The following is a 144,179-nucleotide window of genomic DNA, read 5'->3' on the forward strand; positions in this document are numbered from 1 at the left end:
AAAAGTACACATAAGTTCTGTGCACACAGTTTAAGCTAAAAAAAAAAAAAAAAAAAAAAAAAATATGAACAAAATTATGAACAGGAATATAAACAGGAATACAGACAAAACTATGGACAAAAATATGAACAAAAATAAGAAAAAACATACGAACAAAATTATGAACGAAAAATAAAATCGTGAGAATCATTTTTTTTTTCTTGTCTTGTTAAGGAAAATCTTGGATATATAAAATTTCATTCTACCGAGCATCAAACATATTGGGAACATTTTGTATGTCAATGATTTGCATATATTTTAGTTTTTTATTTAACTCTTTAACATAAATTTTTTGAATATCTAATAAAGACATATTTGGATGTCTTATTTTTAATCTTATGGTTAGTGCGTTTATGCGAGCAGAAACTCCTTTGTCTGTTCTTGAAACTCTTGAAAAAGAGCTAAAGGTAAATGAGAAATAAATGCAACAGGCATAAAATAATTAAGGGAAAAATTAAGGTAAAAATAAAATTAATGAGGAATGTTCGTCAGTGTTTACAACTATGAAGAATAAAATGTAAAATAAATGAATAACAAATGAATAATAAACGAATGGTAATCGAATAACAATTGAATAATAAACGAATGACAAGCGAATAAACAAAAACGTGCACGTCTCTAAATTACTCGTTATCATCAGAAATTAAATTTAAGTTATGTAAACGCTCCATTAGTTTATTTTCCACCGTGTCTGTATTATCTTTTTGATAAGCAGACCCCTATATATTTTTTTTTTTTTTAATAGAAAAAAGAAATATATTTATGAATACAAATAGCACTGCATACAACCATTTGATCTTTGTGTTATAACACAGAAATGCATTAACAGTATGTTGTCAAGGAAATATGAAAAAGTCAGAAAATAAATTTTAAAAAAATAGTCATCAAAGTATGTTTACGTTTTATAAATACATGTATTCGTAAGCTTATGTACGGTTGTACAAATAGTATAAAACAAACATGAAATCACCAAAGGACGTTAAAATAAATAGAAAAGGTGTAAAACAATACTTATACTTTTTTTAGTTTAAATTAAATATACATAGGCATTTATATATGTATGTACACACTCAATTTCGTACGTTAAATTCCGTTCCTATATAAGAGAAAAAAATTATAAATTTGTGCGTTTCTTCCATCGTTTTTGCTATTCTCATTACTCGTTCCTTCCTTAGCCTATTTTGTATTCCTCTAATAATAAATATTCTAATAGCTACCTGAAATAACAATATTATTTTACCCTACGCGTTTGAAAATGAAGAATAAACATGTAGGTAACGCGTAGCTAGTAGCGGGTGTATATAAGCAGTTAGATATGTAAATAAACATACATGAGTGCACATAAGTAACAGCGTTACGCGCACAGCTAATGCCATGAAACCCACATTCAAATTTATCTATGTTAAAAAAAAAAAAAAATAATACAGAAAAATATAGTATAGCTTTAAAAATGCAAAAAAAAAAAAAAAAAAAAAAAAAAAAAAAAAAATTATATGATGTTCAATGATAAGAAATAACTGCGGAATACCTTAACAAAAGAGCAAGATTTAACATCCCTAAAATTGAGTTTAACACATGGCTAAAATATAAAATTAAACCTGGAAAAAATTAATAGGCAATAAAACTCAAAGAGCAGCCATTACATACGTATGTATGTATGCATGTAAGCTTGTATGTATGGGCCTGCTCATGGACGTATTATTTGAGTCATAAAATTTTTGCAAATTATGTGCGCTAATGTACTATCCACAATTTTGACAGATTTGATAAGTTAATTCAAAAAAAAAAAAAAAAAAAGAAATGATCGGGGGAAGAGTATTAAAATATGAAGTATTCTTTAAAGGAAAACTTAAGTGAATATACAAGCGAAATTGATCATGGTATTAGGAAAACTATAAATGATGGAAAAGTAGATACGAACAAATTTAAAAAAAAAGAAATGAATAAAGAGAAAAAGGGCTACTTATATAATTATAAGTACCTACCCCATAATGATATAATAAAAGAGAATGAAGAGGACGCCGTTAGTAACCCTTTTTTTTTTGATGAAAAAAATAAAATAAGTAAAACAAATGTAATTAATAATATTACGGGGAACCATATAACTAGAAAAAATGATCATAAATGCAATGAAGAAATGAATCAAGGAATAGGAGACAACATTTATAAGGAGGAGGACAACAGCTATCGCTGTAGCAATGGCGATAGCTATGAAAGTAGCAATGACAACGACCATAACAGTGGCAATGGCTATGGAGATCGAGACGACCTCGGTGATAAGGAAAAAAAGCCTCTAAAAGAATTCAACATTTTTATAGATAAGAAAAATGCTGTAAATAGTATTATAAGCTCCACCTTTGCTGGTATCATGTCAAGAACTATAACCGCTCCATTAGATAGAGTAAAATATATTATGCAAGTAACAAACAATTTGCCAATAGCTGAAATATTTGAAATTATTAAAAAAGATGGAGTAGTATGTGGATTCTTTCGAGGAAATTGTGTTAACATTGTTAAGATAATTCCAGAGTTATCTATCAAAATGTATTCATATGAGTTTATGAAGATGAATGTTTATAATTATTACAATAAAAATAATAATTGTATGACTGATGATCAAAATATGAATATACCTTTTTTTATTCGTTTCTTAATAGGGAGTTCAAGTGGTGTTATAGCTGCTTTATTTATTTACCCACTTGAAATTGTGAAGACAAGATTAATTGTATCAAATAAAAATAATAAGGATAACGGAATTATTAAATGCTTTTATAATATTTATAAAAATGAAAAATGGAGAAATTTTTACAATGGTTTGTCTATGCATATATATGGTGTTATATTCTTCTCAGGATGTAATATGAGTATATATGATTATTTAAAGTATCTTTTTTTCTCTTTGTACAGAGATTATATTCATTCTAATTATTGCGTCAACTGTGGTCATGCAGAAAATAAGAACATCCCTGCTTGTACGAATATAGCAGATGATGGTGTTCCACAAAGGAGAAACGCAAATGATAGTATTGCACACCCGTATAATTCAAAGGATGGCAATTCCCAATCCTCATATGACACCAGAAAAGACGGTCGTCTCATATATGATCCACTAAAAAGTGTAAAACGTTTTATAAATTTTAAAAAAAATTACACAAATACAAATAATTTGGGACAAAGTTCTAATGAACAAAATGAAAATAAAAATAATATGAATATGTCATCATGTTCTTATTGTAATTATCGTATAAAGAATGTTAACTGTTTATCCTTTTTATTTTTTGGAATAACAAGTTCTTTCATAGCTCAAATTGTTAGTTACCCGTTTCTTGTTTTAAGGACTCGAATGCAAACTCTCAATAATGAAATTGCTACTAATTACCTGAACAGTGAGGGGACCCGTATTAAATCCTGTAGTTTTATTATGTACAACATTAAGGTTTATGGCTTTAAATCGCTCTATAGAGGTAATACTATTTCCACACATATATATATATATGTAGCACCAGTTAATGCATTTTTTTTTCTCTATATTTTTTACCCTCTTGATACCTTCACTATTGCCATTTTTCCATGACAACATCCTAACAAGCTGTGTATTTCTTCCCTTCCTTTTTCTTCCGCCCCCCCCCCTTTCACTTAGGTATTTACGTAAACTTACTAAAGACTATACCTGCCACGTCCATTACATGGTTCGCGTACGAATATTCGATGAGGAAATTACAATCGTGAGGGTGGTACTTAATGAAAGTCCCCTCCGTAGGGACAGAAAAAGAGCTTTATTTTTAAGTGTGCATTATTACGGATGGGGCGATAGATGGAATATAATAATAGTTATCATAGTCTATATACACATAGGAATAATTTGTGTGTATTTTAAAAAAATTAAGAAAATTTATGTACATATTCTCTTTTTGGACTAAGGCTATTTCAATATATTTTTCCAATTTCTTAATATTATTCTTTTGAAGAAAAAAAAAAAAATAACAAACATTTAACTTTTTTGTTTTTGTGTTATTTAAATCTAATGAATTTTTTTTTGTTATTTTTTCAAATTTGTGAAAAAGTTCATAAATTATTCTTAAATCTTTTAATTTAAAATATTTTAAAAATACCTTTTTATTCTCCTTATACAGTAAAATGTTATAACATAAACTAAAAAATAATAGCTCTTCATTTAATTTGTATGTTTGTATATTTACACTTTTTTTGCAATAACATTTGACACATTTTAAAAATGTTTTTATATATATTTTATGTATTCCCTCATTCAGAAGAAAAGGAGGAAAAAATAGTATTCCATAATTATTCGGTAAAGTAGTGTTCGTATAAAATGTCTGTTCGTTTATTATTTCGTTTATGTGTTTGTAAAGTCGAAGATAAAATGTATCATTGCATTTGTAGCAAAAGGAGTACTGTAACAACAGTATAGTTGTCTTCAAAGAATAATTTTTTTTGTTTCTTTTAAAATTATCATTAATTAAGTTAAAAATTGTTTTATTTCTTACGTTCATTTGGTTTAAAACGTTCAGCATGATGTACACATGTTCGTTATTTATTAGTTCCGTTTGTTGCTGCTGTTGTTGTTGCTGTTGTTGCTGCTGTTGTTGCTGCTGTTGTTGTTGCTGTTGTTGTTGTTGCTGCTGTTGTTGTTGTTGCTGCTGCTGTTGTTGTTGTTGTTGTTGTTGCTGCTGCTGTTGTTGCTTCTGCTGTTGTTGTTGTTGCTGCTGCTGCTGTTGTTCTTGCTGTTGTTCTTCTTGTTCTTCTTTTTCTTTTTCTTCTTGTTCTTCTTCTTCTTTTACTTTTTCTCTTTTTACCGCCGTTTTTCCCCCCCCCTTTTTGCCATCTTCTTGTAGCATGTAGACTATGTAATTATTCAAAAATTCTCTGCACTGATTAAAATAGTGTCTGTAATAATTTATGCCATTCGCGTATATATATATGAGCACTTTTATATTATCAGAGCAAAAAAAATTACAGTTATATAACTTCATCTTATTTATGTTAATAGAATCCTTATTTTTTATGATGCTTTCAATACTGTCTACACGTATGTTACAATCTACTTCTCTACTCATATGGAGTTGAAAATTGGAGTAAAATGTATACACGAGTCTGCAATTTTTCCAAATATTATCAATGAAATTACATCGATCTCTTAATTTAGCTATTTTTCTATTTAAAAAAATTGAATTATAATTGTTAATAAAGCTGTACACGTACACGTTACAGTTGTAAATGTTAAATAAATTACCATAGCTTATGCTCCTGAAACATTTATTGTTCTCCTCCAAATTAGAGCTATTTTTATTATGCAAAAAATAAGAGCTACAATTAAGAAAGGAATTCAAACAAGTATCACTGTTATTGTTATATTCCTCTTTCTCACTGTAGCAAACTACTGTATTCCCATATTTTTCGCTTTTCTGTTCATACCCCAGTTTGTCTTCTTTATATGCTTTATCCGTAGTTACATGACCAGCATTTTTCCCTTTTAATTTACAACATAATAATATTTTTTTTTTGGAGTTTTCAATTCTTATTTCTCGTTTTTTCTCTTTATTTGCAAAAAATTCACATATTTTATTTAAAAAATTCTTAAAAAAAAAACTATTTATGTAATAGAAATTAAAAATAATATTTGTTACGTCCGTATCTTCGCATTTGTCCAAATCGTTAAAAATTCGTTTAAGAAATTTATTATGTAATTTAACACTTATATTCTCTCTACATAAATAGCTATACAGGATGCATAGATTTTTGGTTTGTTTAAAATTGTCCAAATAATTTGTACTTCGCTCAATTATCTGTCTTAATATTTTTTCATTTACATTATTTTTTTCTAAACTTTTTCCTCCTGAGTATAATTTACAATTAACTGTGCATTTTAAAAAACTCAAAACGGTAGAAAGGTCGTCTTCATCAAAATTGTCTATGTTTTCTTCAACAATACAACTTATGTATTTAATTGTGCTTTGTTCAAGAACAAATGTTTTACATCCTTTTTTGCACTTTATGTACAACAGCATTAAAAGACATAGATCTCTTTTGTTCGTTTCAACGAATCTTATCTCGGAAATGTCTCTGAATATTTTTTTTGCAAAAGTTATTAACAAGTCATCTATAAAACAGCCAACATGATTTTACATAAGAAAAAAAAAAAAAAAATTACGTATGGTACAGCCATGCATGTACATATTTATATATATGTATATATTTATATATATGTATATATTTATATATATGTATGTATTTATATATGTGTGTGTGTGTGTTTGCACCCATGTTTAGCTAGCTAATGTGTGTGCGAAAGATATGTTCCCTCTTAATAAGTGGAAGAACACAAACAGGAAAAGGAAACGAATGCGTATGTATTCTTTTTGTCCTTTTTCCGAACTTTACCATTTTTAATGAAATTATTACACAAGAGAAGATACAGTCCTTTGGAAAAATTAATTAAATCAATATAATCTTTTTTCTTTATATGGTAATAGAAGTTATTCAAACTTTTTACTTTTGTACATTTATATATGTATGGAACATACGGAGAAATTTTAATCATGTTACTTCTGCGGTGAAAGCACTGCTCATAGGAAGCAAACAGGGGAAAAAAAAAATTAAAATTAACAGATTATCATATTAACAAGTTAACAAATTAGCGAGTTAACAAATTAGCGAGTTAACAAATTAGCGAGCTAACAAATTAGCAAGTTAACAAATTAGCGAGTTAACAAATTAGCGAGTTAACAAATTAGCGAGTTAACAAATTAGCAAGTTAACAAATTAGCAAGTTAACAAATTAGCGAGTTAACAAATTAGCGAGTTAACAAATTAATGAGTAAACAAATTAACGAGTAAACAACATCAAACACGTTCAAAATGGCTTATGCTTCTTCTCCATTTCATAAAATATAACAGATATCATGCTTTCTTCTTTTACGCGACATGTGCTGTAAAATTTTATCATCACATTGGGCCGTTTAAATAAAAGCAATAAGAGATGCACACATATAAATACTTGTATATATCTCTTGAATAATAATAAAAAAAAAAATTAAAACAAATAGATCTAATTTTTAACTGTAGCTTTTTCTTCATTCACAACAAAAAAATACGTGCACTTCGTTCTATAACTTCTGTCACATGACCGAAAAAAAAAAAATATATATATATATATATATATATATATATGCATATACATATGTATGTGTGAAATACGAAATTGCATTATTTTTCCCAAACGAGAGCACAAATTCAAGTTGCTCATATAACTGTTAATAGTATGTAGCATTTATTTTTTTCACAAATAACAGAACTCCCATATATCCACTTTTTATTTATTCATCGTGCTTTAAAATTGTGTTCCAGTTTTAAGCAAACGTATATACATGCGCATGTGTATAAATTTGCAATATATAAACCTTTTTGAGAGTAATAATGTTTTTATTTTTTCGACATACATTTTTTTACAACTTCTCAAATTTTCAAAGCAAAAATTATTCTTAACAAAAAATTAGTAAGTTTATAATGAAATACAATAAATTGCAAACTATAAATAAATGGAGAGAGAATCATGTAGCTTTTTTATGGCTTAATATTTTTTTTAGAAGCATTTTAAAATTTTTGCGCACGCAAAAAATAAATTGCCCGCATAATAGTATACTCGTATATATATATATATATATATATATATGTAGCAAATGTCAAGATAATGTAGACCTATTGAAATGTTTCCTTTCTTTTCTTTAATTTTGTTTCTCTTGTAGCAGTGCACACTCTTGCTGAAAAAAACTGTAGAAGAGAAAAAAAAAAGAAAAAAAGATTTTATTTTAAATGTAATAACGAGGTCCTATTTTTATCCGCACATATGTATGAATGCATTTATATATATATTATAATCCTGAAACTTTAACAATGCTCCATATGCTTTAGGACTTACCGTTTTTGAAAAATATTTAAACATGTTTATTTTTTATTGACGATACATTTTACATTCCTTCGCGGCTTTTCTTAGTTGATCATAAAACAAATGGTTTTTGCGAAGCTCATTATTAAATTCTTCGTTAAACTCAAAATTTTTGCATGCCTTAGCAAAGTGGGATATACAGCTTTTTATAAAAACTCTGCAAATATATGAAAAAGGTGTTAAGCAATAGTGTATGTGTATATGTATATGCATATTTTTACATATCTATGTGAGCACATTTTGAGTTGATTAAATGCAGATACTTTTGATGTTTTAAAAAGCTGCATGAACGTGTTCATTACTTTGTTAAAAAGGAAATAAAAATTTCATTCAGGTTTGTGTTTGGAGATATTTCCACGTAACACTTCACAAAAGTTTCTTCAAAATTTTTTGGAGAAATAAATGCATGAACAGTCATATCAATTTCCATACAACTGTCCGTCTCAAAAATGAAATTCTTCTAAAGCAAAAAAAAAAAAAAAATAAATAAAATAAATGAGAACAAAACAGAACGAATTAAATAAAATTAATGCCATATAGTGTAAAGCAATACGACATAAAGCAATATACGAGATACCATAATTCGTTTATTATGTAGATGTGATATACATATGTGCACACGCGATGAAAAAGGCGAAATAAACTCAATGGACAAATATTTCCATTAAGACTTATGCTTTAAGTATACAGTATTTTCCGAGCTTTTAGGAAAGTTGGAGGCATATAAAAATATTCCTTTTGAAAATTGAAAATCTTCGCATATCCATACATCCATTAGTAAATACCTGCACGGGCAAGAACAACGACCAGAAGGTACAAAAAAAGTAATAAAGCAATAAAAAGGGAAATAAATAAATAAATAAATACAGAAAGAAATAAAAAAATAAAATAAATTAAAAATGAGAAAAATAAATAAATAAGAAATAAAATAAATTAATAATGAAAAAAATAAATTAAACTAAAAATGAAAAAAATGAGTTTAAAATGAAAAAATAACAAATTTTTAATTTACAGTTCAACACTTGCAATTTGCAAAAAATATGAACAAGCAAGGAAGAAAGACTAGTTTATATTAACAGCATTTGGGATTATAATAACCTGTCTCTGACAATCCAGGGCATGGCTATTTTAGTAAACACTATTTTATCAACGATACCTCTTTCCTTTAAAGTTTTACACTCGCTAATTCCGAATCTGCATTTTGTAAAAATGGTAATATTAAATGTGCATGGGGTAAAATAAATAGTTGCACACATGTGTCAATATATTCGTACATGCAGGAGCATGTATATATGTACGTGTAGCTAACATTGTGTATATATACATGTGTGCTGCATTTGTATTTGTGTGCTCGTTACTACATAATATAAATTAAGGGACGCACTTAAAGGGGAACGAATAAAAGGGGATCCAAGATTTAAAGAATTCACTCTCAATCAGAGTAGCAATAACGTATATGAAATTTGAAGGGATCAATAAATTTATATAAAAATAGATAACTGTATTTATATCACTTTTTTCCTCATTTCCGCCTATTACGTCATTATTTTCTGGGATTGCAACTTTGGGACTTGCTTTCGTGTCGTAATGTACAAATGTATTTTTATCATCGTTTTGACCGCCATCTCGACTGCCATCTTGATTGCCATCTTTACTGTTATCTGGATCTCTATTCTGATTGCCATTTTTATTCATCTTATTGCTATAATCCCCCTGATCTTTTTTCTCTTCATCGAACTCCTGTTCCCTCGCAGCACGTTTCCCACCCTTTTGAGGGTTCTCTTTATCATTTCTTATTTTTTTCTCAACGGCATTTTTGGAAATAATTTTTTTGAATACATTAAATTCTTTTTTTGTTACGAAATAAAAAACCTCATTATCTTCATCTTCATAAGCTAAATGAAAATGACCAAAGTCGATATACTTATTTGCAATACATTTTTCAGACGTATTTTTTTTTTTACTTTCCTTTTTTAATATGTGATTGTTTTTCTTTTTTTTTTTTTCTTTTCTTTTTTTCTTCTTTTTCTGATTTAATATCTTCTTATTTTCACTTTCATTTAATGCTTCTCTATTACTGTCACTGTTATTGTCATTCCCATTATCACTTCCATTTGCATTCCCATTGTCACAACTACTACAGTTGCTCTTCCTCCTGCTACTGCTGCTACTCATTGACATGTACCTTTCAGAATTTTTTTCGTCGGATAATGTATCAACGAAAAACGAGTTATTACTTTTAAACTCTATGGAATATCTCTTAGAATTACACTCTAAGCTATTCCTTTTATTCTGTTCACTCAACCAATATAAGTATTTCATAAAGCACAACTTGCCATTTACATCTACTAAATCAATTACATAATCGAAAACGAAATTTTTGTATACCCTTTTAGAAATAATAGAATAGTTCACAAAGTCATTACTCGTTTCATTTATCTCTAAATTAAATATGATTTCTACTTTTTTTATAATTTTATATCTATACAATATTTCACTCACAAATACATTTTCTATAAATTTCTTTACATTATTCTCTTTGCAATATTTTTTCATAAACACGTCTCTTATACTATGATAAGCCTGTCTAACTTTTAACTTATTGAAATAATTTATACCTTCTAATATATCATTATATAACTGGGAAATGTATTCATGTTTTTCTATTGTACTAATTTCTTTTTGTAATATACTCTTAGCAAATAGTATGTCATACTTCGCCTTTACCAATTTTTCTTTTTTATTATTATAATTATTATTATTATAATTATTATTATTATTATTATTATTATTATTATTTTTTATTTTTTTTTTTTTTTTCTATTATTATTAGTTTTCTTTTTTTTCTTTTTTTCCTTTTCTCAATCTTTTTTATTTTATTTTCATATATTATAAAATTTACGTAAGTATTATGTAAAGGGTTGTCTTTTTTATTTTGATCTCTCAAATTTTCTTCTTCCAACATGGTAAACTCATTCAAATAATTCGATTGTTCATTGATGTTATCTTGCATCTTATTGCTTCTTAATGTGCAATGTGCACTTCTTTTCTGATTTCCTTTTTCATTATCCCCAGATATTTCTTCTCCCTTCTCTTCTAATATAATATTATCAGAAGGTGAAAAATCATCGTTTTTATTTAAATTATAACTTTTATTACCTAACCTGTTCAGCCCATTTTGTTCTACATATTTGGGAAATAATATTTTAATACTGTGAAATATGTGTGATTTTTTCGACAGCAAAATGTTTCTCATATTCCTCTTCCCCCAATAAGGAGAATTTTGTTTATTTGTTACATCTGCTAAATAGTCCTTGCTTATACATGCATTGTTATGCATCGAATCGTCGTACGGTGTATTGGCATTGATCAGATCATCATTCGACCAATTCCTCCTTGACATATGGGCACTTGACAAACTATCACTAGAGAAATTACCACTTGAGAAATTGCCCCTTGAGAAATCGTCGTTCGATAAGTTGTTCTTTTTTTCTCCTTCCATCCTCTTCGAATTATGACCGCAGTCATATTCAATCATATCATGCGTCGTATCATCCCATCTTTTCCTACCACTGCTGAAATTATTATTATTGTAATTATTGTCATTATAATTATTGATATGTTTATATTCTTCCTTTAAGTTGTCATTTAATATATTCAAATAGCTTTTCGCGCTAGTATTAGTACAATTAAAATTTCCCTCCCATTTTGTATCCTCTTCTTCATTTATTTTAATAATGTTATTCCTTTTGATTTTTTCGACATGACTGTCTAAATCAGTGCTATCAGAGGAATAGCACGAGTTATCATTAAGTATACTGAAAACTTCTATTTCTACATTGTCATTTATTTTGCATTCTTCTTTTATTTTTTCGTTCTCTTTTCCCTTATATTTTTTTATTAAATATGATAGTTTTGGCATGATTTTTTTTTTTTTTTTTTTTTTTTTTTTAAATAGAAATGTTAATCTTATTAAAGATGTTGTTTATGCAAAAGGGGGAAAGGATAAGATGAATGGCTTACGATCAATACGTATGATAGGTGTACACATGGGCTCACATAAGCACACAGACAAGAACATGAAAATATATACACATTAATACACGAATAAATGTACACGTGCAAACATACACGCGCATACGTGCACCTATTCCTATATGTTTACACGCGTTAGCGTGATAAGTACCCCAGAAGAGAGAAAATAAATTTGTATATTATATAAATGGCACTTACTTTTTTTTTTTTTTGCAGTCTATCTTAACCCCCCTTGTTTATTTTTTCATGTGTACATTAAGTTTTTATATTTTTGAAAAAGAGTTGGTTGGATGTGGAAAAAAAAAAATATTCTTTTTTCTTTTTTCTTTTTTCTTTTTTCTTTTTTCTTTTTTTTTTTTTTTCTTCTTTTCTTCTTTTGATAATGCAGAAAGGGTTAAAAAAAAAAGATTAACTAATCTGCCGTTGTTATTTTTTGCGTAAAAATTGGGAAGAACATTTGACTTTTATTTAAAGACTAGCACGTGGTGTGTGTCCATGACAGTACTGGGAAAAACCGAAAAAAAAGAAACATACATATATATGTGTATACGCATACATATATATGTGTATACGCATACATATATATGTGTGTACGCATACATATACATGTGTATATGCATACATATACATGTGTATAAGCATACATATATATGTGCATAAGCATACATGCATATGTGTATAAACATACACATATATGTTTATGTATGTATATAAATAATCATGTACATTATGTACGTACATGAGATGAACTCATTTTGCACTTAAGGATTTGGGAAAATTACAACTTCATATATCAGCTCAATTCATCAATGGTTTAAGTTTACTGTGCATTTTATCATCATGCCACTTGAACAGCGTTTTGTATGAAAATGCTTTATTTAAAATTATAGTACGCTACAATTATGTGTAACACAAATTTTTGTTTTAATATATATTTTTTTTGTTTATTTTATCTCACTATATTGTACTACATTATACTATGCAGTACAGTACAGTATTTTTTTTTTTTTTTTTTTTTTTTTCCGTCCCTCCACTACTCTAATTTGTAATCTACTTTGTTTGCATACGTATACAAAAATTAGAACGTAGTTAAGTGTTAATTGTTAAGTGTTAAGTGTTAAGAGTTAAGAGTTAAGAAATAACATGTACTTAAAATTCTCAATAATAGCGCATATTCATTTGCTGAATAGACTTACGCTTGCGTATATTTCCTTTTTTGACTAGGGCTTTTATATAAGTTGAAGACTTAAATTGCGGAAAAAAAAAAGGAAAAAACGAAAAAAGCCTCATTTGATTATTTCCGTACTTACAGTTACACACATAAATATATGTTTGTACATATGTATGTGTGAGTGTATTTATTTTTTTTTTTTTTTTTTTTGTTCCTATCTGTGCTCTTGCGCATCACTGCATTTTTCCCAACTTCCATTTCATAAAGCCGCATTACGAATAAAACGTATACAACTTTTTTATCGTGGGGAATAGAAAAAAAAGAAATAATTTTATGTCTTTTTGTAATTTCTATTGATGAGAAAAAAATTAACAGCAGTCATCGACAAAAAAGTTAGCCTAGGGGAGAATTAAAAATAAAAAGGTCTACAGGGGTATAACGTACTGACCGGGAGCGGGGGGAAGCAAAAATAAAACAAAAGAGAGTAAAATAAAAGAAAGATAAAATATAGGAGGATTTTATGTATGCTGATTATATATATTCGGATTTAATGTTTGCAGATTTTATATATACCGATTATATATATTCGGATTTAATGTTTGCAGATTTTATGTATGCTGATTATATATATTCGGATTTAATGTTTGCAGATTTTATATATTTATATATTCGGATTTAATGTTTGCAGATTTTATATATATTCGGATTTAATGTTTGCAGATTTATATATAGTTATCGGATTTAATGTTTGCAGATTTTATGTATGCTGATTATATATATTCGGATTTAATGTTTGCAGATTTTATATATACCGATTATATATATTCGGATTTAATGTTTGCAGATTTTATATATACGAATTTTATATATGCGGTTATAATATAGGAAGATAAAAAAGAAAACACAGCGTTAGCGTTACAGTTGAGCCAAAGGAAAAAGACATCCTGAAAAGTATCTCCTGTAAGGGGAAATTACTCGTCGGTTTTAAGATGAATAAGCTTATGAACAACGAATATAAGTGCACCAGCAAGGGGAACAAAGAGAGCGTAGAAATAATATACACAGATAATAAGAACAAAGTGCTAAGGAACGATGGTGTAAGGAAAGGGGAAATATTATATGAGGAAACGAGCAGGAAAGAAGTGTATCTTATGAATGAGCTTCATAATATGAAAAATAATTTGTTTGATAATACTCCTTTTTCTAACTATATACATTTTTATGAAATATATAATAATCTAAAATATATAGTAAAATATGAAAAAAAGAAAAAAAAAGGACAGTTATTTTTCATTTATACAACTAGTAAAAGATATTGTTTTTATTTTTTATATATATTTTTTTTAATATTTAATATATGTTTATTATTTCGACTACAAACTTTAGTTAAATTTCCTTTTTTTGGATATAATTATTATTACATGTACGAAATACATTTTCATGTATTTTTTACTTTTTTTGTTCTCACGTACTCTGCTCTTAATATTTATCTCTTTTTTTTTACATACAAAAATTTAATATATCATACCAATGTTTTGTGCTTAATTATAGTACAGACACTATACAATACTTATATTAAAGAGAAAAACAAAGAGATTTATAGGAATACGGAAATACTCATTGAGGGATGTAAAAGAGTGCTGCATGCCATGGGGGATGGCTCGGATCAACTCTTCGACAACAAGCGTAATGACAGTCTTGGCAGTTCTTCCAATATTGAAAGTATTGGCGGTACTCACAATTTTGCCAATAATGGCGGTACTCACAATTTTGCCAATAATGGCGGTACTCACAATTTTGCCAATAATGGCGATACTCACAATTATGCCAATACTTCCAATTCGTACAATTTTGACCATTCCACCAATCCTTACAATTTTCCCAGTGCCGCCAATTTTGATAACATCGTCCTTCTGTATGCGGATAGCATCTTCAATAAATTCACTAATATATTTATGTACATAAATAAGGAATGTTATAAACGCGGAAATGTATCCAGAAACAGTATTCGTTATGAGGATGATTTTATAGAGGTTGAAGTTGCCCGACAAGCCGAACGAGCACCTTCGGACCTAGGGGATGACTTAATGTCCAGCAACACAGATAGAAGTAGTAATGCATATATTCAGGGCAACAACAAAAAAGCATCCTTTCTCTGTAGACAAAAGTACACCGACGGGATGCATGCAATAAATAAGGACTTAGTGAAAAAATTAAATTATGCACAAGGTAGAGAAAATGAAAAATGTTCTTATAACAATGGTAGTAGAAGAAGTATATATAACATTTTTGGTAATTCTATTTACTCAGATATTGATGATATAAATATATATATGAAATATAAAGAGAATTATATTCACTCATTAATGATGGATAAATGTAAAGAAAAATTGAATTATATAAAATTTATTTTTTATTTTATTCCATATGTAATAAATTTATTTATTAACATGTTAATAAATTTTTATGTCTTATTTTCAGTTTATTATTATAATAATAGGATACCTTTAGCTCCATCTTATGAGTTATCTAAATTACATATTCTAAATATATTAAATTATAAAGGCATATACTACATTCTATTCATATTTTTTCATAACTTCTTTTTCTTTTTGTATTTATTATTCCTCTATAAATTAAATACTATTTACTTTTTCCTTCGACAAATATATAAACAATGCAAATACGAGTCCATATATTATTGCGAACATGTTATGAATGCCATATACGAAAATTTTATTTTCCCCCATACTGTACAAGTGCTACTCAAAAAAAAAAGGCCTCAAAATAGCAGAAACAAATTAAAAGACAACCAAGAAGAAGCATACACACATGAAAATAATTTGCAGAAAAGAATGACGCACACACAAGGCCTGAAGGACCAATCATGGTTCGAACAAAGGGATAACAAGATGAATCAGACAGATCAAGCAGCGCAAACAAATCAAGCAGTAAATTTGGCTGATAGTAATCCCTTTACTACGAATACATCAACGCATTGTCAAAGGTCAACTCGTGATATGCATTCACAAAAGGGACACACGAAGTGATTACATCCTTCATTAGAAAAACTATAAATTTAAAAAGGAAAAAAATTATATGACTTCTTGAAGTGCTTCTTAACGGATTAATCCATCCAAACGGGAAGTAAATAGTGTAAAAAGTATTTGTGTCTAGGTGTTAGCGCCTCTGTAACATATCTTCCATATACGTACATAAACAATTATAAACGAAGATGAACACACGTACGTACATACATACATACATACATACATACATACATACATACATACATACATACATACATACATACATACATACATACATACATACAAACACATACGTTCGAATACCCCATCTCAGCTGCGGAAAACTGAGAGTCGTCTAATCGGGCAAAACTACTCCCCGAATAATCAGAAACTTCTCTTATAAAAAAACAAATACATCAAGAATTTTATTTTATGTTAATTTTACGAAAAAGAAAAAATAATAAAATATAGCAAAATATAACAAAGAATAGAAAAATGACACACAAAAAAAAAAAAAAAAAAAAAAAAAAGAAGAAACTTTATGCACTTATTACCGTCAAGTATCATGTGCTTAATCATTTGTTTATTCTTTTTTCTGTTTTAATTATATCAAATATATGCAGCAAAGGCAAACAAGTGACAGATGCTTACACATATACATGCATACTTACGTGTGTATATTATAAGGTGAAAGCATGCTCATGGAGCTAAGCTTTATTTTTTTTTATTTTTTTTTAATTAACCGAGAAAATTAGTAAATACGCGAAGGTATCAATAGTGTCCCCTTCACCTTCCATGAGGGGTAATACCATAGATACTGACTGTTGTTGCTGTTGTTGCCACAGCTATTGTTGTTACCACATCTGTTGTTGTTGTTGTTGTTACCACATTGTTGTTGTTGTTGTTGTTGTTGTTGTTGTTGTTAGCACAGTTGTTGTTGTTGTTGTTAGCACAGTTGTTGTTGTTGTTGTTGTTGCCACAGCTGCTGTTGTTGCTGCCACAGCCGTTGTTGCTGTTGCTGTTGCTGTGACTATTAATTCCCCTTCTTTGCCGCTAGCTCCGCGCGTGCAATATGGGTATAAAGGTACCAAAGTGAATCTGCTCAAACTAGGTCATAAGGACTTATATGGGATATATTTCATCCTGTAAATGCTTCCGTTGCTCGGAAAATGAGAGGGATAATCGTAACAAACGGTGTTAAGGTATTTTTTGTCTTTTTCTGAATAGTTCATAAATATATGGTTCAATTTATGTAAGGCTTCCTGGTCATATAAATTTTCAACTTGTTTATAGTTTTTTCTTAGTTGCTCGTCATTATTAATATTATAACCACATAAGTCTATGTTGAGCCCTTTTTCACGCTTGTTCATCAGATGTCTTTCCCATTTAATGTGCATACTGAATCTTGAAAAAATATTACCGACAAAAATTTTTGCATTAATACAAATCCATTGATCTATTATTGCTACATGTCCATCATGCAAATATGTATTATCATAGAAATAAAAAAAATCTTTATATTGATTAAACTGTTTATTAAGTACTTTCTCAATTTGCTTTTTTTCATCTGAGGAAATGAAAATTTTGTTAATATTATTTATGAACATAATATATAACAATTTACCAACTGCTACATGAATAGGTGGTAAGTCATATCTAACTATTTTTCTAAAATCATTATATCTTAAATGTGCACTTATATAATTATTTGTGCCTAATATATCTCTAATGTAATAATTCCCCTCATTTATTAAATCTTCATTAAATAGTAAAATATCTTCCATATTTTTTTCAAACAATTCGTTTACAAAAGGAACAAGTAAGCTATTCCCTTGTTTAATCAAAATAGAGTCATTGTAAGAAGAGAATAAATTATCAACAATACTGCTAGCGAAATAGCTAGTTATAAAAGGAAATCCATAACACTCTGTGTTTTTTCCCTTCATCGTTGTACATTTACCTGAGTATATTACAGAATAGTTATACTCACAGTTGTTGCAAATCTGTTTATATTTGTACCCCCCCGATGAACATTTCTCAAAGCTTAAAATGTTAAAAGTTGGATCAGAGGAACTTGACACAGCAGTATTTCCTTCTTCACTTGACACAAAATCACCTACAAAGTACTTGAAACAAATAATATAATCAACATGATTACCATATAATACTTCATAATCTGAAAATTCTATCACAGGTATCACATTTTTAATAATTGTAATATTAAAAAAGGAGCTCCATTTTATTTGGTCAGAAGTTTTTCTTTTCCAGTGAGTTAAATAACACCAGGGGGGCAGAACAAGATAGTACAAATTTTTCCTATCTCCTTGATTTAAGTAGTAAACTATTAAGGCCATCCTATATAGTATTTCCTTCTGCAACTGAAGTGAAAAACGAAAATTTGCATATGTTAAGCGGTAAAATGGTGCTATTATGAAAAGAGTTTAGGAGCCGGAGGAGGCGCAAACGAAAGCAGAAATGCATTGGTTACTCAAAAAATGAAGAAAAAATGGAGAAAAAATGGAGAAAAAATGAAGAAAAAATGGAGAAAAAATGAAGAAAAAATGAAGAAAAAATGAAGAAAAAAAGGAGAAAAAATGAAGAAAAAAAGGAAATATTTTCCTTTTCTCTCTACAACAAGCAAACAACAAGAAGACGTATTTTCCAAATGCATTGTCCTGTTTTTCTGCATACATTAAAACCCTCTCCAATATTTACATCATACAGAAGATATTTCTTTTTCTTAAGGAAGTAAAATGGATAGCCTGAATATACATCATCCTTTTTGCAAATATGTGAATATAAATTTGTGTGCAAATACTTAGCTACTATTTCTAAGAATGATAATAGGAATATAACTAAATTTAATATTACAATGTTCATGATGCATACTGTATTGTGTGCAAATATGGTGGAAGAAAAATGAACAGACTTGGCAATGTAGCTTCTCAGTGTGTATGTGAATGGGATTGTATGATGTTGTTTGAGTTCGCGATATCCAGAGTTCTCTTACGTTTTAATCAGAACTTAGTGTTATTTGTTCGTTCATTTCTTTGTATGCTAATTAGTTTATTTGCTCCTTACTTTTTTTTTTTTTTTTATTTTGTTAACATTAAATGCTGCTTCAAAACTGTCAACTTGTCAAGGGAAATTTTACAAAATTAATTGGCACAAGCATATTTCACAGCTCTTTCAAAATATTTGCTATATAACGTAGAATAAAATTAAAAAAAAAAAAATATATATATATATATATATATGTATAGTGCGTAAGCAATTTTCAGACAAGCTTGTGTAAGCTTTAACTTCTTTATGACAACTTTAAATTCTGCTGTGCAAAAAAAAAGCGGTTTATTAATTGATCGTTTAAAATATCGAGTAGAGTAAAAAGAAAACGAAAAAGAAAAAAAAAAATTATTGCTCGAACAATGATTGAACGATTATACAGTGAATTAAGAACGATTGGACATCGAATTAACAATGCTTAATCATTGCTGATTTTTTAAAATGTAATTAAAAAGGAACATATAAATAGATATTAATTAAAGTTTAACCTTGTAAAAAAAAAAAAAAAATAATTAAAATAATAAAACAAAGGTAATACTAAATCAAGGATTTTTTTTTTTTTTTTTTTTTTTTATTTTTAAAATTAATTATTTTACTATATTAACAAAAATTAACAAAAAAAAGGAATAAAGAAAAAATGGAATAAAGAAAAAATAGAATAACGAAAAAATGAAAGAAGGGAAGAAAGAAACATTCACACTTCGCCCTTATATTGCACTTTAATTTTTCAAATCCTACAATTAAACAAGTGCCTACATTTAACTTGTTTCTCCTTTTTTCCTTCTTTTTACTTGTAGCACTGCTTCACAATATGACTATATCACTGTATCACTTTTCATTAACTATTATCTACATATAATCCTCCTCGTTGAAATCGTCGTCATCATCAAACTGTTTTCTTCTCCTGATCTGTAAAAAAAAATAAATAAAAATATGCTATATATTTTAGAGTAAATACTATTTACAATGTGAAAAAAGGTAGATCTAAAGGTATAGGGGCATTTTTAAAATCAAATTCCTTCCAATTATCCTAATACATATGCATACACATATTTGCTCAATTTTTAGTTGTTTTCAGGGGAATACTTCGATTACAGGTTCCTTTTTGCAAATCCTTTCGCTGATTTGCTGTCATATGAGAATGAAAAAAAAAAAAATATATAATATGATAAAAAACGATAAAATGCGATAAAATGTGATAAAATGTGATAAAAAACGATAAAATGCGATAAAATGTGATAAAATACGATAAAATGCAATAAAATACAATAAAATACGATAAAACAATAAAATATAACAAAATAAAATGGAACGAAACGTGGAGTGGTAAAATAAATATTTAAGTCGTATCTTTTTTCCCCCTCTTTTCCTTCCTCACACGTTTACACACACATACATATAAATATATACATATCATATGTATATATAAACAAACCTCTATAATTTTAATCAGTTGGTCCTCATCAATTTTTTTATGTAATAAGCCCATCTGGCTATTCTAAAAAAAGAAAAAAAAAAAAAAAAAAAAGCACAAGCAAGTTAATTTATTGTATTACAATATCTCTTATCTTATCTTATCTTATGTTCTCTCTCTCTCTTTTTTTTTTTTTTTTTTTATGTATGTATTTCATCACATGTGTGTGCTTTAAATCTGGTGTTAAAAATATATGATTGAAACGGAACACAACACAAGGCTGTGGAAAAATACTTTTGCAACGATAAAAAAAAAAAAGAAAAAAAGGAAATGAAAAGAAAAGAAAAAAGGTAAAGAAATGAAGGAAAGATGAGATAAAAGGAGGGGGTATTTTTCAAATTTTCTCCATATTTTGTTTTTACTCTTATTATTATATCCTCTATTTTCCTAGCCTTCTCTTCTTTAACAATGGCTATCCTTGACACTTGAAAGAAGAAAAAAACAAAAAATTCTTGTTAGTATTATTATGGTGTAATAAAGTAGTTTATTTTATTACTAACTATACAATATTTCTCATTTTTATTTTATCATTTCTTTGTATTTTTTTTTTAACATTTATATTTTATTATTTCATTATTTATTTTTTTATTTTTTTTTTTCTTCCGTACATCGTGCATGAGCATCTGGAGTTAATAGAGATTTTAAAATGATTCTTCTTTGCTCCAGTAATTCCCTATATTTAGAATATGCAATGAGAATAATGTACAACATATATGTAGTTGTTCCTGTAGGTTTGCAAACGCATATGTATATATGTATACGCGGTGTAATATAATAAAAAACATTTTACGTAGCTGTCTTTTCAATCTTTTTTTTATTTTCAAATATATATGTTGTTAAAGTACTCTTGCTTCTGTTTGATCTCCAATTCCTTCTTCGTTTTCTACAATAACGATGTGAAAAAAAAAAAAAAAGAAAAATGATGTACATGTACATACATACTTATATAAATACACATTTGTACGTGTACGTATGTATATGCACATATATATATACATGTTAAAATATTTTTCAAAGGAAACTAAAAGATTACATTTTCCAAATTCTGCCTAGAGAACTCTAATAATTTGGAGTTGGACTCAGCTTTTTCAATATTCATTTTTTTGCTTCCTTCAGAAATGTGATATTTATTTAATATAATTTGCAGACGATTGGTTTATATTATTTTATATATATTGATAATGGGGGGAAAGTGGTGAAAGCAATAAAAGCAGTAAAAACAGTAAAAACAGTAAAATCTGTTAACCTACGAATATGTTAAAATGACAAGCTGTAACTTTTTCGCTTATAATATTAAGAAAACGAAGAAATACAAGACCCATTATTTTTTGCTAGGTAAACATACTAACACATTTACATAAATATGTGCATAAAAATGAATACATAAATATACGCATAAAAATGAATACGTAAATATACGCATAAAAATAAATACGTAAATATATATTTCATAAAAATATACATATATATACGCATAATAAATATATATACATAAATATATACTTACATATAACATGTATATTCAGTATATAATCCATAACACGACATTCACACGAAAGCTACCAATTTTGCCCTAATTATTATTACTGTTACTACTTTTACTTTATTATTATTTTTACTATGTTTTTCGTTATTTTATTATTATTATTTATTATTTTATTAGCGCTGAATTATATTTTAATTTTTCTCCTTTTCATTTCTTTTTGGAAATAATTAAAACACCTCAAAATTTATCAACATGAAGGGCAAAAGTTTTTAACAAACACTAAACTGTTTATAAATTTGTTTATCAGGCTGTTAAAATTGTTCGTTCGTTCATTCGTTCATTCGTTCATTCGTTCATTCGTTCATTCGTTCATTCGTTCATTCGTTCATTCGTTCATTCGTTTTAATTTTTTTTTTTTTTCCCCAATTATTTGACATATATTTCTTTTCTTTTTATTTTGATATATGCGCTAGCTCCAGTTACTGTGCATATTTGCTTAAACAAATATATTTTTAAGTGTTTCTAAAAAATAAAAATAATGGCATTTATTAAAAGGGGGGATTTACCATTATATATATATATATTACATTTTTTTTATTTTTCATATACCAAAAAAATATGAAGTTAACATGTACATATATGTATATGTATATATATATGTATACAATATTTGAAATCCTTTTAAAATGATACTTAAATGAGATAAAAATGCAATTTTTGTAAAGCTCATAAAGACATTAAATAAAACATGTTAAAAGAAGGTAGTTTAAATTATTTTTCATTTGATTTATTTGACAAGTGTACCTAATGTAACATTTAAAAGAGGGAATACGCATACAAAAGATAAAAACATCAAAATTAAAAAGAAGGTTAAGCTACATACATAAAAATTTTTTTTTAGGATATAAACACAAGCTATATGTAGGTATGTAAATATGAGGATATAAGTAATATATACATATATATACATATATATATATGTATAATATTATTTTGAAACTTTATGAAATTTTTAATATTTTTAAAATTTTTTAAATATTGAAATTTTTGAATTTTATGAAATCTTTGAAATATTTGAAATTTTTAAAATATTTGAAATATATGAAATTTACGAGAATTTTAATATGCTTAAGTTTTATTGTATCATATTTTGTTTTTATTACGTTAATATATTTGACTGACCTCATATTGCAGCTTAGTTTTTTGGTTTATTTTTATGCCAATACTTTATGACAGTATATACGTATTTTATTTTGCTTTTTTCGAAAAACTCAAGAGGACATATTAAAGAAGAGAAAAGCTCATTGAAGCGAACATATCTAAGTCAAAGTATTTAGCAACATCAAATGAACAAAAAATAAAACAAAAAATGAAATATAACAAAATAGCAATATAGCAATATAGCAAAATAGCAATATAGCAATATAGCAATATAGCAAAATAACAATATAGCAAAATAGCAAAATAACAATATAGCAAAATAGCAAAATAACAATATAGCAAAATAGCAAAATAACAATATAGCAAAATAGCAAAATAGCAAAATAACATATTGAAGATTATATATATATATATTTTTTTTTTTTTTTTTTAAAGCTATTTTTAATAAGATTTTTCTTACGACAACTAGCAGACAAATTTTATACGTAGCAAATGTATAAGAAGCTACAAAATAAGAATTATTATTGTAATTGTTTGAAGCAGTGAAATTTTGTTTTCTCGATGTAGGTGTGCCATATTTTTACAGTTTTTTTTTTAAATAATCCTTATGTGTTTATTAAGTAAATATATGCGATCGATTGTTACATGTAAATGCGCCTATAAACGGACACACAAATGCACATATATATATATATATATATTAATCATATTTGTAAACGTTATATATTTACACTACGGGCTACAATTGTCTTCACCAAAATTACAATTTATTTTACAGTGCTCACTATTTTTATAAAAGTACATCCTAGCTAACTGATTTTGTATCATGGTCATTCTGCTTAATTGGCGGTATAAAGCTAAGTAGATTATTTATTACACATCTTGAGAGAGAATACAGTATACACATGTACACACGCATATAACATGTATACAAATCAATATAATACATATTTGTAACAAATGAATAATATCTGAATATCTCATATTACAAGCGTTACAAAATTATTGAAGAAGAAAATGGGACCATACGAAAAAGGCATACATAATAATGCGAACATTTTCAGACGTACACATCTTTTTTGAAGAGATCGAATGAATATATTCGTACAGGTTTAAACAAGTGAACATATATATATAAATAAATATAAAAATTACATATGCACCTATATATGTATGTATAAATAAATATACGTATGTGTATATTTTGATCAATTTGCGTACAAATCCTAAACAAAACCGCTTGAGTGCATTTTTAGCGTCTCTGAATGGTAGAAGGAAAAAAAAAAAAAAAAAAAAAAAAGAAAGAAGGAAGGAAAGAAGGAAAGAAAGAAAAATAAAAGACCTATTCAAACATATTTGCTATTACAACACTTTAGAAAAGAAGCTTCTTATATTTTTTTTTTGGATCAAAATAGTTAGACAACATAATTTAAATAGTTGCTTCCAAACATAGTCGAAATAAGGAAGAGCTTTTCAGGGGACATCTATTACTGAGGATATAATTTAAAAAAAAAAAATTGAGAAAAAGGTGTGAATAGTTTTAACCTTATTAAAACATTGTAGAAGGTTCTATGTGTCAAATTGTACAAAAAAGTGTAGACAAAACTGTATAGATATCGTTTACAAAAGTACAGAAAATTTTTTGTACAAAATTGTGTACCGCCTTAAAGAACAGTTCTTTCCGAGGAGCGCAAATCTTTGTGGGGGAAAAGCATGGGAGTTCCGACCTTCTACAGATGGCTGGTAACCAGGTATCCAAAAGTAGCGAAATCGATTTATGAAGTTAGAGACAGTGATGTATATTCAAGAAGAACAAGGGTAGAAGAAAATGGGGAATTTTTTAAGGTCCACGATTTGAGTGATTATGTAAATAACACAGATGACATGCACAGTTCAGATAATATCAATGGATATTTTGACAATTTATATTTAGATATGAATGGTATAATTCACTTATGTTCCCATAGTGATAATTGTAAAAGAGCAAAAAGTAATGAAGAAATATTTCTTAACATATTTCTTTATATAGAAAGATTGTTTGATATTATTGAACCAAAGAAACTTCTATACATGGCTATTGATGGAGTTGCCCCTAAAGCTAAAATGAATCAACAAAGAAGTAGAAGATTTAAATCCATTTTATGTTCGGATATAGAAAGAAGAGCATATATGCAATTAAGAGAAAAATTTTTAGCAGAAAATCGAGTAGTCCCTGAAGAATCGAGCTACTGGGACAGTAATATAATAACACCTGGTACTCAGTTTATGCATGAATTATCTGTTGCTTTAAAATATTTTATTGAACATAAAATTACAAATGATGTAAAATGGAAAAAAGTTGTTGTCATATTTTCAGATGCTAATGTATGTGGAGAAGGAGAACATAAAATTTTTAATTTTATAAAATCACAAAGAGCACAAAAAGGATTTGATCCTAATACTAGACATGTTATTCATGGAATGGATGCAGATTTAATTATGCTTTCTTTAGCTAGTCATGAACCTTACTTTTATATACTAAGAGAAGTAATTGAATTAGATTCAAAAGGAGAAGAAAAGCCCCCAAAAAAAGACTATGTAGGTATGTTGAAAAGTAAAGAAGATTTACATTTCTGTAGTACTTATGTTAAACCTAACGACACAAGAGTAGCACGGAATAAATATAATGATCCTAATTACGCAAATGTTCATATGAGTAAGAATTGTACACTTAATTATGAAAATTGGAATGAATTACAAATTTTAGACTTAACTATTTTAAGAGAATATTTAGCAAAAGATTTTTTTTTTGATTCAAATTATAATATAGAAAGATGTATTGATGATTTTATTTTTATCTGTTTTTTATGTGGAAATGATTTCCTTCCTCACTTACCATCAATATCTATAGCAGGTGGTAGTATTGATCAACTAATTTTATTATACCAGAAGGTTTTGCCACATTTAGGTAATTACTTAATTAATGAAGGAGTTATAAATTTAAAATCATTTACTAAATATGTTTCATTCATTGCAGAAGTCGAAAGGGAAACATTCATTTCTCAGTACGATTTTAAAAAAAAAAGAGAAAAAAGGGACCTACAAAAAGATACCTTAAAAAGGGTAAAGTGCTCCGACCCGCAGAGCACCAATTTACCCGAACTAGATGACTTAGTCGCTTCAGATGTTTTGCCAGAAACAAATGGGAATATTTCAAACAGTAGAGAGAAAAAGCAGTTGGACAAGCCAGACATTGCAATGGGGGATGCTTCAACGACAGGGGCAACATCAACAACCAATACTGTTTCGAAGAAAGTACTATACGAGTCAAAAATTCTGAGCATGCAGCCGATAAGAAATTTCAAGTACAAAGAAAAAAAAGGCGAAAAGAGCATCAACTTTCTTATCCGTCCCATCTCCAACTCGTCCGAGCATCTTTATGATGAGCATTATAGCGAACACCACCTGAGCGAGCAGCAACTGAACGAACACCGTAGCTCCATTCGAAGCAATAACGACGAGGAATCCAGAAGTAGTAGTATAATTAAAAATAAGAAATGCACGGATAATAGTCCGTATAGTAGTAATACTCCAAATGAGGACAGAGTTGAAAATAATGCTATTACAAATGAAGGGAAATTAGTACCAGCAGAGGAACAAGATAAAACGAAAGATATGAGAGATATTAATGAATTTAATCAATTACTAAAAGAGGCTATTAAAAAAGCAAATGAGTGTGAGAATCCTAAGGAAGATGTTGAATTAGGTAGTGATGAAAACCCCGAAGTTATAAGAATAAAATATTATAAATCTAAATTTCATTTAGATGATACAGATTATATAGATGAATTTGTTAAAGAAGTTGTTTATAAATATATTGAAGGTTTAGCATGGGTCCTTGCTTATTATTTCCAAGCATGTCCAATGTGGAATTGGTTTTATCCTTACTATTATGCACCTTTATCATCGGATTTAATTATTGACAATATAAATATACATTTTGAAAAAGATGAACCATTATTACCTTTGGAACAACTTCTATGTGTGCTGCCATCAAATTCTAGTCACTGTTTACCTAAAATGTACAGAGATCTCATGGTTCGACATGATTCTCCTATCATTGATTTTTATCCTAAAACTTTTAAAGAAGAAGAAAATGGAAAAAAATATAAATATCAGTGGGTTATTTTACTCCCATTTGTTGATAAGGATAGAATAATTAAACATGCTAGACCACTGCATGACACATTAACTGATGAAGAAAAAAAAAGAAATCGAAGGGGCTTAAACAAAATTTACATGAATTCCACACATGAACTTTCAAGACAAATTACGAAATCAATAAAAAAGTACGTAAAAGAATTTAAGGAAAAAGAAAATGAACAACAGACGCAAGATGATACCGAAAAGGAGACAATTAATCATCAGTCGGATGATAGTCTTAACAAACAAGAGGAGAAAAATACAACCCATGTAGAGCAAGATATTAATGGAGAGATTAAAACAAAAAAAAATAATAATAGTACATATGAACATTTTTTCAAAAATATGAACATAACAATTCCAATAAATAATAGTAATAATATGAATCTATTCGGGTACCTAAACTGTAAACATGAAGAAAGTGATGTACATATTCTTAAAAAAATTTTCAAATTCTCTTCCAATTTTTCCACTTCTTGCAATAGTGCTTTTTTCATCCAACCAGAATTTAAAAAACATGTTTCTTCACTTTTGCCAAATCATATTAATCCAAAAAAGGTTCTGACCATACTTGACATAAACAATGAAGAGAGGAAACTTAGGTTCAATGCCCCTGCTGCGAAGCGAATGATTCTAAATAGTTTAAGTAACAACCATCCGCAAATATATTCCTATTCCAAATTTAACCATTTCAAGAACTTGGATGTAAACCATGTCCATTATAATAATGCTGCCAATCACGCCAATCACGCCAATCACGCCAATCGGTCGAATTATGCAAACGACCACAGGACAAATGGAAGTCAGAATTACAACAGGTATAGTAATAGTAACAATAACGGCAATTACAATAGCAGCAATTATAATAACAGTAGTTACAATAATGGTAGTAGTAAGGGCAACATGAATCACGACCCTTATACGAATTCACAGAAAAATTACTGGCACCACCACAACCAAAATTACCAAAATGGTCAAAATTACCTAAATGATAAAAATTATCAGAATAGTCAAAATTATCAGAATAGCCAAAATTACCAAAATTATCAAAACTCGAATTATAGTAATAATTACCCTTCATTACCTTATAAAAATTCTAGTATGTACAAAATGCCGAATAATAATTCTGCTCCCCATACCCGTGATAATAAGAGAGATAATAACTATAGTACCTACAATAACAGTAGTAATTATAACAACTACAATAACCATAATAACAGTAGTAATTATAACAGTAGTACTTATAAGGGTGGTAATTATAACAGTGGTAATTATAACAATGGAAATTATAACAATGGAAATTATAACAATGGAAATTATAACAGTTATACTAATCAAAGAAATTCATACAGCAAAGACGGCGCAAAGTATGAATCACCCTACAAGGTTTCATACAATACGAATTATAATAATAATCATGGAAAGTATAAAAATGATAGATCCACGTCACAACATGTTCATAATACTAGCGGTAATTATCTTAATGACTATAGAAGTTACAATAATAGTGGCAGCGGTAATCATAACAATAATAATAATAATAATAGCAATAGTAATATGCACAGTAACAGTCACAATAACAGTAATAGAAATTATAACGAGGGAAACTATTACGAAAGGAACTCTTTTAAAAATAACGTGAACAGTACATCGGGGGTCAATAAAAAGACAAACCATTATAACAGATCTATGCCCTATAAAGACAAAGAATACTAATTGAACTGTTTTAAAATTGCACACATTGTACCTGCAGTTAACCCGTTAAATTGCTAATAATGAGCGAGGGAGAAAGAGTAAGGGAATTTTATTTTTCTTTGCCTTTCGATTAAAACGAAATTATATATATATATATATATATAAATATTTATTAATTTCTGTTAATTATTTTAGTTTGCTCTGTTTTACTTTACTCCATTTTATTATGGATTTTACATTTGGGTTTAATACAATAAAATGTATTCATGAGTTACACACTTCATTTCTTTTATGCAGAATTATGTACTGATAATAAAAGTTATTTGTATAAATGATACTAAATTTTAGTTGTTTTTTTCAAATATTTTTATGTAATGCGAAATTGTTTTCTACTCCCCTTATCTTTTTTTTTTTTTTTTTTTTTTTGGTGTTATATTTTTGTTGCGAATGTATATATATTATATGTACACGTATGTGTGTATGTTCGCAAAAAAAAAAAAAAAAAAAAAAAACTCCATTATGACAAAAACTTTCATTATTTTTAAATAGTTATAAAGTTTTTATTTTATATATCTAACTTTTAGGATATATATTTTAATATGTACTTAAAGAAAAATATTCTATAATGTATGGGCATTATTTTATAATGAATTTTTAAAAAAGACGGCAACTAATACAAGCTTCAAATTTTTTATGAGTTAAAAAAAAAAAAGTAACATATACTTATTCAAATGTGACGAAATTTCATGCATAGTAACCCAAACCTCTGATTTTAAGTGTGCATATAGTTAAATCCAGGAAATAAAATATAAAAAGAAAGACGTCATTAATTGTTGAAAATGTATAAGTAAAATATATAACTTAATAGTTGCACATCCTAATGTTGAGAATTCTAACTTGCGCGTTAAACAAGATGATCGATATATAAGAAGTACTAAACAAAAAAAAAATTACCTTGCGTGTGCATATGTATTATATGTACATATATATATATATATATATATATATGTTTACATGTTTATTTGGCTAAAATGTGGTATGATCTTTTATTGTCTTTTTAAAGGGGGAAGAATGATATCATTAAAGTAACCTATTCATTCAATGTGTTACAATTATCGAAAAAACAAAACATCCTGTTCTATGCAAAAATGTTTCCCGGATTTTAAATTTGATGTTTTAAAAATGATATATTAACCTAGATCTTTTATTTAAAATACGGCTAAATTAAAAGTGTGCAAATGATTTTAATAGAATAGGAAAAAAAAAAAAAAAAAAAAAAAACACTGAATAGTTCATAATGCATGTTCCTTCTATGATGCAGTTTTTATGAAAATAAAAAAAAAAAATTGCGCTAATTAGATATTTAACCTGATTAGGCAAGGAAAAAAAAGAACAAAAATGAAAAAATGTGTAAAAATAGGGAAAAGAAGGTAAATATGGGTAAAAAAATTCTGATTTTGCTATACAACTGCACTAAACAATTGTAAAAATGACAATATTTCTATTATTTTGCATGAATATTTCAAGTGTCCTAACGAAAAAAAAAAAGGAAAAAAAAATGTATAATATTTGTTATATCTATAGTATTATATATATATGTGTGTATTAAAAAGGAATATATTAGCAAGTTTCTGTATCTACACAATTTATTTAAATTCCCCGAAACATAACATTGGAAATATGACATTTTCCGTATAGCCAAAAAAAAAAAAAAAAAAAAAAGAAAGAAAATTGCTTTTACTTGATTTTTTTTTCTGTTTTATTAACAAGCAATATTTTATAAGAAAAATATTTTATTTTTACGGCTTTCCATAATTTTTATATTTTATATTTTATTTTTTCTTTCTTTCTTTATTTAATTATTTTTATTTTTATTTTTTTGTCAAAATAACACGTATGCACACAACACAATAGAATAGTGCTAACAAGTATTCTTTGAGGAAATTACAGCATAAATATATATACATATATATAACGCGACGTATGCTGATAATTTTTAAGCGTGATGTTTGTTTAAGTTTAATACACAATGATCTATTGTTCATATACATATGTGCATATATATATATATATATATATATACACATGTCTATATTTATTTGTATACTTTTATATCTGTTTTAACGAAAGCATTAAATCATTTAGTAACAGCGTCGTATAAAAACATCAGTAATATTGCGTGCTGATGATTTATAAATACTCCATTGTTTTTTTGTTTCAATTTCGTAATAAATATTAATATTAATCTTTCTTTCTTTTTTTTTTTTCTTTACCTTTCTACTTCATTTTTTTACTTCTTCCTGTTTTCACTTCTTCCTGTTTTCACTTCTTCCTGTTTTTACTTCTTCCTGTTTTTACTTCTTCCTGTTTTCACTTTTTCCTGTTTTCACTTCTTCCTGTTTTTACTTCTTCCTGTTTTTACTTCTTCCTGTTTTCACTTCTTCCTGTTTTTACATCTTCAATTTTATATCTTTTCATTTTTTAGTTTTAAAGAATACTAAAATAAGGAAATTGTTTTCCCTTTTTTTTGTTGTCAGTTAAATGTTATTCAAACATCGAACAGCTTTTTGTGAAAGCTTACATGCTAAATTTATATTCTCTATTATTTTAAATATTTTTTTTGTGAACCTTCATTTTAATTAAATATTCTAATACTCATAAGTATTAATTTCTTTGCACAGAGCTTAACATTCTGTCAACTATTTTTTAATAAAAAAAAAAGAAAAAAAAAGAAGATACATAATAGAAATGCAAATAATTACAGAGAAACCAAAAATAACATTTAGCACCTTTGAGGAGGACTTTAAAAATAATGATCATTCTGATTATTCAAAATATATAAAAGGGCATGATAAAAACAGAGATCAAGAATATTTATATGCAAACAGACTAATATCTTTGGATAGAAACAGTGAACAAAGAAGAAAAGAATCTCCTAGTAAAAAACCAGGTTTATGTGTAGATGAGTTATGTACATGTGGTTTTCATAAATGTCCTAAAATAATAAGACCATTACCATTTGAAGGTGAAAGTAATTACAGAAGTGAGTTTGGACCAAAACCACTACCTGCTTTGCCTCCCAGGGCAGAAACAAAATTAGTTAAATCATTACCATTTGAAGGTGAGAGTAATTACAGAAGTGAGTTTGGACCAAAACCACTACCTGCTTTGCCTCCCAGGGCAGAAACAAAATTAGTTAAATCATTACCATTTGAAGGGGAAAGCAATTATAGAAGCGAGTTTGGACCTAAACCTTTACCTGCTTTGCCACCAAAAGTTGAACAAAAACAGCCAAAATCATTACCATTTGAAGGTGAAAGCAATTATAGAAGCGAATTTGGTCCAAAACCTTTACCTGCTTTGCCTCCCAGGGCAGAAACGAAATTAGTAAAATCATTACCATTTGAGGGAGAGAGTAATTATAGAAGCGAATTTGGTCCAAAACCTCTACCTGCTTTGCCACCAAAAGTTGAACAAAAACAGCCAAAATCATTACCATTTGAAGGTGAAAGCAATTATAGAAGCGAATTTGGTCCAAAACCTCTACCTGCTTTGCCACCAAAAGTTGAACAAAAACAGCCAAAATCATTACCATTTGAAGGTGAAAGCAATTATAGAAGTGAGTTTGGACCTAAACCTCTGCCAGTTTTACCACCAAAAATTGAACAAAAACTTCCAAAATCGTTGCCATTTGTAGGTGAGAGTAATTATAGAAGCGAGTTTGGTCCAAAACCGCTACCTGCTTTACCTGCGAAGGTAGAAACAAAATTAGTAAAATCATTACCATTTGAAGGGGAAAGCAATTATAGAAGCGAGTTTGGACCTAAACCTTTACCTGCTTTGCCACCAAAAGTTGAACACAGACCACCAAAGTCTCTACCATTTGAGGGAGAGAGTAATTATAGAAGTGAGTTTGGCCCAAAACCGCTCCCCGAATTACCTCCAAGGAGTGAAGCTAAATTAATGAAACCATTGCCATTTGAAGGACAAAGTAGCTATAGAAATGAGTATGTACGTAAAGTGCTTCCCCTCTGCCCAGTTGATTTATTACCTAAATATCCTGCACCTACATACCCATCTCAACACATATTTTGGGATGCCGCATCTAGGACTTGGTACTAAGCGTTAACCAGAAAAACGATGTTTCCTTTACGTGCAAAAAGGAACAGATGGGAATCATATGAGCAGCAGATGGACAACAAATAAGAAACGATTTAACAATGAATGAATTAATTATTTATTTGTATATACATATATGTTATTATTAAAACAAAATAAAAAAAAAATTAATAATATAAATTGAGATGTACTAGTCGAACTAAGTTAAATTATTTCTCTTTAAATAGTAAATTACATTTTCTTCATAATTATTGTGAACTTAATTTTTGCATTTCCGTTAACAACTGTGTGTATGAATATATAGTACATTTATTTATGTGTTTTTGATAAATTTGATAGAAACCCCATACCCCAACCTCTAGCTTATTAGTATATTGTTTACCACGTTACCTTTGTATTCCAACAAAAAAAATATATATAAAAAATATAAAAAAGAATAAAATGCAAAGAAACGAAACTAAACGAAACGATATAAATTATAATAATATAAAACGAAACAAAACAAAGCATTGGTGTTGTATCCAGCTATGCTACATAGGCACATAAATTATTTAACTCAGTTATTCGTAGTTTGAAAAAAAAATGGCATACTAGTATAAGCACATATATGGCAGTATTCTTCATTTTATGAATTCTGTTTATTTCGCACATTTTGTGGGTTCATTTTTTTTTTTTTTTTTCATCTGTTTACTTGCTTTTTACTTAACATGATATTTTGCTACATTTGTCTCATTTTGCTACATTTGTCTCATTTTGCTACATTTGTCTCATTTTGCTACATTTATCTCATTTTGCTACATTTATCTCATTTTGCTACATTTATCTCATTTTGCTACATTTGTCTTATTTTGCTACATTTGTCTCATTTTGCTACATTTATCTCATTTTGCTACATTTATCTCATTTTGCTACATTTATCTCATTTTGCTACATATGTCTTCTTGTGCTGTATTTTGTATTAATTGGACATTAGTTAAATAAAATACATATTGTGTCTCTTCCTTATATTTCACATTAACAAGCCCCATAAGTAATATGCACATTTTCCATTTTTTCGCATGTGTGCAATTTTTTAATATATAATTTTTGGAGGGGAGGGGTCATTTTTAATATGCATATTTATATAGATTTACTTTTTTTTTTTTTTTTTTTTTTTTTTTATTTCTACATTTATAAAGCTACGCATTTATTAAAATTAAATTTACAAAAATTTGTTTTTTGCTAGAAATATTGGCGCAAATAATAAAATAATGAAAAAGGTATGTATCACTTTTTGCATATCCGAGTTTCCAAATTGCTTGATGACATTTTTTTGAAAGCTAACTTTGTTAAAGTAAAGGTTATGTGCGAATTATGTATGTAAGCGTGAGCTATTAATTACCCATATGCTGATATCACAATTTGTATGCCAATATTTATTAAATATAATATTAACAACTAGTGCATGATGGAAGTGGGGGGACAGGTATAATATGAATACGTTTTATAAGATAATAAAAAAAAAAAAAAAAAAAAAAGGTATACTGACATAAAAGTTTTTGATATATTTTTGCTGAGACACAAACATTTGGAAAAAGCATTTATAATTTGCAGGGTTCATTATAAAGGCGCGTACACTAAAAACTAAGTAAATCAAGTATGTATAAATATATATATATATATATATATAATACACGCATACTTAACAAAAAAAAAATTGAATATGCTTAAAAATAAAGAAATGTATTTGTCAAGGTGCTTTCAGCACAATTATTTTATATAAGCAGGAATGCACAGCGGAATGATAAGTATTGCAATTTTAGCCAAAAAAAAGATGAACAAATATGAGCGTAATTTGCTATTTTTTAATTAACAACGTGTTCACATGCTATACAAATTTAATTAAAATACTGGAATGCATACCCACGTACACCCGTCAATGTGTTCACCACTGATTAGAGCTCGTAGTTAATATAATCGAGACTAAACTGCCTTTTGGCATACTCCTTTACATGCATAATGTCTTCTCTTGATCTGAGTTTTTTAAGTAGAATATTTAATTTTGTAACTACTTCAATGACTTGACTGATTGAATATTTATTAACTTTTTTCGAAACATCCCGCAAAACATCTAGGAATAATAATTCTTTTAATTCGTAGGAACTAACGTCACGTGAGTTTCTAATTAAACCATAGAGAAGGAATTCATATAGGATATAATTCGAATCGTCTTTATTTAAATACAATTTATAAAAATCCATAAGGGGAGTAAATAAAGCTTTAAATTTGGACTGTTCATATATATTAAATAACATAGTTTCAAATATATTCTTTAAACTGATTATAGCATACTCATAATTATTTTTATTTATATCACCTGAACTTGCAAATGCTTTAAGTATTAATGCTAATGCATCAGTTACATTTTTCTTTCCTTCTTCATTATTATCAAATTCGAAATCATTAATAATAGAAAAATAATTGTTAACAAGGATTTTATGTTTTTCATAAAAATTTTTATTAAATGTTAATATTTTTTCAATGTCTTTTATCATACGACTAATTTCTGTTTCATAAGATGAAGTATACTCTTTGGAAATAAAAGTTTTGTACAGGTTTTCCGTTGGGTTCATCATGATTTTAGGGTTTAACGTGATAACGTAGAAAGGTGACTGCTTCATTTTGCTGTAAATGAAAATGTTCTCGTCCTGCTCATACCTCTTCGTCTTATTGTTGTCAACTTCATCACTACTGTTGCTATTTCCGGTATTATCGCTATTGTTACTAGTGCCATTATTGCCACTACTTCCATCCTCCTGGTAATTCGCGCTGTATGAGTTAAATAACTTCCTTTCGAAACTCCTAGAAAAGTCTGCTTCACCCACAAAATTGTAGTACTCAAAAATAGCTGCTTTCATTTGATGATTTAAATTATCCATTAAAATTACAAGTGTAGAAGAATCTAAGTACGGGTATATGTAATATAACAAGGAAACGGGATATTTATGATTGACAATAAGTATATCTATTACTTGATTATTTTTGTTTTGATATATTTTAGTAATTAAGTCTAAGGTTCCATATATATCTTCTTTACTATTTTGTGTATTTTTTTCACTTCTTTTACAATAAAATTCTACCCCTTTTAAAAGTAACAAACATCTATTATTTTTATAAAGAAAATAATTCTTACATATTCCCATATTTTCTTCTATAAATATTGCATTATCAGGTTTATCAAGTATTGCTGATGCAATACTATTTAAACCAATTTGTAATATAAATAAATCGTTATCTGTATACTGCTCTATTAACTTTTTAGTTGTCAACAGAAATTCCTTGTTTTCTCGATCCCACGTTTTTTCAATTATATTTTCAATCGTCTGTGCGTTATCGGAGATTGGGTTTTCGTACTGAAGCCTTTCTAGAAAATCTGCGTGCAGGGGATGGGGGGAAATACGCATAAATGGGTACGAATACATCAGGTGCGCATACATGTATATATACATATGTATATGCGTGTATGCATACAGGTGTGTGCGTGTAATGCTGCATATTTGTACTGCTTAGCCAGGGGGATGCGTTGCACACATTTTAGAAGACAAGCTCATCAGCTTCTACAAAACACATACTCACGAATAAACACATGAATGAACACACAAACGTACTCATAAACTAGCGCTCAGACGAACACAAAAACATGCAGGCTTAGAGACATACCCATGGAGGAGTGAAACATGCTCAAGATGTAACCCTTCATGCTGCTTAGCATTTTTGATGTCCTACATGTAACGTTAAATAAAAATTTGTTTTCCTTAACTCCAATAAAATCATTTATGTTATTTTTATCCAAGGAAATGTATCTATTTCCTTAAAGGGGGAAAAGAAAAAAAAAAAAAAAAAAAAAAAATATATGTATATATATATATATATATATACATACATATACAGCTAAATAAATAATGAAGTAACAGCTAACATGGTTTACATAGGCATATAGGAACACCACTTTATTGTAGTTTTAAAGTAGCTGTTAAGAAACAGGTTAACATTCCTTAGCTTTTCATGGCATTTTTTTTTATCTTTTCTTAGTCTTTTTTGGCCTTTCTTAGCCTATTTTTATCTGTTCATGTCCTTTCTTTTCTCCCAAATCTTACCATCTTTTTCATTCGAATTGTTTAAGTCCCCTTCAATAATTTTTGCTTCATTAAAAAAGAAGAAAAATATTGTTAAAACAAAAAAGGTCAAATCTTTATACATCTTTCCGATTTATGTAATATATTTTCCAAATGTTCTCACATATTTTTTAATTACTCGCGGAAAAAAAAAAAAAAAAGTAAATATACAAAAATAAAGAAATAAATGAAGAATGCGAACTGCTATTACTTACAATGCCATTCTTTTTTCATTTTTTATTTATTGGTAAAACCTGTGGAACATTTTTCTTCACGTGTATTCATAGTTTTGTGATACACACAAAAAATGTGCAAAATGTTTAAACTGTGTATACGTAAGCGTTTGTGAGTGTGTGTATGTACGTAACCATGTAAGTACGTATGTAAGCATATATGTTTGTACGTAAGCATTTATATATGTACGTATGTAAGCATTTATGTATGTATGTATGTATGTATGTAAGCATATATGTACGTATGCATATATATTTACGTATATTTATATGTACGTGTATGGTTTTAATTGCCATACATTCGCCACGTTTGTTATATTTTAATCATCATTTAAATTGAAAAAGAAGCTAAAAAAAAAAAAACTTTTGAAATTTTTCGAATTGTAAACGGGAAAATAAAATTGTGCTAATTTCGTCAATTATCATACAAGATTTTTTTTTTTTTTTTTTTCCTTTGTTTTTTGAGAACTAACCATTAATTTAATAACAATATTTTATACGCATACGTAGCGTTTAAGTATTTATGTGAATACATACACATATATATATATACGTACCATTCAAATCTAAGTATGTAAATTTTCCTTAAAACCAATTATCCTTAAAAATAAAAAAAAATATTTAAAAAAAAAATGAACTCGTGTTAAATAGTAAGAAGAAATTTAGCTTTGTTTTAAATGTAAGACAAAAATGTTTTACTCTAGTAGTTTCTCTTTTTTTTTTTATTATTATAAATAAAATTAGTCGTAAAAATAAAAAAAATGAAGCCTATAAAATCGGACATCTTCATGTGCTAAGGTAATAATAATCTTATATATTCAGGTATTAAATCTTTTAAAACTCTTTTTTTCCCCTTCGCTTGCATGAAGAGGGGTTTATTTATTTACATTATTTTATTTTATTTATGTATTTACTTATTTTTTTTTTTTTTTGTAACTTTAATTAATCATTTTTCTTTTTTCGAATAAATCAAAATATGTCTGTGGACGATATTGATATTATATGCCTATTTATGGAAGTACCAACAAAAATTAGGTTACAACGTAAGGGAATGTCTCTTGGGGAGGGTATTGCTAATAAATGTGGCATTTTCCGAATATGGTGATATTGTATATGCATATATATACATTTATATATGCATATATACATATACAATACATATATGTATGCATGTATTTATATACATATAACCATACGTATATATGCACATATACATATCCGTATACATATGTATGTTCGTACACGTATATAACCGCTGTGACCATTTGAAAACGCCTTAACAAAAACAAATAAATAAACAAAAATAAAGGAACAAATTAGGATTCAGCTAGCTATATATATAATACTATTATTACCAAAAAAAAAATATATACATATTTTCAGTGTCACTAATTATTTAATATTACATTTCTCACAAATTACACTTATACTATAATGTTGCTGTATATATACAAATAATGACACAACTAATTTATTTTTATATTTTTTATGGCTTATTTTTTTAATTATCGTATACCCACGATGCAGAATAATTATATATTTCTCATCATGTATCAATTTATGTATTATTATTTTTTCTTTTTTTGTAGCAATAATGTGCGTTTTAAAAACTGTTGAAAAAAAAAAAAAAAAAGGAAAAAAAAAAAAAGCATTTTGTAAGATTCATGTATTATTATATTATATACAAGTTCTTTCATATATTTTACTTTAAATAATAATTAAATTGTTAATATTATTATACGTATAAAAAGAATTTTATTTAAATATTTAAGTAACTTTATTTCTTGTAAATGGTCACTTTATAATAAAGCATTTTTTTCTTTTTTTTTCTTAAAAACTATATATGAAAAAAAGAGCATCGCACAAGAAAAAAAAAGAAAAAAAAGAAAAAATATAACCATAAGCATATTTATCCTTTTCTATTTATTAAATAAAGTAAAAATTAATCAATCCACATCATCAATCACGCTATCTCTACATATATATTTTATTTTTTATTTTAATGGCGTGCACTGTTCGTAATTTTTTTTTTTTTTTTTTTCTTTTGAGTAATGATGTTATTACATTATTCTATTTTTTTTAAAAAAAAAAAAAAAGAAAGCTATAAAACAAAACCAAACATTGAATATTATATAATTTTTTTTTAAAAATCCACTACTGTATTCTTTATGCCATTTTTTAAATTCTCTAGTACAAAAAAAAGTAAACAAAAAAATACTCTAATTTTTTTTTTACCTTTTACCATCTTTTAACATGAGGACATTATTGCCATTATTTATCATGTATATAATATATATTTATATTATATATAATGAATTAAAAAAATATACGAAAATTATTTTCTGTTTTATGTAGTTAAACTGTTTGAGCGAAGTACATATATATATGTATTTATATATATATATATATAGATAGATAGATAGATATAGATATAGATATATTTCATATATGTACATTATTGAAGGATCCTGTAGAGAAGAAATTAAGCTGTTCTCTACCTTCTTTTTTTTTTTTTTTTTTGTTTATATACATATTTTTAATGTACGTGTTTTTCTGATTAAAAAAATTTATTATTGAAACATCGTTATTTTTAATTATAGATTAGCATACCGAATATGGAAAAAATTTTACATAAGCACATATAAATATATTATATATATAATATATATTTTTGTACATGTATATATATGTATATATATATATATATGTGTGCATATTATTTTCACCGTTCTGCTAAATTGCTACCGAATCGATTTAAACCACCAGTTCGCTGTACATATAGATAATTGAAATTAAGGTAGTAATTCTTTTTATGTTGTTTATTGTACACATTATTATATATTATATACATATACACACACGCATATGTAAATATATCTACAAATATGTATGTATAACATTTAATATGATTCTTTTTATTTAGGTATAATAATATATATATATATATATATAATATGTATAAATATATATTTATATGCCACTAATTGGAAAAGAAATTTTGCTCATAATAGCATGAAAAGTAAAAAAATAAAATATATTAATAATTTTTTAACAACATTATTTCAAGTTGAACTAACGTACTGTATATTCACGAGTATATATATTTATATATATGTGGTGGTATGTGAAATTACCCTTTTCTGCATAAAATATTAAATCTTTTCTCATTTTTATAAAACCTTACAACGTAATATCGGTTGTACATACGTATCATGCACATATATGCGTGTAATGTACAATTTTTCATTTGTGCTTCCATTTTTTTTTTTTTTTATTCCAAAGTTTACTTTCGAATCATGATTTAGTTTTTTTTATTATAAGATTAAAGAGAAAAAAAAAAAAGAACTATGTTTATTGAAACCTTTGCAAGTATTTAATTCTTTTGCTATTCATGTTTTTATATAAAATATCCTTTATCTTTTAATTTATGTACAACAATCTTTTTACATTTATTCCTATTTACATATAAACGTATTTCTATTATTGGATAAATATAATATATAAAGGCAACATAATTTTATATTGTAAATTATATGAACGAGTCATGTTCCATTTTTCGTCTTTTTTCAGTTTTTAATAGTGAACATATATATAACTCGTTTACCTTATATATTATATACTATGTACATATTGTATATATTATAATATTGCATAATTATATATATATAGTACATTTACATATATTGCACATTACATACATTTCACATTACATAGATTGCATATTATAGATACCTGTCATATTACACATTACATATTTTACCATACTTAATTAGATCCTGCGTATATATTATCTTAAATTACATTTAGCTATTTACAGGTATATATACATTTTTTTTTTCTTTTTCCGCAATATATAATATTACATGGTTTAATATATTCGGCATTTCTTTGCAATTTATTTTATCTTGCTCTGTTATAACATATATATGTACATAGCTCATATACCATATTGATATTATAATATGGTTTACTGTACTTATATTGCAACTTAGTTTTCCAATTTTTTTTTTATTTATTTATTTGTATATTTGTATATTTGTATACTTATAAATATATTTATATATTCCATTCTGTTCCATTTTATTTTATTATATTATATTCTTTTTTTTTTTTTTTTTTGTTCTTTTTTATAAAGAAGACATTTTTGCTGCACATGTTTCTACATAAAAATAAATGTTTAAATGTGGTATATTGTGAATTAAAAAAAATAAAATATCATAAAATAAGTACATGTGTATATAATATATTGTGTATATTTATTTATACATGCATTAAACCATGCACACATGTTTTTGACATTATACATTTCATGAAAGTGAATAATTAATTAAATAATTAAATAGGAAATTTCATAAATAATTAAATTTAGAAATAAAAAGAATTGGGAACTTACATAAATTTATATAATACATACAAATATTCAGACATGTGTAAAAATACGTTTAAATATGTACATACTTAAACATATATATATACGTAAGTACATATTTAAACAATTATATATATATATATATATATATATATATATATATATATATTTAAGTACACGTAAGAATTAAAAAACGAATTAACATAATAAAAATTTAATTTATGACAAGTAAGCGGAAACACAAGACTAGACAGACAACTAGTGTTTCCTTAATATGTTGTTCCCTGTATATTTGTGTAAATATATGTAAATATATTATGTAAGTTTGTAGATTTATTGATGCTACACATCGATTGTTATTATATTTGACGTTCAACTGATTCTGTAAAGGGAGTGATGACGTGTAATTTACATAAAAAGTATCTTCTTCGTCGTCATCATATATTGCAACTTCTTCATCTTCTACCTTTTTTATTTTTTTTTTCCCTTTTTTTTTTTTGTCCATTTTTGTTTATTGCACACATAATACGAACATATTTACGAGTATATATATTTATATATATATTCTGTGCATATATATATATGTACTTTTTTTGATATGCCAAATTAGCATTAAACTTTTTTTTAAATAAATTTTTGTTTTTACCCACCATTTTTTTAATTTAAAGTTTTTTAATCCTATCCTGCTGCATACATGTACTAAGCATATGTTTATGAAAAGTATGCGAAAGTGTACAAGTGTAAACGAAGGTGTATGAGTGTGTACGGATATGAATAAATGTGATCGAATGTGATCATATATTGTCGATTATGATCGTATATTGTCGATTATGATCGAATATGACTGATTATGATCTAATTGGATAGAATGTGATCGAATGTAAAGAAGTGTATATAAATGTGAACAAATGTATACGCTTGCATTTACATGGAGTAACACACACATACATGTACATAAAGCCATCTTAACTTTTTGGTTTAATTTTTATTAATAATTCTTATTTTGCATATATATACATACACATACATATATATGTACATACATATATATATATATATATATATATATATATATATATATATATAGTGAGTATTATTTTTGAATTATAATAAGAATGATAAATGGTAGAAAAAATAGAAGTGCGAAAACGAAAAATTACATAATTAATGTTAACTGTTATACATGGATAAACAACAGTCATGGATTATTTGATTATGAGAGCGAAAATTTTTATAAAAAATGCTTTAAGATAAAATGTTTATATAATTATTACTATATTTTAAAAGATGACATAAATGTGGAAATTAAAAATGAAGAAGAAATTAACAAACTATTACTTAATAATAATAAAAATAGTAATCTAAAAATAATATGTAAAATAAAATATATAAACAACAACTATCAGCTTATTCCATGTATTGAAAATGAGTTCGAAGATAATACAAACAACAGTGACATAAGAGTAAATGAAGTGAATGAAAATAATGCAAATGGAAATAATGTAAATGATAATGTAAATGATAATGCAAATGGAAATAATGTAAAAGATAATGTATTTAATAATGTAAATGATAATATAATTAATAATGTAAATGAAAATAATGCCAGTAATAATAATATAAATGATAATGTAAATGAAAATAATGCCAGTAATAATAATATAAATGTTAATATCGTAAATGATAGTATAAATCATGATAATGTGAATGAAAATAATGTTAGTGATAATAATATAAATGATAATGATAATAACAACAACAGTAGCAGTAATAACGACATGGGTAATTTTTGGGTAATTGTTAAATACTTAAAAAATAAAAGTTCAATATTACATGAAGACGACGTAATTAAATTAGGAAGAGTAAAATTAAAAATTAAAAAAATTATTACTAATCTACAACAAGAAAGGGAATACAATAAGTCGTTATCCCCATTTGATGATGATGAATGTGAAACTATAGCTCCTGATGCTGAACAGTATTCAGCAAATAACATAATGAAGAAAAATAGTATTTCAAACAAATACATTAGTGGAAATATTAACCCAAATATTCGATTTAGAACTAATCCGATAGGAGATGATGATGATGATATTGTTGATGAATATGATGATCATAATATATGTATTAAATGCGGTGCAGAATGTAATAATTCTGATAATAATTATAATATTCAAGGCGATGACGATCATTATGTAGCTAGTGAAGACGATTTAGTTCAAGATGACGAAGAGGAGGAAGAAGTCCTGCATAGTCATACTATGGCAAGCAACCCATATCGTAGCGCTAATCCATACTACGAAAGTGATAACGATAAAGCCGTTAGCATCAAAGCAGTTAGAAACGAAGTGGTCAGAAACAAAGCGACTAGAAACAAAAAACTCAATGACAAAACAGTCAACTCATATGTAGACGACTTTTACTCTTTTAAAAATAACACATCGAATGATGATGTATACTGTGATAAATACTTATATGCAGAAGAAAATGCAAATGATATTATAACAAATAGTTGTGGTGAAATAAATCAGCGTAGAATTGACGACTGTGTAAACTCTACAAGTGTCAACCTTGTTAAAAATGCTGATATTAGAATTAGTATGAATAAAGATCAGAATGTAATAATACTTCAAAAAAACAATGCAACAAGCAGTAGTATATATGGGAAAGTAATAAACTCGGATGGCTGCAAAAATTACGATTTAAATAACTCACAGGAAATTGTAAAAGTAAAGGGGGAATGTGCAATTAGCAATAGCAAGGATAACGGTCATAGCACCCAGGTGGCACTTGACCGATCAGGACAAACTCATGTAAATTTAAGTAGCACTAAAGGGGTAGTGGTACACCTGCGAAGTAGCAACTGTATTAGTGGTAGTGGTAACATCAGAAGTAGTAGTAGTAGTAGTAGTAATAGAAGGAACAAAGGAGGAAATAACTACTCCCCCTATGGATATAAGAATAATGCACTGATAAATGTGAAAAGCGGTTATGCAGACATGAAGGGAATGATCGTGTGCTCCAATATTGGAAATAATGAAGTGCATGAGGATAATTACTTTGGAAGGAATAAAAATAAAAACGTATCAAATGTTAAGGATGGAGGTAAAAATTGTATGGATTATTTAAAAGGATCATCATCTATTCGGATTAATTGCTCGAATGAAGCAGGGGAAAATGAGGACGTGTCAAAAAATAGTAATAACAGTAAGGGTATCGGGATGAGTAGCAATAATAGTAGCAGTAATAGTAACATGCATGATGAATGCTATGATGTTAAAAATGCACGAAGGGATGCCCCCGTTAGAAGTGGCGTAGATTCACCAAGAGGGAAGGGCCTCATGCACACGAATAACAGAGGTAATAGCGATGGAGGTGATAGTAGTAGTAGTTGCTCCCATAGATGCTATAATCCATCCAATAACAACAACAATGGTAAGAATGATAATCAGAAAAATGTAAAAATTTTAAAAAAAACAGCTAACTATGAAAATGCAGCATGTACGAGCAGATGTAGGGGAAAAGGTGCAACAGATGCAGAAGCCAGTAGAGAGGTAGAAGTAGGAGAAGCTGGAGTATTAGATAAAGAAGTGGGAATCGGAATGTTGAACGTCTCTACAGGTTTGTTTATTCACAACAAAAAAGAGCTATCTATGCCAAGTTTGTATAACTGCAGGATATGTTTATGTGAATATGAAAACGAAAATAACCCGTTAATATCACCATGTAAATGCAAAGGATCAATGAAATATGTTCATCTAAATTGTTTAAGGACATGGATGAGGGGCAGATTAAATGTAAGAAATGATTGTTCTTCGTATTCCTTTTTTTGGAAACAATTAAATTGTGAATTATGTAAATTTCCTTATCCAACTTATATATGTGTGCAAAATAAATATTTAGAATTATACGAAATACCAAAGCCAGAATTACCATATATAATAATTGAACTGATAAATGATAGAAATAAAGGTTTTTACATAGTTAGTTTAGCGAATACAAAATGTGTTCGTATGGGTAGAGGGCATGATAGTGATGTGCGTGTTAATGATATATCTGTTTCAAGATTTCATGCGATGATTAAATTTCATAATGGCAATTTTTACATTGAAGATTGTAAAAGTAAATTTGGTACGTTAATTCAAATTAGAAAACCAATCTTTTTTAATATTAGAAGGAATAAATTCATAGCGTTACAAATAGGTCGAACAGTAATGTATGTATATATGAAAAGAAAAAATTGGATATTTTTACCTATTTGTTTAAAATTGTCAAAAACCAAAGATGAGGATGTTAGCACACTAGATAATTTTTCGTCCAAACTTTTGATGGATAGCAATATGCACCTGTCAGGAAGAAATTTCGATTACAACAGGGATAGCGCTGTTGGTAATGCAAGAAGTAACGAAATTGTTGGAAATGGTAGAATTGATGTAAATGGTAGAACTGATGTTAATGATAGAACTGATGTAAATGGTAGAATTGATGTAAATGGTAGAACTGATGTTAATGATAGAACTGATGTAAATGGTAGAATTGATGTAAATGGTAGAACTGATGTTAATGATAGAACTGATGTAAATGGTAGAATTGATGTAAATGGTAGAACTGATGTTAATGATAGAACTGATGTAAATGGTAGAACTAATGTAAATGGTAGAACTGATGTAAATGGTAGAACTGATGTAAATGGTAGAACTGATGTTAATGGTAGAACTGATTGGAATAATGACAATAGTAGTAATGTTGTGTCAAATTGCGAAAATGGGAATGTAACTGTTTACGAAAGCGCAAACAGTATCGTATTATCCAATAACCGAGTGGCTAATAATATTCAGTCCGAGCAAAATTTACCTGATCAAAACGAAAATAAGCAAGAAAATTCCAACCCAGGTAATGTGACAACAACTGCTCCTAATAACAACAGTGCATGCAATAACGACGCACAAGAAAGTGGTGTAAATAATGATGTAAATGATAACTATTATGTTGTTAATAATATGCACAGTAGTAGTGGCAATTGCGCAAATGAAATGAATGAGGTCAATACACACAACTCACTTAACAACAGTAGTAGTTCTATTGAAATAAATCTGAACAGTACAGGTAGTTCTAAAAATGATACGCCCAATAATATTGTGATATACGCGAATGGTAATAATAATAATGTAAAGGACTCCGATAATTATGAAAGCAATGACACAAACAACATAACAGGAAATGTCATCAACATCATGAAGGAGGAAAATTATTTTTAAGTGGATATCCATTATTTTGTCATATTTGCCATGTGTTACCACATTTTGCCTTATTCTGCGGTACATTACTATACCATTCCATATTTTCCTTATTTATGTATATATTTTTATCCATTTATTTATTTATTTATTTATATATATGCTTGCGTTTATGTTTGCGTTTATGTTTATGTTTGTGCTTATGTTTATGTTTGTGCTTATGTTTATGTTTGTGCTTATGTTTATGTTTGTGCTTATGTTTATGTTTGTGCTTATGTTTATGTTTGTGCTTATGTTTATGTTTGTGCTTATGTTTATGTTTGTGCTTATGTTTATGTTTGTGCTTATGTTTGCGTTTATTTTATTTCATTTATTTTTATTTTTATTTTTTTTGTATCTTTTTGTTTCAACAACGTAAATTGCGCCATGAATGTTATTTCACGTGTATATGTATATATGCATGTACGAATCAACGTGCATATGTTTGTATATATGACTGTATATATGTATGCATAAACTTAAGTATATACACATACTGCGTATACATGTGATTATACGTATGCACGAAAAGGGGAACCAAATGATAATTCCACATTTACAAAGTACTATCCAATACCTATTCTCATAAGAACCAATTGACCAAAAGCGATGTAGCATTATAAATAACATTATGTAATTATACAAATAATATAGTGTAAAAGGTTAAGTAATTTTTATTAAAAAACTACGACCACACACACATACACACGCACGCATGCACATTCACACAAACGAATACATCCTATAGGTGTCACAAGTTAAAAAAAAGAAACACATTTGTAGAAAAATAAACATATAATACTAGTATATATATCGTAGCAACTAACAAATATGTAAGCATCTTTTCATATAATTTTTGCCTTTTTTTTTTTTTTTTTTTTTTGCAATCATAAGTTCGTTTTAATATAAAATATTACAACATATATAGTTTGTAAATTCATATACATAAATGGAAAAAAGACTTCCCTTAAAACATGTTCCCTAGGCATTTGAGCATGACTAATAAAAATATGAAGTAAGATATTACATACTCATTTGCAACTACGTCCATGGCGGTATATTACGAATACCAATGATGATGATAACTATGAAGAGATATAGCAAATAAAAATATGGAAGCAAAAATTAGAAATGTGCATAAAAAAAAAGGCCATTATATTATTGAGTTCATTATACATTTTAATTTTTCAAGCACATAATATCAGACTGATCTTTAAACAATAATTATATAAATATCGAGCAAACACATAATAAGCAGATATGATGAATGCCTTTTGATTCTGTTATTATATTGTGTAGTAGTGATAATATGCATATTATTTTACACAAATACACGTAAAACGCACATATATACATATATAGGTGAGTTTTTTTTTTTTTTTTTTTTTTTATAGTCGTATATTTTGAACTTTACAGCTTGGTCCTTCATTTACAAACTGAAACATGTACGAATATACGTATATATACATATATACATATTCGTACATACATACATATACACTCGATCAGACGAACTTTTAATGTATGAAACATCCTTGTTCTTTATTTTATTACAACCTGCACAGTATGTTTTATTTACAAGCATGCTTACATAAATATGCTGCAGAAAATGAAAGAATAATGATGTGGAAAAAGAGCACCCACAATTAGGTCCTTTCATTAATAAAACTTACATAACAAAATAAAAATACATATACATGTATGTACACATATATACTTTATATATTTATTGATAATTAGCTAGCTCGTGAATAATATATGATTACCGCTAATTATACACAGCATTATATTCGTACCTACCCCGTTGTAAAAAAGAAACAGCATTTTTCATTTTTATAAAAGATCGTTTTCTCTTCTTTTGTTTTGGATGCTCTTCTTCTTTACCATGATACCACCACTGCTCCACATAATTATGCTGATTGAAAGGAAAAATATAAATTAGAATAAAATAGAATAAAATAGAATAAAACAGAATAAAACAGAATAAAATAGAATAAAATTTTATATTACAAAATAAAATAATAAATATTTGTTTTGAATTCTGCACAAATATATATGTATACATAACTGTATAAATTTGTGTATATTTTTTATTTTTTTTTTATATAATGTTTTAAAAATAAATTAAATACAACGTTATAATTTAGTAACTGCAAGCACGCATGAATGGATTTATGTACATACATATATATATATATATATATATATATATATATTTATTTATTTATTTATTTATTTATTTGCAGGATCAACAATTTTGAAGAACTCAATATAGCACATAAAATAAAGCTTTTTAAAAGTAGATTTTTTTTTTTTTTTTTTTAATTTCTTTTAAATAATGGGCCTTATTTGAATAACGAGCATATTTATTTTTCTTTTGCAAACTTGTTAGCAGTTATTTCGTAAATGAATTAATATAATAATAAAAATAACACAAATTAATTTAATTTTTTTTTTTTTTTCCTTTTTTTAAAATTTGTTAATTATATCGCAGTACTAACCAAATATGAGAGCAGCTAAATAGATTCATATAAATACATAGATAAGAGATACTTGTACACCATATATATATATATGTATTTATGTATGTATGTATGTATGTATTTATGTATGTATTTATGTATGTATGTATGTATGTATGTATGTATTTATGTATGTATGTATATATGTATGTATGTATGCATGATTTTATGTATGTACATTAAAGAAAATGTCAGTTGGAATACCAATAAAGCTGCTACATGAAGGAATAGGTCATACCGTTTCTGTTGAAACGAAATCAGGAATCCTATACAGAGGAACATTAGTACGTATATTACCAAAAAATTATAGTAGTGCGTGTATACATATGCATATACATACATACAAGCACAGTCAATATTATTAATGTACATGACACGTTTTTTACCAATCCCTTTTTAACCTTTACTTTTATTAGCTATTTGCTGAAGATAATATGAACTGCTTGCTCGAGAATGTATCAGTAGTTAAAAAGGACGGAAAGCAAATCTTGTTAGAGGTATATGAACGAGAGCTTAATTAAATGGAATACTTGAAACTGTGCCTTTATTTAAACTAGCAAAAGGAAGTGTTATTTTATTTTATTTTTTTTTAGTCACACACACACAATTATATGCATTCATTTGTGTATGTTGTTCATATATACGCATGTACATATAATAAATAAAAAAATATATAAATATATCTATACATATATATACATATATATACATATATGTACACATATATGTACAAATCATTCTGCAGAAATGTTGTTACATGTCCTTTTTTGCAGCAAGTGTACATACGAGGTGGCAGTGTATCGTTTATGATTTTTCCTGATATGCTTAGATATGCCCCCATATTTAAAATAAATAAATCTAAAACCAAAACAAACTTTGCAACTATTAGAAGGGCAATGGAAGTTCACGCAAGAATATCTTCAAAAAATAAAGATGTAAAAGCATAAGTGATACACGAATAAATTACACTTTTTTTTTTAACCTTATTTTTACTTTATTTTTAATAAATAATTAAGTTTTTCCTTCTATTTTTAACTTATCGTTACGCTTTTTCCTATATTTTATTTTTATTGTACCCCCCCCAAAAAAAAAAAAAAAAAAAATACTACAAACTATTTGTACTTTCAAAAATTAAAGATTCTTGTTTTTAACAAAATAAATAGTAGCAACAGGAACAGTTGTAATGTAATGAAAAAAAAAAAGATTAACATGTAGAGATTAAAAATTTCCTACGGTGGAGCTCTTCACCTTTGTCTTTTATCTTAACCACATATATGTACTTACGTATGCATGTATATATGTATTTATGCATGTACGTATGTGTATATACATATATATATATATATATATAAGGGCATCCCCCCAATTCGCCCTTGTATCATTTGTTTGCCTTCTTTTTTAATAAAAATTATTTATACCTAAATATTCATGTTCTGCAAAACCACATTATATCATGATATTACTCATGTAGTTACATTAAAAAATGGTATTAAGTAAAAATACTTGTAACTTTATCAATGTAGATGTTAATCTATTGTAGATAACTTTTAAAAAAAAAAAAAAAAAAAAGTCACTAGTATACTTTATAGCTCTGCGCTTCAACCATTAGTACGATTCCACTACTATAATTTATTAATATGCTGGTAGTTATCACACATAACTAACATTTTCTTTTTTCACTTTTATATTTTTTTTTTTTTTTTTCCCACAAGATATTTTTACATGAACCATTTTTATTATGAAATTTAACAAAAATAGGATTTAAATAAATAATATGTAATAAGAATGTGTTTTTTTTTTTTTTTTTTTTTTTTTTTCTTTTAGTCAAGGATAAATTCGCCAAAGCACAATTTTTGTAGTGAAATTTTATTCCTTCATTTGCGTTCGTTTTTCTCTTTTTTTTTTTTTTTTTTTTAAATCTTCTTTTAGTTTAATGTGCAGATGTTTAAATGTACTTTAGTTCGTATGTATATATTAAGAAATTTTTTTTGCCTTTTCTATAATAACAGGAGTACGTGTAAACATATATATATATATATAAATATATATATATATATATACATATATGCATGTATGTAACAGTATACCCACAGCTTAATAACTGTGCCAATATAAAAATAAAATAAAATTTGATGCAATTTTATTTTTTTTGGTGACGTGTTAAGAATAAACTTTTGTAAACAAGTCCAACTGAAAGAGGAAGAAGGAAATGAAATAGAAGATAGTTAAATCTTTTTTTTTTTTTTTTTTTTTTTTTTCTTTTTTTTTTATTTATTTTTTTATCTCCATGGCTTACATATACTCTAACTTATCAGATTTCTGGACGAGCGATGAAGAAGTAAATGACGAGGAGGAAGAGGAAGAGGAAAATGAGGATGTAGCAGACGTTGAGGGAGAAGAATATAATTATTATAATATTGAAAAAGAAAAAAGGGCGAATGACAAACAAAATAATGAACAGGATGAATTATATAACCATAGTTTTGAACAAAATTTTGATAATATTTTCGAAAAACGAGAAGATGCTAAAGAAACGGATGCATATTACATGGGAAGCTCATTTAATAATTTTTTAGATAAAGGGCTGAATATTAATATACAAGATGTAATGAATGATTGTAGAAATGCTTTAACTGATAACTTTACTATTAGCAGCATTATACAGAATTATGATATCAACAATTTCATGTATAATGATACATTATTAAAATATTGTGAGACAGGTGTAGCTATTAATGATGAATCCCGAAGTAATGAGAAACCAACTTTAAATGAAGATTTTCATTTTAACTGTTATAGCTCTTTTAATTATGTAAACCCTCCAAATAGTAACTCAAACAAAAGTAATAAAATTAAAAAATTGGACAAATATGACCCAAAAAATGATGTACAACTTATGGAAGATTCTTTTAGTAAAGCGAATTTATGTAATGAAAATGAGAAAATATTGGATGATAAAACGAATATACGAGTATTTGATCGCGAAAATACGAACGATTTGGAGAGGATGAACGATTTGGAGAGGATGAACGATTTGGAGAGGATGAACGATTTGGAGAGGATGAACGATTTGGAGAGGATGAACGATTTGGAGAGGATGAACGATTTGGAGAGGATGAACGATTTGGAGAGGATGAACGATTTGGAGAGGATGAACGATTTGGAGAGGACGAACGAATCGGAGAGGACGAACCAGTTGGAGAAAACGAACGAACCAAACAAACTAACCTGCGAAACAGAGCAAAAATCCAATGAAGAAAAGGCAAATATAAAATACATAAGAAAAAAATGGGTAATAGATGACAACCAATCGGATGTTTCTAATTTTAGCAAAAATGATATGTTACTGAGTTACGATTTTGAGTTAGATGACTTTCAAAAGAGGTCAATAAAACACTTAAATAATTTTAAACACGTATTTGTTGCTGCACATACATCAGCAGGAAAAACACTGATAGCTGAGCATGCAATAGCTTTATCTATAAAACTACAAAAAAAAGCTATATATACAAGTCCGATAAAAGCATTAAGTAATCAAAAATATCATGAATTTAAAAATATTTTTAAAAATGTAGGAATAATAACAGGAGATGTAAAGATGAATGTAAATGCTAACTGTATAATTATGACAACAGAAATCTTAAGAAATCTATTATATTTAAATGATAATATTATTAACAATATACATTGTGTTATATTTGATGAAGTCCATTACATCAATGATGAATATAGAGGTGTCATATGGGAAGAGGCCATTATTATGCTTCCATCACATGCCCAAATTCTATTACTAAGTGCAACTGTTCCTAATTATTTAGAATTTGCTGATTGGGTTGGATTTACAAAAAAAAAAGAAGTTATTTCTATATCTACCAAGAAAAGACCAGTACCATTACTGCACTATTTATATGCACATGATTCAATCTTTTTAATTATGGATGAAAAAAATAAATTCCACTCATCTGCTTTTAAAGAAATATACATTAAAATAAGAGAAAAAGAAGAGGCAAATAAGAATCAAAAGCAGCTTCCACATATTAAAAAAATGAACAACAATTATGAAGCTAAGAATAAGCAGCCAGCAGTTCAGAATAACAACAAAAGCGGCACTGGTAGTAACAAAATTAGCGATTGTGGAAACAAAAACGGAGGAGGTAGTAATTGCAATGCGAAGGGGTATTATCAGTACTGCAAGGAAAAACGAAAGCAAAAAACGTTTACAAATGAAGCTAACATGAAGACTGAAATACAAAAGTTACAAGCACTTATTAAAAAACTAGAAGAAGATAATAAACTCCCAGTAGTTCTATTTTGTTTTTCAAGAGTCAAATGTGAAACATACGCAAAATGTATGCCTCATTTAAATTTTTTAGATAGCAAGAAAAAGTCAAAAGTACATTTATTCATTAAAGAATCTATATCTAAATTAAGTACTCAAGATAGAGAGTTAAATCAAATAAAAATTTTAAGCAAATTATTAGATAGAGGAATAGGAATCCATCATAGCGGATTGTTACCAATTCTTAAAGAAATAGTAGAAATACTTTTTTCAAAAGGATTAATAAAAATATTATTTGCAACTGAAACATTTGCTATGGGTATAAATATGCCAACAAAATCAGTTGTTTTTACATCTATATATAAACATGATCATTTAAAAAAAAGAATCTTAACATCGTCTGAATATACACAAATGTCGGGCAGAGCTGGAAGAAGGTCTTCTGATAAGTACGGCTATGTGTACATCTACTGTTCTGATAATATACCTGACCAAGTACAACTAACAGAGATGATGATGCAAAAAGCAGTTAGTTTGAAGAGCAAATTTAAGATTACGTATAACATGATTTTAAAGTTATTAATAAATAAACAAATAAATATAGAAAAAATGTTATTTAGCTCTTTTTTAGAAAGTTGTAGAGCATTACAAATACCATTATTTAAGAAATACCTAAAAAGAAAAAGAAGATTATTACAAAGTATAAAAGAAGTTGAATGTATATATGCAAATGAGATGAATGAAATATCCCCTATAGAAAATTATATACAAATTGATTATAAATTAAAATATATTGGTTTAAGTTTACATAAAAAATTATTTACTACGAAAAATAGTAATTGTTTTATTATTGGTAGAGTGATGCTACTAAATAATATTAATATCATTCGTAGTTCAGTTTATGGTATATATTTAGGATGTGATAAAAATAGTACGAAAAAAAATGAAAAGGTAGATTTTGCTCAAAATAGTATATTTTTTCAAAATAATTATGAACAAAATGAGTCAATTGAAAGATTTTTTTTTTTGTTTATCTTACCTGACTTTATGACTTATGAAGATTTACTAACTCAGATGAATGACAATCCCCATTGTGTAGAAAAAACAGTGAATGAAAAAAACTGCAATGTGGTTCGAAGTGGTGGTACGAGCAACAATGGAATTAACAAAACAGATTCAACTTTTAGTGAGAATGCGTCAGTAGTAGTACCAGAGAATGTTATTATGTATGATAATTATAAAAATTATAAAAACGTCTTTTCAGAAAGAAGAAACAAAAATAATATAAAAATTATTCATCATGCATCATTTGATACCAATATGAATAAAAAATACTTTGTTGTTTGTTCAAATGTATGTATTGAAAATATTTCTCTCATTACAAATACTGTTATAAAGTTATCAAATGTAAAAACAACAGCTATTTTGAATAACCCCAAGAACTTATTGTTATATACTCTTGAGCTAGATAGATTAATAGAAAAGCAAAACTTCGAACCTTTTGTTTTAACGAAAATGTTGAAGACACTTAAATGTGAATTTTACTCTGTACTAGTTAAACAGTCAGATTATTTAGAAAGCCTAAAGAAATCAAAGTGCTATAACTGTAATTTAAAAGAAAAACATTATGAACTTGTGTGTAAAAGAAATGATTGCATAAATGATATTGAGAATATAGAAAGAAATATAAATGTTAAATCATTAAGTCTGTATGAAGATTTAGAAGGAAAACTAAATGTTTTGAGACATTTTTCTTTTATTGATGATGATCACAATTTAACTGTAAAAGGAAAAATAGCTAGCTATATCACACTAACAGATGAAATTACCTTAACACAAGTTATATTTGAAAATGTTTTGAATAATTTAAATCCTCCTGAAATTGCTGCTGTTCTATCTTGTTTCGTTGCACCTGAAAAAAAAGTAGAAGAATCTCCTGACTTAACTGTAAATTTACAAGATGTCAAAATGGTCTTAACAAATATTCATAGCAAATTTGAAGAGTTTTATAAAATTATTCGTTTAAAAATAAGTTCAGAAGAACACTGGAAATTATGTAATTTTAAAATTATGTTTATTGCTTATAAATGGTCCCTTGGTGCATCTTTTGCTGAATTGTTAGAACAGTCTGAGCTTGAGGAAGGTCTAATTGTCAGATCAATTTTAAGATTAGATGACTTGTGCAGGAAAGTTAAAATTGCTTTTTTATATCTCGGAAATATTGAATTAGCCGAAAAGGTTGAGAAGACTTCTAACCTGTTGAGGAGGGACATAATTTTCACAACGTCCTTGTATTTACAGTGACACCATTTGGGTGAAACATATATTATGTGTTACCGTCTTAAACCATTTTGTTCTTTTCTATTCATAAATTTCGCTGTTTATGTGATATGCATATATATATGTGTGTGTATAAATATGTATAAATATATGTGTATATATATATATATATTTTTTTTTTTTTTTATAGCCATTTTGGCGGAGTTAAGAAGGCTGTGTACGCGTGTATATGCATATATACAGACATTTGTATGTGTGTGTGTGTGCAGGAGTATGTCTGTATGCGTATGGGCGTATACTTTTCAATCTTTTTGACGTTTCCTGAATTTATAAAACATTAGTGTCACCTTGCAGCTTACGCTGTTTTTTTTAATTTCTTATTCGTTTTATTTCATTTCATTTTGTTACCAGTCATATGGAATACTCACGTTTTCCATTTGAAAAAAGCGCGTATTAGCAGCATTTGTTGTAAACAAATACACTAATAGCAAAATGTGCACCACAAATAATCAAAAAGTAATATTTATAAAAAGTTCAGTTTTTCAAAAAATGAGCAAGAACACTGGTTTTTTAAACGATAGAGGCCTATGTAAAACGCTCACGTAATCAGGTATGTATGTGTGTATTAATGTATCCCGTATCATTTATCAATCTACCTTGTATTGGTACGGGCTTACGAGTGAGCATATACCCTACACCACATGACCTTGCCACATTTTGTAGCACATCTTTGAGGATAATAGTGAAGGGAGCGTATTACTAAACATGGCATTGTAGCATATTGGTCTTGGCCATTCCAGCTAGCATTAAAAGGATATCCCTTCTTGCGGATATGGTATTGTTAATTTCTTGATAGCATATTTTAAATGAGTATAGCAGAGACAGGTAAGTTATATCCCATGAACCGTATTTTTGTTTAATTAGTTCCAGAAAACCAGATCTAGTGAAATTATAGTAAGTTTTATAATTACATGTATATATACATATTATTAGAAATTTTAAAACTAGCGGTACCAAGTCAGTGTGAATTGAGTGTGGACATTTGATTTGAATAAAATACAAAAAGATGTTAAACGAGTTGAAACTTTTTAATAGATATTCCTTTTTTAACGAATTAATCTTATTCCTATTGTTGGAATTATTACTAATACTATTATAGTAGTAAGAAAAGCATAAGTCTGCTACTAAGTAATTAAATGCTGCATATAACCAGTGCTTTTCCCCCAAAATGGCTACAATATAAAGCAACGTTTTTTCAATTTTATTTATAATAGATTCAAAATAAAATTTATTACTGCTTATTTTCTCTTTTACTATTTTATATTCCATTATGAAATAATTTTCACTGTCTAATGGTATGGCGCATTCAGGAATTGCGTCATTGCATGTATCACATATCCATTCCCCACTGTTATGAAATTTACAGTATCCCACTTTTTTTTCTCCTTCCTTTTTTATACTTAATAAATGAACTAAATTATTATCTAAATTAATACTTTTTTCAAAATTTAAAATTTTTAATAGTTCTTTATCCATTCCATTATTTTCTAAACACACATCAGTTTTTATCATATCATTCGACCTTTTACTTTTAGTAGGCATGCTTACCTTCCTTTCAAAATTGGTATCACCTATTGGCAGTTGCATATGTAAGCAGTTGCATAATATATTGCTATATACAATATCTTTTGGTTGAGTTTTTTCATTATTCATTTCATAGCTTGGTAAAAGTGATGTAAGGTATGTTTTCTTTTTTTTATTATGGTTCACATAACATTCCCTACCTTGTTTACATTTTAAGTTATGTACTTTTTGCGCTTTATGTATGTCTTTAAACATAAATTTTTGAAGATGATCAATTTGCTGATTTCTTAAGAATGCAGAATATTCTGCAGGAGGCATACCTGGCACCCATTTTAACTCCCTCTTATAACTATTACTATGACTATTATTACTATTACTATGACTATTATTACTATTACTATGACTATTATTACTATTACTATGACTATTGTTACTATTACTATGACTATTATTATTAATACTATAACTTTTATTACCATTATTATTATTATTATTATTATAACTATTATTACTATTACTCACTAATTTGTTTTCATTTTCACTCTGATAAGGCTCACTAGGCCTTATGAAGTCCTCACTAATTTCCCCATTATAATTTTCATTTTGACTCACTGCGCAACTACGAATTTTGTCTTTGCACTTGTTGCAGCATGCCGCACGAGTAGCAGTGCCTCTACCTACAGATGAACATACATGTCCGCGGTCCTCTGAGTGGACCCATACACCATTCGCATTACAGCGCACCTGCGTATTTTTATTCCTTCTATCTGCTAAGTAATCACTTGAATGTTCTGCTTTTTGGGGACAATCTAATATGCACAGAAAAGATGAATCATTTGAATGGTCATTTGAATCGCACAAATTGGTAATTACATCATTTAAGTTAACATGTCCACTGTTTGTTTCATGTTTCAGCTGTCCACATTCATATAAAGTGTCTTCTACCCCTTTTTCATTAATTTTTTTCATTGATGCTACATACTTTTGATTAATTTTTCGACTAACATAAGAATATTTGCACACAGAACATAAAATATTACTTTCTTCGTCTATTATTTGCAAACACCGATTGCATGTGCAAAAAAAGTTTTTAACTTCATTTAATTTCCTTTTCCTGTATTCAATTGAAGCATAGAGCTCGTTCGTTATTGATATAGTAATCTCATCATACATATTTATTGTTCTCATTGCTAAAAAACATATTTTATTTTTTTCTATAAAACTGTAACATGCATTTGGGAAACAACTGTGATTTAAGAAGGAGCCATTTTTAAAAAGCATTATTTTGCTTTTATCGCTAGGAGAAATAAAAGAATTCTTAAGTATATCAGTGAATGCTTCGAATTTCATTAGGTTATTAATAAATATATTATTTTTTAAATCTATAGTATTTTTCCTTTCCTCATATTGATACCCATCCCATTTGAATGACCTATTTTGTGAAATTTCTTCTTCAAATATTTTATGTGTTGAACTATTTTTTCTACCATGATCATTTTGTATGTTGCTATAGAGGCTATCATCATTCATACTGTGATAAGTATTGTTGATTTTTTCGCTATTTCCTCTTAAAATATATTTGTTATCTTTTCTTTTCCCACTGTTTTTTCCCATATTCATAAGTTGGCTGATGTGATCTAAATTTTTCTTCTGATCATCATTTAAAATGTTGTATGTATCCCATAAATCATTTATCAAAATTGACGTTTCCAGTAAGCATTCTTCAATGAAAATTACTTGTCCTATTTCAATTTTTTTATTAGCAACTATTTTAACTCTACAACTTTTTTCATCTTGTATCATTAAAATGTTATCATGCTTTTGTTCCATTATTTCATTTTTGAGTTTAGCAGATTCAGATAAAATTGCTTTTTTTATATTTTCTGCTGTCTCGTCTATATTATTGCAGAAAACCTTTGAAGTGACATCCATACTACCTCTATTAAATTCTTTTCCATAGTTTTTATTCTCTTTTTTAAACTTGCTATTTTCTTTTATTTTGCTATCTTGTAAGCCCATTATGTAGGAGGAAGGTGCGCTTGAGCATTTGATTTCGTGGGCTTCTGTTTGTGTTTGTGCTTGCGTCCCTACGTATTTGCTTAAACCCCCCTTATGATATTCCCCTACACTCAGTTTTAGGCCCAAACCCCCGCGTTTATAACCACCCTTCAAATAAATCTGTTTTGATTGCAATAACTGCATATTCCCTTGGGTACTTACTGCTTCTTTGCTATTATAAAATCCTGTACAGGATTTATTTCTCTTTTCAAACAACCCGCAGTTGTCTATATGCATATCCTTCATATTTTTACCATTTTTGTCATATTTTGACTCTTGTGAAAAAACATATTTTTTTAATTTACTATTCCATACCAAATCGTCGAAAGTTAACTTTTTTTTTTTTTCCTTACAGAGAAATGAAACATTTGGTTTATTTTTCAAAGAAATATATTTTTTTTTTTCCTTAATATTTCCAAAATCAAAATCAAAAGGATTATATAGAAGGACATCAGAATGCTTGTTCTTTAACACAGTCCTGGGTAACTCTATGTTATTTTTTAAATCTAAAAGCTTAGGAGTATTCAGTCCTTTCAAATCATCTTTTACTATATCTTTAAAGTAATCTACCCATATTCTAAACTTTTTTTTCTTTTTTTTTTTGTCATTACACTTATTTTCTTCAACAGCTTTTTCTTGCAGTTTTATCACACAAGAACAAAAGCCTATTTCATTCTTATTTTCAAATATTTTACTTAATTTAGACATTTTTTTTAAGGTTTTTCTTTTTCTATTTTTACTCTATATTTTTATTTAGCTTCAAAATTGCGTTTATGCGTAAGGAAGGAAAGGGGAAATTAAGCAAAAATGTGAACAAACGGTAGAAGGAAAACAAGAATATGATAAGGAGGAAGAATATGATATGAAAGAAAATAATTATAATGAAATAGAAAAAAAAAAAAAAAATAATAATACACAACCCAGAGAACAATGTGAACATTGAATTTTCTGCGCTATCAGTTACTTTTTACTTGCTGTGTTCTTTACTTCGGTATATTAATATATATGCATGCAAAGTGCTCAGTTATTGTACATCTATATTTTTGTAAAAAAAATAAAAAAAAATAATAATATTTATGAAAATATTCTTAAGCATTGCTTATATTATCGCTTTTATTTCATTTTCAATTTAGAAAAAAAGGTCCCAATAAATAATCGCAAGAATGGTAAGGTGCTGAGAAATTCTTTTTTCCCTGTTCTTAATTCTTGTGCGGAAACAGTGGCACTTCAGAAATAACGCTATGTTTATACGTATATAACATACATATATACATATATATATATATATATATATATATATATATTTATTTATATTTTTTTATCTATCGTGAAATTAGCTCTTATTTTGGCATTTCTTCGACTGAAGAAACGCAGCCTTTGTTTTTCTTAATTTAGAATTTTTCTACAGATTGAGGAGTGTAACCTTATCTTAGATTAAAAAAAAAATAAAATGGTTGTAGCAAATTATCAACTTTGTAAACAATGTTATTATATCAAAACATATAACACCATATGTATTGTTCAACGATGAAAGTGCAATATAAAAAAAAATAAATATGAAATATAAAAAGCGTAGAATTTACAACTGGTGTTATTTATTTATGTTCCTTATTTTAAAAGGAAAAAAAAAAAAAATAAAATAAAAATAAAAATAAAAATAAAAGAAAGATAAATATTATATTAAAAATTGTTAATTCATTTTCAACCAACTTTTCATTTCCACTTTCTTAAATTAAAATGTTTCTTATTTCTTGAGCAAATGTGTACAAATTTCTCGTGAAATTTTCCTGCACAACAAAAAAAATATTCAAAAAATTTATAAAAATAAAATAAGGATATTAAGATAACACGTTAAAATTTTTGGATAGGGAAAAAGAAAAAAAAAACTACAAGTAATGTTTTATATATATGTATTATATGCACATATACATATGAACTATTTTTTACTCTGTTATTAGGGGACAGATTTGATTCAATATGATCCATTAATTTGCAAAAGCTATGCCTTAATCTAAAACAATAATAAAAAAGAAAAAAAATAAGAATGGATGGGACGTAAAAAATATTATACAAACTGAAGTTGGACTTATTTTATTCTTTCTAATTTTATTTTTTTCTTACTTTTGCTTTTTTTCTTCGCTTTGTTGAGAAATCAGCTGTTCTTGGATTTTGAAATAACCCTGTGCATCCAATAGTATTAACCCCAATAAGGGTTGAGACATACTCCATGTGCTACCAAAATCTCCTATTATAATTAAAACATTAAAGACATGTGGGCAGAGTAAAAAATAAAATTATAACCAATTTATAAATACAAAAAAAAAAAAAAAAAAAAATTATGTGCATTAAGGTGATTGAGCAAAATATGAACAGTTCATAAATAAAAAAAAAAAAAAATGCGCATTCAATTAATTCCTTTTTTCACATTTTTACCTCCCAATATTAGATGAAACATCAAATTTAACACCTCTTTAAAGGCTTGTGGTTGGCTTTCCAAAAAGTTTTTGATTATCTGGTGAAGGGGAATAAAAAGGGGAAATAATTATGGGTTTTTCCGAAATTTGTGCTAAATGTGCATATTTTGTATGACTTTTTTCATTTTCATTTTCTTTTTCTTTTTTTTTTTCTAGCTCTTATGTATGGTTGTTATACCAGAGACTTATTCACTTTACCTGTCCCTGTTCGGTAGAACTCTTCCTATTTGTGAAAATATAAGTAACAATATTATCCAGAATAGAACAACAAGTCATCGATACAGTGTAATCAAAGGAGCATAAACCTTCCTTTACGTTATGAATAATATCAGCTATAAGTTGGAATTCAAGATTTAATATTCTTTGAAAAAAGTTTTTTGTAACTAAATCAAGGAAAGAAAAATATGGTTTTAAGTGCTTTATATACGATAACAAATCGTTTGTAGGAATAACTAAACACATATTTAAAGCCAAGTTTAACGAGTTGTTTAATATATCGTCATTATATAAATCAAAAATTGCAAAATTAACAAAATCACCATTTAAACAATTATTAAACATATTCAATAAAAGAGAAATTATTTTATATTTCTCTTTATATATATCAACGAATTTTTCTTTTTGTAATAAATTGTTCGAAATAATAATAAGTATATTAGAAACTACTTTAAATAATAATATTCCATTAGGAGATGATTTAGGAAAAGTTATTCTTTGTGATTTGTTATAAACAAATTCACACATAAATTTAAGAAAAGGAATACATATTTCATATGTATCCCATATAACATCAACAAGCGAAGTTAATATATTCATTTGATTATCTTCTAATGGATAACTATTTATAAAAAAATTAAAAAACATGTTATACGTTTCTACATTATTACATGCCATGCATATTCCTCTTAAATCTCGTAAGGCACCTATAAATGATAGTTTAATTTCATTATTTTTTAAAATGATATCTTTTCCATTTACACTAATTTCTCTCTTAATACATTCTAACAAAATATTAATTGGTGAAATGTATTTTTCAAAAGAAGATGAAACAAGATTCTGTTCCATGAATAATAACTTGGTTAATATTAAATAATAATTAGTTCTATATTTATAATATTTAGCAATTTCCAAAAACTTACTATTTCTGTTATGTAATAAATTTAATATTTTTTCATTTTTTAACAGAAGCCTTGCAAAGACAATTAATTTCGGTGTCTTATCCTCTAAACATACAATATTCATTCCAGACACTAAATCATGAAATAAATCTAAACTTCTTTTAATAATTTGTTCATAATCTACTCTATTATTTAAGTTAAATAATATTTTACTTATAATCAAATCTATTAATGGGTCATTATTTTCTTCATCATTTTGATTAGTAATTAAGGAGGGGGTGGAAAAATTATTCAAGCTGTTATTTAATATGTTCGTTGTTAATGAATTATTTGCATTCGTTGCTGATGGAAAGGGCAAATTACTGTTACTACTGGTATTATTATTATTATTACTACTACTATTGTCATTACTACTTCCTCCAAAGTTGTTAATGTTGGATATTTGTGATGACGAGTGGTCATTGGTACCATTAGAGGACGATATAATTCTTAGTGCAACTGATCTCATTTCTTTTAAAAAATTATTATTTTTTTTCCCACTAATATAAACTTTTTTAAATAGTTCTAAACAGTTTAAATAAGCAAATTCTAAATATTCAAAAACTTCAGGTGATTTATTGGTTTGTTCCATTAATGAAAAAACTAGAAAACATAATTCTGAATTTATTTTGAAATTATCACAATTTGCACTTTTCATATTTGAAATAGCGCTACTTGAAATAATGGATGCAATAATAAAAACTAGCCAAGTAGTTTGTTCTATAAATATAGATTTACTAATAAGATTATTTTCATGATTATTTTTTAATTCATAAAAGATTGATAATAATTTTGTACCAATAAAATTATACTGTAGTTTGGACAAATTAGATATTAATTCTAATTGTTCACTTCTTAACACATCATTATACAAAGGATTTTCCATTTCACAATTATCCCCTTTTTCACATATATACTTGGCTAGTTCTAATCTAGTATTTATAAAAATAATACTTATATCATATATGTAATCACAAATAATTAAATATTTGTTGTCAATATCGTTTGAATTAAAACTATTAGAAATTGGATTTTTTTTTAAAAAAATATTTTTATTGCTCCTAACATCTCTAAGTAATTCTTTTTCATCTGTCCTACTATTGATTTCTTTTATAACTTTAGCAGGAATTATATTTAACATGTTACTCCATATACCTAATAAGTAATGTTTACTATTACATAAATATTTCCAATTTTTCATTCCATCCATTGTAAATAAATATATATTATGACACCAAGAAAGAAAATTCGAATAAGTGCTTAATTCCTGTAATCGGATACTTGTATCGATTTTTCCAATTAGCCTGCACAGTTCATGAAAACAATCTTCATCATGCAAGCCAATTTTTTTTTCAATAATTTTATTAATTCCACCTAAAAATTCATTCATATACCGTACTTTCTGCTTTTCACTAGAAAAAAATGTTTTCCTTAAACTACCTAACAATATCAGAGATCTTAAACAATATTTACCACAACAATTTCGTATATCTTCTTCTTCAGACATACATATTTCATACATATCAAAAAATAATTTGGGAATATTCTTTTCATTAAATATATCCCAAGACTGAGGAATCATTAAAGAAATATTTTCATCTGAACTTTCATCATTTATCATCGTTCCCATAAAATCAAATGATAAACTATTATATATTAATTCTAAAACTTTAATTAATAACCTATTTTCTTCTATTCTTAATTCTATTCTTATACTACCTTTTACAAATTCTTCTAATGTTTCAATTCCGACTTTAAATATATCTTTTAAAACATAATCTCTAAATGATATTGCACATCTACGACTTTTTGCTGAATTCACACCACACTGTGGGTGCATATCTTCAATTAATGCAGCATATATATAGAGACCCATAATCCAGTGACTTGTCACTGAATTTAAAAAATATTCTACTTGTTTGGTTATCATGGTATAATTCGTATTTTCTAACCATGATAATTTTACTATACGCACATATAATCTTACAAAATTTCCTAATATATTTGATGACAAATTTAATAAATCGACTCCTTTATTATATAAATACGATATTACAAATTCTTTTAATTCATCTTTTTCATTCTGTTCAATTTTATTCCATTCGTTTGTTATTAATTGAAGTAGCCCAGATGTTGTAAATATTAACGTATGAACATGATTTGTGCTTCCTAGTATATTTTTTAATTTACTCACATTACCTACATTATTCACTAAGGGTAGCAAAATTGTATGGGCCTGATTCTGCTCTTCTTTGTTACCGCTGCGTTTGAAGACAGGGGAAATGTAATCGTGTGTCATAACTTTTTTTATAAATGTTCATACAAATATGTATACGTAGATACATAGGTAAACACATACGCAGATACACACGTACACACGTAAGTATATACATAGGTAGACATATACATGCATATAAAGGTACATACGTAAATAGACACATATGTACACATGCAACCAATGCGTGCAACATTCATATCTTGAGAAGTAGTATCCCCCAACAAGCACAATGCCTAACTGAACTATGTTTTTCCTACTCTTATAAGCTTTCTCTGTTTTTTATTTTTTTCACTTCAGCGCGCTCGTAAGTCTTTCTTATTCCCTAATTTACACATGACACTTTCTCTCTTTCTCTCTCCCTCTCTCTCTATCTATCTATCTATATCTATCCATATATATATATATATATATATATATATATATATATATGTATATGTACGTATTTTTTTTTGTGTGCCCCTCTTTTCCCTTCCTTACCAATACATAGCTTCACAAAGAACTTGCAGTTGCTGCAACTCGGATTCAATCATTTTCATTTAAAAAGAGCTAGGCGTTCTATTTTTATGGTATAAAAGGAGAAAGAAAAATGATAAAAATATAAAGGAGTACGCAAAATTGAGTGCGACTGTGGATACAAATGTAAAGTTAAACACAATGAAACAAAGTATAACTCAATAAGCCTTTAAGAATTAAAATAAAATTAGATGAAATATGATAAAGTAAAATAAAATAAGATTAAATATGATAAAGTAGGATAAAATAAGATGAAATATGATATAGTATGATAAAATATGATACGAGTAATTTTAATTATGTGTAACAAGCAAATATATGTTCATATGTGCATATACGTAAAATTCTTTATAATCTCTTTAATTCGTAAAAATTTTTATATAAGAACATTTCTATTACAAAATGATGTTTGATATGCGTTTTTACGAATATTTCTAACTCATACGTATTAATGTGTATATATATATATATGAAGCAAACTATTTTTATTTTATTTTTTTTCCTTTTACACAAGTGAAAATTGTGTAATTATGTTATATGTACAAATATATACACATAAATATGTATATGTATATATATATATATATATATACGTGTACACTTTTTCATATATACTGTATTCTTTTTTTCCAAATCATAATTACTATAAAAGCTCGTTTTTAATTAATATATATTTTTTTTTCATTAAAAATGTATTTAAAAAATTCATAAAAAATATATATAAATATTCTAATTTCAAAAAGTTACTTAGCACTTATACATTTTTAATATAAAACGAATAAATAAAAGTATACGCGTGAGTTTTACTAACGTGTTCGATAAGTACTTTATTCTCTTTAATTTATAAAAAAAAAAAAAAAAAAAAAAAGAAACAATGAAGATCAATTAAGGAATAAAGAAAAAAAAAGAAACAATGAAGAGCAATAAGGTATAATAAAAAAAAAAAAAAAAAAAAAAAAAGATGAAGAGTGTTAAGGAATTAAAATGAAAGAATGAGAAAAAAGGTATTATAAAACAAATGTAAGATATTATAATTTCTTCGTGTGCATATCTATTTTTTTTTTTTTTCACCTAGGTAGTAACAAAAAAAAAAAAAAAAAAGTCATAAAATAAAAGGTAATTCATTTTTATCCTAGCAGCGCAATCAATATTGCGCATAAACTCAACACGACCTTTTTATATATGCATAATATTGTACATATTATATATATAATATATGCATACAATATTATATATATATATTTTTTTTTATATGCTTTATTTTTTAATTTAGGTATTATTTTTATATATATGATTAAAAAAAAAAAAGCTCGGCTTAAATAAAGAATACAATAAAATAATATATAAAAGCATATATTCAAAGAATGTATTATTCAACCTTTGTCAATATTCTTATGGATGCATATATAATATATTCATATATTATGTATGTGTTCAATGAATCTATTTTTTTTTTTTTTTTTTTGATACAAGCGTTGTGTTTTCTTGAAAAAAAAAAAAAATTTTTTAGTTTACATTTTTATTCATTTAAAAATATAAAAAATTTCCCATAAATCTTCTTGTTCTGTCAATGTTTAATATTTTTTATTTTTAAAGATTATTTCTGTACTACATTAAAATTACCCAATATATAGAACTTTTTTTTTTTTTTTTTTTTTATATTATTCAATATTCATCACTTATAATATATATTTATAATATTATATGTATTATATGCATAAATATAATATGTATTTTTTAATTACATTTTAAAAAAAAAAATATAATATATATATATATATATAAATATATATATGCATATATCTGTATACATATTCAATGGCATATTTTCTTTTGATACTTAGCAAAAAACATTGAACATGTTTACAATTTATATGACATATAAACGAAAATATATTATTGTTATTTAGTCGCGTGAATAAATCTTTTTAGCATTTAAAATAAAACAAAATATAAAAATATATTATATATATATCTTTCTTAAAGCCATGACATTACTTTTTTTTTTTTTTTTTTTTTCTTATTTTTTTCTTTCTTTTAACTTCTCATTAGAATCGAGCTAAAAATAAAATAAATATTGTTTATTGTTTTAAAATTGCAAATATTAAAAGATTAATACAATGTGTAATTATATTAACTATAATAAAATATATTCTTACTCTCGATCTTTTTAAGAAGCAGTATCTTTTCGTGCGCATTATTGTTTTTCCAAAATTTATTCATTCTTTTATCTTTCTATTTATTCATTCATTAATTTATTCATCCAGTTATTCATTCATTCATTTATTCCCTTATTCATTTATTTATTTATTTAGTTATTTATTTATTTAATTATTTTTTTTTATAATGTATAATGTTATGTTTTAAATAAAAGGAGGCACTAATAAGTAGAGACGAACGCATAACCTTACGGAATAATCTACTGCTAATATGTACCAGCTTAAATGTTATTATAATTTAGATAATTGTATGTATATATATATATATTTTTGCTAGTACATGTATGTATATGTATATTTATAATATATATATTATATATATCATATATGCATTAAAAATATTTTGTTTTACAGCTTTTTTATTTTTTTATTTTTATTTTATTTTCTTTTTTATAACTAGTCTAAAAATACCGACATCCGTAATATTTGTATGATATTTTTAAAACGTTGTCTATTGGCTGGGTGGTACTTATTTATTTTAATAAATAAGGACAATGAAACATAATTATCTTCTTATGAGAAAATAAGAAAAATGTTTATACAATATGTATACTTGAATGTATATAATCTTATAAGTATTTTGTATATATATTTATATATGTATAATATATAAAATATAAGCTGTTTTTTTAGAAAAAAATAGGTATAATACGCACGCATGTATGTATAAACATAAATATATATATATATTTATATATATATATGTATATACGTTCTTGTATGCGTTTTTGTTTTTTTTTATTTGTTTATACCATTAACCCCATATTTAAAAAAAAAAAAACAGTTGTTTAAAAAGCATGCATAACTCACCAAAAACTGAAATAATAAAAAGCAATTTTAATTTTTTTGGGTCATTTTATTCCAAGTATGCAAAAAAAAAAAACAGTCATAACAACAGAAATAACAGCAATAACAGTAGCAACAGCAGTAACAGCAATACCAGAAATAATAGCAATAACAGCAATAATGACAGTTATAATAATGATCTAACTACGAATGAGAAATCAACGGCAAATGAAAATTTGCAAAACAGAAAGCACCTTTTTGGATCGAGTAAAAAAAAAGATCTCACAATCTATGATAATGAATTGTATGCAGAGAATGATGAACAAGACTTAGACTCAAACAGCAACAACAATAATAAAAATAATAGCAGTAATAAAAATAATAGAAGTAATAAAAATAATAGTAATAAAAATAATAGTAATAAAAATAATAGTATTAATAAAAATAATAGTAATAAAATTAATAGCAATAGTAATAATAGCAATAGTAATAATAGCAATAGTAATAATAATCATAATGGTAATAGTAACAGTAACAACAACAGTAATAGTAACAATAATAATAGCAATAGAAACTGTTATAACTGTGTGAAATTATTTTATGACAATAATGCACTGTTTGAAAGTGACCTAAAAAATGGTAGCAGCTTATTAGATAAGAACTATTTTACATTATCACGGTCATCTATATTACCAGCAGAGGAATATTTAACTTGTTCAAGAAACCAAAAAATGGATGAAAGAATATACGACAATGATGAATACATGAATAATTTAAATAACACTTTTCATGATACCTCAACGCAAAATAAAAATATAGATAATGTTTCTAATTTACTAGACTCCTTTCATAATTTAGAATATAATGATGATTATGACACCTTTGACATATTTGGCATAAATAAGCCTTTGTCAAAAAAGGAAAATTTCACAACGTTTGGAGGTAAAGGGGGGGAATGTACCGTTGAGTATAAACAAGGGGAGGGAGAAAAGGGAGAAGCAAAAGAAGTGGTAAAAGAGGTGGCAAAGGAAGAGGCAAGAGAAGAAGAAGATGGATGGGGAAAAAGAAGAAAAAAAAAAATAGGTCAGTCTCAAGAGAGAGAAGGAGAAGGGCAGAGAAATGAAATGATAAAAGATCCAAAAGGAGAGAAAAAAGGAAAGGAAAAACACATAGAAGGAAAAGAAAATATGGAAGAGGAAGATTTAGAAGGGAAAGAAAAAGTAGAAGAAAAATTTGGAAAAAATTTTGGTAAAAAAGAAAAGGAAGAAGGTAATATTGAAAAAGCCACATATGATGAAAACATGTTTTACTATGAGAAATTCTTATTAAAAAATTTTTTTTCGAAAATTTCAAAATTTATATCAACTAATGATGAAGGAGTAGGAGAGGGTGAGGGAAAGGGAGAAAAGGAAGGGAAAGGGGAAGCAGAAGGAGAAGAACAAAAAGGAAAAGAAAATGAGGACACATTTATAAATTTCAACAATCGACATGAAAGCCTGAATTCGTACAATTCTCCTTACGAGATAAAGGAATATTTCGACAGTAAAATAATTAGCAGCAATCGAAACTATCACAAAAACAGAGACAACTGTGACAGCCACGACAACCAGGGAAATCAGAATATGCGCAACATTCGAAAGATGTTAAAAAATCCTACTGATAGATATAGAAGTAGCGCAAGGGAAAGATACGACAAATGGGAAAACTACTCTGTTATAACAAATAAATCCAAATACGAGGCAAATGCTAAATATAGGAAGAATGATTACTTGATAAATGGACAACATGATAGAGATGATAAAAATGCCCCTCTCCAAAGAAAGAATATGCAAAAAGTAAATAATAAAAAATATCCAGAGGAAAGTAAAAGCGACCAGAACTCTGTTAGAAGCTATTCATATATGAAAAGTATAGACAAAACGAATGAAGATTCGTTTAGCAATTTTGGTATCAAGAATGTTTTACCAAGGAGCTATCGAGTTTTACCTAAGGGAGAGGGTTACGGGGGGGTAGGAGTGGACGATGATAGGGGGGTTGGTAGAGGTGGCAGAGATGTTGACAATGACAGAGATATGGGTGATGGTATTGGAAAGATACTGAACAATGGTAGTCCGAGAGGTATCCACAGTGTGAACCCAAGGAAGGATCGAAGAAGGGGAGCTACAAACAGTTCAAATAAAAGAGATTATTATTTAGACGACCATATAAATGACAAGGAAAAGTTTAGAAAACATATGAAATATTTTTCAAATGATAATTATTATTTAAATAATGTAGGTACTTCTGATATTTGTCGTAATAAAGAATACATGCAGAAATGTTATTCAATGTTACACACCATACCAAAAATGGAAAAAGAAAATGTATGTGTTAGTGATGACAATTATGATAGTAATAGTGTACCACCATTAAAGAAAAACAATTTAGATATAGAAAACTCTTTGTTCAATGAGAAAGATATCATAAGAGGTTGTGCTACTAACAGTTCTGTCATGTTATCAAAAAGAAATTATTTTCATAACAAATTAAATTATGACAATACTGAATCGTGTAAAATAGGCATTAAGAAAGGGAAGAACTGTGTTAATTATTCATTTACAAAAAATTGTATTTTTAATGACGAGTTAAATAATACTATTAATAAAAGCAGGCATAAGAGAAGCCCAGAATGTTCAGAGGAGTTTATATATAATACTGGAGGAAGTAAACACAGCAACCACTGTATTAGCGACATTTACCATGATAATAGTCGTAACAATATGAGCGACAATAAAATAGGAGGTAGTAAAATAAATGGTAGTATTAACGGAGGGGGTAGTACTGACAGTCCACATTTAAATAATATTATGATTAAAAAGAGAACATTTAAAAGGAAGTGTGACGAAATGTGCAAGATAAGTAAGAAATATGACCTTTTCCATGATTATAGCTTATTTAACAGCGATAAGCAAATTTATGATTACAATAAGGAACTAAATATAATGAACGGAAGGAACTCGGAATGCACGTGTTATGATTCGGGAAATGATAAGTTAAAGAAAAGTGTTTTTAAGAGCCTATATAGGGAAAAAGGTAATCATGAGCATTTATATGAAAATGGGGATGTTGATGCGGATGTTGACGCGGATGTTGATGCGGAAGTTGATGTTGATGCGGAAGTTGATGCGGATGAGGAGATAAATGAACAAGTGAATGAAGATGTACCATTTTTATTTCCAAGTTATAATCGCTCTAATATTCCAAAATTTCAAAAAAATAGAAGAAAATATTTTAACATTTTTAATAACACTTCCTTTGATTACAATAGTGACGACAACTTGGACTACAGTGCGGACTTTAGTCTTAACCACAATAACGACTATGATTGGAAGCATTTATTTAATCGACGTTACAACAAAGATCGTCGTTACCTGTATAGCAATGAAATGAAGTTAAAGAGAAATTTTTCGGACTGTAGGAAAAATATCGAAGAAGAACACGTACCAGTTATGCGAAATTTGGAAAAGACAAAATTTAAAAATATGTCCCAAGGAAAAAACAATATTTGGAATAAATTTTTTAAAAAAGAGAGCAGAAATATTGGGAAAAATAATTATGAAAATGTTAGAAGAAAGGATTTTTATCAAAATAGCTTAATGAGTACTTATTTTGACACAAAATTAAAAGATAATAATATAAATGGGAAAAAATCATCAATTTTAACGGACCACAATGTGAATCTCTTCAAGGGTACGTTTAGGTCCTTGCCAAATATTAACAGTTTGAATGAGCACATTTGGAATAACAAATACAGTGGTCACAACGACAGTGCAAATAACGACAGTGCAAATAACGACAGTGGTCACAACGACAGTGCAAACAACGACAGTGCAAACAACGACAGTGGTCACAACGACAGTGCAAACAACGACAGTGCAAACAACGACAGTGGTCACAACGACAGTGCAAATAACTACAGTGCAAATAACGACAACAGTAATAATAATAACACTGACGCGCATTACTACCGCAGTAAACACAAATCCGGGGAATTGTTTAGCTTAAAGAATGTGCGCGATGATTTCAGTTATCATCGCTACAACAACATTCCGAGTTCTCCCACGGGTATACCGTCTTCATCATCTTCAGCTGCTGCCGTTACCAGAATGGGAAATGCTACAAGTGATTGCCATATGATGAGTAGGCAGAAAGTAAGTGTATGTAAAAAAATAGAAATAGTTAAAAAAAATGAAGTAAATTCAAAAAGAAAATTAATTGATCATTTGCGCACCAATGTATTATTAAACAAATATTTCCAGCAGTTTAACAACTCTGTTTTTCAAAATAATGATAATAATATCAGCAACAGTACTGGAAGTAATATCGGAAATAATATTATTAGTCGTACTACCAATAATATGGGCAATCGTGTTAGCTATCGTACTACCAATAACGCGGGAAATCGTATTGGCAGTAGTGCAAGCAGTAACGCGAGCAGTAATGCGAGCATAAATAAAGTTTTCAACAATTACAATAGTAGCAATTATAGTAGTAAAAATTTTCGTGAGTCACCGTCTAAGTTTTATGGCTTCGACAAAATGAGTAAAATTAGAAATTTAAAAACGCAAAACGAAATAATCAATTTTCATGAAGTAGAAAAAAATAATTCAACAATGCTGGGTTTATTACCATTGGAAAAAAAAAATAGAAAATTTTCGGATAGGAATAATGTGGTCAGTTGGAGGAACTGCAATAATAACAATGGCATTATTAGCGGAAATATATGTAACGATGGTGGAAACATATGTAAGGGAAAAATGAATGAAAATAAATACATAATTTACAAAAAATTAAATAATGGAAATAAAAACAAAAAATTTATGAATAATATTATCGACCTGGATGATTTATATGGAAAAAATGGTGCACTTTATGAACAGTCGTCAGATTATGATAGAAAGAAGGAAAAAATGATGAAAAATAAAAATGCTATATTAAATTTTTACAACGAAATAGGAAATAGGGATAGAAGTGTTAACCCTATATTATCTTTAGAAAAAAAAAAGGATGATCAAATGGTTAGTTATATAATAGATGTGGAAAAAGCTTATGAAAATAAATATTTACTATATGATGACGATAATTGCGCTATAAACAGAAGAAACAATTTTAATTTAAACGGTGCTATGAACAGTAATATGCGTATTACTATGAACAGTAGTGTAAAAAACAGTGTAAACAATCATATTAATAGTAGTATAAACAAATGTATAAACAGTTGCGTAAATAACAATATAAATAGTACTATTTGTAATAATATAAATAGTGATAGCATTAGCTGCGTGCATTTGGAAAAGAGGAAAAATGAAAAAAAAAAATTTAACGTTGTCCATGATTTAAATAGAGGAGGTAGAGGTGAACATATCATGTATAATGACCACAAAAGGATGATAGAAAATTACAAAGAGAGCACTTTTAAAGCGCATGCGCAAAATTTATCATCAACCTCCCTTAAGTACAAAAAGGTCAATAAGTTTTACATTCAAGAAAGGAGGATGAACAGCAATATTGCACAAAGGTGCCCTAATAAAAATATAAAAAAAAGTACTATGTTTTACAAGTATGATATTCACCATAGGAATGATGTACGTGATGATATAAGCGATGACGAAAGTTTAAGCGGGAGTATAAACGCGAGTGATGACCGAAGCAGTGACGACGGCAGAGATGGAAAAAAATGCTTCCCACAATATAAGTATCTTAAGTGTAATGATGCACTAGGAAAGAAGAATACGCATGGAAATTTATTGCATTGCAGTAAAAAGAAAATAGAAGAAATGAGTGATAAAGAAAATGAGTATTATATGTATAATAAATATAATTTTTCTGCAAAAAAAAATAAAAATAACAAATACAATTACAGTTATAATTACAATGATAACACTCTTTGTAATAAAAATGAATTAGAAAAAATATCACAAATTGAAAATATTATATCCAAAAAAATGAAATTGGGAAAAATATCAGGAGCGCAAAGAGGGAATAGTAAGAAGCGTACTACGTCTACTACTAATAATAATAACGACGACGATGATGATAGTAATAACAATATTAATAACAATAATGATAACATTAAAAGCTATAACAGTAATAGGAATAGGAATAATTATAATGGTAATAACTACAGTAATAACTATGGTAATAACTACGGTAATAATCACAGTAATAACTACAGTAATAACTACAGTAATAACTACAGTTGTGATAACAATAATAATAGTAATAATAACAATGAAGATGATGAAAGTGACATTTATAACAATATTGAATTTGATCGAATTAAAGTACATAATATTCTTGCCGGTACAATAAACCTAGAAAATAAAGATGAGAGTATAATTAATAATATACTAGAATTAGAAAGACGAAAATATACTATCAATTGTATTATGGAAAAATTAAGAAGAAGAGAAAACGATATAGAATATATTAGTGATATAGAAAAAGAAATAAAAAATAAAATGAATGCTAATATTTATGATTTATATTCAGATAAGACAACATATAATATATATAACACCAAAATGTGTGTAAACTATTTCCTTGAGGAGAAAATGCATTCCCAGGAAAACAAAGAATTTATTAAAAATTTTTTCGTTGAAAAAAAAAATACAAAAAATATTTATTTTATGCAAGTATTTAAAAAAAACAAAAATAAAGATAAAAAAAATGGAAAGAAGAAAAATCTTTGTTTTCCAAATGGGAAAGATCACACAAATAATGGAATAGAAGAAAATGCTAGCAGTAAGGAAAAAGCGGAGGAGGAACAAATCGGCACAGCAAAACAGCAGCAAAATGGCGGCAAATCAGATAGGCAACAAAATAATGGTATATCAGAGGAGGAAAAGTTATCATTATCAGCTGCTTCCTCATCCTGTTCCGCCGCGGTTAATCAGCTCTTGGAGGTGGAAGGGGAATCATATAAGGAAAACACAATAGTAGGGAAAAAAGAAGCAAAAGAGGCAAAAGAACTGGGAGAAAGCGAAAAAATTGGTGACACAGAAGATATTACTAGTAATACTCGTGAAGGGAAAGAAATAGATGGAGGAAAATATAACAGTGAGAACAAAATGAACTATTTTAATTATAAAATAAATTTCATAAAGCACAAATTTTATATTTTTGAAAAAGACGAAAACAAAAAGGAAGATAGTAACAACTTAATTTCGAATATAAATGACCAAGTGGAAAAAAACACAGACGAAAATCTGGACCTCTTAGTGGATGACAGTGTTAATAATTTTTCCCAAAATGAAAAATGCTTAAAGGAGCAAAATGAAGAAATAAAGGTAACATATACAGGGGAGGAGGAAGCGGAATGGAAGGGAACATGTCAGAAGGTCGAACAAGAGAGGAAACAATTGGGGGAGGAAATGACGAATGTACATAGTAATCTTGCAAAGATAGGACAAGGAGGGGTAGGAGAAGGAGTGAGAGAAGGTGGTAGCAATTATGAGGAGCTTGACTATGAAGATGAACAATATAACCTAATTGAAGATGTAATAGGAATTGATAAAGAACTAGATGAGAAGAAAAGGGATACAGATCCAAGTTCAGAATTTGAAGAACAGGATATGAATGAGGATATTGTAGAAGCAAATGGGGGAAATTTGAAAATTTTTGGAAAATTGAGAAATTTGGAAAAATTAGAAAATATAGAAAATGATAAGCATAAATTCGTACATTTCCCTATGCAAGAACACATATATGCAGTAAGGAAAAATGAAGAAAGTTATATTCATATGGGAGATGAAGATGAGGAGGATGACATTGATGAATATGACGATGAGGATGATGACGAGGATGAGGAGGAAGAAGAGGATGAGGAGGAGGAAGAGGAAGACGAAGAAGACGAAGAGAAAAACGAAAACGGAAACAAAAACGAAGATGATAATGATAATGAAAAGGAGATTAAAATAAACAAAGAGACGGTAAAACAAGAAATAGTAAATGTGGAGGGGCAACAAAATGGTGTTGCCGTTGATGTTGAGGAAGGGACGAAACCCAAAGAGCAAAAGAATATTTTTACTGAAGAAAAACAGTTAACTGTGAAGAAGGAATGTGAAGAAGGAAATGAAGATAACGTTGTAGCAAAAGGGAAAGAAGTTAAAGGTATAGAAAATAATGTATACAGTTGTATTGACTGTGATGAAGTGGAAATAGAAAAGCAGGAGCAGAAGCAGGAACAGAAACAGAAAAAAAAGAACGGTGAGGACGATATGAAAGAAGAAGATAAAGAACAAAAGAAGATTGAAGAAGTTATTGAAATTTTTGAGGAGGAACAAAATCAAAAAAAAGGAAATTTCAAAATAAAAGTTGAGGACGAATTTGAAGAAGTAATCGAAAAGAGGAGTTGCACAAAATATAAAGACAAACACACTAATAGAATTAAGAATTATTACAATTATGAAGATTTAAAAAAGGAGTATGAAGAAAAGCAATATAGTAACAATACTAATAATAATAGTAGAGGTAGTATTATACGCTGTAAAAAAGAAGAGTGTTATGAAGAAGATGACGATATAGAGGAGGTTTATAATAATTATAAACATTTTTTTGAAAAGAATAATTTTAAAAAGGATCTAATACATCGAAGTAATGATAGAAGTAGTAACAATAATAACAATGGAAATAGTAACCAGAGTATCAGTATTAATAATAATAATACTTTCTTCACACAGAAGGAAAGCTTCGGTAAAAATACTACATGTACGCCTAGCAGCTCGTTGGGAAATATTAACGGAAAAAATATATTAATAAAAGATATGCTACATGAGAATAATCAATATGTACATGATTACTGTGATATAGAAGACAGTTTGAAGTACAAAATGTTAGGACAAAAACAAAAATATAGAATTGAAAAAATAAAAAAAAAAATAAAAAAAAACAAAAAGTTAACAAAAGAAGACTTTAAAGTTTTATCCGAATTATTACATCATAAATTTTTACTAAATGAAATAAATGCAATTGGTAATTATCAAGTTAGTTATAAAAACTATTTTGATATATTAGAATTAGAAGAATATAAATTAAGGAAGGATATATTAAATATGTATTGTGAATGTTTATCCATTGGATTGACAACACAAGAAAAGGAATTCTTAACTGAGTTTCAACTCCTTATGCCTGATGTAAATATCATGGACGACAAAAATATATTGTATATTTTGCGACACTCGAAGAATGAAAAAAAATGCGTCTTCAAATATTTTTTGGAAAAAAAGGATAAACTGTAATATTTGCGCATAAATCGATGAGCAAGCGTTTGCAAGGTAAGCGGCAACGGGGAAAAATATCGCACATATGAATGACCAAAAATTATGTGGTCATATCTGCTAGCATGTATGTATATATATGTATATGCATATTTTTGTATTTGCACTTGTTCCCACTTTGCTGATATTAATTGGTTAGGGGAGGTGCAAAAATAAATTTATAAAAAAAAAAAAAAAGGGATTGGACACATGAATAAATGAAGTTGCAACTTGAAACAATTTTATAAGTAAAACTTTTTTACTGTGCATATTTTTTTACAAGTTAGAAAAGAGTAAAGTTGAAGCGCTAAAAGGCGATATATAACTTAACAGCGTTACAAAAATGACATGTATGGGTGTTAAAAACTGCTTTAACTTAGCGCTAAAGGAAAAAATATATATCCCAGGATAAATGATATGTATATACATACGTACATGCACATATATATATACATGCAAAAACATACAGAGAATGCGCCCGTTTAATACTCGTACAAACTACACTTTTGAGAAAGAAATGTGTATAAATGCACATTAATGAATTCTTATGAAGTATTGCTATTAATGAATAGCATATATATTTTTTGTATGACATAAATGAAGATGTAAAACATTATTATTGTGTCATGAAAAAATGTGGAAAAATATATATATATATATATATATACCCCAAATTATTTCATGTACCAGTTTTATATAAAATTGTATCTCAGAAGGAGCTTTTTTTAAAATAATGCTTCCCTCTATTTACCCATCTGGCTGCCTATTTATATGTCTTTGTGCCTATGTTTATGTCTGTCTATGTCTCTGACTATGTGTCTATGGCTATTTATTATTATTTTTTTTTTTTTGTCAAGGACTTATTTTATACTCAGCATTTTTATACTTTTATCAAGTAAACGTTTTATATGTGGTTATCTTATGCCCCCCAAAAATAAAATATAATAAAACAAAATAAGTAATATGTTAACTATTAAATATTTTTCATCAGAGTTTTCATTTCCAAGTTTAATTGGTATTATTGTGTATATCATTTATATACCCATACATATGTACATACGCATGAACTTATATATATAAATAAATATATATATATTTCATATATACATTATATGTATACCAACAAACGCATAACTCTTTCCCATTATATTGTTTTATTATTTAAATTATACCATTTTTTTTTGTTCGTAAATTTTTTTCAAATAACTTACATGTAATGAGGTTATAAAGAAGTGTATGAGGAATTCTTTTTCTTCTTTTTTATATGTTAAAAATCGTAAAAATGCGAATACGTATATACATATATGTATACGTAAATAAATTGAAACTATATAAACACCTTATCAAAATGAAAACCGTAACCCACAAAATTTTCTTCTATCATTAAAATTTAAGAGAACAAAAATTATAACTACGAAACATCCTTTCTTACAATATTGCCTTTTAACAAAGACGCATTTATATATAATAGTGTACATGAAAAAATAAAACGTATGGGAGGAATAACGCACGAGGAAAATAAAATGTACGATACAGCTTCGATATTAAAGTACACATAATAAATATATATATATATATATGTATATACATATATTTTTTTTTTTCAGGTTTTTGAAATCCAAAAGTAATAATACGACATTTGCATTAATACGGCCTTCTACTTTAAAGCACCTATATTATTATTATGCACTGCAGAGAATATGGCGATTTCAAAAAATACGTGTTGTTATAGCTTATTTTGCGTATTCAACGTAATTCTATATTTTTCTTTATTTTTTTCTTATTTTCTTATGTATTTTCTTTCATATTTTCTATATTTTCTATATTTTCTATTTTTTCTTTTTTTACTTTCTTTTTTTTTTTTTGTTTTTTTTATTCCTACCCATTTTAAAACTTTCTTCTCAATAATGAAAAATTAACCTGTAAATAGGATATTTAATATAAATAAAAAACTACTCTGCATGGTCAATTTAAATGTATTTTATTTTATAAAAAAAAAAAAAAAATTTCAGTTCAATTAAACAAAATGTAGATAAAAAAATATTGGTAACTGATGCAGATTAAGTTAAATTGCAATAGGATATATATTTATATATATATATGAACATACGTGATATTATAAACATGTATGGATAATTAATAACATGGTATAACTATACATTTCAAACTTTTAACTAAAGTTAAAATTTTTGCATGCCATTTTCAAAACATTATTATAACGTTTTTTTTAGTAAAATATTATTTAAAAAATTGGGAATGTACGAATAAATATATATATGTATATATTTATATATTATATATATGTATTTATATGTATGAATATAAGTTTTTGCATATTATATGTGCACAAAAATACCACGAATCTACCATTTATTTTATAATTTAGCGAGTTATACAAAAAATTAGTGGCAATTTTTTGCTGCTCTTTTGAGAGTTCCCTTGTATTGCTGTATATATATATTTTTTTAATGTTTATAGCCATTAGTTTGGAGTCTTTTTTTTTTCATTTTTTGTTTTTTTTTGCTCAGCTTACATTTACGCCCCATTTGAAGCAATCGTAAAATTATTTTTGACTTTATTAGCTGCTTCCCCATTTCCCAGTTTTACCTTACATTGTGTATACTTATTTTATCAAATCTAATGCTAATCGTTATTGAGTATGTTTTTGCCTCCTCCTTTTATTTTTTTGCGCTTAGTACTTGTTTATTTTAGCTTATTTTACTTTTGTTTAAGTGAAGATTTTGAAAAAATCGAGTATGCACAGGACGTGACAAAAATAAAATACTATGATTTCACAAAACATATTGACAAAACATATTTATATAAATATGTAGGAAAACCGATATTACAGGAATTGACTATAACAGTTAAAGTGTTGAAAAATAATGGTGAAGATAAAATATTATTTTTTCCAAAAAAAAAAAGTTTTATGAAAATATCAGGAGACTGGGCTGATTATCCAAAAGAGAATGATGAAATGGTATGTTTAGCTTTTGTATATAAGAAAGATTTAATAAAAAAAGAAACATTAAAATGTCCAGAAAATACTTTTTCCTCAGGAAGTACTTATAAAGTTTGTTATAAAGAAAATAATTATAGCATAAGAAATTTATTTTTATATTTTGAATTATCACAGAGTTATTTGGAAAAGCTATTTCTATTATTTAATATACCTGTCGTAGTTAATACAGACAATTCTGTAGTATATTATACGAATAATAAAAAGAAATCAAAAGATGAAAAACCTTTATTAGATTTACACGTTTGTTATAAATCTAATGAAGAACTAGTATCCTATTTAGGAAAAGTTATATTTAATTCCTACCCTATAGATATCGAAAGAAATGTAAATAAATATGATATCATATATACACAATCTTTTTTAACATCCAACTGGGAATATAATATGTATATTAAAGGCGAATATATAACATCGTACAATCGACTAGTGTTTATTAAAATTCCTCGAGATTATGACGATAAAGTAAAATTAAAATGCCCAGCATTTTGGAATTATGCTATAATGGGAGCAGGAGGTTTAAACAAGATAAAGAAAAAGGACAAAACGAATTTAACACAAAATAAAGTACATTATTTTTTTTCGAATTATTATGATGATACTTCATCCAAGTATTATATTCCATTTTTAAAAAGTGATGATTTGCAAACGAATGAAAATTATTTAATTTGTTTATATTCTGATGAAAACGATTTCGAGGGAATGGATATTGTAAATGTTCATTTTTATATCAACACAACAGATTCAATCATTTTAATTTTTTTGATAATTTTTGTTATTGTTTTTCTTCCTCTCCTTTTTTCAATGACCTATCTCTGTGTACTTTTCAAAATGAACGCCTTAAAGATCAAAATGCATAAATTACAACTTCTAAATAGAAAAGATGAAATTGAAGATAGATTAAAAAGGGAGTTACGCTTGGATCAATACGAGTGTATTTAGTTTGGGGATCCATAATTCCCGTCATCCATGCAATTAGTGATGCGCTAGTGCTATTTTATTTTAAATAAGGGGAGGGTTGTGTGTACCTATTAAAATATAAGCCTTGCACACAAAAAAAATGCATCCCAAAAAACTGTTAATCTTTATGTCATCATGTTATGATCCAAAAATTTCGACCACTCACTGCGTTTTATTTTTATGCTCATTATTTTTTGCTGCTTATTTTGTTGTTTTTTTTACTTTATAATATTCCTTTTTAATTTTTGAATTAGCCGTTTATTTTTTTATTTTTTTTCCCATTATGATTAAAGAATAACAAATTTAATGCCCCCAATTCACAGTTCTATAAATATATGTATATATGTATGTATGTATAAATGTATGTATGTATGTATAAATGTATGTATGTATAAATGTTTGTATGTATGTATGTATGTATGTATAAATGTATGTGTGTATAAATGTATGTGTGTATATATATTATTATGTACGTGCGCACACACCATTAGCACATTTGCTCCTTACTTTTTGCCTTTTAATGTTTATAATTAATGTCGCTTTTCACTTTTTAATTTTTACCATTTACTTCTTAGTTTTTACTATTTACTTCTTAATTTTTACCTTTTTTTTTATTTTTTTTTAAATTAATATGGGCAATTTTACTTTTTAATTTTGTTCACGTTTTCATTGATGTGCATTTAAAAAGGTGTTAACATGTGGATATCGTTGTTTGTTTAATTTGTACAATATTGTGTATATGTTTATATGTATATATATATATATATATATATATTTTTTTTTTTTTTTTTTCTCGCTTTTCTCACTTTTATTTGCCATTGTTTCGTTAATTTATTTTTCCCCTTTTTTAATAAAATTTTCTCTTAAATTAACACGCGAATTGAACATTTTACAATGTAAATAAAGCATTTTGTTTGAAGAAAATGAAAAGCACATGTGCGCGTATATATGCACACAAACGTTCTCACACATGTATATATATATTCATATATACGCATATATATATATACACATATGCACACTTGTGTGCGTTGTTGTGCAAACATGCAACCAGGTTATAGCAGTATAAGAACAAAGAGTAAAAGGCATAAGATGAGTAAAAGTGACACAGACTAAGTATATAGAACGAGAGCACGTAACCTGGTGAGTTACAACATATAAAATGAAATGGGCATATTTCCCTATCTACTGTTTTTTCGTGTGTTCTCTTTTTTTTAACATTCAATATATATAGAGTCTGAAGTGTCCAAATAGTCATCTAACGAAACCTCATTTATAGACATATATTTGAACTTATCATATTGCACATTTATTATTTCTCCTATAATCGATGAATTTTTATATCCTATATTTTTTAAATCTTGTAAAATTTTATTTGCTTCTTCTCTTTCTACAATAGCCATTAGGCCCCCACTTGTTTGAGGATCAAAGAGAACACCATACTTATCATTTAGTAAAGCTTCTTCTAAATTTATAATATTATTACATAAGTAATGATTCTTCTTATACATGGATGAGTATATGTTATTTTCGATGCAATCCTGGACACCTTCAGCAATTATGATATTGCTTAGTTTTATTTTTGCGCCAATGAAATTGATGGGCTTACTATTTTTGCTGTTTTTGCCGTTTTTGCCGTTCTGGTCATTTCTGCAGTTTTTGTCATTTTCTTTGTATTTTCCCCTTATTTTGGCCTCGCCATTTTCCTTTCCATTTGTCAATGTGTTTATCCCTGTGTTGCTGTCTTCTACTGCCACTGCTCCTACCCTAGTTTCACCCATGTCCACATCATTCCTTCTCTCCTCATGATTCTTAAACAACCCATTATTTAACACATCAGGCACTCTATTACTTAAATAAAAATCCCTTCTTGAGCACTTAATCATTTCGTTTAGATGTCCTAAAATACCAAAGCCTGTTACATCTGTACAAGCTTTAACATTATTCTTTAAAAAATACAAACCGCCCTTCTTATTTGATATTAACATTTCATCAAGACAATTATAGACCCATCTAGCTTTTGCTTTTTTACATAAATGTGCAGCCATAATAAATCCAAATCCAAACATCTTTGTTGTAATTATTACATCCCCTGCATTTATATTTCTACTTCCTTTAGGTAAAAACAAGTAATTTTCCTTTAGCATTTCCTGTTTTTTAAACATGTTTAACGCTACTTCATCTGCATTTTCATAATTATTTTCTTGTCCACTTACTTTGTTATCATCTGTGTCGTTTATCATGGCATGCTGATACTTTGCGTCCTCCTTATCTTTCACAATTTTATGACTTTCACTAACTTTTTGCATTTGTTCCTTTTTTGCTCCTATATATTCCATTATGTTATCGCCTCTTTGCATTATCTTCTTTTTTATTTTTCCTGTGACTGCTAAACCTACATAATTTTCATTACCCGCACATGTATGGCCACCACTCAACACACATTTCTCTTCTTTTAATTTCTGACAACACCCTGTTAATATATTTTCTAATCTTTGCTGTAATTTTATTTCTATATTGTCCTTTACAATTAAGACACATAATGCACAAATACCAATACCACCCATGCTATATATATCTGATAAACAATGAATCGCTATTATTTCCCCTAAAATATATTCATCATCAATAAAAGATTTAAAAAAATCAATGGTCTGAACAATTGCTGGACTGTTTTCACCTCTTTTCGATTTACTGTGGACAAATATGCAACAGTCATCACAACCTTCAACTCCCAGATATACATTTGATGAATTATATATATCTAACAACTTTAACGAATTTGATAAAACATTTGAAGGCACCTTTGAACCGCACCCTCCACACGTGTTCCTATTAATTATTTTGTCAATACTTTCTTTTATATATAAATCTACTTTTTTCTTACTTACACAACTCATTACGTTATAGTTGTTGTTACTGTTCAGGTTATTGCTTTTCTCACCCCTTATATTGTTCTGCTCAACAATTATAACGCTCAAAGAAGAATTATCACTTGAATTTTTTTCTTCTTCCCTTCGGACAATTTTATATGTGGTCCTCTTAGTAGCACTTAGTCTTTTTTCATACTCCTTTTGATAAAACTCGTACATGTACGCTGGTAGCAGTGCGTGTGCATTGTTGCTAGTATTACATATACTACTGTTACTACCGAAAGGATTAACCCTCTTACTGCAAATGATCTTACTGTCACTTTCTATACCGCTTCGGCTGCTTCTTCTACTACAACTTGTGCTACCACCATCATTGGAACTGCTGTGGTCCCCCTCATTCTTTTTACCGCTTATTCCTTGTTCCTCTCCTTCAACGGGAAATATACCCTTAAGGATGTGAATATAAATGACTACTTTACTGTAAATATACAAAAGAAGGGTTACGAGCAAAGGTATGGATGTCTCTTCATGCGCACTCATTTTACTTTTATAAAAATATTTATCTATCCTTTTCTTTTTTTCCTTTATTAAATGGACTTTTTTCTGTACAAATTTATTCTTGCATACAAGGTGAAAAAACGCTCTTATAATTTCAACTATCGTGACGTATAAGTAATTTAGTATGTTGTTAAATTCAATGCTAGAGTATAAAGAAATGGTAGCATTTCCTCCATTTTTTTTACTCATGTGGACATTCTTTTTAACATCTTCTATGCTGATATACTTCTTTTTATGAATACTATTATATATATTTAAATAAATAGTGTGGCATACTGTGTACTCATCGTAATTTTTTATTTGATTGAAAAAATATAGCTTATCATCTTTTTCATACTGACAGAATTTATTCATCTGATAGAACTTATTCATCTCACAGAAATTATTCATAACTTTTTCGTTACTTAAATTTAATGTTTTATAACCTGACTTATATACGTAAGATGGGTAGCGCAATTCAGTCATATTAAAACATTCGTCATAATTAACTGTAACTATATCTCCACTCTTACAATCCGTGCATAGTATTACTTTATTTTTGTTTATCTCTTTCACCTCTTTTATACAATCAGTTACTAAAAAATGTTCGCAAAAGTCTATTTTTTCTACATTTGGACTGGAAGAAATATGTATATACATAATTTTTATGAACAGACAGTATTTTTTCATATTTTCAAAAAGTTCAAAGTACAAGCTTTTCCCTAAATCTATGTTATCGCTTATGAGTACTATTGTAAGGAAACATTCTTCCCCATTTTGTTTTTTTAAAAAATCATTTTCATGACAAGTTTCATTCTCTTTAACCGTAGTTTTATTTTCCTCTTCAAATACAACAGATACATTTTCATTCCTGTGGCTTGTACTCCTATAAGATCCATTCAAATTTAAATGTACGATGGTATGATACTTATGAAAAATTTCTTCCACGTATTTATCGTTGTAAGAAAAAAAATTATAAAACCTTTCAACAACTATATTGTCTAAAAAATATTTTTTCCATTTATAATATAACTTTTTATCTGTCCTGTTCATACCATTTGCACTAATTAAAGATAAATACATGACATGTACATAATAAAAAAATAAATTTTTATTTTTGTATGGATATATATTCAAATGAGAATAATCCTTACTAAATAAATATGAACTTTTATAATCAAAGTCACATAATAAAAAATCATAACTTAATTTATTTCGATCCGAACTAAAGGAAATATATTTGTTAATTGAGTCTATATATTCAACCTTTTCATTAATGTAAAGAATATTTCTTTCTTTACAATATTTATATATATCAATGTAACTATCCCTACACTTTTCGATGTTCTGTACATACTTATCTAAAAAGACGAAAACATCTTTACATATTAAAATTATGTTAACTCCTTTTAACTCATTTTTTTCCAAAAATATGTCAATGAAACTTTTACTCCTAATGCCAAATCCTATTATAACAATGTCCATCACCGGGTCAATTTGCTTGCATATCCTCATCTTCAAAAATACGTGGATAAAGCAGCAAATGTTAATGGTTCAAAAGTGTATGCTCTAGTGATACGTATAAATTATCGTACGGGTACAATGTGATAAGCTGCGCAAAATAACAATTACAAAAAAACAAATTGCTGAAATTTAAAATGTATTATGTACGAATACGCGAATATTGCAAGAATGGCAAATGTAATATTTGAAGTAAAGGGGAAAGATAAATAAAATATGGAAAGGGAGGTAAAGGAGGGGCAATGCATGGGAAAAAAAAAGAAAAGAAAAAGCTGCCATATACATATACATATATATATATTATGAATATGTACATGTAGAAGGATTCATTTGAATAATTGTATAATGTAGAAATATCGCAAAAATGCGTATATTTTTAACTATCTCCCTAAAGCGATCATAAATATATGCATATACCTTTATACATAATCATTTATACTTTTATATATACAAGTATACATACAGGCATGTAAACGCAATCTTTATAATTGTGCTGACTGAAAAAAATTCTTGCGTAAAAACGGTAATTGGCCAATCGTATTTGGCTGAACATGAACGATAAATATTAAAAAAGCTTTAAAAAAAAGCATAAAAAAGGAAAACCATAAACAAAATATACCATAATTAAATTCTTTTAATATAACTACTTGCGCACGCGTTAAGTGTAGCAGCGTTTTAAGCACTTAATTCGACAAAAATTATGAGCATGTAGTGGCATTAATTTTAGGCGAGGCTCCTAAATTGTCGCTTCTCTTGATGTTGCACTTGAATATTTTTTTTTTATTTTTCGTTTTGAGTATTTATTAAAGAACAAACCTTTGAGAGCAATAAAACAACAATGGACTCATAAGGAGAGAAAAAAAAAAGAAAAGAAATATAAAGGTATACGTGTGTACATATAATTATTTACAAATACATGTGGGCACGTATATATATCCATAAAATTTACATTTATACTGATAAAAGAAGAATGTTTCTTTCTTTTTCTTTCTTTCTTTTTTTTTTTTTTTTTTGCTGCAACTGAAAGGCTTGTTTTAAACTTAAAAAAATTGTTTATGCTAACAAATCTTGTGAAGGTACACAATAATTGTTCATACGTATATATGTTTATTTATAAGGTAAATACATATATGTGCAAGCCCATATGGTACACTTTGTAAGAAAAAAAAAAAAAAAAAAAATTTCAAAGGGATACCTTCAAACTACAAAAAAATCAAAGTAAAATAAATGACAATGTTGCACAAATAACGCATAATTTTTTAATGCAAAAATTTTGATAAGAAATATACACATCCTGCAGGGTAAAAAATAAATTCAACATGTGAAGCGAATAAATTACAACACTTTGAATAAAAATTCTTGGAGAGACAAAAAAAAAAAAAAAATTCAAGAACTTAACTGATGCTGCACATTGTATTTTATCAGAGTCCTATGAAGTAAGGGAGGAAATTTTTTTTTATTTAAGCACCAGATATACTTGAAATTTTTCAAAAATATGTGCAAAACATCAATAAATCTTTTGCTGTGCAGTTCTTCACACACATTGTCAATAACATATGCCATAAATTTGTACAAGTAATATTGATCTGCGAATTTGTTACAACAATTATGATTATGAAATGCGTTATTAAAGTAAGAAATGTAGGATGAAATTATTTTTTTTATATACATATACAAAACAAATTTTTCATTTTTCTGGTTTATTGAATGTAAACAATTGCTAATGTACGTATAACAAAATATGTTATTTGCGCACTGCTCTTTACAATTATTACTATTACTATCATTATTATTACCACCATCATTACCATTACCATTATCATTATCGTTACCATTACCATTATCATTATCATGATTTATTTTTTGTTTTTCCATCACGTCTTCACGTATTTCCATGTAACACAAATAGCAACAGTTTACTTCTTCCTTAACATGATTTTCTTTTTTTATTTTTCTATTAATTATGCTGTCGAATATATTTGTCTGTATTATTACATTTTCATTAATGCATTTTTTGCTCATATCGTCCAAACGAATATTGTTTTCTTTTTTCTTCTTTACTATAATATTTGGGAAGAAATCATAAATTTTAAAATTTTTCGTAATTTTTATCTTCTTTGGAATGGTAGCGGCATTAGAGGCGCGTTTTCTCTTCACCAAAGTGCAATTTTTCTTTTGAATATTTCTATGTGCACAATTTTCAAATGAAAAAGGAATAGGAGGCTTCCTACCATTAGCTATTTTGTTATTCTTCTCATTATCACCTCTTTGTATGGATGTATTTAAAAAGTAGCTCAAGATATTTCTTATATTTCTAAAGCTGTTAATGTAGCTCTTTTCATCTGGTTTGCAACTAATTCGTACCTTTCTTGTTTTTTTATTTATACTCCTACTTATTGATTTTTTTTTGTTTATGTTTCCACTGTTATTCTTCTTACTGACAATATGGTTCATTAGATTGTTGGGCTTTCTCATCGTTCCTTTTTTAACTTCCTCTCCCCCTTGTTTTCTCTCCTCCGTAATATGGGCATTATCATGACATTTTTTATTTTTCCTTATGATGCTTTCTTTTTTCTCTTCCCCTTTCCTTTCCCCTTTCCCTTGTTCTTTCTTTTCCTCTTCCCTTGCCAACCCATTTACACATCTCGTCCCACTTCCCACCACCTCACTTTCTTGCATACTCACTTTACCCCCTTTAGTGCTCACATTAAAATAGTATAAAATACTTTTCTTACTATGATTACAATGTGTATCGTGATTTATTACATCCGAACAAACAATTTGAACACCTCTTAACTCAGCTAAATTATTTGCTAACACATCAAAACTGTATATAATTTTAAAAAAGTATACAAAAAAACAATTTGTGTAATGACTTAATTTAATTTTAGTACTTATTCTAATAACCTTTCCTCTTCCTAAATATTTGATAGGATTTACATTTTCATTTTCTTCTTTAATGAAAAAATGAACGCTTAAACTTTTCGCCTTGAGGTTTTTTATTTTTAAGCGTATATATAATTGTTTGGTCATAAAATATATAAGATAATAAAAATCATTTATTTTTTGAAATCGAACTCCATAATTTACACTAATATTTATACTTCTTTTTTCATCAAACTTGTCTACATTTTTTTTTTCATTTTTTACCACTTCCATTTTATTACTATCTAATGATGATGAATTTGGTTCCGTGTGAGCAGGAAAGTAATATATATTAAAATAAATAAAATCTCCACTTAAATAATTTAATTTTTTCAAAATCTCTAAGTAATATTCATTCTTTTTATAAAAAAAAAAATATTTACTTATCGGATGTGTAACCCTTTCAAAAAAGGTATTTATGATATCTTCTAAATTATCTTTATTTAATTGAATAAATTTATCAAAAATTAAGTCAACCTCTTTTTCCACTTTTCCCCTAATAGCATTTAAGAAGTAGTTATTTTCTTCCTCAGTATATCGCTCATTTGCCTCATTTGCCTCATTTGCATTTGATAAAATTTCTTTCCTTTCTTCTTCAAAAAGGATATATTCTTCAAATAATTTTTCAATTCTTGCATAGTTAAGCAACTCGCTTGTGTGCTCATAATTATTCTGCTTGTTATTTGCTTCATCTTCCCCTTCTTCTGATGCTCTTGGCAGAATTTCCACATCTGATATTGCTCCCCCCTGGGTGTCCCCTCCTGGTGTGCTTTTATTAAAAAAGTCGGGATGGAAACCACTGTCGAGATTGTATGCCCACTTCTTCTTCCGCTTCTGCTCCCTCCCAATGAATATGCTCAAGTGATGGTAGAAATCGAAAAAGAGAAAGCGCTTTTTACAAAATTTTAGGGCTTTTCTCGATAAACCCAAGTCACTAGAAATTCCCATGGAGACAGTCAAATTTGTTAAGTTATAAATATCATCAGATATTTGTTTAGAAATAAGAAAAATGTCTTGCTCATTTTCATAAAATAATTGAAGTATAGACTCATCTACAGATAGTACTCGAACATTTTTAGAATAATTTATTAGTACTAATAGAAACAGAAAACTACTCTTTAATATATTTGTAAAATCGTATTTTATAAAATGAATATTATTCTTGTGCACTTTTGTTACTTCTCCTTTTATCATGCCCTTAAAAATTCGATTCTTCTTTCCCCAATAATTTGTAGCACTTATTATTCCATAACTTTCCTCTTTTTTTAAACTATGACATACGCATAAAATTTCGCTCACCAAATTCTCTTTCTTGCAATTCAAAAAATTTGCACTTTTTAGACTTGCATTCAAAAAATAATTATCAAAATCGATGTATAAATAAACGAATTTCCTGCTATCCTTTTCCTTAATATCTTCAAAATTAAAAAATACTCTAGATATGTAATTCCAGTTACCTAAAATGTATAGTCGAGAGTTATAGAAGTAATCGTGTACACTGTCTATGAGTTTTTCCGATGGTATGTTTTCCCTATGAATGGCATGTAGACTATCTTGATGATTGCTCTCACTTTTATTTTTCTCCTCTACATTCATTTCATTTTTGTCTCTCGGTAGAGGATTCATCATGCTTTTGCTACCACCACTACTACTACTACTACCATAGTTTCTTCTCTTTTTTAAAGCAATGTCGAAAAAAAAATGAATTATATCATTTTCCCAAACATTTTGTATATTTATATTTAGCTCACTTTTGTGTTTAATCCATTTGATTTCTTCCTCACTTAAATGATCTAATATTTTATATGTTTTGCAAAATTCTTCAAAATTGTTTTTATTTATATGTAAATTTGCGGACACGTTTGTAAAAACATTTTCCTTCAATTCTTTGTCTAGATAATATTTCTGTAACCTTTTAAAATATTCAGTGGAGTTGTATACGATGTACTTTTTTAAATTTTCATAGTTCATTTGCATATTTAATATTTGTAAATGTTTGTTATTTTGCACATAATTATTTCTTGTCTTTTTAAGCTCGTTGCTCAGTATTCCTACGGTTGTGCCGCTTGAAGTTATGGCGCTTGAAGCTACGCCACTTGCAACTGTTCCACGTGCAGTTATGCCACTATCGAGTGTGTCCTTTCCCGAATAAATAATAACATGATTGCTCGCACTAGTCCAACTGTTCACTGAACTATCACAGTTAACGCTACTTTTACACTTAGAATAGCCATTCATTTCGTTATACTGATGCACATAATTATCATCAATTAGCCGTTCTTTACATATTGAATCTATCGTACTGCTGCTCCTCTCGCAAGGGGTCGAAGAGGGACTACTGCTTTGCGTCTGTTCCGTTTGTTCCTTTTGACCTTGCGCAGTTATGTGTTCACTGCATTGGTTTTTTTCTTCCCCTATTTGCACTTTCCTCTCATTGCTCCTCCTACCCTTAAATGAAAAATACTCTGTTATTTGATGCGAATTATAACGCAATAGGGACGGTATGTACGACTGCTCAGGCAAACGGGCCCTAAAAGTAACACAATCGAATATATATTTGTCTACAACTATAAACACTTTGGACCTTTTCACTGCCTTTTTATAGTCCATATATTTTTTAGAACCTAGTGCCATGTTGTTACTGATGATATGTGTGACCTTACTTGTTAATGCATTATGTATAATTCCTCCATTTTGTACTATTAAAATTTCTAACTGCTCTTTTTTGTTAATATAAGAAGCATGTATATTTCGTTTACAAGAAGAAACGTCTTGATAACTTTTCATAAAATTATCAAAATTGTTGTTACATGTATTACTATTTATTGTATTTGTTTCGTTATATGTGCTTTTAATAGGTGTCTTATTCATTATTTCCTCCTCCTTATTCGTGTTATTCTTTTTATATATACTCCAATAATATATTTTTTCATGATCGCTTTTCTCATAGTCATAACAAGTGCTTGATCTATCCTGACTCTTCATAGGAGTACAATATCTATCAATAGTTTTGTCATTAGCATCATTTATATAAAAATTTGATTCATTAGAATAATCTGTTTGTTTTTGTTCACTCGGATGGATTACCGTCTCTTGCATGCTACTCATATCATCACATAACTCTAATGATGATGATGAGTTATATAGAGAAAATAAACTTACAAAATCATCAATGTAAAAATTACAGTTCATAAATAACAATGAACCTTTTTTTGTACTGTCATAACTTTCGCCTATTTCTGCATTATATTTTTTGTTATAGGATAAGGGGATTTTCTCCTCTTTTTTCATCATATATTTTTTAAAACTCCTCGAACCGCCATATTCGATGTCCATTTTTGAGGGTACCCGGGGGCCATTTTACCAAAAAACGAAACGGAACAAAACCAGAGTAAACTAGAGTAAACTAAACTAAAAGAAATAGTAGTCACCAAGTTGGAAACTTGTGTATATACGTACTAATCATATGCATACGAACGTATGCAAAGAAGGGGAAAAAAACGAAGAAACGAAAGAGTGAAAGAGTGAAAGAGTGAAAAAACGAATGAGCGAAGCAACTAAAAAAAAAAAAAACAGCCAGAATACTATATTTCTTATCATGTTACATGTTTATATAAATAAAAATGAAAAAAACTAAATGGTCTTCATTTTGTCATAAATTTGAGAGAAAAAAAAAAAAGTAAATTTAGCCTTATTAAAAAAAAAAAAATTAGCAGAATTTTATTACAAAAAAAATTATTTTAAAATAACAAATATAACATTTAACATGCTAGTTAAAATGATATATAAAATGACAGAAATAATATGCCATATTAAAAAAAAAAGAAAAAAAAAAAAATTTTCAAGGACTATATATAATTTTTTTATATTTTAATTAACGAATATATGGGGAATTTTTGTTTTTTTCCCCTCTTAAAAAAAAAAGGTTTGCTCTTAACGTTGCATAAATAAATGTTGCTGCTGCCTATGCGATGTTTATATATAAAATAATACATGATCATTTATCACGATTGTCCCTTACATAATGTACAATTTAATTTGTATAAATATTACGTATGTATAAAATGTAAAGGAAAAACAAATTTCTTTCTAGAAAGGTCGAATATTTTGCGCAATATAACATAGTAATGTATATGGCGTAGTAATATTTATGGCGCAGTAATATATATGGCGCAGTAATATATATGGCGCAGTAATATATAATTGGAAAAAAGGAATCACGAGTATGTGCATGGCATTAACATTTGATAAAAAAAATTATTAAAATATTGCTAGATGAAATAAGTAGCACCATTTGTTTGTGTAAAAAAGGTGTGATTTCTTGGTATTACGAAGTTGTAAGGAGTTATTTTTTCATTTTACTGTTCCAAAATGTGTACATATATATACATATATATATATATAAATTTATATGTATATTTTTAACAATTTTGATATATAAAATTTTACTTTAATATAACTTCGCATATAGAAGTAAAATTCCTTTTCATTTTTTTTAGAAAGATATGTTAAAAAACATATACTATTTTATACTATATTATTTTTCATTTTTATTTTTTTTACTTTTTATTTTTTTTTATTTTTATCGTTAAACTTACTCTACCACGTATTGCACGTAAACTTTTTTTGTTGTTAATCCTTTCTCCCACAAAAAGTTCCTAACGTTTAAGGAGTCTATTAATCCTTTGTCTGTTTGTGTTGCATGTGTGATATTATGTAATGTTGGCATATTCGGCTTCTTAACTATAAAAACGTACCATTTTAATTTTGGGCTAACAGTGTATACGAATTTGCACCTTTTTCCTGCTTGTTCGTCATATATGCACGTACATATGCACATATACAGGCATATTCATGTATACATATACATGTGTGTACATAAACGCATTCGAAGAAATATAGTTTCATCCTCCACTTTTAAAGATATTCTTTCTATTTTTGTTAAATAAAGATGAATTTACTAGCTATTATTTTAACAAGACATGTAGATGATGTTATTTTCCTGTGCACCGCGACTGATTTAAACGCGTTAAAAGAAATAAAAAAAAAAAAGAGAAAAAGGAAAAAGAAAAAAAGAAAAAGAAAAAAAGAAAAAAGAATAAAATATTTTTTTTTACCTTTCTTAATATCCTAACTATTATTTTCGAGCTCATCCCTACTATGTTGTTCATTAGTGTATTATAACTTCTAGCTGAGCATTCAAGTTTTTCGCTGTATGTACGTGTCTATATATGTATATAGAAACATCTATGTAATCTCTACACACATAAACATGCATTCGTGAAGATATATATATATGTGTACTCCTTTATTTTACCTTTTTTAGTTATTCATTTATTAAAAAAAAAGCATTTAAAGAGGCCGCCTTTTTTGTAGCCAGAACAGTTCCTTCAAGGGTTTGAAAACATGATCTTGCTTGTTTTTTAACCTATTTTGCAATTTTACCATTTTGTCTTTTGACCATTTTGTCTTTTCACCATTTTGTCATATTACCACTTCGTCATATTACCACTTCGTCATTTTTACCCTCTTATTCTTATTATTCATTTTCTTTTTCTCTTTTTTTCTTTTTTTTTTTTCCTGTTGTTAGATAGAGTATAATACAAAAGAAATTATAACGCACGAGAACAACACCGTTTTTGCATTCAAGTACACTGATAATATATGCCCTATAGTAATAGCAACCGATGATTATCCTGAGAGGTATTTTCTTTTTTCTTTTTATGGAACATTATATGAATTGTTATTTTTTTGTTGTTAAGACGTATATATTGCCTTTCATTTTTACGTTCATTTTTTCCTCTATTTTTAAGTTCATTTTTGTCTACGTTTTTACTTTCCACTTCGCGTACTTTTCAACAGAGTAGCCTTTTACATGATTAACGAAATTTACATGAATTTTACTCAAACCATACCTAAAGAAGAATGGTCACAAGTAAAGCAAGACAACAAAATATCTTTTAACTTGAATTCTTATTTTGCTAAATATAAGGTAAGTCCAATAAGGAGTGAATAAGGGAAAATATTCATGCTACTAATAAATATGTCAATGGTTTGTATTATGTATTTGTATTAATAGACTGTAACAATTGTTTACAACATTGATTTGTGTTTGAGTTATTTCCTCGATTTCTTTCTCATATTTTACTACTTACTCTTCCCCAACTGTAGGACCCCTTAACTTGTGATGCTATAGCTCAGACAAATATAAAAATTAACGAAAATATTGTAATATTCCAAAAGAATGTGCAAAATTGCAATTTGCTTATAATGGAGTGTTGATATACGGAAAAAATTATGCACACAAATATGTACACATATGTGCTTGTATACGTACATATATATATGTGTGTGTGTGACTAATCATAGGAAAAGAACATTTCCTTATTAATGCCCACTATTAATATGTTATATAAGCTGTGTTTCATATAGATTTTGCCTTTTCCAGCTCTTCATTTTTTTTGCGATTAATTTTTCTGCGTTCCATTTTTTTTGCGTTCCATTTTTTTTGCGTTCCATTTCTTTACATTTCATTTCTTTATGTGTCATTTCCTTACGTTTCGTTTTATTTTATTTTATTTTTCTTTATTTTTTCCCTATCCTTTAAAGGAAAAAGTGAGAGTAACCATGGATGCGCTTATCAGGAATAGGGAGAACTTGGACGTTCTTGTTGATAAGAGCAAAGACCTTTCGAGTAATTTCCCATTTTACTATTTCGTTATTTATCCATTTTGTAGTTATGCAGATATTCTGTATATACCAATTCTTTGTCGTATCATTTTAACCCATATATATTGTAACATATTTATGCATTTTGCAAATTAGTTGTTTCGTTTAATTTTTACTAATGTTTTTCACGGAGGTCATTTTTTTTTTTTTTTTTCTTTTCAGCCACGACAAAACAGTTATTTAAGCAAAGCAAAAAGCTTAAAAGAAGACAGTGTTGCAATATTATGTAAATTTGATTATTATTTTTCGTTCTATATATTTATTTTATTATATCCGTATTATATTATGCTTTATTTTGTTTCCCCCTTATTTTGTGCTGCTTTACTTTGTTTTACCCATATTTTGTGCTTATTTCATTTTATCTTTTTTTTTTGTGAATTTTTTTTTTTTTTTTTTTATGCGTATTTTTTCGCAATCCTTAAAATATTCTTTTCGTACATTTTTGTTCTTGTCCTAGTTTGATAAAACTTTTTTAAATTAAAAAATGGGAACTCCAATTATAAATCTTTTAAATGTGCAGCTGTTATTTATGCTTTATTAGCACCTTTATTATTATTGTAAATTTAATCAATATAAATATTATCCATATAAATATTGTCAATTTAAATATTGCCAATTTAAATATTATCACTATAAATATTGCGACATTTTATTACCCCTTTTCAATATATGAGGAAAACGCGCTTCATTCATGTAAGCGAACTACTTTAGTGTATAAAAACAAATTGGAAATATAAAAAAAAATAAAGAAAAAAAAAAAAAAAAAAAAAGACATATATACACAGATAAGCAAACACACAAAAAGTCATATATACGTAGGGAATGTAAAAGAAATGTACCTCAATAGAAATGTATATATTATGTATATAGAGAGAAACGCATGACTATCTATATGCGAATCATATGTGTGATATAAAAAGCACAGCACAAAAGAATAAAAAAATAAGGTGAGGAGGCGGATGAACACAGAACTAAAACGAGAGATAAGTGCATTAGGGGGAAGTAGCGCTTGTGTTTCGTAATGGAGGAGAAACATGAAAATTACATACCCACATGTTCGCAAGGAGGTATACATACATACATACATATGTATATACATGTATATATATACGTATGCGCCGTGGGTATGTATTTCTTTGAGCACATTTACACCAAATGTAATATAAAACAAACAAACAAACAAACGAACAAACGAACAAACGAACAAACAAACAAACAAACAAACGACGAAACATAAGCATCAAGGTAAAAATTTAAAAACAAAATGAACAACGAAATAGATGAAGAGAAAATACTGAATTATAGCCCCATAACGAAAAGTTTGTACATGAAACTAAATAACCCTATAGGTCCTCACCTAAATGTAGAACACTCCGTACCATCTAGCGAGAAGAAGAAAAAGTTAAATCACAGATTAAGTTTTAGCAGCTTTTCAAATACAACATGCAGTGATATATTAAAATTAAATAATTATTTACGCATAGAAAATAATATATTGTTGTTAACCTTGAATAATTATTCATTCAAAGTAGGTTTAGTAAACAAGTTAGACTATAAACTACAAAGTTTGCGATTGCCTCAAATGGAGATAGTAGAACCATGGAGAGAATTAGGGTATGATTACCCACCTTATAAAAATTATGATATTATTGAAGAATCAATTTATCATTCATTTAGTAATATATATAAAATAAATTTAAAAAATAAAGATTTATTTATTCCATTTAGTAGTAGAAATTCCATGAATGATTTTGCTACCATTGGAGATATTCTATTTGACACATTTCAAGTGCACAGTATTGCGTTTAAGGAACCTTCCTTTGTGTCTTCTCTCATTATATTGGATGAATTGAAAAAGAAGGTTTGTGCTTCTTTCTATAAGGATGATAACAAAGAAAACCCAATGTCTTACACTTGTAGGGTAGGTTGCATCAACAGAGGGGAGGCAGAGGAACAAGTTGATTTCACAGGTGAGGGACAAATATATCGGGGGGAAGACAACCAAGTAAGGAGTTCCACAGATGAGGAGGTAAACTGTTGTGGGGGCGACAACCAAGTAAGATATGCCATAGGAGAGGGGGTAAAATACGCGGAGGAAAGACAAACCGAATGCAAATCATATGAGGAGAAAACCTGTGCAGGGAAAAAAAAGGACGGAGACAAAAAATATTCAAGTGAATGGATTTCCGAATTAAAGGAGTTAAATCTATTCAATTTTATTGCTGTTATTGTAAATATTGGAAGCACTAAATGTTCGTGTACACCTATAATAAACGGAATTCCTTTACCTGATCTAACAAATATTTATTACATAGGAGGATATGATATAGACAATCAGATATTAGATGAAATGAAAAAAAATGAAATGCATCAAAAGGATGTTTCTATAGATATTGCAAAAGTGGCTAAAGATAAACGTGTGTTCACCCCAAAAAATAAAGAAGAGTGTGCATATTTATCTCTACTATATAATAGGAATCCAAAAAATTATTTAATTAATTCGTTTGAGTTAAATTTTAATAAAATATTTGCTTCAGCTGTTAATTCAACAGAAATATTTTTCTCACAATATCATTTAGAAACATATTTAAAAACAGAGTCATATAAGAATTTACACAAATATGATCTTAATTTTAATTTCATTTTTACTCAAACTACTCTACCTTCACAAATATATAAAACAATTCAAGCATGTCCTATTGATTACAGAAAAGAATTGTTTAGAAATATTTATATTACTGGAGGTACTAGTATTATAAGAGGTTTTAGAGAAAGATTACAAAATGAGCTATATGAACTACTTAAGAACCAAAATTTTTACAATAAAACAGTAATTAATGTACATGTTTTAAAAAGGAAACTATTACAGAAATATGCTATATATTCCGGGGCACATTACTTCTTGGAACATTTCAATTATTACAATTACAACGTGACAAAACAGGATTACGAAGAGTACGGAGAAAGTATACTCGAAAAGTTTAGCTTACAGGGGAAATTACTGTATTAGCCTTTTTTTCAGTATTAACACGGAACAATCAAGTAGTCAGCACGTAATTTGCCGTTGCGTGCGCATTCACGATCTATCCACATCACGCTCATCTCATGGTATATTAATGTACTTTTACAAATAGTAATTACATTATTTCAGGAGTGACTAATTCCTATATTGGGGACGTACATCGGAGCATATATAGGGGGGGTGCATACATTTTATACCCCCTTTTTTCATGCCCGTACCCCCACCGCCGCTTGCTTTCCTGTAGCCGGCAAATATATAAGCATATATATCCATACACAGACGTAAGCGCAGACATAAACACAGATGTAAGCCAGACATAAACACAGATGTAAGCCAGACATAAGCACAGACATACGAACAGACGTAAGCATATACATATATTCATACACGTTTCAAGTAATATTATATTTTTACAGGGGCGTTTTCCCATTTGCCTTATCCCCTTCCAAGTGCCACTTGTCATAAAAAAAAAAAAAAATTAAATTAAACAAAACGAAATTACTTTACATCCTTTGTTCAAATGTTCCTTTTTTATTTTATTTTCCGTTGTTATATTATTGCTATTATTATTAATATTAATTTTTTTTTTTTTTTCATCTCTCCCTTTTTTATGTTGATGTAAGGTGGATTAAACCGTAGCTAAAATTTACGAAAGACAATCACATATTACGTTTCACAATTTAATACTATTATTTTTGCAAAAAAAATGAATGGATTGTTTATTAAAAGGCTATGCCATGGGGTTATAAAAATAGCAGAGCAATAATGGGAAATTATTCTTCATTTTTATTTCATCTATTTTTATTGCAAACCTAGCTTTTACAAACGTGTGTTGAGCGTTATACCGGAAAGGATAACATACTCGGAAAGAGAGGCATTTTTTCCTCATTTTATGAATAGGCACTTACTCAGCTGCACACTTACCTGCCAACGTATTTATATATGCCTTGGTTTATTTTCTACATGTAGAACGATGCATTTGCTCAAAAATGAAAAACTCTCAGGTACCACTACCCCATATATATAATAATTTCAATACGCTGTTATTCCTTGTTACATAAAAAGGCACTGCCCTTACTGGTAATAACATTTAATTAATTTGGCTAAAAAGTAAAATGATAGACTACTGGTCGAAGGTTTGGAGCTAAATTTTAAGTTACCATTTCGCTTCTTTTTCTATAGCAAATTTTTACTTCGTTTCTTTTCCTTTCTTTTCTCTTATTTTTTTTTTTATTTTTTTTTTTTTTTTTTCGAGCGTTTTCCGTGGGTTTAGAATAAAAATTGGTAAAAAGTAATAGTCGCTGTATCATCTCCAGCACTTCACCGTAAAGCAAACATATTTTCAGCTAATTTTTTGCGCTAGTGCACGTTTTTCCTTCCTTTTAACATACACGTACAAATTGTACAAAGGAATAACATACCAAATAGGGATGCATAACATTTCGAATATATAAAATTCATAATTTTTTTTTTTTTAATTTCAATTATAAAATTTAAAAATTGACGATAATGTCGTGAACGTCCTCTTCGTTAGTATAAGGGAAGCCATAATATTTTGTTGCAGGAGGAATCGCATATATATATGTACACATAGGTTTATGTAAATCCATCGCCCTCCTTATATACACAAAATAAGAACGTCTATGAACATGCATGCGTATACTAGGAAAAATATACTCCTCCTGATAATTGGATCTTTGGTGGGAGTAACTTTGAGCTGCATTTTCATCAAGAGAAATAGCATATGCGAACAGCTGAAAGGTTCAACTAAGAAATTGATAGCACAATTAATAGTAAGAGGATCCAAAAAAAAAAAAAAAAAAAAAAAAAATGAATCTATCAGAGCGAATATAACGAATATAACAAATAATGCAAACGGAGCGAATGTAAGGAATTCGACAAATGATACTATCCCAGAAGAATGCCCAGGTGTAGATAGTGAAAATGCAGGAAAATCCAAAATTTGTGAAGGGTGCCCCAATAGAAAAATTTGTAATGATCCAGAATTAAAAAAAGAAAAAGAAAAAGAGAAAAATCAAATTTTTAGTGAAGTGCAAGAAAATTTAAAAAATGTCAAATTCAAAATTTTGATCTTGTCAGGTAAAGGTGGAGTAGGAAAATCAACTATTGCAGCACAGCTAGCTTTTGCATTATCTTATTTAAATTATGATGTTGGTTTGTTGGACATTGATATATGTGGTCCTTCTATACCTGTGTTAACAAAAACGTTAGATAGTGATGTAAATTATAGTATGAATGGATGGATACCAATTTATAAAAATAATTTATCTATTATGTCTGTTGGTTATTTACTACCAAATTTTGATGACCCAGTCATATGGAGAGGTCCAAAAAAAAATGGTTTAATAAAACAATTTTTATGTGACGTATATTGGAAGAATTTAGATTTTTTAATTATTGACACCCCTCCAGGGACCAGTGATGAACATCTAACCATATGTTCTTATTTAAAAAATAATTTAGATGGATGTTTAATAGTTACTACTCCTCATATATTATCAATCTGTGATGTGAAAAAGGAAATTGAATTTTGTAAAAAAACAAATATATCTATATTAGGTGTTGTAGAAAATATGTATCAATCCATTTTTGTATCCCAATATACCGTTGATAGAATGTGTTCAGAAATGCATGTAGAATATGCAGGTAGGATAACGTTTCATCAAAATCTTATTGATGCTTGCCAAAAAGGTGTTGGCTGTTGCGATTTGGATATCAGCAGTTCATCATCTAAGGAACTTTTTTACTTATGCAAATTTTTTGTCGAAAAAATACTCAAAAATTATACCCATCTGCTAAGCAATAATAATGAAATATCGTCCTTACGCTATACCACAGAAGAAGCTGATTCTAACCTTATACATGAACACGTGGAAGAACAGAAGGAAAAGGAAACACATGAAAGCCTCATAGAGGCAGATGCATCAAACAGTTCGAGTCCTTTAAATGTAAATTTGTTATATGCGCAAACGTTGAGCAAATTGTTAACTCAAATTGATCAAGTCATTGCGGAAAAGGAAAAGTAATAATAGTACTTTTTCTTTTTTTTTTTTTTGTTTATATGTAATATTTTTTCTTTTTTTTATCAACTTAAAAATATATTAAATTTTAAAAAAACAGTTAACATGGGGGGATGAAAAAATATGTTTTGTATATAGGGGTGGAGATGCAGAAAACATTTTAACGGAACATTTAATTATTTTTAAAACGTGTTTTTTACGTAAAAATGGAATAATACTTAATTCGGTTAATTCAATTTTTAAGGGGTATGGGACACACATATACGTGCATATGCATATATATATATATATATATTACTTATGCATGTACATATTACTTATGCATGTATATATTACTTATGCATGTACATATTACTTATACATGCTTATATTACTTATGCATGTACATATTACTTATACATGCTTATATTACTTACACCTATATATATATATTTACGAACACATCCTCGTAGAACATTCGCTTCCAAAACATAGAACATTCTTAAATTTGTCAACACTTAATAATTGCTACAGGGTACATGCACCGCTTCATTTCAGTACTACATCTCTTTGTCAAAGCAGACACTCGCGCGCATATATATATATGTCCTGCTAATTTGGCTCTTTTTCCGAATTGGCTGCCTTTGATTTGTAATATCTAAAAAAAAAAAAAAAATAAATAAATAAATAAATACCAAATTACAGAAAAGTTAAATAGTTACATCTGAACGTGCAGGTGTGAAAATGGGTATAAGTAATTTGTCATTACGTCACTACGTTACCACGTCATTGTGTATGTTTCTTTTTTTTTCTTTCTGTTACGCACTTTCTACTTTCGATGTAGTACGAATTCGGGTGGTTTCCAACTCCGTCCCCAGTGGATCCGGGATGTGTTTCCATAAAAAATTTCACGCAAGCTAACTGATACTCATTATTTTTTTTAAATGGCATGATTGATTTAATTTGATCATCTGAGAGCCCAAAAAAGAAAAGTAGTTTTTTTAAATGCGCTTCATCAAAATTTTTAAAAGGACAACCATGTGTATCACCACTTGAAGGTACAGGAAAGTTATTTATTATTTTTGAACAATTGTACGGACTAAAATCAGTTTTCTTCCCTTCTTTTCCATACATGTACCGTATGGTATATCTATGTTCTTTATCAAATTTATCTGATTGTAACCATATAGATCTATTGGTATGAATATTTTCTTCTAACGTCATACCTGCTCCTTTTAAAAACAACCATAATTGTTGTCTTCCCCAATGTTTTAAATGTTTTTCTTTTAAATAATTAACAAAAATTCTACGCATACAAGGAGGAAATGATTGTTTATATACATTATACAAGTTTTGAGGCATTAATCTTGTTTCTTCTGTATGTTCATAATTTTGTCTAAAATCTTTGGCAACATATGCTTTTGGTAAAGCTGCTAGGAACGAAGATATTCTACTATCATTATGGACATTTAAAAGCATTTTTTCATTTTGTTCTAAATATTTAAATGATTCTTTAATATTTATTTTAAACTGTGTAATTAAGATAGCATCTAAATAAATATCAGGCACATATGCTACTGCTTTCTCCACACATACTTTATGATCTTTTACTAAAAAATAAGCATCTGGGTAAAATGGCACTTTAAATAATTTTTCTATAGTATCTTTATTTGGAATAAAATCTGTATACTTATCCCATTCTTCGTTCTTATTACCATATGATACAGTAGGTTTAGATATAAATTCATAATTTAAATTTTCTCTTTTTAATAAATGAATTAATCCTCTTTCGCTTTCACTAATATTTTGTGCATTCAAAACATTAATATATTTTAACTCATTTAATCGGAAGGTGAATAATTTTAATTCCTGTTTCAAAAACCATTGTTGTTTTTCTTTATCTTTTGAAAATGCAATCCTTAATATATAATGAGATAACAAATCTGTCATTATAATATTTTCCATTTCTTCCTTATTATAATTTTTCATTGATTGTATACCAAATTTATATTCATATATTTTTTGTCTTATTTGTTTGCTTTTATTTTCCATATAATTATTCGCTGAATAATTTTTTTCCAATTTTTTTAAACCGTTACTATATTGATCCCTTTCATCTTCACTAATTGTACATGTATCTAAAAACTGTAACAAGGCTAGTCGTTTCGCCCCTATTTCTTGAAAATCGCTTAAACTACAGTATCCAAAAATGGGCGGATATTTATACAGACTTATGGGCATATTGAACGGGTATATGCATCCATAATAGTCGAAGAAGGTCCTTTTTTTGTCATTACTATTTGTATGATTACTACTGGTATCATTTTTCCCAGTATCATCATTACTAGAATAGGTATTACTGTTATTAATTTCATAATTTTTAATTGTAATGTTTTGAAGTTTCTTTTCATTTGCCTTTCCCTTCCCCACGGGCATCCCGTTGATGGATCTCTTCCTCACTATCATTTTGTCAATAAGCTGTTGAGAAGTAGTTTTATTACTTTGCTATTTTATTGCTTCCCTATATTGTTGCTGCCTTCTTTTCTTTTTCTTTTTCTTTTTCTCTTTTTTTTTTTTTTTTTTTTGGATTGATGAGGTTTATATTACCTTGTAAGTGTTTGCTGTATGGACAAAAGCGTATACATAAATATGTTTACTTACACATTTCCCCATATATAAAGCACACTGTTATGCACTTTGAGGGTTCTTCTATACAGTATTTTTATAACATTGCAATAATTCAACATGCCATTGATATGTTATTTGGAAATATTCAATAATTGAATATCTTTGTAATTTGAAAAATGGTGTGTTCATTATTACACCTTTTTTTTTTTTTTTCTTTTTTTTTCATTATTTTTTCCCCTTTTCTTTTCTGAAAAATGTGAATGACAAAATATTCTGCTAAGATATTTTTAGAAATAAATTTTTAGCATATATAGCGATTTAATGCTCAAAATTTACATAAAAATAAAATGGAAATAACACAAATATACCCCCATTCTCACTAGAGAGCGTATATTTTTTGCGTTAATGTTGAAAAAGAAGTGAGACGTTTTCTTTTCCCTTTTAACCGTGCAAGTATATATGAATATATACATTACATACGAAATGAATGTATTATATTTTAGTGTGTTAATATTAACATACTTAGCATAAAATAATTATAATTTTGTCATTCCTTTTAAGAACGTCTTAGGAGGCGAAGGGACATAAGTTTAGTTATTCGTAAATAAAATAATTTATTAGAAGAATCTAATCACTCAAGAAAAAAAATTACAGTTTGTCTCAAAAGAATATATATATAAATATACATGTACCAAATGCGGGAAAAATTGAACAACATGAAAATACGGTAAAAGAAAAGATAAAAACCACAGATTTCCAAGGAAACAGAGATTTTTAAAATAATAGCACAGCAAAAGGACGTAAGTGATTGTGAAAAATAGCGAGATCATAAGAAGATACCAACTAGAGCAAAACTCGAATAATTCCCTTTTAGGCCTTACCTCCAGTCTTATTTTTACCTCTAATATTTTTATCCCAATTTCTTTCAATATTTACATTAATAAATTAGCTTTTCTTTAGACACCCTCGTTATTTTTTTAATGTCTGTAAAGTGCTATTTCCATTTTTTCTTAACCCCTTATAGTCGTAAGTTTATCTAAAATAAGTTGTTAACTGAAAAAATGGCAAGCACCTTTCAAATAATAATTCTTCTTTTCGTACTAAAATAGATATACTGATAAATAACAGTTTTATATCGATTAAATTATTTGTAGGGTTATTATGTTTATTGTAACTTAATTAAATGGACAAAAAGACTTGAGAATTTGTTTAAAAATATGTATAATATTATTTATTCCATCAAAAAGAAAAAAAAAAATATATATTTTTTTTTTAAAAAAGAGTAGACTGTTTCATCCATTCTCTTTTTTCACTTAATAACCAACTTTATTTCCTTCTCGCATCGCTGATTTGCTTCTCTTTTGATAACACACAATTGTTTAAGTATACTCTATGTTAGTACGAAAAAAAGGCGATTGCCATTTCCATGATTCATTTGGCTTGAATAAAAGTAATTCTCATGATAATTATCGTATCATTTATAAATAGCAAAAGTCATATTTTGAGACTTCTTCATAAATAACATTTTGCCAATTTTTTGCTAATCTAAAATTAAGTAAAACTTAGAACACAAAGGGAGCATAAATATAGTAACAAAGAAGCCGAAATTTGAGGATAAACACGTGTGCATATATATTCAACGATATTTTATATATATATATATATATATATATATATATATATATATATAAATTATATTTCTGTGCAACATGTACAGGCAAATGTAAAAATATTAAAAGGAAAACAAATAAACACCAATTTTTTTTTTTTTTTTGTTTTTAGCCATTTTTGATAAATTTATTATTTCATTTTAAAAATAAAATTAAATAAACTATTTTGTCATTTCATTTTCCATTTAATCACTGTAATTGAATTGAGTGAACTACTAATCATATTTTAATTTTTCCTGTATTTTTTTAACCATTTTATAAAGTTCCAAATTTTCTGTGTTCAACATATTATACATATGTGTGTACAGACTAACACGTATAAGAATACTGAACACGAACATTTGCATTTTACCCGCACAAACAATATTTTATGAAAAACGTTCATGAAATTTATAAATGCATCATATAATGAATGACTCTTCAAAAAATGGAATTGTAAGAAATGCTTTTTACTTAAGAGAATGAAATAAAAAAGTAGTAAAGCTAACTGCTTCAAAATTAAGTCGAAAATTAAGAAAAATATATGTTACATTTGTATTTAACAGTTAACGTTAACCTAACAACACACTTGAAATAGGCATCAATTTATACATATGCTACATGCTTATATGTATATATATATATATATATGTGCGTGCGCACATTCCTTTTTTTTTAAGAAAAAAAAAAAATGGAGAAAAATATTATATGAAGACCAGGGCTACGAAGACAATTATGTACATAACAGCTTTTTGAGTTCTCTTCTAACAAATTGTAAGATCTAAAATGATATTTTAAAAAAAAAATTTCAGTTTTTTGAATTATGAAAGGAACATATATGAACTAATCTGCATGTTTTCACTATTTTTTATTTTATACGTTATTTAGTTGGAATAAAATACAAGTATTCCCAAGTTTGCCACAGCATGCTTTGCGTGAATCATCAAATAATCGTTGTATTCTTTCTCTTACTAGCCTATTATTGCATAGACAAAAATATTACGTCACACAAGTATAACTTTTTCAAATAAAAGAAAAAGGAACAAAAACGAAAGTCTAATATTTGCGTATATTATATAAATTTACATATATATATATATATATATATATATATATATATATATATATATATATATATATATACATTGAACAACCTTTTCCTATGACAGATTTATATATGTGATCAACATCATCATTATAATTCTGAAGGAAATATTAATTTACGAAACGCATAGATCGTTGAATAGTAAGAAAAAAAAAAAAAGAAAAGGAAAGAAAGATAGTAAAAAAGTAAGAAAGAGAGTGAGAGAGAAAGAAAGAGAAAAAAGTAGAGGAAACGGGAAAAAAAAAACAAATAAATGAGGATACGCTTTTAAATCATATTAATTACATGTCTATGTACAAAAAAAATATATGGATGGTTTATTTTTATAGGTTCCTTTAAAAACATTTTAGACACCATAATTATTATTGGAATTATATGGGTTATTATAAGTGCACATCATTATTATTTTTTTAAGCTCTTATAAGTATGGTATAAATGTGCATATACATATGCATGTACATATGTACATACATAAATTCGTAAATTATACGTTTTTCTAACCCTTAAAGATATTATCTCCCGTGCTAATTAGTTTAACCCAAACTCATAGTGACGATACGGTTTATCTGGTCTCTCTATGTAATTATAAATTTTTTTTTTTTAATACTATTATAAAAGAAAAAAACTTACATTATATAATGTATAATATGTAACATATGATATATATTTTTATTTTCCGCATTAAAATTTTCAAGTACTCCTGTTAACGCACCTGATGTTTCATAACTATGGTTTTATATACGAGTAAGTACATTATTCATTATTCACATGTATTTAAATATATATATATACATATATAACTTTTAAGTAACGTTTAAAATAATTTGTTTTAAATTATCGTTTTTCTTTTTCTTTTTCTTTTTCCTTTTCCTATTTTTCGTTTATTTGACTAATTAGGAAGAATGAAAATATAGACATTTTTGATGCGACGTCCTTAAGCTGTGTTGTTATTGCAAGTGTGATATTAGGCTCTCGTTTATCCTCAATTCTGCAGGTTAGTTTTCGTTACAAGTACGTTAAAAAATAAAGATATTATAAATAGTTTTTATTATTATGCATTACCAATACATAATATTGTTATGAATGTTATATTAAAAAGAACTATATTTTTATTTAAAAATATAGGTTTTTACCTTTCTGTTTTTTTCCTTAACGTAAGGAAGAAGGAAAAAAAAAGAAAAAAAAAAAAAAGGGATTGTAATTCATAAAGAATGTGTATAATTGCTCACTTATGTTATATAAATTAGCAATTGCGATAAAATATATACAACCTAATGTAACACAGAATAATGCACACAATTTTTCTTCTTTTTTCCTCCACTTAGCTTGTTTTTCTATTCCCCATTCATAGTCCAAACCGTAGCAGTAACGAATAAAATTGATAAAATGCATAAAACTGGAAAATTTGACAAAATTAACAGAATTGACAGAATTACACATAAAAATTATTTGACTATAGAAATACAGTGATTATTTTATATTTTTTTCCTATTCAGCTAAAAAATATTAATTATTACAATTATGTCTTATTTCCTCTTCTCTTATTAATTTTATCCTTGTTTATATGGAGTATATCTGTTAGCCTGTTTTATATTAGCTTGATCGGGTAAGTCTTGTATACACCTCGTTTGAGGATTTTTAGTACATTTTAAACTACATATTTATACCCTTTTTTTCTACTCAGTGTTTCATGCTACTTTCTTGTGTACGTTAATGTTAATACGCGCATATATGTTCATGTACATATATATATATATATACATGAAGATGCACCTCCGTTTTCTGATGTATGTTTTTTATTTTTTTTATTATGCATTCCTTAAATTGGCGTTTTTATCGTAAAAGAGCATGTAGTTATACCCATAATATTTTTCTTTATCGTAGACATATTTTCCTAATTTTTATTGTTCCCGCTTTTTTTGTAAAAAAAAATAATTTAAGAACGTACGTATCAAAAAAAGAGAAAAGAAAAAAGTGTGTACAGGAAGGATACCCTCATCATATATGTCTATATATATGCGTACATATATATGTATATATATGTTTGTTTAAGTATATGCGAATGTGCCTTATTATTTGCCTATGATTTCTCGAATTTTTTTAGAAAATTAGAAGGGCCTTGGGATATTTGTGGTGTACCCTCAACAAAAAATAGGAACTGATGAATAACAAATAAAGAGTTCACCAATTTTAACTCTTATTTTTTTACTTCTTGGGTAATCCCATTTTACACCCTTTTTTTCCGAATTTTTTTTCAAGTTATAAGGAGAAGTTCGTATATTTAACATATATACTTATATAACACAGTTTATGCTAGAATGAGCATCACTCTTTAAAACGAAATAAACGGAAAAAGGTCTTAATTCCTTCGTGTTTTTACACTAGGCCTCTTTTTATTTGAAAATGCGTCAAAAAAAAAAAAAAAAAAAAAAAAAAAGGGATACGAATTTTCCGTATTTTACCTTGTAAATAATGGAATTGTGCAACGTAATAATTATAGAAAATTAATAAAAAAAAAAAATACGCATAGATATACATATATATATATATATATTTAGAAACGTGGGTATGTGGAAAGTTAAATAGTTTCAGCGTTCAGCGTGGGAAAATGTTTTATTACAGCAAGACAAAAATTAAAATAAAACAAAAAATAATTAAAAAAAAATTGTGGGTGTAACAATAATACGAAGGGAAAATTAATTAAACGCTTTTATAAATGATACGTATTTTAGCTTATTCATAATATATTTTTATGTTCCTTGTGGAAAGTTAATGCTTGTGAGCTTCGGAAAAAAAAAAAAAAATATATATATATATATATATGAATTATTAATAGTTAATTCGTATTTTTAAACTTAAGCAATGTTTTTTTTTTTATTTTAAAAAACAAATAGTCATATCTCTTATCACATATATATTTATTATTATTATTTTTTTTTTTTGCATATATATTTCCCTATTTTTTTACGTTTTCTTAAAAAATTAAAGAAAGAAATTATTTCTTTTTTTTTTTCATTATATAATATTGATAAAACTTTGGTCTTTTTTTAAATTACATATATTTAACTGTCTATTCACTAAAAATAAAATACCTGTACATAGTATTAAATGTATCTCTGCATATATGTGTATTTGTCTATAGCACAAAATACACAATCGTAAAACTATTCAAGCCTGATATATATCTACCCACTTAAGTTTGTATAAACATCTATATATCTATTCATTTACACATACATGTCTATACATACATACATACATACATACACACATATATACAAGTAGATATAAATATATAAATGTACATAAATATATACAGCCACGTGTACATGTATCATTTCAAAATAGCTTTGTATGGTAACCCTAAGAACATAACCGCATTTTAATATTTTTTTTTTTATTTTTTAAATATTTTCTATTTTTCATAAATATACAGTAAGAGAAATGTGTTAGAATACTCGTGCTTTCCTACGCTTTTTTTTTTTTTTTTTTTCATCATTAGATATTTTGTTCTAAACTATTTATCATATTTTTCATTTACAATTTATTTTAATTTTATGTTTTACTTTTCATTTTTTTTTTTTTTTTTCACATTGCTTACCTTCTTACATTCATTCTGTGAAAAGAGGAAAATAAAATCGCAGTATTTTATATACTAAATTTATAATTATTTGAGATCTTGTTAATAAAAATAAAATAAAATAAAAGCTTTTTTGTATGTTTAAATTCTTCTTGTATAGAATTTTTAAAAGTACAAGAATAGAACAAAAACTAGTGTTTCTACACTATATTACACATATACAGGGGTATGTATACGTACATTAATACATACATGTTATACATACGTATGTGTATACGCATGAGTATAAGGGAAAGATAGCAGTTTTAATTTTCTATTTAGAGTTGTAAAAGAAAAAAAAAAAGTTTACGTGTATAAAAACAGCAAAAAAGAAAAAATATATATATTTAAAATTAGAGATTTTTTTTCATGTTGACATATTTTATAAGTGTTTTAACATTTACAAAAATTTATATATTTCTACACATATTTATTGCAAGTAAAAAAAAAATAAAAATAATATAAACTAAATTAAGAAGTGTAAACAAAAGCATCCAATCTATTGTACTTGTTTGGTCGTATATATTATATGATTTTCAAATTTGAATTATTAGGGTAATAATGAAAAAAAAAAAAAAATTGTTTCTTTTTTTAATGAATATTTATTCTTATAGCCTTAATGAAAAGTAGAGTTGTATGAGTTTAATAAAAATGCTAACGAAACAAAAAAAAAAAAGAAAAAAAAGAAGAAAAATATAAGAAAGCATAAGAAAAAATAAAAAATAAGAAAAACATAAAAAAAGCTTAAGAAAACAGAAGAAAAAATAAAAAATAAGAAAAACATAAGATAATATAAGAAAAAACAAGAAAAAGTAGCAAAAAGCAGCAAAAAAGAAGAAACAACTATAGTACAGCTGTTGTAGCTGTAGCAATAAAACCCAACACACTAGTGACAACAATAGAGTTATATAAGAATAAGAAAAAGAAAAAAAAAAAAAAAAAAAGTGTTTATATTTATTTAAAAAAAAATTATAAAAAAATAAAAAAAAAAAAAAAATATATATATAAAGGGCAAGAAAACTGGTTTACACCGGAGTAAGGAAGAATGAGTAGTGAACAACTCGGCACCAGCACAGAAGCTGTTAATGAAAAAAAAAAAAAAAAAAAAATTATTTTTTTTTTTACAATGGTCGAGAAAAGAGAAAAATAAAAAAATAAAAGAGTAAAAGAATAATAGAATAAAAGAATAATATAATTACTAGAACAATTTGAACAATTTCCAAATTAATTTAAAATTAGTAGTTCGAAAAATTCTATGTAGATCTAACAAATTTTTGCAATAATAGAAAGTGCGCTCCTAGTAAGCAATAAACTATATGAAAAAATATATATTTCTTTTTTAAAATAGAAAAAAAAAAAATTATATTGTAGTATATACAGCATTAATCCTAATCAGATGATATTCAAAAATTAGAATCCTACAGCAAGTATAAGAGAAAGAAAAAATAAAGTAAAAAAGTTGAACAAGAAAAAAAAAAAAAAAATGAATGTAGCTAGTGAAAAAGTAAGTACGGGTGTAAAATGCGAATTTGCGCAAAAAAAAGAAACCTATGTTAAGAAAAAAAAAAGAAAAAATTCTGAAAGCAAAAGAAAGAAAACACCCTCCACTATAAAACACCATAAAAAAAAAGATGACAATATAAGTAACAATCTTGTAGAATCAGACTGCAAATATAAAGAGAATTATGATGATATACCTGATGATCAAATTAATACAACTTATGATGACTGTACCAAAAATGATGATTCAAAAAATGATACTGAAACAACAAGTAATGAAGATAGTTTTTTTAAAACTGAAATGAATAGCTGTGATATGCAACAGCTTTTTTATGGTCTTTGGCATTATGTTAACTGTGCTAATGAGAAAGGATTTGAAAATGATGAAGTTAAAAATTTAGAATTAACAGAAAATTCAAATAGCTTCTTTTCTAATGACAAAATTCTTTTGTGTAATAAATATAATTTTTTTAAGGATGAACATAATGGGGGAAATTCTGAGGAAATCTCATCAGATAAGAGAAAATGGAATAACCTCTCTTGCTGGAATAATGACAGTGACATCAAATGGAAGCATTGCATGGTATGCGCGAGGAGGAACGGAAGCTTGGAGGAGTTAAACGTGAGTAGTAACAATGACAGTAAAGATGATAATAATAATAATAACAAACATAATGAAAGTACTACTACTACTACTACTACTACTACTACTACTAATAATAATAATAATAATAATAATAATAATAATAATAATAATAATAATAATAATAATAATAATAATAATAACAAACATAATGAAAGTACTAATAACAGCAGCGCTGACAACTCTCAGCAAAATCTATGGGACCCTCTTGCATACACAGAGAGCAGCGAAAAAAATAAGGAGCAGCAAGACAATGGTATATCGATGGACCGTTCTAATAATAAGGAAAATGAAATATATGGAGAGGATAAAGGGTGGGATCTAAATAGCAAAGATAAAAGTAATAAAACGGAAAATAACTTCAATGATAAAACAACTACAAACAATGGCAATGGGGATAACGCGAATGTCTCATCATGCTCCGCATCAAAAGATTCAAACATCAAATTAAAATCTTCTCCTTCTATTGTTGATAAAAATGTTATATTTATCCAAATACAGAATTTTTCTCAAAAAATTGACGAGTATATATCTGACGAAAGGATTTTTACAGCACAGAAACTAATTGAGCATGTAAAGAAATATGTAGAATATTACATTGAATATTTTAAAAAAATAAACGATAACGAAACAGTGGAAAAATTAATGAAATACTATGATGAAGAACTCACAGATAAGAATATTAATTATAATATTAATAATTTAAAAGTTAACATTCTTTTTTATTTTTTGAGTTTTTTTCGTTTAAATGATATGTCCAATATGTTAAAAGACTATTCCTATTATTTTTCTCTTGATCCAATAAACAAAACAAATTCAGAAACTACTAGCGGTCTTCTTGAAAATAACAATTCGACAAAGCATAGTGGGGACACTTTTATGAATAGAAAGTCGTCTATACAATCTTGCTTCGCTTCTGACTTCGGAATAGAAGAAGGAGGAGGACCTAGTAACTCATCGGCTAATTATTCAGGTATAGAGATGAGTAGAAGAGCTTCCATGTTGAACACAACCCTTAGTTCGAAGGATTTAAAAAAAGAGGAAAATTGCAATTACAAAGCTGACAAAAAGGAGCAGGAGCAGGAGCAGCAAAACACTAATCGCAACAGTACTAGCAGCAATATGGATGATCAAACTAACAAAAGCAACGATAGTAACAATGCGAAAGATAAGGAGAACAGAAACATATATTTTTACCAAACTAACAGCCTTATTAACAGCAAAAAGTTCGACGAGAGAGAGCTTAATGAAGACTTCAGTACTATTGTTGATAAAGTATATCATCAACATTACAACAACTCTAATTTTATTAACTACAGAAGAAGGTCATTTAGCAAAAAAAGTGTAGTAGGTGAAACTACTGTAAGTAGAAAAGGAAGTAATCTTCATATGGTTAAAATTATAAAAAAGTATTCAAGAAAATTAAAAAATTTTAGAAGAGCAAAACAGAACAAAGAAGGATGGATAAAAGAAAATGATAAATATTTTGATTTATGGCATAGTGTTGATAGTGAAAACAATATTACAATACATATACGAGCAAAATTATCATACGATGTTAAAAAAATCTTATCAATACTTAGTGAAACAGAGTTAAGTACTAATTGGGCTCCTTTTTTAACATCAGCAAACAAAATAAAACATTTATCAAAATCTAGTGCACTAATTTCACAAATGTATGAATATCCTATAATTGGAAAAAAGGAGTCCTTAATGTACTGCTTAGGTAAACCAAAAATACACTTGAACGTTCATTTATGCATATGAGCATGGAAGGAAAAGGCTGGGCTCGAAATCAGTCTCGGATAGCTTCCAATTATTTTTCCTTTTTTATGAAAATTTGGGAAATTTTCTAAATTGAAAATGAGCCCCCAGGGCTGTGTACATTATGCATCTTGTTTTTTTTTTTACTAGTTTTTTCTTATTCCTTCATATTTGCTTCATTTGGGCATATTATTGATCCCTTTTTGATCCCTTATCGTCTCATTTTCTTTCCATTATTTTCCTACTTTATGATCATTTCCTCCTCTCTCCCTTTTCTACCTTTGACAGGTGCAAATTCCTTAGAAGAACTCGGGTGCATAATCCTGTGCTGCAAGGCCCCCCCAGAAATGAAGAAAGATATTTCGTTTTACCAAGATATGTGCGAACAGTTAAATATAAACAAAGATGGTGAAATACTAAAAGTTAATGAGATACCTGTAAAATTCAGAAAAACAAAGAGCGAAGTAACATTCTTTGATTGCAAATTACCTGAACCAATTCCTAAAATAGATAGACAAAGAGCAGCTAATTTGTGTTTTCTGTTATACCCGTTAAATGATGGAAATTCCACAGTTCTTGAGCTGTTTGTGCATTTTGAAAATGAATTCAAATATACACCTATTAAAATGGTCCTTTTTTTTATTAAAAAAATTGTAAAAAATATGTACGAAAATATCATTAAATCCTGCAAAAATTATGACAATATATATGCCGACACTTTAACGAAAAATTCAGAATTTTATGATTGGTTAGACAATCAACTTAAAAGACACATGAAAAATAAAAATGGGAAACTTATGGATTCCGTAAGTCTTGAAAGTTATATCGAGCCGGAGAACAACGAAGAGGTTTAAGAAATGAGGAGTTTCATCCTCTACGTGGATATATACGCAAACATACATATATATATATACATTCATATATATATACATGCATACATACATACATACATACATACGTACATACACACACACATACATACATACGTACATACACACACACATACATACATACGTACATACACACACACATACATACATACGTACATACACACACACACACATACATACACACGTGTTGGCTTACCAAACTTGCTTTAAAACCCGTTATTCCTAAAACAAACAAGAGAATATTTGTAAGATTTAGGATCCTACGGTGTCGAGTGAAAACGTAACTTTCCAGTATTCACTTACATAAGGGCATTTTAGTTTTTATTGACAATGTTCTACATTGTTTAAATTTTTTTTTTTTTTTGTGCTTTGCGTATATAAATATTATGTGAATACACCCACATATATATATGTGTATGTGTGTGCGTATACACATATGTATGTATGCATATATATGTATATAATGACTTATTTATAACACAGATTTGTTGATTTTTCTGCATCCATTCTCTCTGTTTATGTTAACTCCTTTTTATTTTAGACCATTTTTCGTGTTACTTCTTTGTTTCCTAACCATAATGTTATATTTGCATTAAAAATTCTTATTGTGCACATGACTTTTTTTTCAATTGACGCTATATAGGGAAAGCCACTGGTAACATTCATGGGGACTTATACATATATGTGCATAATATATATACATACATATATATGCATACATGTATATACGTACGGAAAAAAATTTTTTTTTTTTAAAATATATCAAATTTAATCTGACTGTGTAACCTCCAGATTTTTTTTATTATTTTATATAATTATTTTTTTTTTTAGTAATTAACTAAATTTGCCTTTCTCTGTTTTATAAAAATTGAAAGACAAATTATTCATTACATTTTCCCTACATGTACTTTCATTCTTTTTTTAATCTTATCTAATTTTTTTACTAAATAATAATTTATTTTAAGAGCTTTTATTTTGACCTAATTCACATGGCTACATAGAGCAATTCTTCCGAGAAGGTTTTAAGTAAGAAACCTTTCAGAGAGGAAGGAAACGAAAGGTAAAAAAAACACAAAAAAGGGAAAACGCTATAATGCGGAATAAATAAAATGCGAAGAAATAAAAAAAAAAATTTGTGCTTTCTTTTTTTTTTATTCTATGCTTTATTTTTACTAAAACGGGTAATTGAATATTCGTTAAAGTTTGCTTTCTTTTTTTAGCTATAATTTTTATTGTAAGAATCCAGCTTTTTATTTTATTAAAATGGTTAAATATTTTTATATTTTAAAGGTTTGTATCTTAGTCACTTTACAACTGTATATTTTGCCTATACTGTATCTTTTATATAACATTGTACTGATATAAAGTTTTTCACTTAATTATTATGCAATAGATTTTTCAAAATTAAAATTTTTTTGGGTTACAGTGTAAAAAGGGTAATTTAATTACTTGCTAAGTATCCCCACTATTTTTGATACTTTTAATTTTGCCTATTCCATTTTTTCATTAAGTATACACCATAGAACTGTTATAATATAATAAAAATGAAATGTAATATGTTATTCATTTATTTGAAAAACCTGAATAAAAATGTGTTTTTTGTATTACAAAATAAGAATTTGATATTTTTAATATCAGAAGATATTTCACGATCCCATGTGTGCAATGTTTTTATTTTTACGTATGTAATCTTGTAGTGCAAGGTTTCTTGATCTTTTCTGCCATTTTAAGGGTAATGGGAGAACATGTGTATATAAATATATATATATATATATATATATATATATATATATATATATATATATATATAATATGTATATATATCTATGCATATGTGTTTATTGAAAAACAAATTTCACGAAAAGGTAAAGTCATTGTTAATTTTCATGCAATTTTAAATTTTCCAGAATACTATGAATATGCCAAAGTTGTAAATAATTATAATTTGAAATATTTAGCATGTTCTTTTCTTTTTTTTTTTTTTAACCTTTAGCTAACGTTTCCTTATTCTGAATTTTCGTTAAAATATTAAAGCAAAGTAAAAAAAAAAAGTAAAAATTTAAAAAAAAATAATAATAATAAATATAATAATAAAAATAAAAATAATAATAATAAGAATTATAATAATAAGAAGAAGAATAAGAAGAATAATAATAAAAAAAATAACAATAAAAAAAAAAAAACAATAAAAAAAAATAAGAACGATTTAGCAAAACCAAACCGAATTAAACAAAACAAAGCAGAATAAAACATAGGAAAATAAAACAACAAAATATAACATAATAAAACATTGCTAAGTGTAAAGAGACAAAATAAAAACTATCGTAATAAACAATTTTACATGAACAGTTCAGGAAAAAAATATGCTATCATTTGAATGTGTATAAATAAATGTAGCATGTACGACTTTAAAGACATAAAAAAATACCCCTTTGAAACATATCATTTAATGAAACAAATTTCTTTTCTCGTCTTTTTAAAATAGCTTTAAGAAAAGTATTATTTCTGAGGAAGAAAAACTTTTTCCTTTCCTAGAACAATAATGTTTTTTTAATCATTTTGATAAAAGCTTTCACGCATTATATAATAATAAAAGAAAAAAAAAAAAAAATATGACAGATAAAATATGCCACAAATTGATCAATGAAAATATTAAAACGTTATGTCACATGAGTTTAAGAAATGAAGATAACTATGAAAAGAAAAATAGAAGCTTTAATAATAACATGAACATGACTTGTTCTTCTAAATGTGAAGAATTATGTAATAACATAAATGACAGACTGCATAAAATCAAAGATATAGTACACCTCAGATCGGCAAAGCCAAATGCAGTTTTAATTGAAACTTTGATCTATATTAAAGAATTTATAAAAGAAATAGAAAAATATATAGAAGTTTTTAATAATGTTATATATGAAGAGAACAGAGCATATGCATATGTTGAGGATATTTTCCACTCTTTGGATAAACAAAATCAGAATATTCAAAAAATTTATCATATATGCAGTCAAAATATTGTAATTACAAAAAATAATAGTGAACTGGTTTTACAAAAACCGCAAAGCTATTCTTCTCTCTCAGCTAAATTTATTAAAAATTTGTTAAATGTATGTGAGGGAAACGAAAATGAAAATAAAAACAAAAATGACAGTAATAATGAGAGTCAAAATGAAAGCCAATTGGAGCATCAAATCGAAGGCCAGAATGAACTACTTAATGAAAGCCAAAATGAAAATAAAAACATAAGCATAGATGAATGTTCCAATGAAAACTACATAAATTAAAACGTACTGTCGTAAGGAAGGAAAGAAAGGATAAATTTTTTTAAGATATCAGTTAGGTGCTAAACATATAAAAGTTAGTGTAATAATGTTTATCGTCCTTGCATATATATATATATTTTTTTTTTTTTAAAACCTTCTCGATTTACTCTTTTTGCTTTCCCTACTTTTTATTGTAGAACATTAACAAGACATAGAAACTGCTATTTGCTGTGCACATTTTGAGATTAATTCTAACATGGTTACAAATTAAAAATATTCTTATTAAATCATCATTTTTATTTGGCTTATATATAAAAGGTGAATTTTTTCTTTTTTTGCATAAACTTTTTTTTTTTCTTCTGAGCTTTTAATGCCTTCTTTTTAAAATATATTTGCTTAAAAAATAAAAAGAGCATAGGGTACCAGATCCATATATTTTAATTGCAAAAATGTGTAATTCAAAGCGTGGTGTGTGCCTTTTCATTATACATATATAAATAAATTTACATATATATATATATATATAATATGTATATATATGTACGCGTACGCGTGTATATATGTATATATCCTTGTAAAAATATAAAAGCAAAAGTAATTTCTTTTCATCATTTTTCCTTTTGAAAATGAAGAATCATTTAAAAAAATAAAATAAAATAAAAAAAGAAAATAATTAAATAATTGGCATATATTCCATATTGCATGCAACGTTTTTTGCAAAAAAATAAAAACTCAAATTTCGGATTAATCTATGCCGTATATTTTACTTTCCTTTTATGGTTCTTATTGTGCATTATATGTACATAATAAATTACACAAACATACTAATAATAAAGGGGAATATATAGTGGTATATTTATTTGTATTACTTACATATATATATATATATATATACGCAAATGTACATTACTTTATATAACATTACATCGTAGATGTGCAAATTTTAAATTCCATAATAAGTCCATACAGCATGCATAGACACTAAACATGTGTTGAGTTCTTTTATAACATAAAATAGCAAGTTTTTGTGGCAGACATGCCTTTCGCTTTTACTTTCCCCCACTTTGTCTTAACCCATCCATATAACATATCATTTATATATATATATATTACATGTGCGGTGCGAGGAGAAAAGCGAAACAGAGCATATATAATTTTTAAAAATGAACACATTTCCTGTTTGAAAGTAGAAAAAAAATGCTTATACATTTTGCGAATGTGTTCTTAATAATTTTGTCCTTTAATACATTAACTTGTATGGGCGGAAAAAATCATATAAAAAATTTTAAGCAAAATTTGGAAAATGAGACAAATGAATATACTTCAGAAAAGGAGGGTAAAAAACCTTTTTTTAAAAATGGTCAAATAAAATTCTACAAAAATTTGTTTAGCAGTAAAAATTATTTAACCAGGCGGGGCGATACCTCAAAGGGAAAGAAGTTATTTGTTATAAGAGAGAAAAATGAAGAAATGCACAATAATGGAGAAGCAGAAAAAAATCGCGAAAGTGGTCAAAATGGGGGAAGAAAAAACAAAAATTTGAGTACAGGTTTAAAACATCCCATATTTTTACAATACCATGTACGTATAATCAATATAAAAAATATCTTGCGTAGTTCTTTGCAAGTTAAACTTGATCAGTTTTGCCACCCTGGAGTAGCCAGATGCAGAGATGGAGCAAAAAGTTGTAGATGTTACAGGATATACCTAAATCAAGTATCAAACTTTTGCTTAGATAACTGTGGTCTTTTTACTGAATGCTATGGGAATGCTATAGGTCAACCATATAAATCAGTACCATATTCGTTTGTTCAGAATAAAATAGTATTAACATGTGTTGTCTCAGCAGTTCAAAGGAAGTTAAATAATTTATGTGGAGAAAATAATGTTTTTAGATATAGTAAAAATAAGAGTTATTGTATTCCATACGACTTTTTAGATATGGAGAAAGTGGGTACATTTTGTGTTAGTAAATCGAATATCTTAGTTATATGTGCTGGTTTTTTAAAAGATTCTTTTGTAAACCTATCTGATTTTGAACTAATTGACAATATTGCTATATATTCTATTTTAGGTAATATGTGTAATGAAACTATATATGGTAATGGTGAATATTATGTAGGTTGCCAAAATACTTCTATATCTGGCAAAACGTGTTTAGCTTGGGAAACCTTAAATATTAATGAATCATTAGGTTTGTATTATAAACATAATTTTTGTCGAAATCCTGAGAAGTTAGATTATATATATTGCTTTGTTAATGTAAATGGTTTTATTTTTAGAGAACATTGTCATGTTAAGGATAATAATATAGTTCTTAATAATATTGCATATTCAGAAGATACACATTATAGTTTTGATTTAACTATGAAAAATGTATCTGATTTTCGTATAAGGTTTTCCGAAAATAATTGTAAAAATACATATTTACTTCCTAATAATTTAGATGAAATGATAAAATATAATGTATTAAATTATGTATATCATGATATAGGTGGAGATATAGCACTTACCATAACTTTTAAGAATTTTACGTATATAGATTACCTAGGTAAGAACTTATCTATTTGTGCATGTCATAACGACTTCTACGATACAAGATCTTACATATGTACACGTAATGATTATAAAACGAAGATTGGGAAATTTAATATTATCAAATCCTTTTCTAAATCAAAACAAAATATCTTCTATGTAAACCAGATCTACGACATTTCTATTGATTTAAATCCGAAATATATTAAAAGAGAAATATATATTTTAAGTGGGAATTTTTCTCATGAGTGTAGTACTATTCATTTAATGAAAGACTCATATAAGGATGATTTGCACACTTTATTGTATTCTCATGAAAGTAAAATGATCCAGCGAGTTAACCCACCTCTGGACCCTTCAAAAAATTATTCTACTATTTATGGGTACTCCCAAGAAATTTTCGACTTAAGAACTTTGGTCAGAAAAAATGAAAAGTATATGAATGGTGGAGTGAAGAATAGGATGAACAGTACTAGTGATACTTCCTTTCAAAAATTGAGCAGTCTGAAAAAGGGGAACAACCTGATATGCATAAAGTACACATCTAAAGAAACGTATTTTGCCTACCTGGGTAAAATAATATATAACGACATCAACGATTCGAAGATTAAATATATTTTAAGAACTAATGATTCTGTGTACGAAAATATTATATATCTAAAATACTTATCCACTTTAAGTAATGTTAGTCATTTTTTTTTTAGTTCGCATAGTTGTGAACACCCTGATAGTAGCAATATCAATGAAAATGCTTTCAGAATATTTGAAGAATATTATACTAACAGACTAATAAATTATCCTCTTGTATATACATATAGCTATTTTAGATTAAATATTAGGAATATCTTTCTTAATTCTATTGAAAATACAAATGCTCTTCATTACTTTTCAATTAATGGAATTTCTTCTATAAAGTCTCCCATAAATTATATATGTGAAAAAAATATTGCGCACCGTAATGTCAGATCTATATCCTTAGTTCACTTATCAGATATGCTATATGTTGAATTCGATGAGTTTGCTCATCACTTTAATGTTAACAGTGTACCAACAAGTATACACAATAAGGACTTACCCTTCGAATGGACCAGTTATATTTACAATTACTTTTATTTTAAAGGCATAAATGTTTCAAGAGTTAAGAAGAAGATAATATCTGTATGGTGTCACGAGGACGATAATTATATATCCTTATGGTATGTCTCGTCAAGAAGTTTAACTCCCTTCTTTCTAATTAAGTACCAAACGAACGCCCCAAAATTCGCCTTCGTAGATTTTTTGGAGCCAACACGAACAGCGGCAGCTTCTAATGCATTATTTAATGTTTCCTTTAGCTCTACTTTCGGCTCTACTTATAGCTCAACTACCCACAAAACCTCACCCGAAATGGAGGCGAACTTCTACATATTCAGTGCAAAAAGAATGACTATCAAGAAGTACAAAACGAACACGTTTTCCTTTCTCATACTAGTGAAACAAAAGTACTATGCAAATCTGAAAGAGGTGGTGAATGTACAGTCTTTATCATACAAAGGGGATATATATTTTTTTCTACTATTTCAAAACAATACATTTACATTATTAAACAGCAATTTGGAAAAAATAAATATTATTAATAACGATTTAGGTGAGTACATAAATTCAGTGCCAATAAAAAGTAAATGCATCGATAGTAATAACAATGTAACGTGTTTCGTTCTGTATAAATATCATAAGATTTTATGGTTCAATATATTATTCAATATGAAAAAAGTAATGGACAATATTATGCGTAATTTTTCTACTAATAATAAGAATACTAAACTGACTGTTGATAGTAGTAAGCCATATAACACGGCTGAAAAAAGCAATAATTTCGAAGAACTTGATATGAATAAGTTTCAATTATATAAACAGATTCATACAGTTAAAGGGAGAGCAGAAAAAGAAGATCATAATTTATCTTTGAAGAGGTACCCAGACATACGTGTAGCATATATAGAGTATATATATGCTTACAATGAAAAGGACGAAGAGTTATTATTAGAATTCCCTTCTGATATCCTAGTAATTAGTAAATTGGGGGAATATGTACTATACGTTTCTTCTAAAAAATTAAATAAATTATTTATATACTCAACAAACAGTTCAGAAAAATCAATTGAATATTATAAACATATTAGAAATGAATATATATCTAACTATGAAATTGATTCTATTTTTAGCTACCATCTTATGAATGCAAATTTTATAAATTTCTTTATCACCAAAAAGGGGGAAACCAAAAAAAATGCCATCTACTCTTTTGTTCATGAAAAATTAAGTAAGACAGATATTATATATAAACCTAAAATGTGGTTTGTATATAATAAGAATATTGAAATAAAACCTATAATAAAAGGGGATAAACGACAAATTAAATATTTCACTATTCATTATATCGATGATTCATTAAAAGATCAATATATTATAATATATAAGAAGACGGGTATTGTTCATCTGAAGCTAAACAGAATAGAAGATACTCCAATTCACCTCCGAATAGTGATGCATGGTTTATTTCATAACGTTTCAACAGAAATTAAGTTCAATACTACATGTGAAGATGGCCATTATTATAAGGATAAAAAATGCCATCCATGTGCAATAGGTTTCTATAACAACTTGAGTGAAATTAAAAACAATAAAGAATATTATACCAAATGTGTGTCATGTGGAAGGCATAAAACTACTATAATAGAAAAATCTATTAGTGAAAATAATTGCTTGTGCGATTTAGGTTATGAATATATAAAAAATCCAAATAATCCCCACGAGTTCATTTGTTCTCCTTGTTCATATGGAGAATATAAAGATACTATATCAAACGAATTATGTAAAGGAAATGGATGCAACGAACATTCTAGTTCCATCATTTTAGGTGCAAAGAATGCAGCAGAAAGTACTTGCCATTGCGATCCAGGGTATTTTTTAAATGTAAGTAATACAGGTCTCATGTATTGTAAAAAGTGTTTACCAGATCATTATTGTCCAAGTAAATTAGTAAACATACAAATGTGTCCTATATACAATAAAACTGATCGTCATTCCAGAACGAATTATACTTCAATAGATAGCTGCTTTTGCCAAGAAGGGTATGAACCGATAAATGTCAAAAGAATAACAAAAAAAAGATCCAGGGAAGAACATTATTATAAACTTTTTTTTAAAAAATATCCTTCATATTCTCCAAACAAAATTAATTCTAAACATATCTGTATGGAATGCAATCAAGGGTATTATAAGGATACTATATCATTTGATAAATGCAAAAAATGTCCAGGAATATCAACCAATAAAAAATTTGGTTCTACTAGGAAAAACAGCTGTGATGGTTGCTATAGAGGGTATTATAAAAATTCGAAAAAAGTTTGCTCTGCATGTTTACCTAATCATTTTTGTGTTGGTAGTTTTCCACAAAAGGGATTATCCCAATATACAGAGGACGCTGTCATTTGTCCAAATAATTCTGTTACACTTAAACCATATGAAATGAATATTTCCTTTACAAATTGTCTGTGTGTACAAGGATACGTTAAAAATGTTCAAACGTCGTACAACTTAAATGAACATTGCGCCTTAACTCCTTTAAATTTTTATAAAGATACTATATCTAATGATGGAGGAACGCCATGCCCGGCTAATAGTATAACTATAAATGTTGGACAGAAATCAATCAATGGATGCATATGTGATAAAGGATATTATTACAGTAAAAAGCGAATGGATTGTGTAGAATGCCCTATTGGATATTATTGTCCAGAAAAAAATATGAAAACCAAATTTTTAAAACCTATAAAATGTCCAAAAAATTCTGGAAATATTAAAAAAGGGTCATATGAATTAGCAAATTGCCAATGTAATTTTGGATATACTCTGAATGTCCAAATAAAAAAGGCTTCTACTATGATAAATAACTTAGTTAATAAAAAGAAGAAAAATAAACGCATCAAAACAACATCTTCAATACATATTCCTGTTGCCAATAAAATGATTAGGAACAGTTATATTTCTTTATATTCAAATAATTTACATAGTAAAGGAGAAAATGAAAAAGAAATGTTTAAAAGAAATATTTCCATGTTGCTATGTGTTAAATGCCCATCTGTAACATACAAATCAGTAATATCTAATGAGCCTTGTCATGCATGTCCTACAAATTCGAGAACAGTAATGCGTTTTACATCTACTGATAAGTTCTTTTGTTTGTGCAACGAGGGATATTACTTAGATGAGCAGACGTGTAAACCCTGTTCCTTGAGTAAATTATACTGTGCAGGAGAATATATATATGAAATTTCTCCTGATGAATATGATGAAATGATAAAGATAATTGAAAAGAACATCTATTTATTTAGTGATTCATATAAGAAGATTTTTGTAAATTCATTTGTTCATAATTATAGGGGTAAGGTTTCTAATTTGCACAAAAACAGGGATAGGGATACAGCCAAAAGGGGAATTTCCACCAAGGGAAGATACAAGCGTGATAACGCAAATTTAATGTCTTATTTTTCTAGTGAAAACTACTCATTCCTTTTATTGGGCCGCCTGAGCAAAATAGCACACTCGGGTGGTCATTTCACAGACCATAGAAATCTACTGCAAGTGTTAGGAAAAGGGAATTTAAAGCAAAATAATAGTAGTAGTGATGGTAATGGTAATAATAATAGTGATGGTAATGGTAATAATGATAGTGATGGTAATGGTAATAATGATAGTGATGGTAATGGTAATAGTAGCAGCAGAAGTAATAGGAGCACTAATTTTAGGGTCATTTTTTTGAAAAACTTCTTCTACACAGATCATAAAAATTACATATATGCAAAATACCAAAAGTTCGTAACATGCCCAAAAAATACAGTAATTCCTTTAGGGGTAGATTCTGCACACACATTTGACGATTGCAAGTGTGCAAAAGGAAATTATCTAGAGTCAGAAGATCTTTCTCAGGGTATTAAAATATGTAAACCATGTAAAGAGGGAACTTTTAAAAATTTTGTTGGGGATGAGAAATTCTGTGTTTCTTGTCCCCCTAAATCTACTAGTCTACAAGGGTCGTTATATCCTACTCATTGCTTTTGTAAAGAAGGATTTTATTACAATAAAGATAATTGTTTAGAATGCTTAGAAGGAGCTACTTGTAAAGGGGGTTTATATAAAAAAGCAATGATGAAAATACAAATGGATATAGAAAATGTTCATATTACTGCAGAGGATCATGTAAAACCTGAATCAAAAAAAGGTTATTACTTAGATGAAAATACGTCCATATTTGTAGATGTTAGTGAATGGAAATTTATTAAATGTCCAATAAATGGAAGTTGTTTAGAAAAGAATAAATGTCATTATAGTATGAATAATTATTTATGTGTTGAATGTGTTAAAGGGTATACAAATAGCTTCATGAGAACTATATGTGTAAAATGTCCAAGTAATAGAGTTAATATTATGCTTCTACTAATTATTTATATAATTTTTTGTTTTATTATTATAATAATATCTTTCTTAAATATATCCTCAGGATTTTACAGAAGATCTATTCATTCGATAGTAATTAAGATTGCTGTTAATTATGTTTCAAGTATGTTAGTTATCAAGGTATTAGAAGAAAATAAATTGCAGCTTCCAACATATGTATATCATTTTTATAATAAAATTAATAAATTTATATATAGAGTTGAAAATAGCAAAATTGTAAGTGTGGATTGTTTACTCAGATATTATTTTGACCTCAGTTATGCAGATTCATTTTTCTATACTAGTTTAGTGTTTTTTCTTATTCCATTATTTCTAATGGCAACATTAACAGTTATATTGTTCCTGATTTTGAAAATATACACATTGGTAAAAAGCAAGGCAATTGCAAACAAGCTGGATTTACTAAGAATAGCAAAAAAGGAAAAAATTCATTTTTTAGCTAACTCTTTAGAAAACTCATATTCAAAAGAAAGATTTATTATGATATTACGATATATAACACTAACACATTACTCATTAATGGATAGAGTTTATATATTTTTTGAAGATATGATACCTGTGTATGTTACCTTTTTGTTTATAATGCATGCAAAAACATCTCTACGGATGTTTCAATTATTTGATTGCTCTTACATTAAATATACCAAACATTTTGGAAAATATGTATTAAGTAGAGCTAGTAGTGTTCAGTGTGATTTGAAAACAAATTATTTGAAATTTTTTCTATTAGGAATATCTGGTACTATTGTATGGTCCTTAGGAATTCCTTTATTTTCTTTCTATGTTCTGTACATAAATAGACATAATTTATTTCATGAAAATGTGCGTATCAAATATGGCTTTTTACATAATGGATATTTACCTAATAGATGGTACTGGGAAATTATCGTTTTTGCTCGTAAAATTAGTGTATTATTTATCACTACTGTAATTCTTTTTTCATCTGACAAGGATACAAATACATCGAGATTATTAATTTTTACTTTCGTTGCTATATTTTCTTTATATGTACATTTTATTTTCCAGCCATTTGATAAAAGAAATTTTTTCACTCTAAATAAGTTAGAAAATTTCAGTCTTTACATATGGGTTTCTACCATTATTGTTATCTCTGTTTTATTATCTATTGATCTAAATGCATCCCTGAATTTTTTAATTTTATTTTTTTTAATCTTTTTCCATATTATATTTATTGTAAAGCTATTAATTTGTTTATTTTATGAATGTATTGACAATATTAGAAGAAAAAAAGCTTGCTATCATATACCTATTATTGGCATCTATGCGAAGTTGTTAGGGGATATTGTCGAAAAGAGGAAGAAAAAAGAGCCTTTAATTTATTACGATAAAAGTACCAAACGAATTGCTATTATTTTACCTGAACGGGTCAAAAATAAAAAAAAAGCGCGCAAAATTAAGAGTAAATTTACGCACGCATTTACAAACCTTTTTAAAAGCTTATTCAATTTTAAAAAAAAAGCAAAAAGGGAAGGATACGATAAACTGAAAAACAGTCATCAGGAATATGAACGACATGGTGAAACAAAAAGTGGTGCAGATAAAAGCGAAAATGGTAGAATGAGAAGTGGAGATAATAATAATGATGGTAATAATGATATTTATAATGATAGTAATAATGAAGGTAATAATGACGATGCTACGAATTACGACATTGTGAACATACATAAGGAAAGCGAACAAACTTCTTTCCATGGGGAAATTGTAAAAAACCAAAAAATGAGTTTTTACTTTTTTTTAAAAAGTACTGGTTTGCCAATTTACGGTTATATCAACAAGGAACATAGAATGTTTGCAATAGAAATTTATAAAGAATTGCTAGATATATTTTTAAAAAATGTTACACTAACCTACGTTTCTGATGTATTTTTTGAATTCATATTTAAAATCTCAATTAATATAGGGAACTTAATAGATAACCTAGATCAAAAAGACAAAATATTTGAATCACTGGATCAAGAACAAAACTTTAACAACATTATTCAGTGGTCTCTGGAAAGAAAAGAAAAATATAATGAAAATAAAAAATGGGTAAAAGGGAAACTAATTTCTTTGAAACATTGCAAATATAATTGTAGTTTACTTAAACAGGATATCGACACATTCCAAATTCCTCAACTATTTGGAAATGATGAAATGGAAGAGGAGAAGCAAAAAAAAGATCATAAAACAAGTGGTAAACGTATGCACATAAATATATGTCATTTCGTTTTTTGCATACCTATGTTTATTTTTCTGTTTATTTTCATTTTTCTCGTTAAAACGGCCTTCTTAAATTATACGCGGTTTTGCCTTTGGCATTTTACAACTGTGCTTTTCTGCCCGATATAGCGCTCATAAATATATGCATGTACATGTACGTATATATTTGTTTTTCATTGTAGTATACCTTGTACTTCCCTGTCTCATGAATAGAATGCTTCATCATTTCTTTATTTAATTTTATATCATGCTATATTGTTTCACATAATGTTATATAAATTCGCCTCATTTTATGTAATTCTTCCTCATTTTATATGATTTTATCTCACTTTTTTGTAATTCTGTGCAGTCTCCAAGGATGAGAGAGAAAAGCTGTTTTCATTTTTCAGCGACGACTTACTGAATAAAAAAATTGCCTTGTCAGAATTTTACTTCATTCTTATTGAGCTAAAGCTGAAGTACTACAGAAACTTACCTTCCTATTTTTACATGTTCAAACTTTACAAAAAATTAGAAAAAAAGTATGAAAGACAACAACTGAAAAAATTAAATGCAAAGTTAAAAGAATGTCAAAGAATTAAAGATACCAATGAGACAAAATATAATAACGAAAATATCCAAATACATGAAATAAAAGAAAAAAAGTTACAATTGTATAGAGAATTTAATAATCTATCTAAAATGATGGAACAATTAAAATATAAATATATTAATTTAAATAATAACGATTTGAAAAAAGGTTCATGCAATGAGTGGACAAATGAAGATTTTTCTGATGATATTTCACTATCTAGTTCAGAATCGATTAAAAATTATTTGCTCGGAAAGGAATTGAACCACAAGGGGGACCAAACATAACAGAGATTCATGTACGTCAAAAAGGAACAAACCCTCAAATACATACAAAATTTGCATGTAATTAAATGCCCAAATAGTTCTCAATTTAAAAAAAAAAATGCAAAAATTTTTTTTTTTTATTTTTATGTTAACTTTTGCATCATATATGCCAATATTTACACTATATTTACACACTCTTTGCAGTATGCTTACAAAAGGTTTACACCGTAATTATAGTATGCTTCTACAACAGTTGACTAATAGTTATACAGTTCTCGTCATTCTTTCTTTTATTAATATTAAAATTTTTTAATTTTATTTACATCAATTGTATATTTGTACAGAAACTTTCATTTATTGTCTTTGAAAATGTTTTTTTTTTTTTTTAATTTTTTATTTATTCTTTAAAAGTAGTAAAATGGTAAGATATTTTTTTGTTCTCATTTATAACCCTCGTTTTTATCATGATGTAACTGTAAAACGATTTCCAGATGTGTATAAAGCGCATTTGATTGTTTTGTTTTGTCTTGTCTTGTATTGTCTTGTCTTGTATTGTTCTGTTTTGTTTTGTTTTGTTTTGTATTGTTTTGTTTTGCATTGTTTTGTTTTGCTTGGCTTTTTTTTGCTTTGTTTTTTCTGTTTTACGATTTGCACCAATATATGAGCACATAAAAAGAAAGCTACATTTATACTACTTAACTTTTCCTTACTATTCGGACATTCTTTTGTCGTATTAACAACTTTGGCTTATTTCTGTTCGCTTTAAACATGAAAGGAAATTGAGGTGGAAGCGGTCAGGTAAATAAAATGAAGCAAAATAAAATGAAGTAAATCAAAATAAAATAGAATAAAAATTATTAAAAATAAAATGAAGCAAAATATAAATTAAGCAATGTGTAAATTATACAAAAAAAAAAAAGAAAATTAGCTATACAATTAACACAGAAACCAAAGGACAATAAATCGCACCAATTTGTGCTTCCCTCCCCTGTTATTACTATTTTTTCTTTTCTTGTACACTTAAAAAAAAGGCGTGATTTTTCAACACTTTATAATATGGGTTTAAAAAAACAGAATTGTTTTCCACACAGAAGGTAGGAAATATTTTATAAGATTTATTTAAATTATTTTCAAGTGAATTTAGAAAAATATTAATAAAAGCAAATTTTTCATTTTTGTAGCTATAAGCCTCTTTAATGTGCTCCGAAATTTGATTTATACACTCTTTAAAATGGTAGGTTATGTCCAAATCATTGTATGCTTTGTCAAATATACGAAATTTATATCTTACAGCATTTTTAACCATTATGATATTGGAATATTTATTTACTAATAACTTCGAACGAAGGTAACTTTCTTTAACTTGAGCTATATTTTTTATTTTTTTTTTAACGCCAATGTTAATATCATCTTTATTATTCGAAAAGCTAATTTTTAAATATTTAATAAGCAAAAGGTTATTAAGTAATGCTTTATTTTTTTGAAAATTATTAAAGTCAATTTTTGAAACGTCAGGATAACAAAAACTCCACGATTTATATTTTGTATCAAAGGAGTTTATCTCTGTTTGTTCACAATTCACGTTTGTATACGAAATATATGAAAAATATATCATAAGAAAATCTGCATATAAATAAAGTATATAATAAAATAAGGAATATACAATTTTACTTATATCTTCTTCTGTACCATTTAATTTTAACCCTTTTTGTAATGTAATGGATAATTCTTTGTAACATAAGGACATAGCATAATATGTAAAAGCATATTCTTGATCTGACTGCAAATTTATGTGTAAGCTTAAACAGTTATAGTCAACTAAAACTGTATGCAAAAGAAAATTATAATAATTTTCTATACTTTCTATTTCTTTGTTCATATTATATATTTTAAAATAATACGTCAGAATTTTCATTAACGTATATAATACACGCATGTCTGTATGAAATACGTTTAACTTGGAATGTTCTCTTGACGCCAATAAAAAAGAAAAATTGATTATCTTTTTTACAACAATCTCGAGATACTCAAAAAATAAATTAAAAACCTTGCAAAGGATTATAAGTTTCAATCTTTTTTTCGTTACACTGTAGAACATGCTTTGATTAATTTTCATTTCTGGAACGACACCGTGGATGAAGTCTCTGCTAGTACTTCCATCTGCTTCTTCACGTTTTTCATTCGTACTTCCATCTGCTTCTTCACGTTTTTCATTCGTACTTCCATCTGCTTCTTCACGTTTTTCATTCGTACTTCCATCTGCTTCTTCACGTTTTTCATTCGTACTTCCATCTGCTTCTTCACGTTTTTCATTCGTACTCCATCTGCTTCTTCACGTTTTTCATTCGTACTACCATCTGCTTCTTCACGTTTTTCATTCGTACTACCATCTGCTTCTTCACGTTTTTCATTCGTACTACCATCTGCTTCTTCACGTTTTTCATTCGTACTACCATCTGCTTCTTCACGTTTTTCATTCGTACTACCATCTGCATCCTTTCTTATATCAGTACTGTCGTGAATATCACTACTTCTTCCGTTCGTGGTACTGAGTGTGTCGTTACTGCAGTTGTTGCTGTCAAGGCTAAAAATTCCTTCATCCCGCTCGTTAATGCATCCGCGCCTGGACCTCTTTTTCAAGTTACTGGGCTCACATACATAATCGTTAATAAATTTTTCTATTTCATTAAACAGTTCCATGATTGAACTTTCCCTTTGCATGTAATTTATTAAATATGGAAAAAATAAACGTAACTTCCTTTCGAAATTTTTCAAAACAGTTGTGTTATAATTTTTTTTTAAAAAATTTTGATATTCATCCTTATTTACACAGTTGAGCTCCTGATCTATTTTAAATATATGTTCCATGTTAATAAAAAAATATTCAGGAATAAGAACAAAATTTGTGAATAAGACTAGCACAGGGGTAGAAAAACCAAAATAATTTAAGTCATTAAAAATAATGTTTCTTACAAAAAAATTGTCATTTTCTTTTGCTAATTCTTCCATTATTATATATGATTCATTAAAAAATAAATATACAAAAAAACTAATAAATATATTCACCTCAGAATTATTCACTAGTTCTTGATTTAGATATCTATGATACGGAATATTCATCTCTTCCTTTTTGTAAATATTTAAAAACATGTTGTAGTATAGATCTATATCCTGTTCCTCATACTTATCACAATGATATTTCTCTCGCTTCGTTATATCAGAATCAACAACAGCACCATTATTTCTGTCAATCCCTGCTTCTAGACAGTTTTCACGTTTTTCAAATTTTTCAACATTTTCGACATTTTCGGCATTTTCAACATTTTCGGCATTTTCGGCATTTTCAGCATTTTCAACATTTTCGGCATTTTCGGCATTTTCAGCATTTTCAGCATTTTCAACATTTTCAACATTTTCAACATTTTCAGCATTTTCAACATTTTCAGCATTTTCAGCATTTTCAACATTTTCTGGATATTCCCGTTTTTCTGTTTTATAGACTTTATTTGGCACTTTGTTGAAAATGAGTTCATAACCTTGTTGATAATTCATCGAGTTCTCCAACTTCAAGCACCGCTGTGCTTCGCTTTCCTGTTTTAATATGAGCTGTTTTTCTATATGAAAAAATAGCTTTTTTTCTGTACTCATTATTTGTTTTAGAGATATTCTTGAAATGCATTTTATTAAAATATTACAACTATAGGAGTAATACTTTAAGTAATGAATAATGTTTTTAATATCGAAAAAATGCGATTTCACATTTATGCGCTTAAAATATGATGCTACGTACAATATATCACGAATAATGTTTTCATAAAAAAGGTAACACTCTTCTACATTCATTTCCGTAACATGTTTAGAGACATTGTTAAGTGTGTGCATAAGAAAATATTTATTGAAATATTTTTTTTTCATATTCTTATTTATATTCAAATATTTAGAATTTAACTCTTTCACTATAGTACGTATGCATATTAGCAATTCCTCACAACTGCCTTTTAATGAGTTAATATCAGCGTCACATACTTCGAAAACCATTTGATTTAAAATATATGTAAAATACAGGATAAATTTTATTCTCTTAAATATGGAGTGTATCAATTTATTTATATTTATATTTGTACTTGCGATTACATTTTTACTCATATGTTTATTCATGTTTTGGTTTTTCCTATTTTTTGACTTATCTATATTTTTGGTTTTCTCCGTATTTTTTGAGTCCTCCGACTTCTTTACCTCCTCTGACTTCTTTACCCCCTCCGACTTCTTTACCCCCTCCGACTTCTTTACCTCTCGTGCTTTTTTTTTGTTTTTATCCATTTCTTCAAACTTTTTAGCATATTTCAAAAAACATCTTTTTATAACAAAAAGATTTTTAACCACGTATTTTCTTCTCCTCCTACAGTGGTATATTAAAGTGCCGTTTATTTTCAACAATCCAGTTTTGTAGTCGTCTCTGTGTATTAAGCTGTCGTTTGTTACAACATAGTCGATCATTTCTGAACAGCACGAATAGAAAGTCAGAAATAACTCAAAAAAGAAAAAAATTCTTTTTTTTATATAACTCGTTTCACATGCTACATTGTACATATCATCATCCAAAGGAGTATTATTCTTTGTGCTGCCTGAATGGTTGTCTAGTTGTCCTGTTTCATCAACTTTTTCGTTAATATATTCGTCCACTTCTCTTAGTACTCCTGCTTCCAATCCTCCTTCCACTTCTACGTGCTCAGAATGACCCTGGTCCTGCAGTTTAGGAGATCCCTCCTTCACTGATCTTTCTTTTTCCATAAATTTTATAAATTCTTTATTTTCATTTTTAAATATATCAATATATATTTTATCGACACAAAAGGCATTCAACCATTTAAAGAATACCTTTTCAAAAAAATAAATATCATCATTACAGTTAATAACGTTTGAGTGATGTAAATAGTAACAACTTAAAACTGTTAAAAAAGGATGATTGCCATTAAGTAATTTTACTAGTTGTAATAATAAATAATCCATCATTAAAACTATATCGTCGGGATTTAATTCTTTAGTTAAGTATTTTTTTTCTTCACACTCTTTTAGTGTTATCCTTTTTTCTGGCTTAATACCTACGTCCAATTTCTTGTCCCCCATTTCAAGCGAACATACGTACTTTTCGTACGAAAATTTTTTTACTTTAATTTCTTCCTCATCATTCAGTCCTACGTAAAAAATGAAAAAAAAAAAAAAAAAAAATATTGTAATATCGCATGATTAGAATTGCTTCTAAATATATATACAAACATGCATAATATATTTATGACCGTACAACCGCTCCCCTGCTACATACGTATAAAGAAACGTGTACTACATGAAAATTTACATACAAGGAAGCATACTAATACGCACATGTAAACATACACCGTCCTTGCACTTCTTTACTTTTGCTATAAGGAGTGGCAAATACCTTTTATATTCATGTAAAGAAAGTTAGAAATGTCTTGGTATTCTTTCTTCTCACTCATGCTTCATATCTTTTAAACAAAATGGTAAAAATACCTCCAAAATTTTTTTCAGCATGAAGTAAAATATTCTCAAAAATGAAAATAACAGGACAAAAAGTATTTGTAACAATATAAATAGGCTATCTAGGTTATTTATTTATATCTTAAAATGTTGTGCGGGAGGAACATACTAATATTAAGAGGATTTCTTTTTTTTTTTTTTTTTTTTTTGTAGCCATATCTTTTTTAAAAAGTAAAAGAAATTTTTCCGTTTAATTTCGCTTCATATTTTTTTTCAAAATATAAAACGGAATTAAATGCTCCAAAAAGTTATTTATAACTTAAAATAAAAAATATAACAATAGCTGACAAAGATAAAAAAAAAAAAAAAAAAAAAACACAGTCGAAAAATTTTAATAACTTTCTTCTTTTTTTTTTTTTTGGGGCAGGGTACCGAATAATCCTTGTTTGAAGAGAGAAATATATATATATATATATATATATTTTAATTCGTTGTTTCGTAATTTTACTTCCCTTGTGTTTCTTTTTTCGTATCATTTTCCTCCCTTTTTTGTACAGCCGTTGGCACCTTTTCACTTTTCCAGAGGTGCATCCAACGGACTATTTCATTTTTGATAACATCAAACAAAAAGTAAAACACGTGGTCTCCTAAGTAGGAGAGAAAAAAAAAAAAGTTCATTGTGGAGAAATATTCTATAATAAATATAGGAGCTCAAAACAAATGAAGTTGCATATATATATTACTATAAAAATAAAGTTTTAACTTCTTTCATGTGCTTTTTTTTTTTTTTTTTTTCCAAATTATACAGAAACACAAAATTAGATAAGCAAATGTAAAGAAAATGTTGTAATTGGAATTTCGTTCATTCTGGTGATATTGTATGTATATTAAAACGTGAACATAAAACATAAACAAATAAAATAAAATAAAATAAAATAAAATAAAATATTATCAAATTAAAAAAATAAAGTACGGTCAATTCAAACAAAATAAAATAGATAAATCAAACAAAATAAAATAGATAAATCAAACAAAATAAAATAGTTAAATCAAACAAAATAAAATAGATAAATCAAACAAAATTAAGAACAATCAAATGAAACAAAAATAAGAACAATCAAATCATACAAAATTAAGAACAATCAAATCATACAAAAATAAGAACAATCAAATCAAACAAAAATAAGAACAATCAAATCAAACAAAATAAAATATAATCAATTAAAATCATATATCATAATAAATGTTTTTTAAGGCATAAAATTAGGACATATAGTATATATATATTTATATAATTTTTTGTTTAATAATACTCGTTCAAAAGATAAGAGCAAAAATGAATGTGCATAAATAAAGTATTCCCCTAAGGGAGTGATATGTGTATATAAATAAGACATTTTAAGATGTAAAAACTGAAGCTTACATTTTTATATTTTTATTTTTACTACCTTTTAATATATATTATTATTGCCATTCTTTTTAATTATTCTACTTAAGAATATTTACTTATACTTTCTTGTTTTATTGAAATGATTAAAAATTCGGTAGAGAAAAATAAAATAAAAAAAATTATAAAAATAAAAAAAAATTAGGATTACGTACGACCCTACATATTTTCAAATATTTGCCTTTTAATTGTTAGGAGGAATATATCACATATTAACGTCTAATTCTTTGCACAAATTGTTAATCTAAAAAAGAAAATATATCTTCATTAACCATATATTTATATAAATAAACTTAAGCACTATATAAATTTATGTTTGCTTTTTTGTCTAAGTTTAAGTATATGCTTACTTCGTTGTTCGCTTCGACATTTTGTTCGCATTTTGCTTCGTTGTCTAATTTGTTATACGCTTTGCTGTCTGCTTCGTGATTCGCTTCTTTGTACGCTTCTTTGTACGCTTCTTTGTATGCTTCTTTGTATGCTTCATTATTTGCTTCATTATTTGCTTTATTGTTTGCTTCATTGTTTGCTTCATTATTTGCTTCATTGTTTGCTTCATTGTTTGCTTCATTATTTGCTTCCTTACTTAGACGATCTCTTGTTTGTTTATTTATTCCTCTAGTTACTTGTTTATTTTGTTTGTTGTTTTTAGTTAGTAGCAAAAAATTTTCATCCAAAATTTGTTTCTGCTTTAAAGATTTGCAGTATTTCTTAAGAAATATCGCACATGGACACATATGTATGTATATATATATATGTTTATGTTTACGTATGTATGCATCAGAGCACCACTGATAAAACACGAAACGCCAGGTACTATGGTGATATGCATTAAAATTTATGGACTGTGGGTATTATTAAAATTTCTTTTTTTCAGGTCTTACATTTTTAATTTCATTAATATTTTTTTTCATTTCTATTTTCCTTAAAAAAGTAAAAGTGTTCATTGTGAAATTATTTTTTGAAATATATATGTGTGAAATGGTGAAGGTTAAGTTGTATTTTTTTTTATTTTTTTTAGTTTTTTCATTTTGTTACGCTACTTTCTCACTTCCAAATTTATATTGAATTTCACTTTTTGTATATTTTCCGATACTTTATTTATCTGAGTATTAATAGAATCATCAATTCTTTTGTAGTATTTTAGTTGTCCACCCATTTTGTCATTATCTTTTTTTATTATTTCCAGTTCTGCAAAGATATTTTTATTGTTACATTTACACTTGCGTGTTATTGTAAATTCCTATGTAAACGCACGCACGCATACGTACACACACAGACTTACATTTACACTTATACATACAATCATACTCAGCCATAGTTCCCCTTTCAAGAGAGTATGTACTTGCTATATATGGTTGCATTACGCACATGTAGTTGTATTTTCTTATTCTTTTTTTTTTTTTTTTTTTTAAATTAAAAACAATTCTAAGTCAACTTTTTGTTTATTTGCATAGTAGGGAAGCACAATACTACTTCGATTAAGGGAAAATACAACGCAAATTTTATTTATAAAAAATATGTAACAAACATATGTGATAATAAAGACATGAATTGTCATATAATGTAGTACTGTTGGAGTCTCACTGTTTGGAATATATAACTTTTATTTGTTTATTTATTTTATTTTTTTTTTTTTTGAATTGTATACATATGTACTGTTTACTTATATAATTCTTATTTCCTCCCCTTTTTTTTCGCTTCAGGGATGGCAGTTGTGTACATATGTATATATGCGCATGTATGTATGAATGTATATATACTCGTATGTGAACACGTGTATGCGCTCGTATTATTCATATATGTATATACATTCGTTGTTGCTACCTTGTTTTAGTGCCATAAGGTCATCTTGCTGCTTTTCGATTTTTCCTTTTTCCGTAGTTTTTAATTTTTCTTTATAAATTAAAATTTCATGAACTTTTATTAAGTCTTTTAATTCCTGAATTAAACCTGCGATGTTATTTGAAAATGATTTCAAATGATCATACCTTTTTTCTATGCTTAACTTACACGAAGTTGGGTCTGCCATTTTTTTTTTTTTTTTTTTTTTTTTTTTTGTTACAATAATGATGGAAACGTTTTAAAATTATTAAAAAACAAATGAGGAAAAATGGAAGACAAAATATGCATATTTACACACATACATAAGCATATACATACAAATTCACCCATGCATATACTTATCCATAAGAACACACATACGACCTACAAAATCTAAAGGAAGAGCTCACAAAAAATAAAAAGAATTATAGATGAAGGAACAAAAAAAAATTGGAGAAAGCATATTTTGCTTGGTAGTGTCACATTAAACACATATATTATAAATTCGTTTTTTTAAGAACAACATTTTATATAAAAATTCGTCTTTTAAGTTTAAAAAATAGACTGTTATTATGAATATCATTCAAACGTTCACTTTTCTTTTAGGCTACAAAAGGGCTTAAAATTTTATTAACAGTCACTAATGCATTATATTATTACTATCATTATTATAATTTTAACTTTTTTTTTCCCTGCTCTCTGTTATTTGTTACATATTTATTTATAGGTTTAATTTTTTTTTTTTTTTTTTTAAGCTTATAGTTACAAGCATGCGTATATGTGTATTAACACAAGCAAAAAAACGAAAGTATAAAAAAAAAAAAAAAAAAAAAATACAAAAATGAATCGTTGCACATGCTTCTTAACACTATGAACGGTAATAAGAATTCCTTTTTTTTTTTTTTGAGAATGTTATTCTCTATTAAACCATTTAAATGTAATGAAGTTAAACAGGTGTTCACCTGTGTACATGTACAGATACAAATATTTGTATTAAAAAGAAAACATATATAATAATCGTTACAGAAAATAAGCCCGTAGATATTAGGTATAATACTAAGCATAAACAACCATAGAGAGAAACCAAAAATTTAGCAAGATAGAGCAAAATAAAGCAAAAATAAAATAACAATATAACAAATTAAAACGGAGTAACACAATAATTAAGACTTGCGAGCACATTTTACTAATTTTTAAATTATGCATATATTTTGGACAGACTGAAATATCCTTTTGAAGATATGCGGCTCTTGCCTTTTTTACACACACTTAACGAAATTTTGTAGATTTTAACTTTTCAAAAATATTTCAATAATTGTTTATGTACATAGTAAAAATATAAGCACAACTCCTGTATATTCCTATTATGTAATTGCATTTTACATGGATCAAGAAATAAAATAAATACAATAAATATAATGAATCAAATGAATATAATAAATATAATAATATAACACAAATATGCAACAAAATAAATATATTAATGTACTCAATGTAACATTTTAAACATAAAAAAATTATCTTTTTAATTACAATCACAATGCAATATAGTCTCTTTTTTAAACAGGACTTATATTAACGTTATTATATATACATATATATATGTTCACTTCACATATTTACATATCCTTAAAAGCTTCCTTTTTTAATTTTATTCGCAACAAAAAAAGAAAAAAATTAAATAATAAAAAAAAAAAAAAAAGAATTTTATAAAATAATTTGTTAAAAAAACATATATTGGTTCATTTTTATCATTTCATATTTGTGAGAAAATGATGATGCTATAAGTTTTCTTTTCATTATATGCTTAACAAGTTGAAAATGCAAGATGTAAAGCTGAAAGAATAGAGAAGTAACATTTATAATCGAATTTTTACATTGTTCACACATTTAAGGAGTAAACCTTTTAAGGAGTACCCTAGTAAAGATTTTGAAGATATATGTATAAGTATGTTTGTATTTATGTACGTATGTACGTATGTGTAAACACTTTGGCTTTGTCGTGTAACTATAGTTACCCTGCTTTTTTAAAGCGTCAAAGTGCAATTTTTGAGAATATATTTTGTGTATTTATGAAAAAGCCCTAATTTGTCATTTTCAGAAAGATTAAAAAAAAGGAGAGAAAAAAAAAAAGTAAGGACATTAATTTTGTAGGGTGTACACTTAGAGATCAGGAACGAGCGGAAGGCTTATATGTACAAATATACGATTATATCTATGTGCGTATGTACGCATGTATGTATATTCATATATATCCGTATTATGCATGTATACTCGTACGTACGAAGTGTATGTAAAAGGTTAAGATGTACATGCCGAATAAAATCGACGTGAAAGACTATACTGGAAAATACTTCTGCGGGGTTGGAAAATATCCATAAATATGAAAAAGGAAAATAATTAAGGATGATAAATAATTTATTCACATGCATAACTTAAAAATGTGGAAAAAAAAATTTTGTAAGCATCATTTTAGACCATCTATATATTAAAAAATAATAATGAGAGCTTAAATCATGAGGGGCAATCTTTTTTTTTATTACTCGTTTTTATGCATCACTTCTCAAGTATAATTCCAAAAACTATTCGTGTGTTTAATTTTCATTTTGTTTATATCTGTACAGTTGTCTGTTCATATGTTTTTTTTTTTTTTTTACAATTTTTTTTCAATTTCTTCAATTATATCTTCTTTTTTTTTTCACATGTATATTAAAAATATTAAAATTTCATTGTTACATTATGCTCTCTTAATTTTTTTAATTTATTATATAAATTTGAGTGAATGCAACTTAACATTTAATGTTATACCAAAAGCTGCCATAAAATACGTACATTGTAATTATATGTACAACGTAAAATGTGTGTGCAATAGTAAGTTAGCTAAAGAAAGAAGACATAATAAACATGATGAAAATGTTCATAAATGTAACAGAAAAAAAAAAAAAAAAGTTCCAAATGAGCAAGATGTGTCTAAAAAAAGATTTTACGAATACACAGAAAAAGAGGAAAAAGCTGTAAACAACTTTTTAACCACAGCAATGAAGAGAAGCAAAATTTTAAAGCATGGTAAAAGGAACAAATACATGTATTACTTTGTATTAAATAAACTTAATAGAAATTTAGTGATCAATGCGCGTAACAACAAGACTATAAATAAAATTTGCAAGGAAAATATTCCAATTTTTATGACAGAAAATAAATTGTCATTACACAATGCGTTCAGTAATAAAAATGGGCATATTTTACACAAAACAAATCGTGCACATTGGAATTATAAAGAGAAATGTTTTCCTATTTTTGCCATTTGCAGCGATACTAAATCCAGTACAGGCACTGCTTACATTGTAGGAAATGATCAAAAGTACCATAGCATATGTAACATACAAGAGAAGAAATACAGAGAGATTCATTTAAACGCGGGAGCAGTTGTGCAAGGAAACAATACGAAAAAAAAGAAAAAAAGAGTTTTGAGCGAAAAGTCTAAAGAAAGTATGAAAGAAAAGCTTCGAATAATTATGATACAAAAATGGAAAGATACAGAATTTAGGAAAAAAATGATAAAATCATTTAAAAAAAGAGGCATTGAACATAACAAGAAAATTTCGGAAACATTAAAAAACAAATGGAAGAATGATAAAGAATATAAATTAAAAACATTAGAAGGTCAGCGCAAATATTTTGTTAATAGATATAAAAATAGGCATAAAACATATTATACTTCTGCAGAAACAAGGGAAAAAATATCAAAAGCTA

The 144,179-nt window shown here is 27.1% G+C and overlaps 30 protein-coding genes across 30 annotated transcripts in view; 17 read left to right on the forward strand and 13 right to left on the reverse strand.

Moving 5' to 3' along the window:
• Positions 1-1,178, reverse strand: part of PmUG01_07020300 (tRNA pseudouridine synthase, putative) — a gene marked incomplete at both ends in the record, with an annotated part of 2,535 nt that extends 1,357 nt beyond the window's left edge. The window contains 4 exons of the mRNA XM_029003935.1: positions 1-35; positions 246-440; positions 667-758; positions 1,122-1,178. The exon at positions 1-35 is cut by the window's left edge and continues 53 nt beyond it. Of these exons, the coding sequence (XP_028860674.1) occupies positions 1-35; positions 246-440; positions 667-758; positions 1,122-1,178 (379 nt within the window). The remainder of the gene's footprint in view (positions 36-245; positions 441-666; positions 759-1,121) is intronic.
• Positions 1,179-1,864: 686 nt separating this feature from the next.
• On the forward strand, positions 1,865-3,768 carry PmUG01_07020400 (transporter, putative; the record flags this gene model as incomplete). The annotated part of the gene is made up of 2 exons (XM_029003936.1): positions 1,865-3,503; positions 3,680-3,768. The coding sequence occupies 2 exons, from the start codon at positions 1,865-1,867 to the stop codon at positions 3,766-3,768; spliced, it is 1,728 nt and encodes a 575-aa protein (XP_028860675.1).
• A 53-nt stretch (positions 3,769-3,821) lies between these two features.
• On the reverse strand, positions 3,822-6,598 carry PmUG01_07020500 (conserved Plasmodium protein, unknown function; the record flags this gene model as incomplete). Its single annotated transcript, XM_029003937.1, has 2 exons — positions 3,822-6,157; positions 6,439-6,598. The coding sequence occupies 2 exons, from the start codon at positions 6,596-6,598 to the stop codon at positions 3,822-3,824; spliced, it is 2,496 nt and encodes an 831-aa protein (XP_028860676.1).
• Positions 6,599-8,008: 1,410 nt separating this feature from the next.
• PmUG01_07020600 (conserved Plasmodium protein, unknown function) lies at positions 8,009-11,924 on the reverse strand (the record flags this gene model as incomplete). The annotated part of the gene is given in 6 exon segments (XM_029003938.1): positions 8,009-8,159; positions 8,305-8,462; positions 8,691-8,787; positions 9,101-9,196; positions 9,387-10,804; positions 10,818-11,924. 6 exon segments carry the CDS (start codon positions 11,922-11,924, stop codon positions 8,009-8,011), a joined length of 3,027 nt encoding a protein of 1,008 aa, XP_028860677.1.
• Positions 11,925-14,209: 2,285 nt separating this feature from the next.
• On the forward strand, positions 14,210-16,258 carry PmUG01_07020700 (conserved Plasmodium protein, unknown function; the record flags this gene model as incomplete). The annotated part of the gene is made up of 1 exon (XM_029003939.1): positions 14,210-16,258. One exon carries the CDS (start codon positions 14,210-14,212, stop codon positions 16,256-16,258), a length of 2,049 nt encoding a protein of 682 aa, XP_028860678.1.
• A 1,091-nt stretch (positions 16,259-17,349) lies between these two features.
• On the reverse strand, positions 17,350-19,117 carry POFUT2 (GDP-fucose protein O-fucosyltransferase 2, putative; the record flags this gene model as incomplete). The annotated part of the gene is made up of 2 exons (XM_029003940.1): positions 17,350-18,615; positions 18,929-19,117. 2 exons carry the CDS (start codon positions 19,115-19,117, stop codon positions 17,350-17,352), a joined length of 1,455 nt encoding a protein of 484 aa, XP_028860679.1.
• A 1,032-nt stretch (positions 19,118-20,149) lies between these two features.
• Positions 20,150-21,873, reverse strand: ARP (apoptosis-related protein, putative; the record flags this gene model as incomplete). Its single annotated transcript, XM_029003941.1, has 7 exons — positions 20,150-20,209; positions 20,387-20,428; positions 20,736-20,798; positions 21,137-21,198; positions 21,383-21,447; positions 21,620-21,657; positions 21,808-21,873. 7 exons carry the CDS (start codon positions 21,871-21,873, stop codon positions 20,150-20,152), a joined length of 396 nt encoding a protein of 131 aa, XP_028860680.1.
• A 3,261-nt stretch (positions 21,874-25,134) lies between these two features.
• Positions 25,135-29,319, forward strand: PmUG01_07021000 (exoribonuclease, putative; the record flags this gene model as incomplete). The annotated part of the gene is made up of 1 exon (XM_029003942.1): positions 25,135-29,319. One exon carries the CDS (start codon positions 25,135-25,137, stop codon positions 29,317-29,319), a length of 4,185 nt encoding a protein of 1,394 aa, XP_028860681.1.
• Positions 29,320-32,046: 2,727 nt separating this feature from the next.
• On the forward strand, positions 32,047-33,420 carry SPM1 (subpellicular microtubule protein 1, putative; the record flags this gene model as incomplete). Its single annotated transcript, XM_029003943.1, has 1 exon — positions 32,047-33,420. The coding sequence occupies one exon, from the start codon at positions 32,047-32,049 to the stop codon at positions 33,418-33,420; it is 1,374 nt and encodes a 457-aa protein (XP_028860682.1).
• Positions 33,421-35,351: 1,931 nt separating this feature from the next.
• On the reverse strand, positions 35,352-37,656 carry PmUG01_07021200 (conserved Plasmodium protein, unknown function; the record flags this gene model as incomplete). Its single annotated transcript, XM_029003945.1, has 3 exons — positions 35,352-36,829; positions 37,117-37,266; positions 37,554-37,656. The coding sequence occupies 3 exons, from the start codon at positions 37,654-37,656 to the stop codon at positions 35,352-35,354; spliced, it is 1,731 nt and encodes a 576-aa protein (XP_028860683.1).
• Positions 37,657-43,288: 5,632 nt separating this feature from the next.
• On the forward strand, positions 43,289-47,431 carry PmUG01_07021300 (FHA domain protein, putative; the record flags this gene model as incomplete). Its single annotated transcript, XM_029003946.1, has 1 exon — positions 43,289-47,431. The coding sequence occupies one exon, from the start codon at positions 43,289-43,291 to the stop codon at positions 47,429-47,431; it is 4,143 nt and encodes a 1,380-aa protein (XP_028860684.1).
• Positions 47,432-50,159: 2,728 nt separating this feature from the next.
• Positions 50,160-50,918, forward strand: PmUG01_07021400 (small nuclear ribonucleoprotein Sm D3, putative; the record flags this gene model as incomplete). The annotated part of the gene is made up of 3 exons (XM_029003947.1): positions 50,160-50,255; positions 50,388-50,468; positions 50,745-50,918. 3 exons carry the CDS (start codon positions 50,160-50,162, stop codon positions 50,916-50,918), a joined length of 351 nt encoding a protein of 116 aa, XP_028860685.1.
• A 1,340-nt stretch (positions 50,919-52,258) lies between these two features.
• On the forward strand, positions 52,259-56,554 carry PmUG01_07021500 (helicase SKI2W, putative; the record flags this gene model as incomplete). The annotated part of the gene is made up of 1 exon (XM_029003948.1): positions 52,259-56,554. The coding sequence occupies one exon, from the start codon at positions 52,259-52,261 to the stop codon at positions 56,552-56,554; it is 4,296 nt and encodes a 1,431-aa protein (XP_028860686.1).
• A 735-nt stretch (positions 56,555-57,289) lies between these two features.
• On the reverse strand, positions 57,290-60,880 carry SET4 (SET domain protein, putative; the record flags this gene model as incomplete). The annotated part of the gene is made up of 1 exon (XM_029003949.1): positions 57,290-60,880. The coding sequence occupies one exon, from the start codon at positions 60,878-60,880 to the stop codon at positions 57,290-57,292; it is 3,591 nt and encodes a 1,196-aa protein (XP_028860687.1).
• Positions 60,881-61,899: 1,019 nt separating this feature from the next.
• Positions 61,900-66,617, reverse strand: PmUG01_07021700 (Ran-binding protein, putative; the record flags this gene model as incomplete). The annotated part of the gene is made up of 6 exons (XM_029003950.1): positions 61,900-61,959; positions 62,102-62,183; positions 62,294-62,417; positions 62,606-62,684; positions 62,845-66,064; positions 66,559-66,617. The coding sequence occupies 6 exons, from the start codon at positions 66,615-66,617 to the stop codon at positions 61,900-61,902; spliced, it is 3,624 nt and encodes a 1,207-aa protein (XP_028860688.1).
• A 2,993-nt stretch (positions 66,618-69,610) lies between these two features.
• PmUG01_07021800 (conserved Plasmodium protein, unknown function) lies at positions 69,611-78,877 on the forward strand (the record flags this gene model as incomplete). Its single annotated transcript, XM_029003951.1, has 1 exon — positions 69,611-78,877. One exon carries the CDS (start codon positions 69,611-69,613, stop codon positions 78,875-78,877), a length of 9,267 nt encoding a protein of 3,088 aa, XP_028860689.1.
• Positions 78,878-81,554: 2,677 nt separating this feature from the next.
• On the forward strand, positions 81,555-82,856 carry PmUG01_07021900 (conserved Plasmodium protein, unknown function; the record flags this gene model as incomplete). Its single annotated transcript, XM_029003952.1, has 1 exon — positions 81,555-82,856. The coding sequence occupies one exon, from the start codon at positions 81,555-81,557 to the stop codon at positions 82,854-82,856; it is 1,302 nt and encodes a 433-aa protein (XP_028860690.1).
• Positions 82,857-84,088: 1,232 nt separating this feature from the next.
• On the reverse strand, positions 84,089-87,799 carry PmUG01_07022000 (selenide water dikinase, putative; the record flags this gene model as incomplete). The annotated part of the gene is made up of 1 exon (XM_029003953.1): positions 84,089-87,799. The coding sequence occupies one exon, from the start codon at positions 87,797-87,799 to the stop codon at positions 84,089-84,091; it is 3,711 nt and encodes a 1,236-aa protein (XP_028860691.1).
• A 1,392-nt stretch (positions 87,800-89,191) lies between these two features.
• PmUG01_07022100 (DNA repair protein REV1, putative) lies at positions 89,192-94,066 on the reverse strand (the record flags this gene model as incomplete). Its single annotated transcript, XM_029003954.1, has 1 exon — positions 89,192-94,066. The coding sequence occupies one exon, from the start codon at positions 94,064-94,066 to the stop codon at positions 89,192-89,194; it is 4,875 nt and encodes a 1,624-aa protein (XP_028860692.1).
• A 1,615-nt stretch (positions 94,067-95,681) lies between these two features.
• PmUG01_07022200 (prenylated protein, putative) lies at positions 95,682-97,689 on the forward strand (the record flags this gene model as incomplete). Its single annotated transcript, XM_029003956.1, has 7 exons — positions 95,682-95,758; positions 96,057-96,126; positions 96,321-96,433; positions 96,593-96,722; positions 96,902-96,958; positions 97,340-97,424; positions 97,622-97,689. The coding sequence occupies 7 exons, from the start codon at positions 95,682-95,684 to the stop codon at positions 97,687-97,689; spliced, it is 600 nt and encodes a 199-aa protein (XP_028860693.1).
• A 1,034-nt stretch (positions 97,690-98,723) lies between these two features.
• Positions 98,724-100,469, forward strand: ALP5a (actin-like protein, putative; the record flags this gene model as incomplete). Its single annotated transcript, XM_029003957.1, has 1 exon — positions 98,724-100,469. One exon carries the CDS (start codon positions 98,724-98,726, stop codon positions 100,467-100,469), a length of 1,746 nt encoding a protein of 581 aa, XP_028860694.1.
• Positions 100,470-102,130: 1,661 nt separating this feature from the next.
• On the forward strand, positions 102,131-103,528 carry NBP35 (cytosolic Fe-S cluster assembly factor NBP35, putative; the record flags this gene model as incomplete). Its single annotated transcript, XM_029003958.1, has 1 exon — positions 102,131-103,528. One exon carries the CDS (start codon positions 102,131-102,133, stop codon positions 103,526-103,528), a length of 1,398 nt encoding a protein of 465 aa, XP_028860695.1.
• A 585-nt stretch (positions 103,529-104,113) lies between these two features.
• PmUG01_07022500 (DNA primase large subunit, putative) lies at positions 104,114-105,967 on the reverse strand (the record flags this gene model as incomplete). Its single annotated transcript, XM_029003959.1, has 2 exons — positions 104,114-104,159; positions 104,328-105,967. The coding sequence occupies 2 exons, from the start codon at positions 105,965-105,967 to the stop codon at positions 104,114-104,116; spliced, it is 1,686 nt and encodes a 561-aa protein (XP_028860696.1).
• Positions 105,968-108,207: 2,240 nt separating this feature from the next.
• On the forward strand, positions 108,208-111,045 carry PmUG01_07022600 (phosphatidylinositol N-acetylglucosaminyltransferase, putative; the record flags this gene model as incomplete). Its single annotated transcript, XM_029003960.1, has 13 exons — positions 108,208-108,234; positions 108,459-108,552; positions 108,667-108,781; positions 108,948-109,024; positions 109,213-109,262; positions 109,393-109,462; positions 109,579-109,627; positions 109,781-109,877; positions 110,009-110,037; positions 110,209-110,248; positions 110,380-110,489; positions 110,768-110,827; positions 110,988-111,045. 13 exons carry the CDS (start codon positions 108,208-108,210, stop codon positions 111,043-111,045), a joined length of 876 nt encoding a protein of 291 aa, XP_028860697.1.
• A 2,940-nt stretch (positions 111,046-113,985) lies between these two features.
• Positions 113,986-117,263, forward strand: PmUG01_07022700 (conserved Plasmodium protein, unknown function; the record flags this gene model as incomplete). The annotated part of the gene is made up of 2 exons (XM_029003961.1): positions 113,986-116,371; positions 116,698-117,263. The coding sequence occupies 2 exons, from the start codon at positions 113,986-113,988 to the stop codon at positions 117,261-117,263; spliced, it is 2,952 nt and encodes a 983-aa protein (XP_028860698.1).
• Positions 117,264-119,911: 2,648 nt separating this feature from the next.
• Positions 119,912-120,586, forward strand: PmUG01_07022800 (conserved Plasmodium protein, unknown function; the record flags this gene model as incomplete). The annotated part of the gene is made up of 1 exon (XM_029003962.1): positions 119,912-120,586. The coding sequence occupies one exon, from the start codon at positions 119,912-119,914 to the stop codon at positions 120,584-120,586; it is 675 nt and encodes a 224-aa protein (XP_028860699.1).
• Positions 120,587-121,762: 1,176 nt separating this feature from the next.
• Positions 121,763-131,677, forward strand: CRMP1 (cysteine repeat modular protein 1, putative; the record flags this gene model as incomplete). The annotated part of the gene is made up of 2 exons (XM_029003963.1): positions 121,763-130,793; positions 131,169-131,677. The coding sequence occupies 2 exons, from the start codon at positions 121,763-121,765 to the stop codon at positions 131,675-131,677; spliced, it is 9,540 nt and encodes a 3,179-aa protein (XP_028860700.1).
• Positions 131,678-132,653: 976 nt separating this feature from the next.
• PmUG01_07023000 (conserved Plasmodium protein, unknown function) lies at positions 132,654-137,154 on the reverse strand (the record flags this gene model as incomplete). Its single annotated transcript, XM_029003964.1, is given in 3 exon segments — positions 132,654-133,763; positions 133,778-136,851; positions 137,097-137,154. The coding sequence occupies 3 exon segments, from the start codon at positions 137,152-137,154 to the stop codon at positions 132,654-132,656; spliced, it is 4,242 nt and encodes a 1,413-aa protein (XP_028860701.1).
• A 1,653-nt stretch (positions 137,155-138,807) lies between these two features.
• Positions 138,808-140,634, reverse strand: PmUG01_07023100 (conserved Plasmodium protein, unknown function; the record flags this gene model as incomplete). Its single annotated transcript, XM_029003965.1, has 5 exons — positions 138,808-138,846; positions 138,953-139,312; positions 139,487-139,526; positions 139,646-139,793; positions 140,430-140,634. 5 exons carry the CDS (start codon positions 140,632-140,634, stop codon positions 138,808-138,810), a joined length of 792 nt encoding a protein of 263 aa, XP_028860702.1.
• Positions 140,635-143,269: 2,635 nt separating this feature from the next.
• The window catches only part of PmUG01_07023200 (conserved Plasmodium protein, unknown function), a gene marked incomplete at both ends in the record, with an annotated part of 1,113 nt that continues 203 nt past the window's right edge, over positions 143,270-144,179 (forward strand). The window contains one exon of the mRNA XM_029003967.1: positions 143,270-144,179. This exon is cut by the window's right edge and continues 203 nt beyond it. Within this exon, the coding sequence (XP_028860703.1) occupies positions 143,270-144,179 (910 nt within the window).

This window comes from Plasmodium malariae (genome assembly GCF_900090045.1).
Source record: "Plasmodium malariae genome assembly, chromosome: 7".
Classification (NCBI taxonomy): domain Eukaryota; phylum Apicomplexa; class Aconoidasida; order Haemosporida; family Plasmodiidae; genus Plasmodium; species Plasmodium malariae.